Source organism: Phyllostomus discolor, chromosome 3 (assembly GCF_004126475.2).
Source record: "Phyllostomus discolor isolate MPI-MPIP mPhyDis1 chromosome 3, mPhyDis1.pri.v3, whole genome shotgun sequence".
Lineage (NCBI taxonomy): Eukaryota > Metazoa > Chordata > Mammalia > Chiroptera > Phyllostomidae > Phyllostomus > Phyllostomus discolor.
In genome coordinates this window covers 133,176,885-133,321,063 of record NC_040905.2, presented here as the reverse complement: position 1 = coordinate 133,321,063, position 144,179 = coordinate 133,176,885, and the positions used below count along the sequence as shown (strand labels likewise).

Below are 144,179 nucleotides of genomic sequence, written 5' to 3'. Positions count from 1 at the left end.
GGAAAGAATAAACAAATGTGACCTCATCAAATTAAAAGGCTTCTGCATGGCTAAAGAAACAGCATAAAAATGAAAAGAGAACCAACCATATGGGCATACATATTTGCCAATGATACTTCGGACAAGGGTTTGATCTCCAAAATATATAAAGAGCTCACAGGACTACACTCCAGGAAGACACCCCCCCCCAAAAAAAAACAATTAAAAAATGGGCAAAAGACTCCAACACACACTTCTCCAAGAAGGACATACAGAGAGCCCAGAGACATATGAAAAGATGCACAGCATCACTAGCCATCAGAGAGATGCAAATTAAAGGCACAATGAGATAACACTTCACACTGGTCAGAATGGCCATCATAAAAAAATCAACAAACAAATGGAGAAGATGTGGAGGAAAGGGAACCCTAGTGCACTGTTGGTGGGAATGCAGACTGTTGGAGCCACTGTGGAAAACAGTATTAAATTTCCTCAGAAAACTAAAAATGGAACTGCCTTTTGACCCAGCAATTCCACTTCTGGGATTATATCCTAAGAACCCTGAAACACCAATACAAAAGAACCTATGCACCCCAGTGTTCATAGCAGCACAATTTACAATAGCCAAGTGCTGGAAGCCACCTAATTGCCCAACAGTAAATGAATGGATCAAAAAACTATGGTACATTTACACAATGGACTATTACACAGCAGAGAGAATGAAGGAGTTCCTACCTTTTACAACAGCATAGATGGAACTGGAGAGCATTATGGTCATGAAATAAGCCAGGCAGTGAAAGACAAATACCATATCATCTCACCTTTAAATGGAATATAATCAACAACAAAAAAAAACAAACAAAATATAACCAGAGAAACTGAAATTAAGAACAATCTGACAGCAACCAGAGAGGATGAGGGAGGGGATATTGGGGGGAAGGATTTTTCAGGAACCACTGTAAAGGACACATGGGCAAAACTAAGGAGGAGGGTGGGAACAAGGGAGGGAGGTGGGTTTGGCTGTGGGAGAGGAGAATGGTGGAAGGAAAATGCAGATAAATGTAATTGAACAGCAACAAAATAATTTAAATAAATAAATATTTTAAAAAGCTAATAAGAAATCTTATATTTAGCTACTTCTGGCCAAGATGGAGGCATAGGTCGATACACTTTGCCTCCTCACACAACCAAATAAAGGACAACAATAAAGTTAAAAACAAAAAACAACCAGAACTGTCTGAAAATCCTATTGTATGGAAGTGACAATCAGGGAATTAAAGAAGAAACATTCATTCAGACTGGTAGGAGGGGTGGAGATGGGCAGCTGTGGCATAGAGGACGTGCACCAGGGTGGCAGCTGGAAAATGGGGCATTTCCATATTTGCAAGCATATAAACTGAGGAATGAATCGGGAACAAGACAGATTATTCAACCCAGGTTTCCAGCGTGGAGAAATACAGCCTCAAAACCTCTGTCTGGAAAAACCTGTGGGGGTTGCAGCAGCAGTGGAGAAATGCCCAGCCTAACAGTGGAGTTCATTGGAGAGGCTCACAGGATCGTAGAACTACACAAGCCCACACACTTAGGAATCAGCACAAGAAGGTCTCCATTTGCTTGTAGAGATCAGGGGAAATTACTGAAAGCCAGCAGAGAGCCAAGCAAGTGGCATTGTTTCCTCTCAGATACCTCTACCGCATACAATGCCACAACACTGAGATGTGGGTTGCCCTGCCCTGGCAAATACCTAAGGCTCCACCCATTACAACGTAACAGGTGTGCCTAGACAAAAAAAAAATGGCTGAAATGAAGGAACAGAAAAGCTCCAAAAATAGAACTGAGTGATGAAGAGGTAGCCAACCAATCATATGCAGAGTTCAAAATACTGGTTATCAGAATGCTCACAGAAATGGCTGAGTATGATCAGAAAATAGAGGATAAAGTGAAGTCTATGAAAAGTGAAATAAAGAAAAATATACAGGAAATCAACAGTGAAGGGAAGGAAACCAGGACTTAAATCAACAATTTGGAAGAGAAGGAAGAAATAAATGTTCAACCAGAATAGAATGAAGAAACAAGAATTCAAAAAAATGAGGAGAGTCTTAGGAACCTCCAGGACATCTTTAAATGTTCCAACATCTGAATTATAAGGGTGCCAGAAAGAGAAGAGGAAGAGCAAGATATTGAAAACTTATCTGAAAAAATAATGAATGAGAACTTCCCCAATCTGGCAAAGGAAACAGACTTCCAGGAAGTCCATGAAACTGAGAGAGTCCCAAAGATATTGAACCCAGGAGGTCATTCCTTGGACATCAAGGCACATCAACATTAAGTTACCCAAGATTAAAGATAGAGATAGAATCTTTTTTTTAAAGATTTTATTTATTTATTTTTAGAGAGGGAAGGGAGGGAGAAAGAGAGAGAGAGAGAAACATCAATGTGTGGTTGCTGGGGGTCATGGCCTGCAATCCAGGCATATACCCTGACTGGGAATCGAACCTGCGACACTTTAGTTCGCAGCCCGCGCTCAATCCACTGAGCTATGCCAGCCAGGGGAGAGAGAATCTTAAAAACATCAAGAGAAAAGGAGAGAGTTACCTACAAAGGAGTTCCCATAAGACTCAGCTGATTTCTCAAAAGAAACCTTGCAGGCAAGAAGGAGCTGGAAAGAACTATTCCAAGTCATGAAAGGCAAGGACCCACATCCAAGATTACTCTATACAGCAACATTATCATTTAGAACGGGAGGGCAGATAAAGTGCTTCACAATAAGGTCAAGTTCAAGGAGTCCATCATCACCAAGCCCTTATTATATGAAATGTTAAAGGGGCTTATCTAAGAAAAAGAAGATAAAAAATATGAACAGTAAAATGACAACAAGCTCACAACCACCAATAACTGAACCTAAACAGAAACAAAAACACAAATAAACTAAGCAAGCAACTAGAACAAGAATAGAGTCAAAGAAATGGAGATCACATGGAGGATTATCAGTGGGAAGGGGAAGATGGAGGGAGGAGAATGGGGGAAAAGGTACAGGGAATAAGAAGCATAAATGGTTGGTACAAAACAGACAGGAGGAGGTTAAGAATAGTATAGAAAATGGACAAGCCAAAGAACTTATATGTACAACCCATGTACACGAACTAAGGTTGAGGAATGCTGGTGGGAAGGGGGGTACAAGGTGGAGGAGAATAAAGGGGTGGAAAAAATGGGACAACTGTAATAACATAATCAAGAAAATATATTTTGAAAAAGATTCCTTATCAAAAAAAAGAAATTTTATATTTAGTCTTTCTATGGTTTAAATTTACCACATGCAGTCTTAGTCTCTTACTGGCACTTTTTCCTTAGTTTTCTCCTTTCTATGTTTTGGTCTATAATTTTGTTCTACATGTTTGTTTGTTTGTTTTTTTTTTGATGATTTACCTACTCTTATGGCTTTACCTGTTACCTCAAGTCCTAAGGTACTATATTTCCTACTAAACTGTATCTATATCTGCAACCCAAATATACTTCCCAAATTCTAAAGTGGCAGTTAAATGTCTATTGGACAAACCCCACTCAACACTCTGTAGATACCTCAATCTTAATTCATTTCACATGGTCCTCATTATCTTTACTTCACCTTCACCATCAATCCTATTTTTCCTTTTACAATATGAATGCTTCTTCCAGTCTTTGTACTGAAGTATAAATTCTTAACACTGGTATAATTTTATCAAACCCTTAATATTTTTAAAACTCTACTGAAGTTCAAGTCCTTAGCCAATGAATAAGGCTATGGTACCCTTGGCTTCTGCTTTCATTAATAAGAGTAGTAGTTATTAACTTGATATCTTAGTGTACACTGTGTACTGTCCTATTTCTGTTACTCTCCTATCCCTATACTCAGTGGTAAATGAAATAATTTCCCTGTAGTTGAGTTTACAGTCTAGTGATATATATAAACACATAAGGAAATGAATGTGAAATGACTGAATCTTACCTCTAGTACATCTAATCTATGACTTTACATCCTGGAGTAGACAATAGGGATCATGTATTTGAAATCTGGACACTTCTCTCACTCCATGGCAAAATATCTGATTAACAGAAGATTGGGGGTCTTTATCAATTCTAGAAAATGTTTAAAATTTGATTATTGAAAATGACATGTTTTCATTTTCATTTTCTAGATAAGTAAATAGATTGACTTTTTTTTCTGTTGATGGGTCTTTTTAAATTCCTCTTCCATGAACTACCTTTTTGTACCCTTTTCCATTTTTCCATGCACAGTCCACTGTCTTTTCTCATTAATTCATAAGATTGAACTGTGGTCCAGGTCATATTCCCACCTGGTCAGGAACTGGTTACTGGAGGAGTCAAGGAATGGGTCAGGGTTGGGTCAGGGTTGGATCAGGGCTAGGTCAGGGTGGGCCAGCCTGTGGTAAGGGAGTGTTGGTGATTGAGGTAGACCTGGGGCTGGATTCTGGCCAGGATCAGGGCTGGCTTGAAGTGGGAATAAGAGCAGGGTCAGGCTGGGGTCAGGCCAAGGTCAGGCCAAGATCAGTGGCTCTGGTGATGGGCATTGAGACATGGATCTGACGAGGCCAGGACCAGCCAGTGTCACTGCTCTGGCTTCTGCTGCTACTGCCCTTGGCCACCTTGGAGCAGTGATGGTTCTCCTTCTGGGCCACTCTTGCTCTGGTTCCTGGTGAGAGAATGAAGGGCAGTGCCCCCACCCTCACTGTGCAGTGGTTAGCCATTGGAGCCCCAGGTGCATGGGAAGTGCTCTGTTGGGGGGAACATAAGACCATACAGGGCTGGACAGCCAGACCATGGACTGTGGACAAGGATCCAATGCCTGGGGTCACTTGTGCTCATCCCCTCTCTGTCCCCTACACTCTACAGCCCAGAGACCACTCAGCACAGGTGGGTCTCAGGTACCGCCTCCACTTTCAGGCTTCTGGTGGGAACTTCCCCAGAACCTGAGGGTGGGGTAAAGAACCAGGACTGATGAATGAGGGGCCCTGAGTCAGGACTAGAGCTCCTTGTCCCCTCCTAAAGTCCAAGCACAGGCCCAGGGCAAGGACTCACTTCTCAGAGGACCTGGTACACTCCTTTGCCACATCCTTCTCAGGTGTGAGTCCTAGAACCAAGGTTATAGTCATAGCTTAACCTCTCTTCTATTTTTTGACTAGAGTTGACATCCAATATTATTTTATATTAGCTTCAGGTGTATAGCATAGTGATTAGCTATGTATATAGTTTACAAAATAATGCCCCAATAAGTCTAGTACCACCCTGGCATCATACACAGTTACTACAACAGTATTGACTATATTCCCATGCTGTACTTGACATCCTCATGGCTTTTTTGTAACTACCAATTTGTACTTCTTAATCCCTTCAACTTTTTCATCCAGTCCCCACAAGCTCCCCTCTCATCTAGCAAACATCAGTTTCTTCTCTGTATCTATGAGTCTGTTTGCAGTAGTTACTTTTTAGTAAAACCTTTTTAGTTTGCAGTAGTTACTTTTTTTTGCCTTCTCTTGCCTGAGGAGACATATTCAAAAACACATTGCTAAGAGCAGTATGAGATCATTTACTGCCCAAGTTTTCTCCCAGGAATTTTATGGTTTGGGATTTTACATTCAAGTCTTCAATCAATTTCAAGTTCATTCTTGTATATAGTATAAGAAAGTGGTCTAGTTTTCCCCAACACCATTTATTGAAGTGACTGTCTTTACCCAATTGTATATTCTTACCTCCTTCGTTATAGATTAATTGACCACATAGGCATGGGTTTTATGTTCGGGCTCTCTATTCTGTTCCATTGATCTATGTGTCTGTTTTTATGCCAGTATCATGTTGTTGTGATTGCTGTAGACTTGTATTATAGTTTAATATCAGGTAGCATTATACCTCCAGCTTTGTTTTTCTTTTCCAAAATTGCTGTGGCTATTTGGAGTCTTTTGTGGTTCCATATAAATTTTATAATCATTTGTTCTAGTTCTGTGAAAAATGTATTTGGTATTTTGATAGGGATTTGCACTGAATCTATAGATTGCTTGGGTAGTGTGGAAATTTTAACGATGTTAATTCTTCCTATGTGTGAACACAGCATATGCTTCCATTGTTTGTATCTCCTTTAGTTTCTTTCTTCAATGTCTCATAAGCTTCTGAGTACAGGTCTTTTAATTCCTTGGTTAAATTTATTCCTAGGTATTTCATTTTTTGATGCAATTGTACCTGGGATTATTTTCTTAATTTCTCTTTGTGATCATTCATTATTGGGGTATAAAAATGCAATTGATTTTGAATATTGGTTTTTATCCTTCTACTTTATTCATTTATCAATCCTAATAGTTTTTTTTTAGTGTACCCTTGTTGTGTGTGGGCTAACCCCACAGAGTAGGATTCACTGTAATGGGGCACTCATGCCTGCTGAGTCCACCCTTTGAACTTGTCATTTGTGGAGCTAATTGGTTGGTGCTCCGGTGTGGTCTAAATTTGCTGCCAGGTGTTTTGGTTTTGGGGCCTCTTGGGAGGAGCTCTGATGCAGGCCCAAATCAGCCTTTACTTGTACCTGGCCCAGGCCCAACTGGTAGGAGCTGCAAAATGATCTGTGGTTGGTAGTTGCCTCTGCTGGGCTTGGAGGCTCCTGGGACAAGCTATGCTTTGAACTAAGGCCAGCTTCCAATACTGCCAGGCTTGGGGCCCCCTAGCTAGAGATACAGACACTCTGAGGCAATCTACTGCTTGTTTAAGGTTTGTGGGCCTTTCAGATATTTTACAGAAGTCCATAGCATGGGCCAAGGATAGTCGCTTGTGAATAACAGCTGCTGAAAAAGATTTATTGCCTGTGGACCATTTGGGTGGCATGAATTTGATGGAAACTCAGATTTGGCACCTGCCTGAGCCTACAAGCTCTGTGCAGGGAGGGCTCAGCAAAAGGACAACGGCACCTGGCAGCACTTTAGTCTAGGAGAGAGCTGCACCTCCAGCTTTCATCCTGAAGCTAGACAATTCAGTTCCTCCCTGTATATGTGGTGCACCTGGTGCTCTTTGAGTTGCTGCTCCAGTGCTGGAATTCAGAAGGAATGAGTTCATCAGCAAGTAATTTTGGGCATAAGCCCTTTGAGAGTGACATCTGGGACTCCAACAGCACTCTGTCTCACCCAGATGGAATCTCCATGGATTTTCACAGCCAGATGTTATGGGGACTCCTCTTCCACCAGCACAGGTGGTCTAGGCTGAGGAGCCAGGTATGGGACTAGGAACACTCACTTCTGAGGGGAGTCAAAGTTGAGATATCCCTCCCAATTCTTAGTAGCCACACATGGGTGTGGGACCAGCCCTTTTTTCATCTTCACTCATCCTACCAGTCAACATAGCTTCTTCTTTATAGCGATAGTTATAGGTGTTCTAGTCAGCTAGTCTTCAGGTGGTTCTCCAGAGTAGTTGTTCAATAATTTAGTTATAATTTTGATACGGTCTTTGTACTCTACAATTTTACTGAATTCTTTATTAGTTCTCATCTTTTTTTGTGTGTGTGTAGTCCTTACAGTTTTGTGTGTGTATATATACACACACACATATAGTATATCATCTGCAAGTATTAACAGTTTTACTTCCTCCTTTCCAATTTGAATGCCTTTCCTTTTTCTTCTCTCACTGCTGTGGCTAAGACTTCTAAAACTGCATTGAATAAAAGTGGTGAGAATGGAATCCTTGTCTTGTTCCTCATCTTAGAAGAAAAGCTTTCAGCTTTTCACCATTGAGTATGTTAGCTATAGGTTTGTCATATATGGTCTTTATTACATTGAGGCATGTACCCTTCATACCCACTTTATTGAGAGTTTTATCATAAATGTTGAATTTTGCAAATTGCCTTTTTCTGTATTCATTGAGACAATCATACGATTTTTATCTTTCATTTTGTTTATGTGGTGTGTAATGTTGATTGATTTGCAGATACCAAACCATCCTTGCATACCTGGAATGAATCCCACTTGATCATAGTGTATGATAATTTTAAAGTATTATTGAATTTAGTTTGCTAATTTTTTGTTGAGAATGTTTGCATCTATGTTTATCAAGGATATTGGTCTATAATTTTGGGGGGTAGTGTCTTGCCTGCTTTTAGTGTCAGTGGAAGACTAGTCCCACAAAATAAGTTTGGAAGCATTCTTTCTTCTTCAAATTTTTGGGAATGGCTTTAGAATGGTTTTTTATTCTTTTTTAAATGGTAAAATCCACCTGTAAAGTCATATGGTTATGGACATTTGTTTGTCAGGAGTTTTTGATTACTGACTCAATTTCATTACTAGAAAATGGTGTGATCAAATATTGCTTCTTCCTGATTCAGTCTTGGAAGATTGTGTTTCCAGGAATTTACCCACTTCTAGGTCATCCAATATTTTGCTGTTTAATTCTTCATTGTATTCTCTTATGATCTTGGGGTCAGTTGTAACTTCATTTCTTTTATGTGTGATTTTATTTATTTAGAACATTTCTATTTATTGATAAGTCTGGGTAAAGATTTATTAATTTTGCTGAACTTTTCAAAGAACCAGCTCTTAGTTTCATTGATCTTTCTATTTTTTAGTCTCTATTTCATTTATTTTTTTCTTCACTCTTCATTATTTCCCTCTTTCAACCAACTTTGGCCCTTGTTCTTTTTCTGTTTCCTGTTTCTCTTAGGTATAATGTTATTGTTTATTTGAGATTTTCTTGTTTCTCAATGTGGGTCTGTGTGTATTGCTATAAGCTTCCTTCTTAGACTGCTTTTGCTGTGTACCATAGATTTTGGCGTGTTTCCATTTTCATTTGTCTTGATGCATTTTTTTATTTCCTCTATGATTTCTTCATTGATCAATTGGTCATTTGGTAGCATCTTGTTTAGCCTCCAAATGTTTGTGTTTTTTTCTGGTTTCTTCCTGTAGTTGAGTAGTTGATTTCTAGTTTCATATTACTGTGGTCAGAAAAGATGCTTGGTATGATAGCAATCATCTTAAATTTACTGAGATTTGTTTTGTGACCTAACGTATGATCTATTCTAGAAAATGTTCTGTGTGCATTTGAAAAGAATGTGCATTCTGTTGTTTTGGGGTGAAAAAATTTTAAACATATCTATTGTATTAAGTCCATCTGATCTAATATGCCATTTAAGGTGAATATTTCCTAGTTCATTTTTTTTGGATGATCTATCCATTGATGTAAATAGGTCATTAAAATCCACTATTAGTGTACTACTGTTAATATCTCCCTTTATTCCTGCTTTATGTATGTAGGTGCTCCTATGTTGAGTGTATAGATGTATTCCTGTTTTTAAGGAAAAAGGGGAATCTATATTCACAACCTTAGCAGAAGAGTTTATTTGTGATGGTGTTATTTTTGGGTCATGATGATACAATCTTTTTTTTTTTTTTGGTCTTGGAGCATATTGGCATTCATTTACTTAAAGATAATGTAACACATGTGTGTTCATTAAGGTACTCTGTGGATGTGACTAAACAAGAATGCTTATCTTATACAAGAGATAAAATTTTCAAAATTGCAATCAGAACTTTTTTAAACAATTTTAATATATTTTATTTTTTCCAATTTTTAACAATTTTATTTATTTGTTTTTTAAATCATTGTTCAAATACAGTTTTCTCCTTTTTACTCCCAATCCAGTCCCCCCTCCCACACCTTCCCACTTCCCTCCCATTACCACCCTCCCCTTAGTTTATGACCATGTGCCCTTTAAGTTTGTTCCTGTGAACCCTTCCCACTGTCCCCTTAAATTCCTTCTACTCTCCCCTGTGGTCACTGTCAGCCTGTCCTCTATATCAGTGTCTTTGGTTACATTTTTTTTGTTTCTTTGTTTTGTTATTTAGGTTCCTGTTAAAGGTGAGATCATATGGTATTTGTCTTTCACTGCCTGGCTTGTTTCGCTTAGCATAATGTTTTCCAGCTCCATCCACTCTGTTGCATAGGGCACCACCTCCTTCTTTCTTTCTGCTACATAGAATTCCATTGTATAAATGTACCATAGTTTTTTGATCCATTCATTTACTGATGGGCACCTACGTTGCTTCCAGCACCTAGCTGTTGTAAATTGTGCTGCTATGAACATTGGGATGCATAGGTTCTTTTGAATTGGTGTTTTAGTATTCTTAGGATAGAGTCCCAGCAGTGGAATTGCAGGGTCAAAAGGCAGATCCATTTTTAGTTTTCTGCGGAAGTTCCATACTGCTTTCCATAGCGGTTGTACCAGTCTGCAGTCCCACCAGCAGTGCACTAGGGATCCCTTTTCTCCACAACCTCTCCAACACTTGTTGTTGGTTGCTTCATTTATGATGGCCATTCTGTCTGGTGTGAAGTGGAATCTCATTGTGGTTTTAATTTGCATCTCTCTGATAGCTAGCAATATTGAACATCGTTTCATGTGTCTTTGGATTTTCTGTATGTCCTCCTTGGAGAAGCGTCTGTTCAAGTCCTTTGCCCATTTTTTTAATTGGATTCCTTGTCTTCTTAGAGTACAGTCTTGTAAGTTCTTTATATATTTTGGAGATTAAACCCTTGTCTGAGGTATCATTGGCAAATATATTTTCCCATACAGTTGGTTCTCTTTTTATTTTGATACTGTTTTCTTTGGCTGTGCAGAAGCTTTTAATTTTGATGAGGTTCCATTTATTTATTCTTTCCTTTATGTCCCTTGCTCTAGGGGACATGTCAGTAAAAAAGTTTCTGCGTGAAATATCTGAGATTTTCCTACCTACGTTCTCCTCTAGGACTTTAATGGTGTCACATTTTATATTTAAGACTTTTATCCACCTTGAATTTATTTTTGTATACGGTGTGAGTTGGTACTCAAGTTTCATTTTTTTGCACATGGCTGTCCAGTTCTCCCAACACCATTTGTTGAAGAGGCTATTTTTACTCCATTTTATGTTGCTGCCTCCTTTGTCAAATATTAATTGATCATAGAGACTTGGGCTTATTTCTGGGCTCTCTGTTCTGTTCCATTGGTCTATGTGCCTGTTTTTATGCCAGTACCAGGCTGTTTTGATTACAGTGGCCTTGTAGTATAGTTTAGTGTCGGGTATTGTGATCCCTCCTACTTTACTCTTCTTTCTCAAAATTGCAGCAGCTATTGGGGGTTGTTTATAATTCCATATAAATTTTTGAAGTGTTTGTTCTATGTCTGTGAAATATGCCATTGGTACTTTAATAGGAATTGCATTGAATGTGTAAATTGCTTTGGGTAGTATGGACATTTTGATGATATTAATTCTTCCAATCCATGAACACGGTATATGTTTCCATTTGTTTGTGTCTTCCTTGATTTCTGTCCTGAGTGTTATATAGTTTTCTGAATACAGGTCTTTTACCTCTTTGGTTAGGTTTATTCCTAGGTATTTAATTTTTCTTTTTGCTATTTCAAATGGAATTTTTTCCTTGATCTCTGCTTCTGCTGTTTCATTGTTGGTGTACAGAAATGCCTTTGATTTCTAGATATTGACTTTGTATCCCTCTGTTTTGCCAAATTCATTTATTAGGTCAAGCAGTTTTTTGGTAGAGACTATAGGATTTTCTATGTATACAATCATGTCATCTGCAAACAGAGACAGTTTTGTTTCCTCCTTTCCGATTTGGATGCCTTTTATTTCTTTTCCTTGTCTGATTGCTGTGGTTAAAACTTCCAGTACTATATTGAATAGAAGTGGTGAAAGTGGACAGCCTTGTCTTGTTCCTGATCTTAGTGGAAAAGATTTTCATTTTTGCCCATTGAGTATGATGCTGGCTGTAGGTCTCTCATATATGGCCTTTATTATGTTGAGGAATGTTCCCTCTCTTCCCACTTTGCCGAGTGTTTTTATCATGAATGGGTGCTGTACCTTGTCAAATGCTTTTTCTGCATCAATTGATATAATCATGTGGTTTTTGTCTTTGCTTTTGTTTATGTGATGTATTACATTTACTGACTTGTGAATATTGAACCATCCTTGCATCCCTGGAATGAATCCCACTTGGTCATGGTGTATGATCTTTTTAATGTATTGTTGGATGTGGTTTGCCAGTATTTTGTTGAGGATTTTAGCGTCAATGTTCATCAGTGGTATTGGCCTGAAGTTTTCTTTCTTTGTTGTGTCTTTATCTGGTTTTGGAATTAGGATGATGTTGGCCTCATAAAAAGAGTTTGGGGGACTCCCATCTTTTTGGATTTTTTGGAATAGTCTGTGAATGATAGCGGTTAACTCTTCCTTAAATGCTTTGTAGAATTCTCCTGTGAAACCATCTGGTCCAGGGCTTTTGTGTGTTGGGAGTTATTTGATTACTGCTTCAATTTCTTTTGTTGTTATTGGTCTGTTCAGGCTTTCTGCTTCTTTTTCATTGAGTTTTGGAAGATTATATTTTGCTAAATATTTGTCCATTTCACCTAGGTTTTCAAATTTCTTGGCATACAGTTCTTTGTAGTAATTTCTTACAATCCTTTGTATTTCTGTGGTGTCCGTTGTAATCTCTCCTCTTTCATTTCTGATTGTGTTTATTTGGGTCTTCTCTCTTTTTTTCTTGATGAGCTGCATAAAGGCTTGTTGATTTTGTGTATCTTTTCAAAGAACCAGCTCCTGGATTCATTGATTCTTAGAATTGTGCTTTTAGTCTCTATGTCATTTAATTCTGCTCTGATCTTGGTTATTTCCTTCCTTCTGCTTGCTCTGGGCTGCCTTTTTTGTTGTTCCTCAAGTTCTTGTAGACGTAGGGTTCGGTTGTTTGTTTGGAATGTTTCTAACCTTTTTAGGTGGGCCTGTATCGCTATGAACTTCCCTCTCAGGACTGCCTTGGCTGTTTCCGATAAGTTTTGGGTTGTTGTGAATTTGTTTTCATTTGTTTCCAGAAACCTTTTGATTTCTTCCCCAGTTTCATTTTTGACCCATTCATTGTTTAATAGCATGCTATTTAATCTCCATGATTTTGAGTGTTTTTGGTATTTTTCCTTAGGGTTGCTTTCTAGCTTCAGTCCCTTGTGGTCTGATAAAATGCTTGGTATGATTTCAATTTTCTTGAAATTCTTGAGGCTTGTTTTGTGTCCTATCATGTGGTCTATCTTTAAGAATGTTCCGTGTACATTTGAAAAGAATGTATATTTAGCTTCTTTTTGATGGAGGGCTCTGTATATATCAGTAAAGCCCATTTCATCATGGGTATTGTTCAATGCCACAATATCTTTGTTGATATTTTGTTTAGATTTGTCCATTTTTGATAGTGGGGTGTTAAAATCTGCCACTATAGTTGTGTTGCTGTCCATATCTTTCTTGAAGTCCTCTAAGATTTTCTTTATGTATTTGGGTGCTCCTATGTTGAGTGCATATATATTTACAATGGTTATGTCTTCTTGATGGATTCTTCCCTTGAGTATTATGAAGTGACCTTCTGGGTCTCTCTTTATGGACCTTTTTTGGAAGTCTATTTTGTCTGATATGAGCATTGCTACCTCGGCTTTTTTTTCCTGTCCATTTGCTTGGAAGATTTGTTTCTAGCCCTTCACTTTCAGCCTGTGTAGGTCTTTTATCCTGAGGTGGGTCCCTTGTAGACAGCAGATATGTGGGTCATTTTTTCTTATCCATTCAGCTATTCTGTGTCTTTTGATTGGAGCATTTAATCCATTTACATTTAAGGTTATTATTGATAGATACTTATTCATTTTCTTTTATGTACGTGTGTTTCTCTTTCTCTCCCTCTCTCTCTCCCTCTCTCTCTCTTTTTTCCTTCTCTTCCTTAAAGCAGTCCCTTTAGGATCCTTGCAGAGCTGTTTTGGTCGATGTGTATTCTTTTAGACTTCTTTTGTCTGGGAAGCTTCTTATTTGGCCTTCTATCTTGATCGAGAGCCTTGCTGGGTATAGCAGCCTTGGTTGCAGACCTCTGGTTGTCATTACCTGGAGTATTTCTTGCCATTCTCTTCTGGCTTGAAGTGTTTCCATTGAGACAACAGCTGTTAGCCTCATTGGGGCTCCCTTGTATGTTACTTCCTTTTTCTCCCTTGCTGCCTTTAAGTTCTCTCTTTGTCTTGAAATTTTGCCATTTTAATTTTGATGTGTCTTGAGGTGGGCCTCTTTGGGTTCCTCTTGATTGGGACTCTCTGTGTTTCCTGGATTTGTGTGACTTTTTCTCTCATCAAATTGGGGAAGTTCTCCTTCATTACTTGTTCAACTAGGTTTTCGATCCCTTGCTCTTCTTCTTCTCCTTCTGGCAGCCCTATTATACGGATATTATTACGTTTCATATTGTCTTGCATTTCTCTTAATCCCTCTTCATTCTTTCTGAGCCTCTTTTCCTTTTCTTGCTCTTTCTGGATGTTGTTTTCTACTTTGTCCTCTAGCTCGCTAATCCGATCTTCTGCTTTATCAATCCTGCTTTTCATTCCTTCTACTATGTTCTTCAATTCAGAAATTGTATTCTCCATTTCCTCTTGACCTTTGTTGAGAGGTTCTATTTCCTTTTTCATGTTTATATAGTTTGCCATGAGATTGATATAGTTTCCCTCGAATTTTGAAAACTCAATGTGAGTTCATTGAACATCCTGGTAATCATTGTTTTGAACTCACTGTCTGATAGTTGAGTTGCCTCTATTTCATTTAGCATTTTTCCTCAGGCTTCCTCATTTCCCTTCAGTTGTGGGTTGTTTCTTTGTTTTCTCATTGTTTGTGTGTTTCTTGTTTTTTCTTCTTGTTTGTTAATTTGATCTGTTCTGATTCCCTGTAATTATGGTGTGAACTTCTGTGGTAGAATATTTGTGAGATTTAGTGGTGCAATCTCCTTCATGTATCCTGGTGTTCACAGCTTCCCCCTACTCTTTTTTGTGATCAGTTGGAGGAGTAATGCAAAATGGTTTAAGACAGCAAGACAGTATACTATGATATTTACATTAGCAGCCAGTAGAGAAGAGATGGGTTATCCTTTGGCTCCTTATAGTGTTAACCATGATCCTCCACCCCACTATTCACGTTTTAGAAAGGGTGGAAAGAAGGTAAGACTCTTATTGGGGACGAGAGGATTGTCAGTTGGATCTAGAAAGCTGTGAGGCTGTGGGAGGTCAGATTCTAAGGTAGGGTTGGATTAAAGATTAGTATATAGGAGCAGTGTGTAAAAGAATAGAGACAACCCCCACAATAGTATAGTTCAGAAAATTGCAAAGTGGGTTGAGATCAGGTAGGTGTATTGAGAAGTATTTACAATTGTATAGAGTAGGTCTTACTAACAGTAATAGTAAAGTGACAGTCTTGTGGCAGAATCGATGAGGTCTAGATAACAAGAATAAAGAGTATAGAACCTTGAGAGGTGTATTAATGGAACACAGATGAAGGATAGTAACTTATCAACACCTTGTGACTGAGATACCAGGGGGAACCTATCAAATGACAGTATAACCAGCCAAACAAAGAAGATTATAAAGGAAGAAAAAGAATACCAAAATATTATTAAAATAAAAAATGTCGGAAAGGTGAGAAAAAGATAATACAAATTTACAGTAACTTGCAAGATTAAAAAAAAGAAAAAGGAAAGAAAAGCAGAAGATGGAGTGCAGGAGAGATAAATTTGGAGTGGAAAGAATAATATTAGGATGAATGGAAGAGAAACATAAGGGATTGCGAGATAAAAATAATAAGAATTGGAAAATAAAATGTCACATAAAACACAAGATAAAATCAATCAACTAATAACAGTCACAAAAACCAAACAAAAAAAAAAAAAAAAAAAAAAAAAGAGAGAGAAAAGAAAAGAAAAACAAAACAAAACAAAACAAAAGCCAAAAAAACCCTCTTGTTGGTTTCTAACTGGCCAGACCAGGTTTTCTGATCTTGCTGGCTTCAGCTGGCTGAGGGACCTTTGAAATGCTTCTCTCTCTCCCAGCCCAGATCTCAGCAAGTCTGTCAGAATACAGACTTGTTGTACCCTGGGTGCTCCCGAGCACACTGGCTCTCTGGATCTCACTTCCCCGTTCTTCCGGACTCCGGGGTCCTGCAGGATTCCAGCTCTATGATCTCAGGAGGCACCCGCGATGTGTTGGGATTCACTGCGCCCTCCCTGGGAATCATAAAAGGGCGCGCCCCTCCCCCAAACTTTTGAAATTCGGGGTCTAGGATCTCCCTTAGCGCCTCACAGCGCCCTTTCCAGGTTCACAATGAGCACGAAACAGTCTTCCCGATGGTGCACAAGCCGAGCCCTTTCCAGCTCCGTGGTCACCAGGGAACCGCACTCCGACTGGGTGTTGGCGCCTTTCCCGGCTCCCCCGGTTGAGCTGGCTGGAAATTTCTGAGCCACTACTACAGGAATGCACGAAGTGCCATGTCCCTCCTGGGATCCTGGCGCACGATTCAGGCCTCCCTATGGCCTGAAACCAAACCAAAACAAAAAAAAAAAAAAAAAAAAAAAAGGAGAGAGAAAAAAAAAAAAAAAAAAAAAAAAAAAAAAAAACCCCCAAAAAACCCTCTTGTTGGTTTCTAACTGGTCAGACCAGGTTTGCAGGCACGTTTGGAGGCAGCGCTCCGCTCCCTCCGCGAGCGGAGCGCTGCCAGGCTCTGTACTCTTCACCGATCTGCACTTCTTCCCGGGCTAGGGGTGCGGGCGCTCTTCCAGGCTTCCCCTGGTCCTGTGGGCTAGAGTCCCTCACTTCTCTCCAGTCTCTGGGCGGGTGTTCATAGTCCCTGGGTGATTTTTTCCCAGTCCAACTGGCCAATCCGTTCCTTCTAGCAACATGTTCTCCCCTGGAGTTGGCAACTCCCCTCTCCCCGGAGCCCCGAGCACCGTGCCTGGGGACTGCACACCCCTAGTCCCTGCGCTGATCCCTGGGCCCCTTTTGTCCTGAAGAAGCCTCCTTACCGTCTGGTTTTTCCATGATCACAATAATTTTTGATGTCCTGCTTTCAAGAGTGATTCCGTAACCTAGTCCATTTGCTCTGTTTCTCCACTGATCCTGAGTTTCCCTCCTCTTCACAGAAGCTGAGAAAAATGCTGCCTAGAGTAAAGCCGCCATCTTCCAGTTCCGCAATCAGAACTTTTGCACTGCTAAAATAGCTCATATTAATTGAAAAAATTGTATTATGACTTATTCAAAACACAATTAGAATAGCTGTAGGGAACAAAGGCACAACTTGTGTAACTGCTATGTCAGAACATTTATTCTACCCAATGCAAGCATATCTTGCTTTACTGTACTTTGTTTCATTGTGCTCTGCAGGTACTGTTTTTTCTTCTTTTCCTTTCTCCCCTTCCTCCCTCCCTCCCTTCCTTCCTTCCTTCCTTCCTTCCTTCCTTCCTTCCTTTTTCTTCCTTCCTTCCTTCCTTCCTTCCTTCCTTCCTTCCTTCCTTCCTTTTTTTTTCTTTCTTTCTTTTCTTTCTTCCCTTCTTTCCTCCCTTCCTCCCTTCCTCCCTTCTTCCCTTCCTCCCTTCCTCCCTTTCTCTCTTTCTCTCCTTCTCTTTCTCTCTTTCTTTCTTTCTTCCCTTCTTTCCTCCCTTCCTCCCTTCCTCCCTTTCTCTCTCTCTCTCTCTTTCTTCCTCCCTCCCTCCTCCCTCCCTTCCCCCCTCCCCTCCCCTCCTTCTTCTTCTGTTTCTTCTTTCCTTCTTTCTTTTTCTTTCTTTCTTTCTTTCTTTCTTTCTTTCTTTCTTTCTTTCTTTCTTTCTTTCTTTCTTTCTTTCTTTCTTTCTTTCTTTCTTTCTTTCTTTCTCTTTCTTTTCTCTTTTTGAAGGTTTGTGGTAACCCTGTATTGAACAAGTCTATCAGTGCCATTTTTCCAACAGGCTCAGATAATAGCATTTTTTAGCAATAAAGTATTTTAAAATTAAGGCATGTAGATTGTTAAGACATAATGCACTTAATAGACTTAATAGTACACTTAATTAACTACAGTATAGAGTAAACATGACTTTCCTATACACTTGGAATCTAAAAAAGTCATGTGACTTGCTTTATTGTGATATTCACTTTATTGCAATGCTCCAGAACAGAATCTGCAAAACCTCCTAGGTATACCTGTAATGGGACATTGGAGGCAGACCAACAGGGCAAGTGCTTCAATAAGAGCATCACTGACTGTTCAAGAGTAGTTTTCCATTTATTTTAATTACAGTAGATGAATACAGAGGAATGGTAAGCAATGGCTAAGTATATTATTGAGAACAAACAAAAATGGAGATGATGTCATGGGATAAATTGTTTTAAAATTAACTAAAGAATACATTTGATGGAGGATTGGAACAATGCTTAAATAGTCATATTTATATCATAATTTTTAATGCTGTAACTCATAAAGCAGTCCACTGAGATAGGTCTGATCAATCATTAATTTTCAGAAACTCAAATCTGGAATGCAAAAAAAAGTGGGAATTAAAATACACAAAAATGCTTTTAAAAACCCAGCATTTTATTATAAACTGACTTGCAAACTTTTTATGCCTTAAGAAAAATTCTTTAATAATTTATTGATTATGCTATCAGCTGTCCCATTAACCCCCTCCATCCCCCTCCACCCTGCACACCCTCTCCCACCCACATTCCCCACCTCTAGTTCATGTCCATGTGTCATAAGTTCTTTAGCTTCCACATTTCCCATACTATTCTTCCCCTCCCCCTGTGTATTTTCTACTTACCATCTATGCTACTTATTCTCTGTACCTTTCACCCCTCTCTCCTCCTCCCACTCCCCTGTTGCTAACCCTCCATGTGTTCTCCATTTCTGTGGTTCTGTTCCTGTTCTAGTTGTTTGCTTATTTTGTTTTTGTTTTTGTTTTAGGTGTGGTTGTTAATAATTGTGAGTTTGCTATCATTTTACTATACATGTTTTTTGTCTTCTTTTTCTTAGATAAGTCCCTTTAACATTTCATAAAATAAGGGCTTGGTGATGATGAACTCCTTGAACTTGACCTTATCTGAAAAGCACTTTATCTGCCCTTCCATGCTTAATGAAAACTTTGCTGGATAGAGCAATCTGGGATGGAGGTCCTTACCTTTCATGACTTGGAATACTTCTTTCCAGCCCCTTCTTGCTTGTAGGGTCCCTTTTGAGAAATCAGCTGACAGTCTGATGAGAACTCCTTTGTAGGTAACTCTCTTCTTACCTCTTGCTGCTTCTAGGATTCTCTCCTTCATTTTTACCTTGGGTAATGTAACTATGATGTGCCTTGGTGTGTTCCTCCTTGGGTCCAACTTCTTTGGAACTTTCTGAGTTTCCTGGACCTCCTGGAAGTCTATTTCTTTTGCCAGATTGAGGGAGTTCTCCTTTATTATTTGTTCAAATAACTTTTCCACTTGTTGCTTTTCCTCTGCCCCTCTGGTACTCCTATATTCGGATGTTGGAATGTTTAAAGATGTCCTGGAGGTTCCTAAGCCTTTCCTCATTTTTTTTTGAATTCTTCTTTCTTCATTCTTCTCTGTTTGGTTATTTCTTTCTTCCTTCTGGTCCACTCCATTGATTTGAGTCCCAGTTTTCTTCCCATCACTATTGGTTCCCTGTGCATTTTCCTTCATTTCACTTAGCATAGCGTTCATTTTTTTTTTCTAATTTGTGACCAAATTCAACCAATTCTGTGAACATCCTGATCACCAGTGGTTTGAACTGTGCTTCTGATAGGTTGGCTATCTCTCAGTTGCTTAAGAGGATAGGTTCTGGGGATTTCATTTGTTCTTCTGTTTGAGCCATCTCTCTCTCCCTTTTGGGGGGGGGGGTCTGGTAGTACCTGTTACGTATGAGGGGTGGAGCCTTAGGTGTTCACCAGGGTGGGGCAAGCCAGTCACTGTATGTGGGGACAGGGTCCGAGATGGAACAATGGCCCTTGCTCTGTTTTTTGCTGATTTCAGTCCCTTCTGCAGCTTCCCCCAAGCAAACTGGACCTTTCTGGTGCTGATTCCCAAGTGGGTGGGCTTGTGCATGCATAGAACTTTCCAACTATCTCTCCTGTGAGACTGGGAGTCTCTCCCTGTGCCTCAATCCCCACAGGTGTTTTCAATCAGTTCCCCAAGGCTCTATTTCCCAGCACTGGGATCCTGGGTTGTGCGCAGTGCCTTGCTTCATAATAGGTGCCTCTCTGGGTCTGCTGGTTGCCACCCCTTGGCCGGGGTTTGCCAGCTGCCGCTTGTGCACTCAGGGTTCACCTGCTGTGGTCTTATGTGCCTGGTCCCAACGTTCTTTGTGCCATCTGACCACTCTCCACCTGGCTTCCTGACTCTGCCCTTCCTACCAGTCTGGATGAACGTGTCTATTTTAACTCCTTGTTTGTCCAACTTCCATACAGTTCAATTTTCTGTCAGTTCTGGTTGTTATGCTGTTTCTAAATTGTTGTTGTCCCTATCTTGGTTGTGTGAGGAGGCACAGTGTGTCTACCTATGCCTCCATCTTGGCCAGAAGTGAAAAATTCTTTTGAAAGCATCACCAGAAATACACCATCACTCATTAAAAATAAGTTTAAAAGAGTTTTCTTGAAACTGACTCTAATCAGTGGCCCTCATGGAACTTCAGAACACAGCTTGGTTTTTATTCCACATCATCTACAATGTTGTCATCTCTCAATATTACTCTCTACTGCAAGCATATTAAGCCTCTCTTGTTCACAAGTTAATAAAAATTCCTCTAGACAGGGTTTACCATGGCAGGAATAATTAAATAGCTTCACAGGTTAATAAAAGAAGTCATTTTTCTGATAAACTATGAAGTTGCTAGAGAGATGAAAAATGGCATTTCATCTGCATTACATTATTTGAATGGTATTTCATATATGATAATCTTTCCACAATGATACTTCTACTCTAGGGTGGCAGTGAAAGTAGAGAAATTATGTGTATGTATTCGAGTTCTAGTTGACTTTTGCCATCAGAAAATTTGTCTACCCTAAAATTCACGACTTTATTCATTAAGAAAGAACACAGACTCACAAGAATGAATTTAATTCATATCTAATTCTCCAATCATTGTTTTCCTTTATCAGTATTTTTATTAGAAAGCCTGCATTACTTGGTAAGAAATGAAAAGGTGCTTAAAATTAGGATTTATATGTAATGACTTATTCTTTCATTTTTAAAAATTATACACTTTTGATTTCTAGGGATCAAATATAGAGTGCACTCACTCAAGCCAAGCTTCTGCACACATATCAGTCTCCTTTGGGGCAGATAGAGTAGAGGGAGATCTAACCATTCCTCCTTCACCAGGTCATTTAATGACATCTCCGTGTTGTGGATGATGCAAATTGGTACTCACCATTTCCATTCCATTCTCCTTGTGGTTGAAGTTGTAGAAGCTACATTTGAAGCTGTGTTCTTAGTGTAAATTATGGTGATGAGATTTGAAAGGTGAGAGTGAGAGAAGGTCCTCTGTCTTCCCTATTTGGCTCTTTCTACTAGAAAACAAAGTCTTGGAAATGTTGAGTTTTTCTTTCCAGTTCTCCATTATCCTTTCTCTATTATAGAAGATTTGAGGTTATTAGAGCAGCTGCAGCAGCACCTATCAATTCTTGCTTCCTATCCCTGCATCACGGCTACTATGTGTGTCTTGAAATCACACTACTTGATGTACTGAAGGGGCAAACTCTCCTAGGCAGTCAATTCTGTTTCATTCTGGGTGGGAGGATGCAACAGTTTTAAGCCCTTAGGGATTTAGAAAACTAAAGAATTCATGTATAAAATAAATAACATAGTGATCATTTTCACATTGGAAAACTTGTTATAGTATTGAAACTTCAAAGAGGTTGTTAGGTGAATGCCACATAAGAGTAAAATTGGGTAGGGTTTTTGCTCATATTACTAGAAAATGTTTTTTAATAGAACACCCTAACCAAACTGTAATAGAGAAATAATTTCTACATAGTCTGAGTTTTCCATAATAGTGCTGGTTTAAAACACTAAGTATTTAAGTTTTGATTAGAAAATATGATTACAGTAACTACAGAGTACATTTTTTCCCAGTGAATAAACTACAGTATATATATCCAGTTGTGAGATATGAAAATGAAATAACAAGAATCCAGACTATAAAAAATCACACATAACCTCTACCATTGGTTCAACTCTCCATACAATCACGTAATTTTTTCATGACTCAAAGAAACCTCCAGCACTTCCTCTCTAGTGGAGATGCTTCAACATCCTCTTTAACTCCCCATCCAACTATTTAACCTCTCACATTTAGTAATGTTCAAATTGGCCTATCCATCAGCTGAGGGAGCAGAAGATGTCTAAATTAAGAATGCCATGACTGCACACAAGATGAAGTAACTCCTCTCAAAGCATGGGGGGAATGGATACTAGTGGCCAAAGGATGCAAACTCCTTGGCATGGCACACATGACCTGTCATAACAAGGCACTGCATAATTCTTTTTTTAAAACTTTAAAAATATTTATTATTGTTCTATTACAATTGTCCCAATATTGGCCCCTTTTCTCTCCTCCCCCAAGCCCACATTTTGCTCCCAGTCAATCCCCACCATGTTGTCCATGTTCATGGGTCATTCTTACATGTTTCTTAATTAATCCCTTCCCCTTCTTTCCAACCTTATCCCCCTCCTCTCTCCCCTCTGGTTACTGTCAGTCTGTTCCTTGCTTCCCTGCCTCTGCTTCTATTTTGCTCATTTGTTTGTTTTGTTCATTAGGTTCCTCTTATAGGTGAGATAATATGGTATTTGTCTTTCACTGCCTGGTTTATTTCAGTTAGCATAATATTCTCCAGTTCCATCCATTCTGTTGTGAAAGGAGGAGTTCCTTCTTTCTTTCTACTGTGTAGTATTCCATTGTGTAAATGTACCACTGTTTTCTGATCCACTCAGTTGCTAATGGGCACCAGGGCTGTTTCCAGCACTTGGCTATTATAAATTATGCTGCTATGAACATAGGGGCACATAAGTTCCTTCAAACTGGTCTTCTAGGATTCTTAGGGTATAATCACAGCAGTGGGGTCACTGGGTAAAAAGGCAGTTCCATTTTTAGTTTTTTGAGGTAATTCCATACTATAGTACACTGTGGCTGCACCAGTCTACATTCCCACCAACAGTGCGTTAGGATTCCCTTTTGTCCACACCCTCACCAGCTCTTGCTGTTTGTTGATTTATTAATGATGGTCACACCACCCACTGGTGTGAAGTGGTATCTCATTGTAATTTTAATTTGTGTCTCTAATAGCTGGTGATGTTGAACATTCTTTCACATGTCTATGAGCAATCTGTATGTCCTCCTTGGTGAAGTATCTATTCAGGTCCTTTGCCCATTTTTTAATTGGATTGTTTGTCTTACTGGTGTTGGGTCGTATTAGTTCTTTATATAATTTGGAGATCTAACCCTTGTCCAAGGTATCATTGGCAGGTATATTTTCCCATATGATCGGCTCCTTTCTAATTTTGATGATGTTTTCTTTAGCCCTGTGGAAGCTTTTAAATATGATGTAGTCCTATTTGTTTATTTTTTCCTTTATTTCCCTTGCTCTAGGAGCTATATTGGCAAAAATATTGCTACATGAGATATCTTAAATTTTCCCGCCTATGATTTCCTCTAAGAATTTTATGGTGTCATGATTCATATTTAAGTCTTTTATCTATCTTGAGTTTATTTTTGTGCATGATGTGAGTTGGCAGTCTAGTTTCATTTTTTTGCATGTACCTGTCAGATCTCCCAACACCATTCATTGAAGAGATAATTTTTACTCTATTTTACACTAATGTCCCCTTTGTCAATTACTAACTGTCCACAGAGACATGGGTTTATTTCTGGGCTTTCTATTCTGCTTCATTAATCTGTGTGTCTGTTCTTATGCCAGTACCAGACTCTTCTGATTACAGTAGCCATGTAATATACTACCAGGTATTGTGATCCTTCCCACTTTGTTCTTCTTTCTCAAGATTGCTGAAGCTATTTGAGGCTATTCTTTTTGTTCCATGATAACTTTTGTAGTTATTTGTTCTAGATCTGTGAAATATGCCATTGGTATTTTAATAGGGATTGCATTGAATCTATAAATTGCTTTAGGTACTGTGGACATTTTAATGATGTTAATTCTTCCATGAACATGGCATATGCTTCCATTTCTTTGATCTTCCTTGATTTCTTTCTTCAGCATTCTATAGTTGTTTAAGTATAGGTCTTTTACATTCTTGATTAAGTTTATTCCTAGGTACTTTAGTTTTCTTGTTACTATAGTAAATGGGATTTCACACTCCCTCCCCCCAGCTTCTGTTTCTAATATTTCATTGTTGGTGTACAAAAATGCCTTTGGTTTCTTAACATTAATTGGGTGTCCTGTTATTTTGCCAAATTCACTTATGAGGTCAAGTAGTTTTTTGGTGAAGACTATGGGGTTTTCTATGTACACTATCATGTCATCTACAAACGATGATAGTTTTACTTTCTCCTTTCCAATTAGGATGCCTTTTATTTATTTTTCTTATGTGATTTCTGTGGCTAGAACTTCTAATAGTATGTTGAATAAAACTGGTAAAAGTGGACACCATTGTCTTGTTCCTCATCTTAAGGGGAAAGATTTTAATTATTTCCCACTGAGTCTGATATTGGCTGTAGGTTTCTCATATATGGACTTTATTATGTTGAGGTATGTTCTCTCTATTCCCACTTTGCTGAGTGTTATTATCATAAATGGGTGTTGGACTTTATCAAATGCTTTTTCAGCCTCTGTTTATATGATCGTGTGGCTTTGTCTTTCTTTTTGTTTATGTGGTATATTACACTTATTGATTTGAGAATATTGTACTATCCTTGCATCCCTGGGATGAATCCCACATGATCAGAGTGTATGATCTTTTTAATGTATTGCTGCATAAAGAATGCTTGTATTTTGCTGAGGACTTTAGCATCTATGTTCACCAGTGATACTGGCCTGTAGTTTCCTTTCTTCATTGTGTCTTTACCTAGTTTTGGAATATGTATAATACTGGCCTTGTAAAAAGAGTTCTGGAGTCTTCCCTCTTCTTGAATTTTTTGGAATAGTTTGAGAAGGATAGGAGCTGGTTCTTCTTTAAGTGTTTGGTAAAGTTTACCTGTGAAGACATCCAGTTGAGGGCTTTTGTGTTCTGAGAGTTTTTGATTACTGCTTCAATTTCACTAGCTGTTATCAGTCTATTCAGGCTTTCTGCTTCTTCATTCAGTTTTGGAAGATTGTATGATTTCTAGAAATTTGTCCATTTTGCCCTGATTGTCAAATTTCTTGGCATACAGTTGTTCATAGTAATTTCTTACAATCCTTTGTAAGAAATCCTGTGCTATCAGTAGTAACTTCTCTTTCATTTCTGATTTTATTTACTTGGGTCCTCACTCTTTTTTTCTAGGTGAGTCTGGTTAAAGTCTTACCTATTTCATTTATCTTTTTAAAAAATGAGCTCCTCGCCCTGGCTTGTGTGGCTCAGTTGACTGAGCATCAGCCTGTGAACCAGAAGGTCACTGATTTGATTCCCAGTCAGGGCATATGCCTGGATGGCAGGCCAGATCCCCTTTAAGGGGCACACATGAAAGGCAACCACACATTGATGTTTCTCTTTCTCCCTCCCTTCCCCTCTCTCTAAAAATGAATAAATAAAATCTTTTAGAAAATAAATAATGAGCTCCTGTATTTGTTGATCCTTTGAATTATTTTATTAGTTTCTGTCATTTAATTTTGTTCTAATCTTGATGATTTCCTCCTTTCTACTTACCCTGGGCTTTGTTTGTTGTTGTTCCTCTAGTTCTTGTAGATGTAGGGTCAGGTTGTTATTTGAGATTTTTCTATCTTTTTTATGTAGACCTGTATTGCCATGAACTTCACTCTCAAGACTGCCTTCACTGTATTCCAGAGGTTTGGGGCTGTTTTGTGTTCATTTTCATTTTTTCCATGTTCTTTTTTATTTCTTTCTTGATTTCATTGTTAACCAATTTATTATTTAATAGCATGTTAAACAGTATTTGAATGTTTTTGAGTTTTTTCCTTGAGGTTGATTTCTAATTTCAAGCCACTGTGATGCAGGAAGATTTTTTATATGATTTTAATCTTCTTGAATTTGCTGAGGCTTGTTTTGTGTCTTATCATGTGGTCTATCTTTGAAAATGTTCCATGTGTCTTTGAAAAAGATGCATATTTTGATTCTTTGGGGTGAAAGACTCTGTATATAAAAATTAAGTCCACTTGATCTAGAGTGTCATTCAATGCCACAATTTTCTTGTTGATTCTTTTCTTGGAAGATCTATTGTTGGCAATGGGGTGTTAAAATCCCCTACAATGAGTGTGTTGCTATCACTATTTTTTTTTTATGTCCTCCAAGATTTTCCTTATATATTTAGGTGTTCCTTCATTGGGTGCATATATGTTTACAAAGGTTATACCTTCTTGATGTATTACTCCCTCAAATTTATGTAGTGATCTTCTTAGTCTTTTTTAGGTCTTCATTCTAAGTCTATTTTGTCTGATATGAGTATTGCTACCCAAGCTTTTTTTCATGTCCATTTTCTTAGAATATTTTTATCCATCCCTTCACTTTCACCCTGTGTAGATCTTTTGTTCTGAGGTCCGTCTCTTATAGACAGCATATATGTGGGTCATGTTCTTATTCATTCAGGTACCCTATGTCTTTTTTTGGAGCATTTAATGAGTTTACATTTAAGGCTATTTTTGATAGGTACTTACTCATTGCACTATTTTCCCTTTGCACCTGTATTCCTGTCTCTCTGTGTCTCTGTCTGTGTCTCTCTCTTCATCTTCTTAAAGTGGTCCCTTTAGCATCTCCTGCAATGCTGGTTTGATGGAGATGTAGTCTTTTAGCCTTTTCTGTTGGGGAAACTATTTTGCCTTCTATTTTAAATGAGAGCCTTGCTGGGTAGAGTAGTCTTGGTTGCAGGCCTTTGCTTTTCATTACTTGGAATACTTATGGCCATTCCCTTCTGGCTTGAAGTTTTCCTGTTGAGAATCACCTTATAGCCTTATCAGAGCTCCTTTGCATGTTACTAGCTGTTTCTTCCTTGCTGCCTTTAAGATTCTCTCTTTATCTTTGAATTCTGCCATTTTAATTGTGATGTGTATTGGAGTGGGCCTTTTTGGGTTCATCTTGATTGAGACATTCGGTGCTTCCTGTACTTGCATGACTTTTCCCCTCATCAAGTTAGGGAAGTTTTCTGTCATTACTTTTTTCAAACAGGTTTTCTATTCCTTGTTCCTCCTCTCCTTATGGTATCCCTATGATACAGATGTTATTATGTTTCATATTGCCCTGCCGCTTCTGTAAATCCTCTTCACTCTTTTTGAGTCTTTTTGTTTGTTTTTTTTTGTTGTTGTTGCCCTGTCTGGGAAATTTTTTCCCACCTGTTCTCCAACTCACTGATGTTATACTCTGCTTCACCTAGCCTGCTTTTAGTTCCTTCCAGTGTATTCTTCATTTCAGACATTGAATTTCTTTCTTCTAGCTCTTATCGAGAGTTTCTATGTCCTTTATCATGCTGATGTAGTTCCCAAAAAGTTTCTTATGTCTTCCATAGAGTTCCTTGTAGTTCTCACTGAGCCCCTTGAAATTACTTATAACCATTATTTTGAACTCAATGTCTGATAGATTGCTTGTCTCAATTTCATTTAGAACTCTTTCCTGGGCTCTTTCTTTCCTTTTGATTGGAGGTTGTTTCTTTGCCTCCCCATTTTAGGTGACTCCTGTTGTTTGTTTCTGTACTTTAGATTGGTCTTATTTACTCCCTGTCTTCATGGGTTGTCCTTCTGTTGTAGGAGACCTGTGGGACTCAGTGGTGCAGTTTCCTTGATCTCCTCAGCTGGATGCTTTTGGGATGCCCTTTATGCCATTTTTTTGTGGGCTTTCTTGCTGTAATTGAGTTTTGATTGTTGTTGGGTCATTCTTTGGTGATTTCTTCCCCCTGGCTATCTGTCTAAGAGTCCTACCACCCACTACATCTTGTATTCTGTTGTACAGGTGCTGCCATACACACACACACACACACACACACACACACACAGGAAACAAACCCACCACCTCAGTAATAACCACCCCCACAACCACACAATAAATATCAAATAAGCTAATAAGGATATGAAGATATTAAGACTATTATAGGAAAGAAAAAATGAATATAAGATGACTAACTGAAAGAAAAATGATTTTGAGAGGGTAGAGGAAGGAGGAATAATAAGAGTAGGGAATACAAGCAAGGTCAAGAAAGAAAGAAAATAGAATTTGCATTCTAATTTTAAAAAAGACCAGGGTAAGAAGGTGCAATGGAATAGGAAAAGGGAAGAGTATAGTAAGAACTTTAAAAACATTAAAAACAATAGTGAAAAAAATGGGAACCAAATTGGAGAAGATCCACCACAACAATATCAACAACAAATGAGCAAAGATTAATACCAGTGGAATGTGAATAAGAAGGAAAAAAAAGAAAGAAAGCTTATGAGATATCTAGAGGAAGATGAGTGATTTTGAGAGGATAGAGGGAGAAGAAATGCTAAGAGTAAGGAATGAAAATCAGGCTAAGACAGGGAAAAAGTAAAATTTACAAGGAAAAAAATAAAGGGCAAGAGGAAGGCAAAATGGAGTAGGACAGGGGAACAGTAAAATTTGAGATTTGAAATACAAAAATAGTGTAGACCTAGCAATAAAATTGAAGAATGCAACAACAACCACTATATCAACAACCAATGAGAAAAGACTGGTAAAACTGGAAAGAGAATAATAGTGTTTTAAGAATGGGAAAAAGACTATGAGATGACTAATGTCAAGAAAAAATGGTTTGTAGAGGGTAGAGAGGGGAGAAATAGTAAGAGTACAGAACAGAAACAAGTCAGAACAGAAACAAGTCATAGCAAGAGAAAAACCAAATTTAAAACAAAATTAAGAAGAGAAAGGAAGAAGGTAAAATGGAGTAAGAAAAAGGAGGAGCAAAATATGAGATTTGAAATAAACTAAAATTTTAAAAAAACTTCCTTCAAGTGTTATAATAGGCACAAACTTGAAAGAAAAGAAATGAATGTTAAGAAGCTGTGCAGGAGAGAAAATAACACAAATAATGAAGATTGTGGTGGAATTTGTCTCCGTAGAATCCATTGTTTACCACTGTATTTTTTTTCTGGATCCACATCCTGGTGATGTGAGATGGTATACTAGCCTGGCCCTAGGCATCCTGTTTGAGACTACTAGCAATCCACAGTCTGTGGCTATGTCCTTCAGATTTGGCTAATCCCCACTGTTCTACCCTCCTGGCTTTCCATCAGCTTAGGGTCCAGGAGTGGTTCCTTTGATGACCCAAGAAGACTGCAAATACCTTCTACACCTGCCTCCAAAGGGGGACTCTGTTGCAATCATGAGGGTGGGACCCTGGGTCACCCCCCCCCCACCCGGGGGGGCACTGTTCAGTCTTCAGGGAAGATGGTGGAAGTGTTTCCCCACCCTCTCACCACACATCTTGGTCTGTCCCAGATTCTTTGCTGTAATATATGGTTTCTGGTGAATTAGCTGTCCATTTCCTGTGAGGGGCCAATCTGGATAAAAGGGGCAGCTCTTTCCTGCTTGACCACAGTTAGCAGCTCTGTCTAGGTATGGAGGCTGGGCACAGCCATGAACATGCTTTGTTGCATCTGTTTCTAACCTCTCTTCTTTGCTGGGTTCAGTGGATCAGGGCCTGAGGAACAGTGTAGCTTATAGTGCCTGGTAGAAATGGGCCTTTGGGAGCTTTTCCTTCTTTTCCTTTGGATATATGCCCAGCAGTGGGCTCCTGAGCCTGGTCTCACTGCAGAGCCTGCAGAGCCTGTAATCCTGTAGGTAGGGGTTGGGCACACCTGCCTATGAAGGGACCTGCCTGACTGGAGTGAATCTCCTGGCGTTCAGCTCCAGGAGTTCAGCTCCTGGCCATCCAGATCCCAGCCTGCTGCTCTTGCCGGAGACCTGGATTCGAACCATACACTCTGCACAGTCTCCTGCTCACCAGCTGTGCTGGGTTAAGTCCTACAATCCCTTCAGCATGACTCTACCATTCTCAATTCTTTAAGAGCCACACCCACATGCTAGCACAGGGTCCTTTCTGAGACTCTAGTGTTGCTTCATCTCCTCTTTTAAGAGAGTTTCCACCCTGGCTGGTGTGGTTCAGTGGATTGAGTGGCAGCCTGTGAACCAAAGGGTTGCTGGTCTGATTCCCAGTCAGGGCACATGCCTGGGTTGTGGGCCAGGTCCCCAATAGGGGGTGCGTGAGAGGCAACCACACATTCATGTTTTCTCCTTCTCCCTTCCTTACCCTCTCTTTATTATTTATTAAAAATAAATAAAATATTTAAAACAATGTTAAAAAACTTCCATGTGACTACCTCACATTTGCAGAACCAAGCTCTGAGAGGGCCTGTTCTACACACATTCCCCTCCCCACAAAAGTACAAAGTCTCTCTCTCTGTCAGAGCTGCCCACAGCCTGCCAGAGTCTCTGACAGCATAAAGGATATCTCCGGGTGGCAGTGAATATAGTCCTCAGTGAAACTGTAATACCTGGTAGTGGCAGGGTACTCTCACCACTCCCTCCAGTGATTCTCAGCCTCAGGCATGCTCCCACCATTCTGTTTCTGCAGCCAGCACTGCCCTGGCCACCTCTCCCCAGCCCTAGAGCTGGAGGCTCATGAGCCAATTTGCAGCCTCCTCAGTCAGATTCTGTCCCATTTTCAGTTTCCATGGTGCCCAGGATCAGGGAGGCACTAGCCCCTTACTCGGGTACCTACTAGTATCTGAGTAAGTACTGCACTCCTTGGATCCTAGCTCCTGGCAGTGGCGGGGTGCATGGCCGTCCCCAGAATGGAGGGCACAGAGACAGGTCTGGATGCCGAGGTGCAGGGATTCCGGAGGCTTCTTCCTGAGGAGGATATTTTGAATTCCTCAAAGTGTCTCCCACCCCAAAGCTGTGTGGCTTCTGGCTGCTCCACTAGAAGAGCCAGGGCCTCCTGCTCCCAAATGCTCTGCAGGCAAGCCGGCTCCTGCCCACTCACGCACATGCCCTACAAACTCATCCACATACACACTCACACTGGGTCTCACTCACTCTCAGCTGGATTTTTTAGTTGATTGCTCTGCGGTTTAGCTGCAAGACCAGTTCAGATCTGGGAGCAAGTGGATGGAGCTTCTAGTTACTCTGTAGCCAGTTTGGATCCCCTGCATAACTCTTTAATGTCCTCTTGCACCTCCTCTCTCTTCATACCCACCCAGCAGTCATATGTGCCATTCTTTTTACATTCTATATACTTTTTTACTATCATTCCCTATACCTAGCTTGGTCCTTGCCAGTTCAATTTTCAAGACACTGTTCAGTTATCATCTCTTTAGAAAGTCTTCTCTGACAACTCTCTCTCTCTTCCTCCCCTCCCCTCCAGGGGATACTCTTCTCACATATTCCCATACCACCCAGAGTTATCATGGTATGCTCGTTTTCTTGTGTACTTGCCTTCTACCATGGAGTGTGGGTTCCCTGAAGGCAGGCAATGTCTAACTTAGCTCACCAGTCCTTGATGCTTAATGGAGCAGCAAGTATACAATAGGCATTAAAGCTTATTGAATGCATAAAATGAGTTCCAATACATATTAATTACCCTTAGTCCATATTAGGAAATATCGAGTTTAAAATTTTCAATTTGTTTCAATTTGTTTTTACCATATCATACTGGTAGTTTGACATGAAAATATCTTTACATTGGTATACCATATAAAGCTTGCTTCCAGAGATACAGGTGAGTGGCCTTATCTTTATCTTGTTGATTCTTGTCAGCCTTAGACAGAGTAGCATTTGTTTACCTAGCACCCAAAATTATATTCCTTAGGCTTGTGTGCTTGCAATATTGTGCAGAAATTCATATCAGACCATTTGGTCTATCTAAAGGCTTTTCTGCATTCTAGTTTGTCACCATTTTGCCTTCCAGGGTTCATCTGCATCATGGGGCTAGGAATGTCTGCCTTTCAGAGTTAATTAAATAGAAGCAAAGCATTTATGTAAAGCATCTGACACAGTGTGACTCACAGAGTATATTTTTTCCTAATAAGTTGTTGAGTGCAGCCAGGGGAAGGTCTTATTTCTACTGAGCTGTGTGATACAAGGCCCCTTGCAAGTACTTTAAAAGCAACAACATGTAGTAGGATCTGTTAGACATCTTATCCAAATGCATTTTATTGAGAGCAGATATGTGCTTAGACTACATCTCCCACCTATGTGAGGCCTGTGGCTAAGTTCACACCTATAAGATGTGAGTAGAAGTAGTTGGCTGTGGCTTCTATAAAGGCCCTTTTGAAAGTAAGGATGTGATTGCTGGAGCTTCAATAACCATTTTGGCCCATGAGGTAAATCCATGGGTGGGAGCCAAGATGTAAAGACGATAACACAGAGAGTTTGGATCCCTGGGCTACCTAACACATTCTTATATGACAGAGTTTTTAAAAGCCTAGGGGTTTAGAATATCAAAATTTTGGGGTTTCTGTTACAGGTATGTGAACCCCATCAGCTCATCTGTTGATGTAGCAGGTATGGGGTGCTTACTGAGCTGTGCTCTAATTCCAGTATTTCTCATCCCTTCCAGAAGAGTCCTTGGAAACATCATGCCACCAGCTGGAGGCTGGATGGCCAGTGTAAGTAGGGGATAGCATTAGCCATACAAAGGCGGGAAACTGGAAGCAGCCCCCCTTCCTGGGAGAAAGAAGAGCCAAACCTTGTACTCTTGTTTCCCTTCCATCTCTCACTGACTTTCGAGACTGGTCTACGATCGCAGAGGGAGTCAGAGCCGCACCTGGACTCCTCGCAAACCAGCAGAACGAAGCCCGTGCCTGGACCCTCACAGCACTTGCGGCCCAGCCTGCCACTCTCTCACGCCCTAGTCTCCGCCTCTGCCCGGCCCAGCAACCCCACAGTGACCGCGCCCTCTCCCTACGGCCCTGAGTTTCAGTCTGCGTCAAGGGCCGCTGCGGGCTATGATTGGCCGGCATGTGTCACGTGCAGAGGGGCACGCAGCAATTGGGACGGCCAGGGGTGGTGGAGGAGCGGCCTCTCTGCCCACGGTGAGGGGTCTACACTCCACGCTGTTGTGGGGCGTGTAGGTGAGATGGTAATGGGTGGTAGTACTGACAGTCCTGCAGAAGGCAGGCAGGGATCCTGCTGCTCCTGAGTTCAAAGCATGGCTTCTGAAAGCCACGTCAGGCGGGGCCGAGTCAGTGGAGCTGGGAACGACCTACTGCAGAGGCAGCAGCACCAACGGCTCCCGGGCGTCCTGATGTCCGGCTCCTATGCGGTGAGCACTGGGGCCCCTTCGTTGGGGGCAGGGGGGTTGCACGTTGGGGGGCTGCTGGTTCCGCACCACTCTGGACCGACTGGATCTCGAGAAGGTGAAAGTCAGGATTCTCATGTGGAAGCTCCCAATTTTCTAATGCTGGCAACTAGTTAACAGTAAATCATTAAAATACTGGGGGATCCACAGGAGACCGTTGAGATTGGCGGAGACCTGATTCTGCCCTCATTTGCAGTGTAACTTGACCAAGTCATCTCTCTATAGGACTTACGTTATGTGCTCATATTCTTGGGGGCAAAAAGGGCTTAGAGAATACAGTGGCTCTTGCCCTCCTGTAAAGGCTGCAGAGCATAAGCAGGTGTATAAGTCTCACTGTGACTTTTAAATGTCAAGGGGACTAGTGGATTAGGAGAGAAAATGTCTAGAAAGGATCCTGGAGGGAGAGGGAGATAATGAGAAAAAGGTGTGAAACACTGCTTTTGGGGAAGAGAAGCAGATGTTTCTAGATAGTTGTATATAAAGGGATTAAAGCAAACTAGCATTCACACATGTATGTACACACACTCATAATTTTACTTGGTCTTCACTTTCTGTATGAAAACAGTTGAGGCTCAGAAGATTTGGGTGACTTTCTGCAGTCAGAACTAATTAAATGGAAAAACTGAAATTAAACCCAAGAGTGCAGGGCTCCACACCCACCTGCTCATTGTGTTGCCTCTCAGCCTCCAGTCCAGTATGTCCAAACCTCTTTGTGCAGAAGAATTCCACCTTGTGACTTTTAAAAGATACAGATCCCTAGCACCTGCCCCCCTTTCAGAAATGTGGATTCAGTATCTGGAACTGGGCCTGGGAATTTGCATTTTAACCACTTTCCTAGGTGACTCCATTTTGGTGATCCAGAGAGCATTTTGAGAACTACTGTAGTCTTAATTTCCCACTTAGTCCACATGGGGCTTAGTCTACATGGGGTTGTACCCAAGGGACTCAAAATTTCCCTTCCTGAGCAGGGATTCCATCTCCTCTGCCAGGCAGGTGAATGACCAAGCTTCAGGAGGAAATCCTTTATTGGGAGAAGCTGAGGCTTACCAGATAATACCGTGCACTGCTGAATACCTCTTCAGTTTGAGAAAGTGCTGACAATATGCTTTGAGCTTTTGGTTTTTGTTTGTTTTGTTGTTGTTGTTGTTGTTTTTTTGGGGGGGTGAAGTGGGTAGAGCTTTTTTCAGTGATATTCTGACCTTCCTAAAAAAACAGATCAAGGCATTTATTTCAAAGTTAATGTTAAACAAGCTTTAAAACACCACAAAAAAACCTTTAAAAACCACAATTCATCCATAAATGCCACCAGTCTAACAGAATTATTTTCATGTTCTATTGTATTGTCCTATAAATATTAACCATCTCCTTTTTGTTAATTGTGTAGATCAGGGGTGTCAAACTCATTTTCACTGGGGGCCACATCAGCTTCTTGGTTGCTTTGAAATGGCCGAATGTAATTTTAGGACTGTAGAAATGTAACTACTCCTTAACTAGGGGCAAGGAGCTCGGTGCCACTGCTGGGTAGAAACAAGGTGCCCAGCCAGATAAAATAAGGTGGAGGGCTGGATTCCGCCCAGGAGCCTTCTGTTTGTCACCTGTGGTGTAGATTGTTCGGTTTCACAAAACAGAAAATTCTTCTGAGAGATGGGCTTGAACTTTAAATTCCAGTTGGAAATCTGAAAATTACCCTGAAGATAAATCTTAAATCATAATTCTATTAAAGGCATATCTGTTCATTTTTCCAAACTAAAAATGCCTTCAAGTCTGAAGATTTTTAGTTCTGAAATAAATGGTATAGTGGGTTTGAAACTGTATGCATTGAAATGTTTCTTTTCTACTGGCTTTATCTGTTTTTTTCCCATATCACTTCAACCTCACTGAAACAAACATCTAATTTAGTTATTTAATTTACTTATATATTTCCCTGTTGTAAAAAATATATAAATGAATAATTAAATATTTCTTTGCAAATAATAACTGTCATTTAATACACTTAGTGTTACTAGAAAAAATATTTTATATATATTTTAAAATATATATTAAATATATATTATATATATATATATTTTCCTGTAGAGTCAACATGGAATAGAAGAAATAAAGTGGGCTTTGGTTTAAGGAAGAACTGGTATTCTAATCCCTATTCCAACACTTTCTTGACCTTGGGCCAATGACTTCCTCTCTCTCACTTTGCTTATATTTAAGATGGGGACAATGCCTCCAGAGTTTTATTACTATACCATGTATTGTATAAAACTTTGGTAGAGTAATAAGCATAACTATTTTTCTTTTGTTAGTTCTCTTTCTCCTTCACTCTTTTAAAAACATTTTTGAGAAATCTAAGAGCATAGACTGTGGTAGAACCTGGCCAGCAGGATCTGTGTATGTTGTGGCTGCTTGTGAACAAATACACACAGACAACAGAAGTCATGTGGAGAAAGGGATGGCATGGCCACTCTCTGAGAGAGAGAGAGGGCGAGAGGGCCAAAGAGCCCAGTCCCTGCCTGGACAGGCTTTTATTGCTCCTCTGGGTACATTACATTGAGGGTAGTCCTCATTTACTATGCACAGGTTCACTGCAGGGGATTACCTTTTACAGATAACAAGGAAAGAATGTTTGCTAATTACTTCAAAGAGAAGGATGTTGCAGACCAAGGGGAAAAGTGGTTGAACCAGTCACACCCCATACTTGGGAGGTTTAGCTCAGACTTTAGGAAGCTGCAGTAAGCCCTTGCTGCCTCAATTCAGGGTGAGGGAGTTTTAGCAAAAGTAAGTCTCATAGCAGGCTAGGTACAATGCAGGCCTGATTCCCTACAGAAAAACCTATCTGTGGGTGTGGTCCTGTGTGCCTACATGCACTCCACTGGTTTTCCACATGAGGGCTAAGCTACATTTCCATGACACTCGAAAGGGTTCCCCACAATAGACTACTTCGCTCGTTGTCATATTTTGCTCTATATGACTGAAATCATCCATTTGTTAATTCAGTAAATACTTATGAACACTTGTTAGTGCCAGGTACTATGATAGACAGACAAGCTATACCAGTGAACAAGACATGGTAATGACTGATTGAGATGAATGCTTGACAGTAAAACTGTAAAGTCTCTGAATGTTAACATGGTGACGAAATGTGTTTCACGCTGAGTGTCATTTTAACAAAATATTTGTTAGAAAACTGTCTTAAATTTAGGTCTCAATTAAGATTCTGCACGTAGGTTGTGTCAGAAAATGGGGAATTTCAGGAAAATAAATGATCACACTTAAAGATTTCCCAGGTCTGAAATACTGTTTATAGGTGATCCAAGAGATATAGCTATCATTTCTTCCATTAAAATGTCAATGCTGTGATAGTCTTTTGGCTTAACTTCTAAAAAGTTATAGTCTTATTTTTTCTTTGAAACCATTCCCTTTCACAGCAATTGTATGGGTCTCTATTTTGGTAGAAAATTATGTCCAAAAATCTTCCTATTTCTGTAAAATTTATTGATTTTAAAGGCAATGGGAATTTTATTTTTAAAAATGTTTATTTTTCTTAATTTTGTTTTAATTGTTGTTCAAGTACAGTTTTCTGTCTTTTACTCCCATCCCAGCCCATCCCCCCAGACCTCCCCACCTCCTTCCCATTTCCAATGCCCCCTAGTTTTTGTCCAGGTGTCCTTTATACTTCTTCCTGTAAACCCTTCCCCTTTTCTCCTGAAATTTCCTCCCTTCTGCCCTCTGGTCACTGTCAGCCTGTTCTCAATTTCAGCATCTTTGGTTATATTTTGCTTGTTTATTTGTTTTGTTGTTTAGGATCCTGTCAAAGGTGACATCATATGGTATTTGTCTTTCACTGCCTGGCTTATTACACTTAGCATAATGGTTTCCGGTTCCATCCATGCTGTCACAAAGGATAGGAGCTCCTTCTTTCTTTCTGCGGCATAGAATTCCATTGTGTAAATGTAGCAGAGTTTTTCAATCCATTCATTTACTGATGGGCACCTACGTTGCTTCCAGCACTTGGCTATTTTAATTGCGCTGCTATGAACATTGGGGTGCATAGGTTCTTTCTGATTGGTGTGCCAGGGTTCTTAGGATAGAATCCTAGCAGTGCTATTGCTGGGTCAAAAGGAAGATCCATTTTTAGATTTCTGAGAAAATTCCATTCTCTTTTCCATACTGGTTGTACCAGTCTGCAATTCCACCAACAGTGCACTAGGATTCCCTTTTCTCTACAACCTCTCCAGCAATTGCTGTTTGTTGCTTTGTTTATGATGGCCATTCTGACCAGTGTGAAGTGGTATCTCACTGTGGTTTTCATCTCTCTGTTAGCTAGCCATACTGAGCATCTTTTCATGTGTCTCTGGATCCTCTGTATGTCCTCCTTGGAGAAGTATCTGTTCAAGTCCTTTGCCCATTTTCTAATTGAGTTGCTTGTCTTCTTAGAGTGGAGTCGTGTAAGTTCTTTATATATTTTGGAGATTAAACCCTTGTCTGAGGTGTCATTGGCAAATGTTTTCCTATATGGTTGGTTTTCCTTTCATTTTAATACTGTTTTCTTTATCCATGAAGAAGCTTTTTATTTTGATGAGATCCCACTTGTTTATTCTTTCCTTTATGTCCCTTGCTCTAGGGGACATATCAGTGAAAATATTGCTATGTGGAATATCTGAGATTTGCCTGCCTGTGTTCTCCTCTAGGACTTTAATGGTGTCACTGCTTATATTTAAACCTTTTATCCACCTTGAATTTATTTTTGTGAATGGTGTAAGTTGGTGTTTGAGTTTCATTTTTTCACATGTAGCTGTCCAGCTTTGCCAACACCATTTGTTGAAGAGGCTATTTTTACTCCATTTTATGTTGCTGCCCCCTTTGTCAAATATTAATTAACTGTAGAGACTTGGGTTTATTTCTGGGCTCTCTGTTCTGTTCTGTTGGTCTATGTGCTGGTTTTTATGCCAGTACCAGGCTGTTTTGATTACAGCGGCTTTGTAATACAGTTTGTGTCATGTACTGTGATCCCTCCTACTTAACTCTTCTTTCTAAAAATTGCAGCAGCTACTTGGGGTTGTTTATGGTTCCATATAAATTTTTGAAGTGTTTGTTCTATGTCTGTGAAATATGTCATTGGTACTTTAATAGATATTGCATTGCATCTGTAAATTGCTTTGGGTAGTATGCACATTTTGATGACGTTAATTCTTCTAATCCATGAACACAGTATGTGTTTCCATTTGTTTGTGTCTTCCTTGATTTCTTTCTTCACTGTTGTGTAGTTTTCTGAGTACAGGTCTTTTACTTCCTTGGTTAGGTTTATTCCTAGGTACCTTATTTTTCTTGTTTCTATATCAAATGGGATTTTTTTCTTGATTTCTGCTTCTGATATTTCATTGTTGGTATACAAAAATGCCTTTCATTTCTGGATACTGACTTTGTATCCTGCTGTTTTGCCAAATTCATTTTTTCGGTCGAGCAGTTTTTTGGCAGAAAGTCTTTTGTAAGACTTTCTGTGTATACTTTCATGTCATCTGCAAACAATGACAGTTTTGTCATTATTTTCAGTGACAAAACACCTTTCCAACTTGGACGCCTTTTATTTCCTTTTCCTGTCTTATCACTGTGGCTAAAACTTCCAATGCTGTGTTGAACAGAAGTGCTGAAAGTGGACAACTTTGTCTTCTTCCTGATCTTAGTGGAAAAGATTTTAGATTTTGCCCATTGAGTAACATGTTGGCTGTAGATCTCTCATATATGACCTTTATTATGTTGAGGAATGCTCCCTCTATTCACACTTTACTGAGTGTTTTTCTCATAAATGTATGCTGTACCTTATCAAATGCTTTTTCCACGACTACTGATATTATCATGTGATTTTTGTCTTTCCTTTTGTTTATGTGATGTATTACATTTACTGGTTTGCGAATATTGTGCCATATTGGCATCCCTGGGATGAATCCAACTTGGTCATGGTGTATAATCTTTTTAATGTATTGTAGGATGTGGTTTGCCAATACTTTGTTGAGGATTTTAGCACCTATGTCCATCAGCGATATTGGCCTGAAGTGTTTTATTTGCTGTGTCTTTATCTGGTTCTGCGATTAGGATGATGCTGGCTTCATAAAAAGAGCTTGAGAGTCTTCCATCATTTTGAATTTTTTGGAATAGTTTGTGAAGGACAGGGATTAGCTGGTCCTTAAAAGCTTTGTAGAATTCTCCTGTGAAACCATCAGATCCAAGGCTTTTGTGTGTTGGAAGTTTTTTGATTACTGCTTCAATTTCATCTGCTGTTCTTGGTCTGTTCAGGCTTTCTGCTTCTTCTTCATTGAGTTTTGGAAGATTATATTTTTCTAGAAATTTGTCCATTTCACCCAGGTTTTCAAATTTCTTGGCATACAGTTCTTCGTAGCAATTTCTTACAATCCTTTGTATTTCTGTGGTGTCCGTTGTAATCTCTCCTCTTTCATTTCTGATTGTGTTTATTTAGGTCCTCTCTCTTTTTTTCTTGATGAGCTGCATAAAGGCTTGTTGATTTTGTGTATCTTTTCAAAGAACCAGCTCCTGGATTCATTGATTCTTAGAATTGTGCTTTTACTCTCTATGTCATTTAATTCTGCCCTGATCTTGGTTATTTCCTTCCTTCTACTTGCTCTGGGCTGTATTTGTTGTTGTCCCTTGAGTTCTTGTAGGCATAGATTTAGGTTGTTTGTTTGAAATGTTTCTGTCTTTTTTAGGTAGGCCTTTATCACTATGAACTTCCCTCTCAGAATGACCTTCACTGTGTCCCATAAGTTCTGGATTGTTGTGAGTTAATTTTCATTTGTTTCCAGAAACTTTTTGATTTCTTCCCTAATTTCATTTATGACCCATTCATTGCTTAACAGCATGCTATTCAATATCCATGATTTTGAGTGTTTTGGGTTTTTTCCCTTGGGGTTGGTTTCTAAATCCAGTCCCTTATGGTCAGAGAAAATGCTTAGTATGATTTCAGTTTTCTTGGATTTGTTCAGTCTTGTTTTGTGTCCCATCATGTGTTCTATGTTTGCAAATGTTCCGTGTGCATTTGAAAAGAACGTGTATTTAGCTTCTTTGGGATAAAAGGCTCTCTATATATCAGTTAAGTCCATTTCATCTAGGGCATTGTTCAATGCCACAATATCTTTACTGATATTTTGTTTGGAAGATCTGTGCATTTTTGACAGTGGGGTGTAAAATCCCCTACTATAATTGTGTTGCTGTCAATATCTTTCTTCAAGTCCTCTAAGGTTTTCTTGATGTATCTGGGTACTCGTATGGTGGGTGCATATATATTTACAATGTTTATGTCTTCTTGATGGATTCTTCCCTTGAGTATTATGAGGTGGCCTTTTGGGTCTCTATTTATGGCGCTTTTTTGAAGTCAGTGTTGTCTGATATGAGTATTGCTGTTTTTTAAAAAAATACCCACAAGTGAGACAAAAAAACTTGGAACTGTGAAAAGACCAGAGTTGGGCCCAAAGAGGGGGCATCCAACAGCTGAGAAAGTGTGACAAATTTCACTTTGCTATTACAGAGAACCTGCAAGTTATTGCATATGTGTATCACCATTTTTCTTCATTATTCTTACATCTTTTATTTTAATAGTGTTTTTGTGTTCCTCTTTTTCTTTTTAGTCTCCTTTGCTTGGCTGGTTATATTGTATCACTTGACAGGTTTCCCCTATTCTCTCTTTCATAGTGTATTTCTAATTTACTGTCCTTCACTTCACTTGGGTTCCATTAACACACTACTCGAAGTCCTATACTCCCTATTCTTGTTATCCAGATCACAAAGATTCTGTCATATGATTGTTGCTCTAATATTATTGTAAATAATAGCTGTTCCATACAATTGTAAATACTTCACAACACCACTCCCAGATCTTAGCCCACTTCACAGTTTCCTGAACTTTATTACTGTAGTGGTTAACTCTATTTTCACACACACTATATCTATTTACTATCCTTTACACTCTCCTTACCTCAGATTCTGAGCTCCCACAACCTCGCTGCTTTTTGATCCAACATACAATCCTTCTGTCCCCAACAAGAGTCTTACCTTCTTTCCATCCTTTCTAAAAAGTGGTTAGTTGGGTGGAAGATCACGGTTAACACTACATAGTCAAAGGACCTCCTGTCTCTCTCTACCGGCTGCTACTGTAAATATCATAGAATATACTCTTCCTGTCTTAAACCATTTTGCCTTCTCCTCCAACTGATCAAAAAAGAGAGCAGGTGGAAGTCGTGAACACCAGGATACCTGCTGCAAGAGGAAACCCAACAACAAAGGAACCACCAACAGATAACAACAGAAGAAGGTGAAGGAGGGAGTGGAAGCCACACTAACCTCAATCCAGGACCTCTCTGGAAATACAACTAAATAGTGGAGAAACTATCCAGAACAAACAACTGAACAAGCACAAAGGAGAATCCTCAAAATCTTGGACACACAGAAGAACCAGCTTCAACACAACCTGCCCTCACCAGCACAACAAAATACAACTGGTGGTGGACAGAGTGATCCTTAGTTAACCAGCTGGTGGGAAGGACCCACCAAAGAAAGACCCAACAACAATCAAAACCCAAAGACAATCACAGAGCCAACTTAAATGACAGCCCAAGACCAGTGAGCTTGGGAGATCAAGGAGACTGCATCACTGAACCTCACAGGTATTCTACCATAGAAGTTCACACCATAAACCCAGGGAGCCAGAACAGATCAATTTTAGAAGCTGAGGCTAACAAGAAGAGTCTCACAAACAATGGAAAGAAAAAGAAACAATCCCCAAATGAAAGGAAGGGAGGAAGCCTCAGAAAGAATGCTAAATGAAATAGAGGCAACTCAACTATCAGATATTGAGTTCAAAGCCATGGTTATTAGGAAACTCAATGAGCTCACAATGAATTACCAGAAACTACAGGGAAACTACAATGAGCTCACTGCAAATTATATGAACATGAAAAAGGAAATAGAAACTATCAAGAAGGGCCAAGAGGAAATGAAGAATACAATTTCTGAACTAAAGAACATAGTAGAAGGAATGAAAAGCAGGATCAATGAAGCAGAAGATCGGATCAGTGAGCTGGAGGACAAAGTAGGAAAACACACCCAGAAAGAGCAAGAAAAAGAAAAGAGGCTCAGAAAGAATGAAGAGGGATTAAGAGAAATGCAAGACAAGATGAAACGTAATAATATCCGTACAATAGGGATACCAGAAGGAGAAGAAGAGCAAGGAATAGAAAACCTATCTGAAAAAGTAATGATGGAAAAATTCCCCAATTTGATGAGAGAAAAAGTCACACAAATCCAGGAAACACAGAAAGTCCCAATCAGGAGGAAGCCAAAGAGGCCCACTTCAAGATACATCATAATTAAAATGGCAAAATTCCAAGAAGAAGAGAGAATCTTAAAGGCAGCCAGAGAGAAACAGGAAGTAACATACAAGGGATCCCTGATAAGGTTAGCAGCTGACTTCTCCATGAAAATGCTCCAAGCCAGAAGAGAATGGCAAGAACTGTTCCAAGTAATGAGAACCAGAGGACTGCAACCAAGGCTGCTTTACTCAGCAAGTCTCCCAGTCAAGACAGAAGGCCAAATCAGGAGCTTCCCAGTCAAAAGAAGTCTAAAAGAATACACCTCCACCAAACCAGCTCTGCAAGATATACTAAAGGGACTGCTTTAAGGAAAAGAAGGAAAAGACAGAGACAGAGAGGTACACAGATATGAAAATGGCAATGAATAAGTATCTATCAATAATAACCTTAAATGGAAATGGATTAAATGCTCAAATCAAAAGACATAGAATAGCTGAATGGAAAATAAAACATGACCCATACATATGCTGCCTACAAGAGACCAACCTCGGTATAAAAGACCTGCACAGGCTGAAAGTGAAGGGCTGGAAACAAATTTTCCAAGCACATGGACAGGCAAAAAAAGCCAGGGTAGCAATACTCATATCAGACAGCACTGACTTCAAAAAAGCGCCATAAATAGAGACCCAGAAGGCCACCTCATAATACTCAAGGGAAGAATCCATCAAGAGGACATAAACATTGTAAATATATATGCACCCACCATACGAGTACCCAGATACATCAAGAAAACCTTAGAGGACTTGAAGAAAGATATTGACAGCAACACAATTATAGTAGGGGATTTTACACCCCACTGTCAAAAATGCACAGATCTTCCAAACAAAATATCAGTAAAGATATTGTGGCATTGAACAATGCCCTAGATGAAATGGACTTAACTGATATATAGAGAGCCTTTTATCCCAAAGAAGCTAAATACACGTTCTTTTCAAATGCACACGGAACATTTGCAAACATAGAACACATGATGGGACACAAAACAAGACTGAACAAATCCAAGAAAACTGAAATCATACTAAGCATTTTCTCTGACCATAAGGGACTGGATTTAGAAACCAACCCCAAGGGAAAAAACCCAAAACACTCAAAATCATGGATATTGAATAGCATGCTGTTAAGCAATGAATGGGTCATAAATGAAATTAGGGAAGAAATCAAAAAGTTTCTGGAAACAAATGAAAATTAACTCACAACAATCCAGAACTTATGGGACACAGTGAAGGTCATTCTGAGAGGGAAGTTCATAGTGATAAAGGCCTACCTAAAAAAGACAGAAACATTTCAAACAAACAACCTAAATCTATGCCTACAAGAACTCAAGGGACAACAACAAATACAGCCCAGAGCAAGTAGAAGGAAGGAAATAACCAAGATCAGGGCAGAATTAAATGACATAGAGAGTAAAAGCACAATTCTAAGAATCAATGAATCCAGGAGCTGGTTCTTTGAAAAGATACACAAAATCAACAAGCCTTTATGCAGCTCATCAAGAAAAAAAGAGAGAGGACCTAAATAAACACAATCAGAAATGAAAGAGGAGAGATTACAACGGACACCACAGAAATACAAAGGATTGTAAGAAATTGCTACGAAGAACTGTATGCCAAGAAATTTGAAAACCTGGGTGAAATGGACAAATTTCTAGAAAAATATAATCTTCCAAAACTCAATGAAGAAGAAGCAGAAAGCCTGAACAGACCAAGAACAGCAGATGAAATTGAAGCAGTAATCAAAAAACTTCCAACACACAAAAGCCTTGGATCTGATGGTTTCACAGGAGAATTCTACAAAGCTTTTAAGGACCAGCTAATCCCTGTCCTTCACAAACTATTCCAAAAAATTCAAAATGATGGAAGACTCTCAAGCTCTTTTTATGAAGCCAGCATCATCCTAATCGCAGAACCAGATAAAGACACAGCAAATAAAACACTTCAGGCCAATATCGCTGATGGACATAGGTGCTAAAATCCTCAACAAAGTATTGGCAAACCACATCCTACAATACATTAAAAAGATTATACACCATGACCAAGTTGGATTCATCCCAGGGATGCCAATATGGCACAATATTCGCAAACCAGTAAATGTAATACATCACATAAACAAAAGGAAAGACAAAAATCACATGATAATATCAGTAGTCGTGGAAAAAGCATTTGATAAGGTACAGCATACATTTATGAGAAAAACACTCAGTAAAGTGTGAATAGAGGGAGCATTCCTCAACATAATAAAGGTCATATATGAGAGATCTACAGCCAACATGTTACTCAATGGGCAAAATCTAAAATCTTTTCCACTAAGATCAGGAAGAAGACAAAGTTGTCCACTTTCAGCACTTCTGTTCAACACAGCATTGGAAGTTTTAGCCACAGTGATAAGACAGGAAAAGGAAATAAAAGGCGTCCAAGTTGGAAAGGTGTTTTGTCACTGAAAATAATGACAAAACTGTCATTGTTTGCAGATGACATGAAAGTATACACAGAAAGTCTTACAAAAGACTTTCTGCCAAAAAACTGCTCGACCGAAAAAATGAATTTGGCAAAACAGCAGGATACAAAGTCAGTATCCAGAAATGAAAGGCATTTTTGTATACCAACAATGAAATATCAGAAGCAGAAATCAAGAAAAAAATCCCATTTGATATAGAAACAAGAAAAATAAGGTACCTAGGAATAAACCTAACCAAGGAAGTAAAAGACCTGTACTCAGAAAACTACACAACAGTGAAGAAAGAAATCAAGGAAGACACAAACAAATGGAAACACATACTGTGTTCATGGATTAGAAGAATTAACGTCATCAAAATGTGCATACTACCCAAAGCAATTTACAGATGCAATGCAATATCTATTAAAGTACCAATGACATATTTCACAGACATAGAACAAACACTTCAAAAATTTATATGGAACCATAAACAACCCCAAGTAGCTGCTGCAATTTTTAGAAAGAAGAGTTAAGTAGGAGGGATCACAGTACATGACACAAACTGTATTACAAAGCCGCTGTAATCAAAACAGCCTGGTACTGGCATAAAAACCAGCACATAGACCAACAGAACAGAACAGAGAGCCCAGAAATAAACCCAAGTCTCTACAGTTAATTAATATTTGACAAAGGGGGCAGCAACATAAAATGGAGTAAAAATAGCCTCTTCAACAAATGGTGTTGGCAAAGCTGGACAGCTACATGTGAAAAAATGAAACTCAAACACCAACTTACACCATTCACAAAAATAAATTCAAGGTGGATAAAAGGTTTAAATATAAGCAGTGACACCATTAAAGTCCTAGAGGAGAACACAGGCAGGCAAATCTCAGATATTCCACATAGCAATATTTTCACTGATATGTCCCCTAGAGCAAGGGACATAAAGGAAAGAATAAACAAGTGGGATCTCATCAAAATAAAAGCTTCTTCATGGATAAAGAAAACAGTATTAAAATGAAAGGAAAACCAACCATATAGGAAAACATTTGCCAATGACACCTCAGACAAGGGTTTAATCTCCAAAATATATAAAGAACTTACACGACTCCACTCTAAGAAGACAAGCAACTCAATTAGAAAATGGGCAAAGGACTTGAACAGATACTTCTCCAAGGAGGACATACAGAGGATCCAGAGACACATGAAAAGATGCTCAGTATGGCTAGCTAACAGAGAGATGAAAACCACAGTGAGATACCACTTCACACTGGTCAGAATGGCCATCATAAACAAAGCAACAAACAGCAATTGCTGGAGAGGTTGTAGAGAAAAGGGAATCCTAGTGCACTGTTGGTGGAATTGCAGACTGGTACAACCAGTATGGAAAAGAGAATGGAATTTTCTCAGAAATCTAAAAATGGATCTTCCTTTTGACCCAGCAATAGCACTGCTAGGATTCTATCCTAAGAACCCTGGCACACCAATCAGAAAGAACCTATGCACCCCAATGTTCATAGCAGCGCAATTAAAATAGCCAAGTGCTGGAAGCAACGTAGGTGCCCATCAGTAAATGAATGGATTGAAAAACTCTGCTACATTTACACAATGGAATTCTATGCCGCAGAAAGAAAGAAGGAGCTCCTATCCTTTGTGACAGCATGGATGGAACCGGAAACCATTATGCTAAGTGTAATAAGCCAGGCAGTGAAAGACAAATACCATATGATGTCACCTTTGACAGGATCCTAAACAACAAAACAAATAAACAAGCAAAATATAACCAAAGATGCTGAAATTGAGAACAGGCTGACAGTGACCAGAGGGCAGAAGGGAGGAAATTTCAGGAGAAAAGGGGAAGGGTTTACAGGAAGAAGTATAAAGGACACCTGGACAAAAACTAGGGGGCATTGGAAATGAGAAGGAGGTGGGGAGGTCTGGGGGGATGGGCTGGGATGGGAGTAAAAGACAGAAAACTGTACTTGAACAATAATTAAAATAAAAATTAAAAAGTTAAAAAGTGGAAAAATATTAAAAATAAAAAAGGAAAGAATGCATTATGAAGAAATTAAAGTCAACCGTAGTCCCATTATCAGCTTTTAGATCAATCTCTTTCAAGGCTATGAGATTTTTTTTTCTCAGCCTATTTGTTTTATAAACTATGTGTACAGTTTTAATAGAAATTATTTAACCATTGTAGCCTTGAGTGTTGTGGCTCAGTGGGTTGGGTGTGGTCCTGTAAACTGAAAGGTTAACAGTTCTATTCCTGGTCAGGGCACATGCCTGTGTTGTTGGCCAGGTACCTCATTGGAGGCGTACTAGAGGCAACCCATGATGTTTCTCTCATTGAGGTTTCTCTCTTTCTTTCTCCATTCTGCTCCCTCTTAATATAAATACAGTGTTTTTAAAAATGAAAAAAGAAATGTTTTACCATTTTAAGTCAATTTGTAACATTTTAGTATGTTGCTGAAATAATATATTGCAGGTAATTCCAGTGTCTGTCTTTCCCAGCTCCTCCACCTGTTGTCTCTTGCAGGCCAGGTTCCTCCTAGATGCTGACCATCCTGAGCTGGATACTTTAAAATATTCACTGCCATTATTGCTCTTATTTTTTTAACTTGTCTTATATTTCTGTACTTTATATTAGTGGGTTTCCTGAACAAGCTTATCTTCACCATGTCCTAGTGAGCCCTGGTACTGGACTGGTAACTCTTTCTTCCTCACAGCTGCGTTCATTTTCTCAGCCCCAGAGCTGACTAATCTCCACGTTTCCTCTACTTGTCTGTTTTGCAAAGGTCCTAGCATGCATCTAACTTAACCTGCTTAATTTTGTCAGTAAAAGGCTTTACAAAGCTAGCTGACTCTATTCAGTGATTTCTTTCCTCTGAGTAAAAAGCTTATTGAAAATAGATGATAAGCATGACCCCAGGAGAGGTTTTCTTCTCTTAATGATTAGTTGTGTATGTTTCCTGGTGCACATGGGGAAAGTATTCTCATTTAGATCATTTTCTTCTCTTCCACCTAATGCAAATGATTTGATATTTCAGCAGGGAAATGTGGATTTTTAAAGTGTGAATGCCTTTAATGGTCTAAATTGCTATAGATTGTAGAGATCAGTGGTAGACCTTGTAGAGAAATCAAAGTTTAAAATTTGTTACATTTGTGAAAATGAAATAAAATAGAAATATTTTTCTTTATATTAAATTTTAGACTTTTAAGTTTTATACTTTTTGAAAAAACAAATTTTTCTAGGTGATTTAACAACATAGGGTGGAAGTAGTATCATTTTTGTCACCTAAATGGTGGTAGTTATTGGTTTCAGCAGAGAGAATCTTGTTGCATTGGGCATTATGGGAAGAGATCTTAACATATATTAATCACTAATTTTGTACTAGCCATTGAGCCCAAGTCAGCCTGTTATTGTAAAAAGGAGTTTTTGTCATGAATAGATGTTCGATTTTGTTTCTGCTGGATATATTAATATGATCATATGGTTTTTCTTGTTCAATCTATTAATATGATAAATTACATTAATTGATTTACAGAAGTTGAATCAGCCTTGCATTGTTGGAATGAACCCCACATGATCATGATATATTACTCTTTTTATATGTTGCTGGACTCACTTTGCTAGTATTAACATCTAAATTAATGAAAGATATTGGTTTATAGTATTCTTTTTTGTAATATATTTATCTAGTTTTGGAATAGGTAAATGCTGGCCTTAGAAGATGAGTTGGGAAGTGATCGCTCTTCTGTTTTATGGAAGAGATTGTAAAAATGGTATTATTCTCCCTTAAACAGTGTGGTGAAATTCACTAGTGAAACCATCTGAGCCTGGTGGTTTCTTTTGGGGGGAAGGTCTTCTACTAATTTAATTTCTTTGTTAGATACAGGTCTATTTATATCTCCTGTATATTATTGAGTGAGTTTTGGTAGTTTGTAGCTTTCAAGGATTGGTCTGTTTAAATTATCAAATTTATGGTCACAGATCTGTTTGGAGTATTTCCTTATTATCTTTTTGATATCTGTGGGATTAGTAGTGATGAACCCTATTTTATTTCCAGTGTTGGTAATTTGTGTCTTCTCTTTTTTTCTTGATTAATTTGGCTACAAATTTATCATTTCCATCCTTCTACTTTCTTTAGGTTTAATTTGTTTTTCTTTATCTAATTTCCTAAGTTGGAAGCTTGAGTTATTGGTTTTAGATCTTTCTTTTGTTCTAAAATATGCATTTAATACTATAAATTTTTCTGTAAGCACTATTTTAGCTCTCCTATGAATTTTGATGTTGTATTTGAAAAAATACTTTTAAATGTAGCAAAATACATATAACATAAAATTTACCATCTTCATTATGTTTGAGTACAGTCCAGTGACATTAAATGCATTTACTTTGTTGTGCAGGATAACTTGTATTTTAATTTGGTTGAAATATTTAAATTTCTCTTGAGAATTCTTAACCCATTAATTTAGAAATATGTTGTTTAATTTCCAAACATTTTAAATTGTCCAGCTATCTTTCTGTTATTGACTTCCAGTTTTATTCTTTTATGCTCTGAAAACATACTTTGTATAGTTTGTATCTATTCTTTTACATTTGTTAAGATGTGTTTTGTATGCCAAAATGTGGTATATCTTTGCAAATGTCCATGTGCATTATGTTGTTAGATGGAATGTTCTCTAAATTTCACTTAGACCAAGTTGATTGAAGTACTGTTCAGGTCCTCTGTATTCTTACTGATTTTTTTTGCCTGCTTGATCTATCAATCACATAGAGGATGTTGAAGCCTCCAGCTATAGTCTATTTGTCTATTTCTCCTTCCAGTCCTATGTTTTTGCTTCATGTTTATAAAGTTTATGTTTTTAGTTCTTATATTTTGGTGTACAATTGATTTTGAGTTAATTTTTGTGTGTGGTATGACAGATCATTTGAGGTTCATGGGTTTTTTGTTTATGAATATTAAGTTGTTCCAGCATACTTTGTTGAAAAGAATATACTTTTTCTACTTCTGCCTTTGCATCTCTGTCAAAGTTAATTGTCCAGTAGGGTGGGTATATTTCTGGACATTCTTTTTTGTTCTATTGTTCCATTTATCTGGCTTTAAGCTACTACCTCACTTTTTGTATACTGTTGCTTGAAATCAGATAGTGTTAGGACTGATAATTTTTCTTTTTCAAAGTTGTTTTGATCCTCTGCATTTCCATCAAATTATTGTAATTGGCTTATCCATTTCTACAAAAAAGTCTCATTGGATTCTAGATGAGATTGTGATGGATCTATAGGTCATTAAGGGAGAGAATTGATATCTTAATTAGTCTTCTGAGCTATGAGTCTAAACACAGTAGAAATTGTGATTTTTATAGGCCCTCTTTAATTTTTCTCAGCATTTTATAGTTTTCAGTATACAGCCATTTCACATCTTTTGTCAAATATATCCCTAAATGTTTCATACTTTTGATGCTGTTGTAAATGTTTTCATATTTTAATTTCATTATTTTCCTTATTAAAAATGCTAAGTTTTTATATTGATCACATATTTCACAACATTGCTAAATCAGCTTATTATTTCTAGTAGATTTTTGTGGATTGCTTTGGATGTTCTGTATAAATGAAAACACAATTTAACCTGTTTCCAATATGGAAGCCTTTTACTTCTTTTTTTTGCATTACTACTCTGGCTAAACTTCCATACTATGATGGATAAAAGTGGTGAGAATGGACGTGTTTGTCTCATGGGTCAGAGGAAATACACTGAATTGAATGAAATTATAACAACAAATGTTTGTGCGCAACACTTAAGCAGTGCTGAGAGAGGGTGCAAGGCTCATTCAGTATTTGATAATGAGTCAGTGTTACTCACCACACTAACAGGTTAAAGACACAAAAATACACAGTTATGTCAATTGATGCAGAAAAAGTACTTGACATAATTGAGCAAAGACTCATTATTTTAAAAAGCCCTCAAAAATTAGGAATAGAAGGAAACTGCCTTAACTTGAAAAAGAGTATCTTTTTCTTACAGAACTTACAGAAATAGAATTAAAATTTAATTTAAACTTATAGAAATACAGTTGTTTTGTATATAAATCTTACAGTTTGCCAAGTTGTTGAACTCATTAACTCAAATAGTTTTTCTTAGTGGATTCTTTAGAATTTTCTAACTCTAATATTACATCATCTGCAAATTGAATGGTTTTCCATATTTCTTTCCGACATGGAAGCAAGGCTTTTGGTTTTTTCCCCTTGCATTATTGTACTGGTTGGAATCATCATTACAATGTTGAATGGAAGTGATAAGAGTACATACCCTTTTCTTTTTTCTGATCTTAGAGGAAACTCCTCCGTCTTTCACTATTACTCATTATGTTAGTTATGGGTTTTCATTAGATACCCTAATTCAAGTCAAGGAAATTCCCTTCTACTGTTGGAGTGTTTTTATACTTGAGAGTATGTTAGATTTTGTCAAATGATTTTTTTCTGTGTCTATTGAGATCATGTGGTTTTTGTCTTTTATTCTATTGATATATTACATTAATTGATTTTTTAATGTTAAACCAACCTTACATTCTTGAGATAAATTCCACTTAGTCATGGTGTACATATTTGTCTATATGTTGTTGGTTCAGGTTGCTAACATTTTTGGAGGATTTTTGCCTTTGTAGTCATAAGATATAATTGGTCTGTGGTTTTCTTGGAGTATCTTTTAGTATCGGTGTAATACTGTAATCATAAAATGAATGGTGACATGTTCCCTTCTATTTTTTGAAACAGATTGAAAACAGTTGGCATTAATTCTTCTTTAAATGTTCTATAGAACTCAACAGTCAAACCATCTGGGCCTGGCTGTTTGTGTATGGAGGGGGAAGTTTTTAAAATAATTTCTTTACCTTTCATAGGTCTATTCAGATTTTCTGCTTTTTCTTGAACATATTCTCGGTAGTCTGTGCCTTTTTGGAATATGAGTATATATATAGATATATATATCTATATATATATCTATATCTTCTTTGTTACCTATTTGTTGGCATACTTTTCTTCATAATATTCTCTTATAATCATTTTTATTTCTATAAGGGTGGTTATTATGATGTCTCCTCTTTTATTCCCAGTGTAGTAATTTGAGTCTTCTCTTTTTCTTGGTCAGTCTAGCTAAAAGTTTCTCAACTTTGTTGATCTTTAAAAGAACCAACTTTTCACTGATTTTTCTCTCCTCTATCTCATTTATTCCCTACTTCCTGCTTGTTTTGGGTTTATTTCACTCTTATTTTTCTAGTTTTAAGGTGAAAGTTTAGGTTATTGATTAGATTTCTTTGTCCATTGTTAATATATGCATTTACAGCTATAAGTTTCTCTTTAAGCACTAGTATAACTATGTCCCATGACTTTTGATATCTTATATGTTTGTTTTCATTTATCTTAAAGCATTGTGTATTTTTTATTGTATTGTCTTTGACCTGTTGGTAATTTAGGAATATGTCTAACTTTTATATATTTGTGATTCTTCCAGATTTTCTTCTGTTGTTCATTTCTAATTTAATTTCATTGTGATCATAGACCATACGGCAAGCCCTCACTGAACATTGTTGATAGGTTCTGCTACTTTAAGTGAAAAGATGTGTAACAAAACCAGTTTTACCATGGGCTAATTGATGTAAACAAGGGTTAAGTTCCAACAATACCTCAATGTTACAGTGATACAGTGTTGAAGGAAATGACATTGTTAGAGGACCTGCTGTACTTTGTATGATTTAATTCTATTTTAATTTAGAGTTTTGTTTTATGACATAGCATATAGTCTACCATGGAGAAAGTTGCATGTGCACTTGAGGAGAATGTGTATTATGCTCTTGTTGGGTCTGGAGTGGTCTGTAGATGTCTACTACAAGGTAGTTTATGGTATTCTTCAAGACTGCTATTTCTTTGTTGATCTCTTTTGCCTCATTTTCTGTTCATTAAAGTGGAGTATTAAAATATCCAACTATTTTTGTGGAATTGTTTATTTCTCCCTTCAGGTTTTCAGTTTTACTTCTTGTATTTTGGTGTGCTGTTCTTAGGTACATGTATGTTTATAGCCATTATATCTTCCTGACGAATTGATCCTCTTATCATTGTAAAATGTCTTCCTTTTGTCTGTAGTGACATTTTTTTGTCTAATACTATTTTTGTGTTATTTAGTGTGACCACCTCAGCTCTATTTTGGTTACTGCTTCTATGGTATAAATTTTTCCATTCTTTTTCTTTCAGCCAGTTTTTGTTTTTGAATATAAAGTGTACCATTTGTTGACAGCATATAGTTGGACCTTTTTTTTTATTTTAGTGGAATCCAATTTATGCTGTTTTATGCTTTCTGGGTCCATTTTATTTAAAGACTTTGTTTTTTAAGAATATTTTAAGGGCACAGCAAAATAGGAAGGTACAGAGATTTCCCATATATCTCCTGACCCCACATATGCATAGCCCCCTCCCCCATTATCAGCATCACTATGCAGAATTGTGCCTTTGTTACCAAGGATGAACTTACATTGACAAATCATAATCACTTAAAGTGTATAGTTTACTTTAGGATTTACTCTTGGTGTTGTACATTCTGTGGGTTTGGACAAATGTACAATGACATGTATTTATCATTATAATATCTTAGAGACTATTTTCATTACCCTGAAAATTCTCTCTGTTCTGCCTTTTCACCCTCCCTGCTTCCCTCACCCCAGAAACCACTGACCTTTTTATGTCGCTGTAGTTTTGCCTTTTCCACAGTGTCACAAGTAGGAATCATGCAGTATGTAGCATCTTCAGATTAACTTTTAGTTAATGATATGCATTTAAGATTCCTTTATGTCTTTTCATGGCTTGATAGCTCATTACTTTTTAATGTTGAACAATATTCCATTACCTGGATGTATCCTAGCTTATTTATCCACTCACCTATTGAATAGTATCTTAGTTGCTTCCAACTTTTATATAAAACTGCTGTAAAATCTGTGTGCAGGTTTTTACATGGACATAGTTTTCACTTCCTTTGGGACAATACCAAGGAGTGCAATTGCTGGATCATAAGGTAAAGTATGTTTAGTTTTGTAATAGCGCACTAAACTGCCTGTACTGCTTTGCACTTCTATCAGCAATGTATGAGAGCTCTTGTTGCTCCACATCCTGACTAGAATTTGGTGTTATCAGTGTTCCAAATTTTTGCCATTCCAATAGATGCATATTAGTATCTCGTTGTTTTAATTACATTTTCCTAATGGCACATAATGTGAAGTATCTTTTCATATGCTTATTTGCATCTGTATATCTTCTTTAGGGAGGTATCTGTTAAAGTGCTTGGCTCATTTCTTAATCAAGTTGTTCTCTTATTGTTGAATTTTAAGTGTTTTTTGTAAATTTTGAATAACAGTCATGTGTTTTGCAAATATTTTTTTCCTGGTCTGCAACATGTCTTCTCATTCCCTTGACCTTGTCTTTAGCAAATTAGAAGAATTTAATTTTAATTTATTATTTCTTTCATGGGTTGTATCTTTGGGCATTGTATCTAAAAAAGGCATCAGCATACCCGCTGTCATCTGGGTTTTTTATTATGATATCTTTTAGTGTTTTACATTATAGCTTTATAGTTTTACATGTAGGTCTATTATATATTTGAGTTAATTTCAGTGTAGAGCATAAAGTCAATGTCTAGATTTTTATTTTATTTTTTTTGCATAGTGGATGTCCAGTTGTTCCAGCACCATTTGTTGAAGACACTGTCTTTGCTCCATTTTATTATCTTTACTCCTTTGTCAAACGCCAGTTGACTATATTAATAAGGATTTGTTTCTGGGCTCTCTGTTGTGTCCCATCAATCTATATATCTGTTCTTTTACCAATACCATATTGTCTTGATGACTGTAGCTTTATAGTAAGTCTTGAAATCATTGTCACTCATCTAACTTTATTCTTCTTTAATATTGTGTGGGTTATTCTAGGTCCTTTGGCTCTACATATAAACTTTAGAATCAGCTTTTTGATGTCCATGAAATTAGTTGCTGGGATTTCATTGAATCTATAGATCAAGTTGGGAAGAACTGATATCTTGACAGTATTGAATCTTTCTATCCATGAACATGGAATGTCTCTCCATTTATTTAGTTCTTTCATTTTATTCATCAGAATTTTGTAGTTTCTTCATATAGAGCTTGTGTGTGTTGTGTGTGTATTTATTTAGGTGGATCATTTTTTAAATTCATTTTGCCAGTGTGTGACTTTTGGTTGGATATGTAATCCATTTACATTTAATATAATTACTGCAAATTAGGATTTACACCTACCATTTTCTTTTTTATTATGTTTTATGTCATTAGTATTTCTTTATTCTTTGATCTTTCTTTCCTTTTGGTTAGATATTTTTGGTTATCCCTTTTCAATTCCTTTTTGTTTCTTTTCTATATATTTTGAGTTATTTTCTTAATGCTTACCCTGGGATTACAATTAGCATCTTAATTTAAACAGTCTAGTTTGGATTACTACTCATTTAATTTCAGTACTATACAAAAATTTTATTTTCCTCCAACATAACTTCCATTACTATCCCTTGCTTTTGTACTGTCACTGTCATATAATTTAAATTACATCTTTTTTTTTCCCCTATTGCATACTTGGCTTTAATGTTCACTCTACAGAAACCAGATTACAAATGAGTTCTCTTTTACCCATTTTATAATGAGTAATATCATTAAAATAATCAGCTCCAACTAAAACTGAATAAATAAAAAACTACACAAAGTGTAAGGTAAAAAAGTAAATATTAACAAAAAATTAAGAACTAAGTTTTCTTGGTGAGATATAATTGCCAAATTTATCCTCTAGAAAAACTTGATATGGAGGAATAATGATCAAAAAAGAAAATATTCAGTGAGAGAAGAATCAAAATCTGATTTGAAAAAAAAAATGTTCATTAGTGAAACATTTCCTTGCTCTAAAATTTGCATAGGAAAAATGAATACCAATGGAAAATCAATGGTGAAGGGAAAAATGGTTATACAAAAATTTTTAAAGTATATTTTATCAATTATGCTATTACCATTTTCCCAATTTTCCCCCTTTATCTCCCCTCTGCCATGCACTCCCCAACCCTCCAGCATTCCCCCCCCCCCCACCACCCTTAGTTCATGTTCATGGGTTGTACTTAAAAGTTCTTTCACTTATCTGTTTCCTATACCATCCTTAACCTCTCCCAGTCTATTTTATGCCTACCAATTCTGCTTCTTATTCCCTGTACCTTTCCCCTCTATTCTTCCCTTCCCATTCCCCACTGAAAACCCTCCATGTGATGTCCATTTCTCTGATTCTGTTTCTATTCTGGTTGTTTGTTTAGTATTTCTTTACATTGGTGTTTTTTCTTTAGGTTCTATTGTTGATAGTTGTGACTTTGTTGTCATTTTACTGTTCATAGTTTTGATCTTCTATTTCTTAGATAAGTCCCTTTAACATTTCATGTAATAAGGGCTTGGTGATGGTAAACTCCTTTAACTTGACCTTATCTGAGAAGTACTTTATATGCCATTCAATTCTAAATGATGGCTTTGCTGGATAGAGTAATCTTGGATGTAGATCCTTGCTTTTCATGTCTTGGAATACTTCTTTCCAGCCCCTCTTGCCTGCAAGGTTTCTTTTGAGAAATCAGCTGATAATCTTATGAGAACCCCTTTGTAAGTAACTCTGCCCTTTCTTCTTGCTGTTTTTAAGATTCTCTCTTTATCTTTAATCTGGGGTAACTTAATAATGATGTGCTTTTGTGTGTCCCTCTTTGGGTCCAATCTCTCTGGGACTCTCTGGGCTTCCTGGAAGTCTGTTTCCTTTTCCAGATTGGGGAAGTTTTCCTTCATTATTTGTTGAAATAAGTTTTCAATTTTTTGCTGTTGTTCTTCTGGCACCCCTATAATTCAGATATTGGAACATTTAAGGTTGTCCCAGAATTTCCTAAGTCTCTCTTCACTTTTTTGAATTCTTGTTTCTTCATTCTGTTTCACTTTGATGTTTATTTCTTCCCTTTGTTCCTAATCATTGCTTTGAGTCCTGGTTTCCTTCCTGTCACTGTTGGTTCCCTGAATATTTTGCTTTATTTCATTTTCGATAGCCTTCATTTGTTCTTTCATTTTTTGACCAAGCTCAATCCATTCTTGTGAGTATCTTGATTACCAGTTTTTTTAACTCTCCATCAGATAGGTTGGCTATCTCCTCATTGCTTAGCTCTTTCTCTGCAGTTTTGCTCTGTTCTTTCATTTGGGCCATATTTCTTTGTCTTAGAGTATGTATTAAATTGTAAGGGGGTGGGGCCTTATGTATTTGCCAGGGCAGGGCAACCCTCTTTGCTGCGTAGTGGTGCTGTTTGTGGGGGAAGGGTCAGAGAGGAAACAATGCAGTTCAATTACCCAGCTCTAGACCCATGTTCCAAAAAACTCTTGCATGAGACTGGGAGTTTCTAGCATTGTGGCAACCTCCACTGTAGTCCACAATCAGCTTTGAGTCTCAGTTTCCCATTTAGCCAGCCCCACCCGCATGGTCCACCACCTTGCCCTGGGTTCTCTCAGCCAGTCTCCACTTTGCTGCACAGTCTGGTCAGCTGCTTCCGCAGGTCTTTTCAGCCCTGACAGAGCAGTCTGCAGTCTTGCCACAGGTTCTCTCTGTCCAGCAGTGTGCCCATCTCCCTGTTACCAGTCTAGTTGGTCTAGTTGACTGTTTCTTTAATTTTGTTGGATTTCCATGCAATTTTTTGTTGGAGTTCCATGCAATTTGATTTTCTGGCTCTTCTGGTTGTTTATTGTTTTTAGATTGGTTGTTATCCTCCTTTTGATTGTGCAAGGAAGTGAAGGGTTTCTACCTACACCTCCATCTTGGCCAGAACTCTAAATTACATTTTCAGATCATTGTGACTTCTGGCCAAGATGGAGGCATAGGTGATACACTTTGTCTCCTCGCACAACCAAGAGAAAGACAACAACAAATTAAAAAAAAAATAACCAGCACTGCCAGAAAATTGAACTGTATGGAAGTCTGACCACCAAGGAGTTAAAGAAGAAATATTCACCCAGCCTGGTAGGAAGTGCAGAGACAGGAAGCAAGGGCAGAGAGGATTTGAGGCAAGGCAGAGGCTGGAGGACTGGGGCAGGCAAGGTGGTGGTTGGGAGACCAGGTGAGGAGGCAGCTGGAGGACCAGGCAGTCCCACATTTGCATGTGGATAAACTAGGAGGAACAACTGGGGAGGGAGACGGACCACAACCCAGGGTCCCAGCTAGGGAAAAGAAAGCCTCAAAACTTCTGACTATAAAAACCTGTGCGGGTTGCAATGATGGGAGAAACTCCCAGCCTTACAGGACAGTTAATTGGAGAGACCCACAGGGTCCTAGAACATACACAAAACCACCCACAGGGGAATCAGCACCATAAGGGTCCAGTTTGCTTGTGGGTAGCCAGGGGAAGTGATTGAAAGCCAGCTGAGAGGCATTCGTCTCTCTCAGACAACTCCCCTGTGGGAGATGCCCCATCCAGCAGAGCTGTCCTAGCCACTGTGGATGATAAAAAGGCATCTTGGACACAATCTTGTTGTTCCAGTGGGAAAGGGGATGGTGATTCCCCCTTGTGGGGAAAGCCTCGAGCCCTTCTCCCAAACGATTTTTCCTGGGAATGGTATGTGTAAGTGTGTACAGCATACATGCATAGCTCATCAATCAGTGTGAAAAGGCTATAGTCCTACAAAAACAGGTATTACCTATACCTGATAGATAACAATTGAAGGAACACAGAGATTTGTCATAGGTCAGGGTCTGTTAGTCATGCTGATGCCAGATAGTTTTTAAGACGTGTTTCATGAAATAAGGAGTTTACTCCTTATGCCTTGAACTTAAACATCTGGTTTATATCAGCAGGGCTATGCTCGGCAGAGTAAGCTTCAAAGGATATAATGTATATTTCAGGCCTGATTCCCATGGGAATCCTTGGTGTTAGTGTCTGGTCATGCCTGCTACTTTTGTTACCTGGTTTTCCAGGGAGACTTACTAGCCCCTTTCAGGGCTTCCTCCTGTGGGGCTATAGTCTCTGAAACCACACAGAGTGGTACCCAATACTAACCCACATACAGTGCCACAATGCAGTGATGTAAGTTGCCCCACCCTGGCTAATACCTAAGTCTCCACCCCTTACTACATAACAGGCCTGCCAAGACAAAAAATATGGCCCAAATTTAAGAACAAACAGATCAAAGCACCAAAAACAGAACTAAGTGATAAAGAGATAGCCAACCTATCACATTTAGAATTCAAAACACTGGTAATCACAATGTTCACAGAAATGGTTGAGTGTGGTTGCAAAAGAGGAAAAAGTGGAGGCTATACAAAGTAAAATTAAAGGAAAATGTACAGGGAATCCACAGTGATGGGAAGGAAACCAGGACTCGAATCAATGATTTGGAACAAAGGGAAGAAATAAACATTCAACCAGAATAGAATGAAGAAACATTTAAAACAATGAGGAGAGTCTTAGGAACCTCTGGAACAACTTTAAACATTCCAATATGTGAATCATATGGGTGCCAGAAGGGGAAAAGGAATAGCAAGAAATTGCAAACTTATTTGAAAACATAATGAAGTAAAACTTTCCCAATCCAGCAAAGGAAATAGACTTCCAGGAAGTCCAGGAAGCTCACAGAGACCAGAAGAAGTTGGACCCAAGGAAGCAAACACCAAGGCATATCATAATTGCATTACCTAAGGTTAAAGATAAGGAGGGAACCTTAAAAGCAGCAAGAGAAAAGGAGACAGTTACCTACAAAGGAGTTCCCATAAGACTATCAGCTAATTTCTCAAAAGAAATCTTGCAGGCAAGAAGAAGCTGGAAAGAAGTATTCAAAGCCATGAAAGATTATCTATATCCAAGATTATTCAATCCAGGAAAGCTACCATTTAGAAAGGAAGAGCAGATAAAGTGCTTCCCAGATAAGGTCAAGTTCAAGGAGTTCATCATCACCAAGCCCTTATTACATGAAATGTTAAGGGGACTTATCTAAGAAAAAGATAAAACTATGAACAGTAATATGACAACAAACTCACAACTATTAACAATTAAACCTGAAAAAAAAGTATGCAAACAACTAGAACAGGAACAGAATCACAGAAATGGAGATCACATGGAGGGTTGTCAGCAGGGAGGAGTGGGGGGGGGAGAATGGGGGAAAAGGGAATAAGAAGCATAAGTCGTAGGTACAAAATAGGGGGAGGTTAAGAATAATATGGGAAATGGAGAAACCAAATAACTGATATGTACAACCCATGGACATGAACTAATGGGGAATGCTGGCAGGAGTGGGGTGCTGAGTGGAGGGAAATAAAGGGTATAACAAAAAATGGGACAACTGTAATAGCAAAATAAATATTTATTTTAAAATTAAAATAACCTAGCCATATAACCTCAGACAGACAGAAGAATCAGATTCTGCACAACCTGAGTGGTAAGGAGTGCAGTAGGGACCTGAGAGGTCTGGCTGGGCGTCCACAAGCAGCAATACCAGAGGGATAATTAAGTGGCCACTTGGATCCCCTTGAGGAGAACGGGGTCTAAACCCTAAGCTAGAATTGACGGCCTAGAGTACTGGAGCCAGAAAGTATACCCATAACAACCAGTGGCAAAATTGCAAAGGCAGATGGCTGTAGATGCAAGAGCCATTTAAAGAGCCAACACACAAAGTTTCATTTGCAGCCACTTACCCTGGACTCTGGCGAAGGTGGGGCAGTATGGACTAGAGAGACTTGAGGAAAGACTGGGGGTGGAGGCTTTGGGAAGAGAACTGAGAGAGTAGCCACCAGGACCCTGGGACTGAGCCAACACGATTAAGCAGCAGCCATCCTGATTAGGCAGACCATCCCCCTCTGAGCAGCAGCAGCCTGAGGGGAAACAATAGCCTTCACTCCAGGACAGATTCTGTCCTGCCCTATGGTGCTTAAACCTGACTGCTGAGTGCACAGTGACTTGATTAACAACTAAAGGAGATAGCCAGGGACAGTACATCCATGGAAGTCTGGAACAGGCTGCCTAAATTCAAGGCAGGGTTAACATCTGACAGCACCAGAGGTGGATCCAGAAAGAAAAAAATAGTGGCAAATACAAGAGGCTACCAAGACAAAATACACTGTTGTCTTCTCCATTATTTGTGATATCTTCTTTTCTGCATAGCTTTTTAACATTCATTTCTTGTCCATCAAGTTTGTACATGCTAAGTTATTAGATTTTATACTATAGTATATTCACTATATACATATTCACATATTTTGCCCCCCTCCCTTTTTTTACCCCTTGTTACCTTTCCCTTTACTGGCATTATTTTCATTTCAAATTTTGGTTTCTCACTTGATACAACTTGTTTCCATTCCATAATTGATCTTCCCCATCTAGACACACCAAACCAATTTTCTTGTCAATGGTTATCTCACATCCTTTTTCCCCACTCTTAAAATACCCTTGTTTTCTTCACCACTCTTAGCAATCTTTGCTAGTTGGTTATGGGTAGGGTAGTTGTTGCCCTTTTTTTTCAATTTTATCTCTATAGCTTCACTAATTTTGTATTTCAAATATAAAATTTTACTGGTCCCTTCTTACTGTTTTTTGTCTCAAATTTTTAATTTTGCCATCTTAGCCTGTTTTTTTTCTTTTTTGTCCTCTATTTCTCTTTCATCCTGCCCTTTTATTTTTCTTTAGTCTCCTGTTTTTTTTTTCCTTTCCCTCACATCCCCAATTTTAATTTTTCCATCTTAGCCTGGTTTTTGTTCCTCAGATGTAGTATTCCCTCTCCCTCTATCATTTCAAAATCACTTCTCATTCCTTTAGATGTCTCTCAAACTTTTCTTTTTTTTCTTTTTTCCTTCTTATCCCCATATGATATATATTAATTTTAGCTCATTTGCTGTTGATACTACTGTGGTGGATCTTTCTCTCCAATTTGGCTCCTATATTTTTATTAATTTACTATTTTCCTCCCCCACTTTGTTTTATTTTATGTTATTTTAATCTCTGTTTAAACCAATAGTGTATGTTTCCCTTATTATACACTATTCCACAATCTTAATTCCCTTTTGTATTCATGATGTAAACTTTACTTTCAGTTTTTGCATTGCTCCAATTCCCAACTCTTATTAGTGCTCCTCCCTCAGCCCTATCAAAATAATTTTTCTTTCAGTAAGTCATCTCCTATCCACTCTCCTTTCTTATAATAGTCTTAATCTCTTTACATCATTGTTAATACTAGTTCATTTGCTATTGATACTGGGATTATGGAGGACAGTTATTTTCTGGAATTTGTGGTTTTGTTCTGGCAGCACCTGCACAACAATCATGAGGCATGGTTGGCAGAGTGACCCTCAGTCAACCAGCTGGAGGGAAGGACACACCAAAAAAAAGAACCAAATCAAAATCCAATTACATCCAGAGAACCAACATAAATGGCATAGAGGTATCCCAAGATCATCTAGTTCATGTGATCAAGGAGACTGTGCTGCCAAATTTCACAGGTGTCCTACCATAGAAGTTCATACCATGAAGTCAGGAAGTCAAAACATATCAATTAAAGAAGCAGAAGCAAACAAGAAGAATTTTACGACTAATGGGAAGACAAAGAAACCACCAATCAAAGGGAAAGGAGGAATCCTTAGAATGATTGCTAAATGAAATAGAGGCAAGTCAACTATCAGATATTGAGTGCAAAACAATGGTTATAAGGAAGCTCAATGAGCTCACTGAGAATTACCAAAAACTACAGGAAAACTATAAGGAACTTACTACAAAGTATATCCGCATAAAAAAGGACATAGAAACAATCAACAAGAGCCAAGAGAAGATGAAGAATACAATTTCTGGACTGAAATCACAGTAAAAGGAATCAAAAGCAGGCTAGATGAAACAGAGGATAAAGTCAGCAAGCTGGATGACAAGATGGAAAAAATTCCCAGAAAGAGCAATAAAAGGGAAAAAGACTCAAAAAGAAAGAAGTGGGATTAAGTGAATTGCATGATAACATGAAATATAATAATATCTGTATAATAGGGATACCAGAAGGAAAAGACAAAGAGCAAGGGGTAGACAACCTGTTTGAGAAGTAGTGATGGAAAACTTCCCTAATTTGATGAGAGAAAAAGCCACACAAGTCCAAAAGGACAGAGAGTCCCACTCAAGAGGAACCCAAAGAAGCCCACTTCAAGATACATAATTAAAATGGCAAAATTCCAAGAGAGAGAAGTTTAAAGGCAGCAAGGGAGAAACAGGAAGTAACATACAAGGGAGCCCCGATGAGGCTACCAGCTGAGTTCTCAACAGAAACATTACAAGCCAGAAGAGAATGGCGAGACATATCCCAAATAATGAAAAGCAAAGGCCTGCAACCAATACTGCTCTATCCAGCATGGCTCTCAATTAAAATGGAAGGCAAAATAAGGAGTTTCCAAAATAAAAGACTAAAAGAACACACCTCCACCAAACCAGCATTGCAAGATATGCTAAAGGGACTGCTTTAAGAAGATAAAGAAAAAGAGTGAGAGAGAGAGAGGAACACAGGTACAAAGGGAGTAAGGGCAATGAATAAAATACCTTATCAATAGCAACCTTAAATGTAAATTGATTAAATTCTCCAATCAAAAGACATAGGATAGCTGAAGGGATATGAAATCATGACCTGCCCGTAGGCCACCTACAAGAAATCCACCTCAGAACAAAAGACCTACACAGACTGAAAGTGAAGAGTTGGAAAAAAATGTTCCAAGCAAATAGGAAAAAAATAGCTGGAATAGCCATACTTATATCCAACAAAATAGACTTCAAAACAAAGGCCATACAAAAAAGACATCAAAGGACACTTATTAGTACTCAAGAGAAGAGTCCATCAAGAAGACATAAATATTATAAACACATATGCATCCAACATAGGAGCATCCAAATATATAAGGAAATTCTTGGAGGATTTCAAGAAACTTATGCACAGTGAAACAATTATAGTGGAGAATTTCAACACCCCACTGTCAATAATAGATAGATCTTCAAAACATAATATCAACAAGGATATTGTGGAACTGACTACACATTAGTCAAAGGGTTTTCACTGACATATGTACAACCTTTCGTCCCAAAGAAGCAAAATACACATTCTATTCAAATGTACATGGAACATTTTCAAAGGTAGACCACACAATAGGACACAAAACAACCCTCAACAAATTCAAGAAAATTGAAATCATGTCAAGCTTTTTCTCAGACCACAAGGACTTGAAACTAGAAATGAACCTCAAGGAGAAAATTCAAAAGTATACAAACTCATGGAGACTGAATAGTATGTTATTAAACAATGAATGGGTTAATAATGAGATCAAGGAAGATCTCAAAATTTTTCTGGAAACAAATGAAAATGAACACACAATAGTCCAAAACATGGGAAACAGCAAGGCAGTCTTAAAAGGGCAGTTTGTAGCAATTCTGGCCTACCTAAAAAAGATAGAAACATTTCAAATAAACAGCCTAACCATATATCTACAAGACCTGGAGGAACAACAACAAACAAAGCAGAGTGAGCAGAAGGAAGGAAGTAATCAAGGTCAGAGCAGAATTAAATGGCATAGAGAGTAAAAGTACAGTTCAAAGGATAAATAAATCCAAGAGTTTGTCTTTGGAAAGATAAACAAAATTGAGAAGACTTTAACCAGATTCATCAAGAAAAAGACAGGATCCAAATAAACACAATCAGAAATGAGATTACAACTATACCACAGAAATACAAAGCATTGTAAGAAATTGATACAAACAACTAATGCCAAGAAATGTGAAAACCTAGGTGAAATGGACAATTTTCTAGAAATATATCTTCCTAAACTGAATCAAGAACAAGCAGAAAACCTAAACAAACTGATAACAGCTGGTGAAACTGAAGCAGTAATAATAAAACTCCCGTCACACAAAAGCCCTGGACCGGACTGTTTCACAGGAAAATTTTACAAAACATTTAAGGAAGAGCTAACCCTTATCCTTCAAAGGCTATTTAAAAAAAATCCAAGAAGAGGGAAGGCTACTGAACTCTTTTTCTGAGAGCAGCATCATCCTAATCCCAAAACCAGACAAAGACACAACAAAGAAAGAAAAATACAGGCCAATAACACTGATTAACATAGACACTAAAATCCCCAAGAAAATATTGGAAAACCACATCAGCAATACATCAAAAAGATCATATAGCATGATCAAGTGGGACTCATCCCAGGGATGCAAGGATAGTACAATATTCGCAAATCAATAATACATCATACAAACAAAAGGAAAGACAAAAATCACATGATCATATCAATAGATGTGAAAAAATCATTTGATAAGGTACAGCACCCACTTATGATAAAAACACACAGCAAAGTAAAAGTAGAGGAAGCATATTTCCAACATAATAAAAGCCCTGTACGAGAAACCTACAGCCAACATCATACTCAATGGGCAAGAACTAAAAGCTTTCCAACTAAGGTCAGGAGCAACAAGTGTGTCCACTTTCACCACTTCTATTCAACATACTATTGGAAGCTTTAGCTACAGTGATCAAACAAAATAAAGAAATAAAAGGCATCAACATTGGAAAGGGGGAAGCAAAACTGTCATTGTTTGCAGATGATGTGATAGTGTACATAGAAAATCCTACAGTCTCCACCAAAAAACTACTTGGCCTAATAAGTGAATTTGGCAAAACAATGGGATACAAAGGCAGTAATGGAAGGCACTTTTGTGCACCAACAACAAAATGTCAGAAACAAATCAGGAAAAAAAATCCCATTTGATACAGTAACAAGAAAAATAAAGTACCTAGGAATAAACCTAACCAAGGAGGTAAAAGACCTGTACTCAGAAAACTACACAATACTGAAGAAAGAAATTAAGGAAGACACAAACAAATAGAAGCATATACCGTGTTCATGGATTGGAAGAATTAGCATCATCAAAATGTCCATACTACCCAAAGCAATGTATAGATTCAATGCAATCCCTATTACAGTACAAATGACATATTTCACAGATGTAGAACAAACACTTCAAAAATGTGTATGGAACCAAAAACAACCCCAAATAGCTGCATTAATTTTGAGAAAGAAGAACAAAGTAGGAGGGATCACAGTACCTGACATCCAACTATATTACAAGGCCACAGTAATCAAAACAGTCTGGCACTGACATAAGAATAGACATAGATTAATGGAACAGGATAGAGAGACCAGAAATAACCCCTAGTCTCTATGGTCAATTAATATTTGACAAAGGGAGAAGAAGCATAAAATGGAGTAAAAATAGCTTACTCAACAAATGATGTTTGGAGATCTGGACAGCTACATGCAAAAAAGTGAACCTCAACCACCAACTTATTCCACACATAAAAATAAACTCAAGTTGTGGTACCATAAAAATCCTATAGGAGAACATAGACAGGAAAATCTCTGATAAACCATGAAGCAATATTTTCACCAATATGTTCCCTAGAGCAGGGGGCATAAAGGAAAAAATAAACAAATGGGACTTCATCAAAATAAAAAGCTTCTGCACAGCTAAAGTGAACATCAGCAAAATGAAATGGAACCAACTGCATGGGAAAAAAATTTGCCAGTGATATCTTGGACAAGGATTTGATTTCCAAAATATTAAAGAACCCACATGCCTACACTCGAAGAAGGCAAACAATCTAATTAAAAAACAGGCAAAGGCCCTGAACAGACATGTCTCCAAGGAGGACATACACAGGGCCCAGAGACATATGAAAAGGATGCTCAGCACCACTAGCCATCAGAGAGATGCAAATTAAAATCACAATGAGATACCACTTCACACTAGTCAGAATGGCTATCATAAACAAATAAACAAACAATAACTTCTGGCGGGGTTGTGGAGAAAAGGGAACCCTAATACATTGTTGGTGGGAATGCAGACTGGGGGAGTCACTGTGGAAAACAGCATTGAATTTCCTCAGAAAACTAAAAATGGAATTGCCTTTTCTTTCTTTTTTTTCTTTTAATTGTTGTTTAAGTAATTTTCTGCCTTTTACCCCAGCCCAGCCCACCCCCAGCCCTCCCCACCTCCTTTCTGTTTCTACCCACCCCCCCTCATTATTGTCCATGTGTCTTTTATGCTTGTTCCTGCAAACCCTTCCCCTTTTTTCCCTGAAATCCCCTCCCCTCTGGTCACTGTCAGAACTACCTTTTAACCCAGCAATTCCACTGTTGGGATTATACCCTAAGAATCCTGAAACACTAATTCTAAAGAACCTGTGCACCCTAATGTTTATTATAGCAGCACAAGTTACAGTAGCTAAGTGTTGGAAGCAATGTAGTTACCCATATGCAAATGAGTGGATCAAAAAACTATGGTACATTTACACAATGGAATACTACAAAGCATAAAGAAGGAGCTCCTACCCCTCGAGACAGTATGGAGGCAACTGGAGAGCAGTATGCTAAGTGAAGTAAGCCAGGTGGTAAAAGACAAATACCATATGATGTCACCTATAAGTGGAACCTAATGAACAAAACAAATAAGCAAGCAAAATAGAACCCAGAGACATTGAAATAACAGACTGACAATAACCAGAGGGAAGTGGAGAGGGAGATAACAGGGGAAAGAAGGGAAAGAGTCATCAAGGAATGTGTATAAAGGACTCATGGATAAAGCCAAAGGGGGTTAGGATTGAGGTTGGGAGGTAGGGGGATGGGGTGAGGGAAAGCGGTGGTGGGAAAATGGAGGCAACTGTATTAAAACAACAATAAAAAATGATTTAAAAAATCCTCCAAAGAGTAAAAAAACTGAAAAATGAAATAAATTACATCTTTATACAAATGAGTTCAGCAACTCATTTTTGTAATTGTTTTATGCAGTTGTCTTTTAAAATAAGTGAAGAAAATAGTTACATTTCATGAATTTACATAATACCTATTCAGTTAGGTTTTTGGTGCTCTTTCTTTGTGGATTTGTGTTACCTTTTAGTATTTTAACCTGAAGGAAACCCTTTCATGTGTCATGTAGGATAGGTGCTGGTAACATATGCTCTCAGTTTTTGTGTTGTAGTTGTTGTTTGTTATTTTTATTTCTTCTTAATCTGGAGGTGTCTTAATTTCTCCTTTATTTTTCAAGGAGGGTACAGCTGGATGTAGAATTCTTGGTTGAGCATCTCTTTCTTTCAAAATTTAGAAGGTGGAGATCTCACTGTCTTTATCTTTTCTGATGAGGTACACCTTCCTGGCTGTACCCTGTTCATGGTTGCATTCTGGGCTAAAACTTCCTCAACTCAATTTAGTTTCTCTGGACTTTCTTTCTTTCCTTCTTTACTACTTCTTGCTTTCTTCTAAAAGCTTACTGAGGTAACTAATCCATTGATAACTTCCTCCTACTCCTTGTCCTGTAGGCTTATTCTCTTTAAAATTTCTTTCACCAGGGTCTGAGGAGGAAGGGGAAGGTAGTGTGTGAGCTCAATCCACTACTTAAACCAGGTGTTCTCTATATCTTTTATGGAAGGTCCAATCTAATCCTGTGAAGTCCCAGGAGCCATATACCTGCCTTTGTTTTAAGTCACCCAGATTTGTCATCCAAGTACTTGAAATATGTTTCATGGAATGTTTTTTTTCTTAGAGAAATAGTTCAGGAAATGAAGAGGCAGAAAATCTTAACCTTCCTAGTCTATAAATAAATGGGAATAGTGGGGTGAATACTCCACTCTACCCAGTACTTTTAAGCTTTTCATGTTGAACTTAATTCTAAACAGTATGTCATAAAATATGTATTAAAATATCAATATAAGCATATCCACAATATGTATATATTTATGAAAAGGAATATTCAGATAATGAACATTTATTGGTTAGGGATAAAATTATGGTGTCCAAAATGGTATATATCTGGTGCTTGACCAAAAAGTGGCTGGTGTGGGGAGTCTTTCTTTTTCCTGATATCACCTGCATAGCATGCCCTGATTCCAGGTGCTGTGTTTAGTTTAAAGTAGAATTTTGGTAGGAACATTAGTTCCCAGGCCTTACCCAGGAATATGAGGTTCTAGAGGTGGTTGATAAATGTGGAGCTTCTGAATGTATTTAAAGATTTTGTGAAGACTAGCTTAGGAACTGCAAACAGGCTTTGTGGTTTGACAGCTAAACAGAACTCGAGACACACCTTCACAGTAACCTGTATGAATACTGGCTGTTAGGTAAATGCAAACTGCTTACCTAATGTAGTAGTTCTCAAGACATCAGTATCACTGGAATTCAATTAGAAATGCAGATTCTCAACCCCATTCAGGCCTCGTGAGTGGAAAATCTAGAGTGGGGCCTAATAGTCTGGGTTTTAAAGAAAGTCCTCCAGGTGATTCTGTTGAACTAGGAATTGTTGATCTCTTGATGAGTTTAGAGGTATCTGTGGTAGAGACATTGACATGAGTTGATTTAAACCTTTAGGAATAACTGGCCAAGTGTGGCTGTTTGTGAGAAAAGGCAAGAGAGTATGGAAATCTAACTTGTGAAAATCAGCTTTATCTCATTAACATTTTACTCATCTGTTTTGTCATAGTGTGTCTCCCATAGAATCTGAACCAAACAACATGTTTTCTTGAAATGATGAAATCCTGAGGCTCTTGCTGTAGTGTTGTTTTTCCCTAATGTGTGACAAGTCTCCTGAGAGTGGGGACCCTCCCTAAAGTGTATTTAAGATGTGAGATCATAGAATCCAGTGAAATCTGTAGTGATCTGCCAGACATGTATATTCAAGGCAGCCCTTAATACTTTCCCTGAGGACTTGTTAGAAGGCTGTGGGGGTTGGTAGTGGTGGGGGGGGGACTAAAAAAAAGAAAAGGTATTTTTTTAAATGTTGCCTGACTACCCCAGGAGTGATTTGAAAAGAAAAGGGATCTTATGCTCTGGTTGGGTGGCTCAGTTGGTTGGAGTGTTGTCCTGTGCAACAAAAGGTTGTGGGTTCAATCCCTAGTCAGGACACATACCTAGGCTGCATGTTCAATCCCCAGTCAGGGTACATATGGGAGGCAGCTGATCAATGTTTTTTTCTCACATCAATGACTCTCTCTCTCTCCCTCTCTCTCCTTCTCTCTCTCCCCCCCTCTCCTGTTCCTCTCTCTCTCCTCCCTTCCCTCCCTCTCCCCCCCATGCCCTCTCTAAAAATCAATAATTAAAAAAATCCTAAGGTGAGGATCAAAAAAGGAAAAGAGATTTTATATAGTTCTGTACATTATTTGAGGTTGCAGATTAAGAGATGAGGACATTTCAATTTAAAGACATATGTTTTGTTTTATTACATAAAGAATCATAAAGAGTGCTTTAATTCTTTAAGGACAAAATACTATAATATTAGGAAACTATGTTTTATAGCATCTGAGCTACTAGATAAATCTTCAGTCAGTCCTTCATGAGGAGGAAATATGTAGTTGATTCCAGGGAAGGCATCCTGAAAGAGAGAAAACTCAGGCAGAAGGTTGGAGTTAATGTCACCATGCATATTTGCTGGAAAGAAAACAGGTTTACCCTTCAGGGAATTAGAAGGAACATAAATCTGTCAGGTTGAAGATGAGCAACAAGTTAAGGAAAATACTATGTCTTGTATTTGCATAGTGTTGCTGTCGTGTCATTGATATGCCCTTAGCAATAACCTGGAGTTTAGTAATGCATGATTGCCACTTCTCCTTTATAGATAAAAAAGTGAGGTTCAGAGTGATTAAATGGTGGTGGTGGCAGCTATTTTTATTGAATGTTTATTTTTATTCAGGTGTTTATTCAACAGGTCTTTATTTAGTATCTATTGTGTGCTAGACCGGTTGTAGGCTTTGGAGATGGAACAGTTGACAAAGAAGACAGAAATCCGTGCCTTCACGGAGCTTATATTCTAGTAGGGGAAAGCAGAAAATACATGGAATAAGTAAGTAAATTATACAGGGTCAGGCACAAATGATGCCCCCTTTTTATTATAAAACCATAGGCATGTAATTCTGCAACATAACAGTATCACACTTAAGCATACCATGTGACATTTTAGGTGAAATGTTCAGATTAAAACTAAATTATTACACCCATATTATTTCCCTACCAATCACATTCAAGCAGGCCCTACTTCTGCTGGACTGTATATAATGTGTTAGATGTGTTTTCTTCCAAAGTCCTGAGGAAAAGAGTGAAGCAGGGAAGGAGGTTAATTTAAATTGTAAACAGAATAGCTAGAAGGGTTTTGAAGAGAGGGATGACACAACCCAGCTGAAGTTAACAAGATCACTTTGACTGCTTGTTGAGAACAAACTGAATTATGGATCAGGCACAAATTAAGTCTGTACAGGCTCTCAGGTCATCTTTCAATAACCACTGGACAGGTGATAAGTCTCAAAGATGTTAATAAATGTGCCCAAGATCACACAGCTAGTAAGTGCCATCAACTCTATTGAAAATGCATTTGGATTTTATACTCTTACATTCATACCAGCTGCATTTGCATTTCTGTTAGGAGGGAGGACACTAAAATGTGTAAGGGGCTGTGTTCTTGATATACCTATGAATTCCTTGGCCCCACCCTTAAAATATCTGAGTTAGTAAGTCTGATGAGAAGTTGAACAATCTGTATTATCAAAACACACCAGCCCTGGCTGGTGTAGCTCAGTGGATTGAGTGATTTGGCTGCGAACCAAAGCTTTGCAGGTTTGATTCCCAGTCAGGCCACATACCTGGGTTGCAGGCCATGGCCCCCAGCAACTGCACATTGATGTTTCTCTCTCTCTCTTTCTCCCTCCCTTCTCTCTCTAAAAATAAATAAATAAAATCTTTTAAAAATTTTACTAAATACTCTTAAAAAAAACAACAACACTCCAGCTCATTCTGATGTAGGAGGTCCTCTGCCTACACTTAAAGAAATGTTGTCAATATGACTAGATTCTACATAGCAATCATGGTAGCAGAATCTGAGGATGAAAAAACTTGTGTGTTTGGGGGAAAATAGAGATGGAAGCCCAAGTGTATGAGTAAATCTATGAAAGCAATATAAATATTTTTATGTTCACAAATAATACAATAATAATAACTAAAACACATAAGCTTACTCCATATTGGATACTGTTCCTGGTTCTTTATATAATTTAACTCATATAATCTTCATCTCAGTGCTATTAAGTGAACACTACTCTTAACTCCTATTTTTTTAAAAAGAGTTTATTGAGAGGATCCAGTAGGCAGCAGAGCAGGTAGAAGCTCCACTAATGTCCCAGGACCAAACTGGAATTACAGCTAAATTATCGAAAAATCATCCCGAATAACCAACTGAACACTAACTGGCGAGAATCTTGTAACCAGGGACTTACAGAAGAAACACCACCACCACAATGAGACTGGTAGGAAGTGCAGAGGCCAAAGAGGGTGATAGGCTCCAACAGGCAGCAGCTGAATGTTTCCAAGGGGTATTTCAGCAGCTAGGGGAAGGGGGAGCAGCCCTCCTTGAGAAGTGTGTGTGGTGTCTAAACCTCAAGCTTGTCTCCCCAGCCTAAAGCACTAGACTGGGAAAGGCACCCACATGACAACCAGCTATGAAAAACAACAGGATTTTTGTCCTCCAGAAAGAGACTATTAGAGATGTAGCCACCTTCTTAAAGGGTCAACACACAAAATTTTGTTCATAGCCTTGGCTCTGTCAGAGGGAGGGCCTCTCAGACTAGAGCCCCATGAGGGGTTGGTGGCTCTGGGGAGAGGGCTGAAAGGTCAGCCACCAGGATCCCTGTATTAAGGATCCTAACACAGAAGCCACCTTTCTCAAGCAGAGCACTCCCCACCATGCAGCATCAGCCTAGGGGGAAGCAGTAGCTTCACTTGCAGGAACCCCTCTTGCCATGCCTTGTAGAGCTTAAGTGCTGCTGAGGAATACAGCTAGAGACTGTTTCAGGGTCTAAGCCTAAAAGGCAACCTGCAGGCAGAGAGAGATCACTGGGTGCTTTGAGACTTTAGCTGACCCTCCACGGGGCCCAGTACTGGTAAAACCTAGCTTTGGTGTGCACCTTGGTTCTTTCTGTATGTACCTAGGCCAAGTAGAGGGAGCCACAAGTAGTGGATCACCGATAGCTCAAAACCAGTTGCCCAGGGCCAGACACAAGCAGTGTCTGACATAGGTTTGCACCAGAGTCTTTCTAGATCTACTTAATGCATAGAAACAAACACAAAGACACAGCCAAAATGGGAAGACAGAAGCAGGCCCCAAATAAAAAAACAAGAGAAAACTCCAGAAGAATAGCTAAATGAAATGGAGACAAGCAATTTTAGATATACAGTTCAAAGTAATGATAATAATGATGCTCAACAGTGTGAAAAAAAGACATAGAAGCCATAGAAAAGGATTAGTCAGAAAGCAAGAAAGAATGCAATATCTGAAATAAATAATACACTGGAGGGAATTAACAGGGTTAGATGAAGTGGATTGAATCAGCGATTTAGAAGACAAGGTAGAAAAAAAACACCCAATCAGAACTGGAAAAAGAATTATTAAAAATGAGGATAGTCCAAGGGACCTTTGGAATAGCATGAAGTGTAACAATATCCACATCATAAGGATACCAGAAGAAGAGAGAACAAGGGATTGAGAACATATTTGTAGAAATAATGACTGAAGACTCCTCTAACCTTGTGAAGGAAAAAGACACACAAGTCCAGGTAGCACAGAGAGTCCCAAACAAGATGGACTCAAAGAAGCCGACACGAAAACACATTATGATTAAAATGTCAAAGCTGAAAGACAGGGAAACATTTTAAAAGCCACAAGAGAAAAGCAGGTAGTTACCTACAAGGGAGCTCCCATAAATGTCCCTCAACAGAAACATTTCAGACCAGAAGAGATTAGCATGAAATATTCAAAGTGATGAAAAACAAGGAACTACAACCAAGGCTACTTTACCCAGCAAGGCTATAATTTAAAATTGAAGGAGAAAAGTGAGCTTCCCAGAAAATGAAAAGCTAAAGGAGTTTGTTACCACTAGACCAGTATTACAACAAATGTTAAAGGGCTTGCTCAGAGAAGAGTAAGAGAACAAACAAAAAAAGAACCAGCAACATAGTTTAAAGAAATAAAATGGCAATAAATATGTATCTGTCAATAATCACTTTAAATGTAAATGTCTTAAATACTCCAATCAAAAGACATAGGGTAGATGAATGGATAAAAAAACAAGACCCACATATTTGCTCTCTTCAACAGACCCACCTCAGAATGAAATATACACACAGACTGAAAGTGAAAGAATGAAAAGGATATTTAATGCAAATGGAAAAAAAAGCTGGGGTAGCAATACTTATAACTGACAAAACAGACTTTAAATCCAAGGCTATAGTAAGAGACAAAGAAGAATACTGCATAATGATAAAGGGAAAACTCCAACAAGAGGATATAATGCTAGTAAACATTTATGAACCCAACATAGGACCACCAAAATATGTAAAGCAAACCTTGATGGACATAAAGGGAGAGATCAACAGAAATAAAGTCATAGTTAGGAATTTAGTTTTGAGAAAATCCAGAAGTCACAAAGTACCAAATCTGGGCTGTAGGGGGGCTGAGTCACCTGGGTGATTTGATGTTTCACCAAAAAACTCTACATGAGACATGATGCACGAGCAGTGCATTGTTGTGATGAAGCTTCCAATCACCAGTTGCCTATAGCTGCAGCCTTCTGAATCATCCAAATAGTTTCTGTGGAGGAATGTTCAAGCTTAATGGAAAATTTGATGCAGATTTGTTGCTTTACTCAGTCATTTTGAATGCAACAGCCACATAGTACACACACTGAGTGGTGTCCGCCACCCCCAATGACTAGTACAGTGAAGTTGTCATTGTTCAGGCACGTGAACACTCTCCTTGGCTGCCAGGTTACATCGATGTCGTGCAAACCATTCTTGTTATATTAACAATGGTTGGACTTTTCCCAGACAGACCTTGTATATTTTCTATAAGCACCCAAGGTGGTTTTGATGCAGTCCGGATGCTAGTGCTGTGCAAGTCTAGAAGGAAGTACATCATGCTTATGACCTCCCAGGCACTTCATTTAGTCCCCACAAATTTGCTCCAGAAAGTACACATGTAGGTTTTGGCAGAAGACTCTGTTTGAAAGATGGAAGGGAATGTAGTGACCTAAGAACTCAGTCCACCTCAGAACCCAGTCTCTGTGTGAAATGTTTTTGTGGAGTAGAACATTTTTTATGTCAAACTCTCATTTTGTGACAATTCTTAACAGCATGAGTTTGTTATTCTAAGTTTTAAGTATATGGTACTAATTAATGAGCATGTGCTTAATCCTAAACAGTTGAGTCATTTGGGGGGACTTTTGGGGATAAAAGCAAAATGTATGATAGAGTGAGCAAAATATACATCATTAGCAACAGGAAATGAAAGTAACTAATTTTTTATTGTACATTGAAATGACAGGATTTCTAATCAAACTCTTTCTCCTGACTCTACACCCAGGCCCATGAAGTAAGTTCAGTTGTGAATAGAGTTAGTATTTTCATGAATCTTCTTGAGAAGTTCAACCATTACTAACTGCTGGCAGGACTATTTTACTGGTAATTAAGTGAATATAAATTCTTTTTTCTTTAAAAAGATTTTATTTATAGAGAGAGGGAAAGGAAGGGAGAAAGTCAGGTAAACATCAGTGTATGGTTGCCTCCCATGTGACCCATATTAGGGACCTGGCCCACAGCCCAGGCATGTGCCCTGACTGGGAAATGAACCAGTGACCCCTTGTTTGCAGGCCACTCAATCCACTGAGCCACACCAGCCAAAGCGGAATATAAATTCTTACTACAGTAAGAGGGAAATTAAGTGAACACAGGCTAAGAAGGAAAAGAAACAAAAAGATGTTACAGATACTGGTTTACAATTAAAATAACAAGTATTTATTGAACATCTATATGCTAAACATTATGCTAGCAACACATACACACAATCTCCATCTTCAGAGCAGTTGAAAAAAGTAGATATAATCTTGTTTCACAGAAGAGAAAATTGAAGCTCAAAATGGTTCATGTATCTGGCAATGAACAGAGTCAAGATTTGAATGTAGAACTTCTGACTACTAGCCTAATTGAGCTGTATATAATTAACCAGAAATTATACACAGTTGGACTATAAATTCATGTTTTTATGCTAAGCTGACGCACAGTGAGCATTCTTGCAGAGTTCCCTTGGATTCAAGTTATCTGAAGTGGGCCCAGGGGAATTTCTGCTTCTAACCAATATGAAATAACACTAGAATTACCCTTCTGCCTTAAAATGGGCAGACAAAATATATAAAAAGTGGGTTTTGGACATTGGAGAGCAAGCATCTCGGTACTGTGGCCTCTGAGAGAAGAGAAACAAATGTGGTGAGCTTAGAATTGCGCAAGTTGCCTCCCTGAAAGAAGTTTCCAGGCTGTAATACAGTGGGGAGGCCCTAAACGGAGCTTGCCTCAGAAATAAGCAAGAAAGCAAAGGTGGCTGGAATTTGCAGTGCAGGATACTGGAGAAAAGGAAGCAACAGAAAGAGTGATCTCTGGAGACATGCAGAGGACTTACAGGTCTTTGTTGAACTAAGCATCTTTGCATTAGTACTGATGTTGTTCATTTCTGCCTGAGCACTGAGGCCAGGGGAGACACAGGTAGGAGCAGAGAGAACAATTTTCAGGGTTCTCAGAGGGCCGGAAATAGTTCATGTTTGCATTAGTCAGTGAAGAAAGACCTCATGATAACCAGAGCATCAGAAAGCCTCAGAAAGGTGTTGCCTTGGCAGTATGGCTGTTAGCCTTAAAATGAAGGCAGCTCTGCAGCTGCCATGCTGATTTCAAATAACAAGGAAAAGAAGGCAGTAATGAGACCTGTTGAGTGAGTAATAGGGATTTCTCAGAGGAAGTCAGAAGAATTAAACATAAAACAGGATGAAAGTATGCCAGGTGCTTGGGCAAAGAGGAAAGCTATTTAATTTGTAGAGCAGTGGAATTGAGGCTACTAGACTTGTACATGAAAGCAAATGATGAGCAACTGCAAGAAGAATGAGGAAGAATCTGTACTGAATGCCTCTGAGGGCCCTACATATATAAGTAGGGATAATTTTTTGTTTGTTTTAACTGTCAGACTTTGGTAGGTCTTGAAATATGTTTTTTTCAAGCTAATACGTATTGTATCTATCTTGGGTCTTTGAAAATTGGTAGTTTAACTGTAACCCTATATAATAACTCTTGGGTATTGCACCTTTAAAACTTTCCATTCTTCCACTGTTTTCACTATATTAGAAGAGTTAATTTTTCTTAGAAAGCATGTATTCATGTTGTTTGATAAAAACATAGTACAATATTAAAGATTTACAAATGTAGGTAATTCACAAATAAAGAGATTTTATTACTCTTTATAAGTATAGTCACATTAGGATACATATGATATTCTTTGAAGATGGACTATCTTTAATTCTCATAATAAACTATTAAAAAGATATTTGACGAGCCGAATCTAAGGACCAGAGAGGACTCGACTCAAGGATGTAATAAAGACATCCTAGGTTGACAGCTAGGTAGTGGGTGTGGGAAGCCTCTCATCCATACTAGAATAGGAACTCAGAGGGCTCAGGGAAGTACTTTCAAAAAGCAGATAGATGGTAGATATAGCCATAGCATGATTAAGACATTGAAAGATCTTAAGGATATGACGAAGATTTACATTTCCTTGGTCAATAAGGAAAAAGCAATTAGAAACCACAGAGGGGCTTGGCTAATGTGGCTCAAGTTGGTTTGGTGTTGTCCTGAAAAGCAAAAGGTCAACAGTTCTGTTCTCAGTTGGGGCACATGCCTGGGTTGTGGGTTAAGTCCCAGGTTGGGGTGCATACAAGAGGCAACAACTGCTCAATATTTCCCTCTCACATCAATTTTTCTCTCCCTCTCTATCTCCCTTCCTCCCCCTCTAAACAAACAAACCTATTTAAAAAAAAAAAAAAAAACAGGTAAGTCTATAAGAAACCCATGGTCCAAATTTACAGCAAGACCTAGTTTACCCTGGTTTTAAGCAACTGATGAAAGAAGAGAAAGTCCATTGGACACTGATGCTTGGAATGTTTATCCAACATGTTTAACTTTGAGCATAACAGGTGTGGTAAGATTATACTTTTTTTTATATGGGTCCAACCACAGTACTTGGTAAATTATTTTCTAAAAAGTTGTGTGTATACAGGTTATGTGTATATTAAATATTGAGCTGATTTCCTCATCTTTTATGGCAGGAATTCATAATATGGTTTAAAGATGATAAAATCATAACTGAGGTATAAGTATAGTGACTGCCAACCCTCCCAGAAGAAGTAAAGCCAATGATTACATGTTACCTCTGAGGAGTAAAACCTGGGCTAGGAGATAGGAGTAGAGACTTTACTTTTTATTATCCACTATTTATTCACTTTAAAGTTTAATATATGTTTAACTATCCATACTGAATGAATATATTTTAACCTTAGCATGTATTGCAAATAATTTCTAGCCAGTTTTTTTGTCTTTGACTGTTGATGTGTCCTGATATGTATTGAGACTGTTGAGAGTGCTAATGTGTTGATAAACCACATATACTGTCCAGACAAGGGAGCTATTTTTGTCCTAATTTTCAGTGATCATACCACCTCTGGAAGATACACTTCGGCTCTGGGCACTAGTATATGAGTAACTATAGAATGTAAGTAGAAAGGGGTGGGGTATCCAGGGTGGTGACGTCTGGATCATTTTACACTTGAAGAGTGATGACAAGAACTGGTGGTGTGTAGTCTGGGAAGATGTAATTCAAGAGTAGGAGGAACATGATCACCAACTTTAGACATATGGAAGAAAGGGCTTTTTGATCTGTGTGAGCTCAAAGGGTAAAAATAGGACCAATGGGCAGAAATTACAGAGGACTCACATTATGAAGAATTTTCTAACTACCAGAGCTGTGTGATGACATCACTGTTAACTATTCAAACAAAGACATTGTAAAGGTCATTCTCATGTTGGGTAGGATTCTGCTAGACATGTCCCCCCACCACCCTAGAGACCTTCTAATCATGGCTTGATCTTTCTAGTGACCAGTCTTCATGTAAGAGCCCACCCAGAATCTCCTCATTAGAACAAAAGATTCTCCTAGTGCTCTTATGACTTAGGAATTTACAAGAGTTTAGTACTCTGTGTTGGGAATCAGAGGCAGGGACCAGTTTATAAGTTTGTCATTTCACAGTCTGATACTTAGTAAAGAGCTTAAGAAAGCTAAATGATTTTTGTTTTTTTGACATATAAAATGGTTTACTTAACTTTCCTCAGTGGAAACCATAGTGACACCATATTCACTTAGTCCATACATTTTAACTATAGGTGTAAGTCTTATAAACTTTGTAAACCTTCATTTAACTGAATTAGTAAAGAATGAAGGGTTCTGTTTAATTGCCTAGTCCACTATCAAGTCCACAATATATGTTACTTATTGAGCCCAGTTCAAAACTGAATTTCTCCTTGATACCTTGCAGCCACACTGAAGTTGGACAGCTTTCTGCCTTATCCAAGCCTGTCTTGTAACACTAAGCACATATTAGGATTATTTGTGTCTGCTTTTTGTCTTCCTGACAGACTAAATGTATAAGGGAGAGTTATGTCTTATTTTCCTCTATAATATCCTTTACTTTCTAGCACAGCATTGTTCAGTAGACTATCGTGTGACCCATGTATTCAATTTTAGATTGAATTTTCTAGTAGCAACATTAAAATTATCAGAATTGGAGAAAAATAATTTTAAAAATGTATTTAACCCAGTATATGAAAAATATTTCAATGTAGAATGAAAGTAAAATATTTATTCATGAGATATTGTACATTCTTTGTTTTTGTACTAAGCCTTCAAAATCTTGTACTTTACACCTGCAGCACTCTCAAATCTGTACTAGTCACATTTCAAGTACTTAGTAGCCACTTAGCTAATGACTATGGTGTTAGACAGCAGAGGTTTAATACATTACAGATGATCAGTAAGTGAATGTCCCATAGGCAAAATATCAAAAAATAATATTTTTTCCCAACAGACTACCATGGCTGCAGGAGTCTTTCCTCAGAATGAACAACCCTATTCCATTTTGAATAATAGTGGGCATGCTGAAAACATGAAAGGTAATCATTCTTTAATAGATGTTTTTTTTGTCTTTTTGTGCAAACTAGAATTTAAAAAACTGTATGAATGGACATGAAAGAAAAGGCATGATTCTTCATATTGGAATGCCAAGTTGCAGGTACTATTTGTGACCTTGAGTTTATTTCTGCCTGCCTATTTTGACCTATTAACATTTCTTTTCAAAATCTTGAATAATGACCTTGGCCTGTTAAGAAGGAAGTGCTGAAAACAAAGTTTGTCTCCTTCATTATTTTTTACTGAAATTTTATATTTGTTCCTCTCATCAAATGCCTGCTTGTGAACCAAATTTTCATTTCTTTCTTTTTTGACTTGTAGTGTCACTTGTAAAGCACATTCAAAAGTACACTAGCTCAGCTGCTCCCAGGTTTTGTCTCTCGTAAGTTGCCTTCCCACAGTTCTGATTTTTCACATGGTACTACAGAAGGAAGGGTGCTATGACTTGGACTCTCACTGCCATTTGCCCTTCATTCAAGTTCTAAGGTGAAAGCACACTTTGACTTTTTGCCACTATAGTGCTATAGTCAACCAAGAGTAGTTGAGTAATTTTTTTTTTTTTTACAATATCCCTTGAAATCCCTTGCCTGATTTTCTTACTGCCCACTCTGAGTTTTGCCCAAGTTCAAAGTTTAGTTTTCCTGTATAGGGAACTTTACAGGAAAAGTAAAGTTCTTGGTTTTCCCTGCTAATTGTGAATTAGATAATAGGAGAAAAAGTAAAGGAGTATGGGTCTAAAGGTACTGGCATTTAACACTTGCTGAGAATAACTGGTTCTCAAGAGTTGATTGTGTGCTACTGGGAACCGAACCAGTACACCAGGGGGAGCTCTCATTCACCAAGAAAACCAGTGTTTACCTCTTCTGACCTTGTTAGGGTTCCTTGGTCTGTCTGTGCTGACTTTAAGGGGCAATACTAATGGTCACTACCATTTGTGGGCAGTGTATATGTGCCAGACTTACTGTATGTTAGTTTCCCTGATTTAGAAAGAAGTGCTGTCTAAAACAAATGCAATAATTGTCTACTTGCTGTTTTCATTGTAGAATAATAGGTTTGTGCCCCTAAGTAACTTTCTAGCTAACAAGTGTAAAAGACGGACCTTTTCCCCTTCCCTTTCTTATGTTGGAATGTTACCTCTTAGTTGGTGTTTCTCATGGGGTATTTGGCCTTAGAGGTGAGGTACTTCTACATTGTGCAGGAGAGCCCCAGTTATGAAGACATTCAGTATCCCTGCCTCTCGCACAACTGAATCCAGTAATGTCCCCAAATTACAGGAATAACAAAAAATCCCTACACATCTCCAAACACCTCCATGAAGGTTGTAACACCTCTTTTGTGATCCTCTATGGAAGCTGATTATTACCTTTTCCAAAACCATCTTTTTAATTTAAATTGTCCTTATTGTATAAATACAGCTAATTTTTAATTTGAAAAATCTGGAAAAATAAAAAATCAATTTATATGTAATTTTTCAAAGTGTATCTCATTTGTACAGGTAGTCAGTTGTTTTTTATTGGGTTAATATTGGGATGGGAAATATTTTGTAAATGTTCACTAATGACTTATGGGAAAAATGACTCCTTAAGATACATCAGTAAAGTGTTTAAACTATGTTTAAAAGGAAATAGAAAACTTATCAAGAACTAGTTTTGGGACTTCTGGCCAAGATGGAGGTATAAGTGGATATACTTTGTCTCCTCCCACAACCAAAAGAAGGACAACAAATTTAAAAGCAAAAAATAACCACAACTGCCAGAAAATTGAATGGTCCAACAACTGTTTGGAAATCCAGCAACCAAAGAGTTAAAGAAGAAATATTCATTCAGACTGCTGGAGGAGAAGATGGGTAACAGGGGCAGAGAGGACACACAGCAAGGTGGCAGCTGGGGGACTGGGAAGGCAAGACAGTGACTACCATACAGGGAAAGTGAAGGTGGCAGCTGGTACACCAGGAGGAGCAACTGGAGAGCGAGCCAGACCACACAGCCAAGGTTCCACCACCAGAAAAGAAAGCCTCAAAACCTCTAACTATAAAAACCTGTGGGGGTAGCGATGGTGGGAGAAACTTCCAGCCTCATGGGAGAGTTCATTGGAGAGACCCACAGCGTCCTAGAATGTACACAAACTCACCCACTAGGGAATCAGCACCAGAAGGGCCCAGTTTACATGTGGGTAATGGGGAAAGTGACTGAAAGCCAGCCAGAGCCGATCAAACAGCACTGTTCCCTCTTGGACCCCTCCCCCACATACAGTGCCACAACATAGTGACTTGGGTTGCCCCACTTTGGAGAACACCTAAGGCTCTGTCCCTTACAATGTAACAGGTGCACCAAGATGAAGAAATGTGACCCAAATGAAAACAGATCAAAACTCCAGAAAAAGAATTAAGCAATGAGGATATAGCCAACCTATCAGATGCACAGTTCAAAACACTGGTAATCCAGATGCTCAGGGAAATGGTTGAGTATGGTTGCAAACTACAGGATGAAGTGAAGGTTATGCAAAGTGAAATAAAGAAAAATGTACAGGGAACCAACAGTGAAGGGAAGGAAACTGGGACTCAAATCAACAATTTGCAGCAGAAGGAAGAAATAAACATTCAACCAGAACAGAATGAAGGAACAAGAATTCGGAAAAAATGAGGAGAGGCTTAGGAACCTCCAGGACAGCATTAAATGTTCCAACATCCTAATCATAGGGGTGCCAGAAGATGAAGAGGAAGACCAAGAAATTGAAAACTTATTTGAAAAAATAATAAAGGAGAACTTCCCCAATCTGGCAAAAGAAATAGACTTTGAGGAAATCTAGGAAGCTCAGAGAGTCCCCCAAAAGTTGGACTCCAGGAAGCACACACCAAGGCACATCATAATGACATTGCCCAAGGTGAAAGAGAAGGAGAGAATCTTAAAAGCAGCAGGAGAAAAGGAGACAGTTACCTACAAAGGAATTCCCAGCTGATTTCTCAAAACAAATCTTGTAGGTAAGAAGGGGCTAGAAAGAAGTATTCAAAGTCATGAAAGGCAAGTATCTCCCTCTAACATTACTCTCTCCAGCAAAACTATCATTTAGAATGGAAGGGCAGATAAAATGCTTCCCAGATATGGTAAAGTTCAAGGAGTTCATCATCACCAAGCCCTTATTATATGAAAAGTGAAAGGGACTTATCTAAGAAAAAGAAAATGATCAAAACTATGAACAGAAAAATGACAACAAACTTACAGATATCAAAAACTGAACCCCCCCCCCAAAAAAACCCCACAAAAATAAACTAAGCAAATAAGTAGAATAGAATCACAGAAATGGAAATCACATGTGGGTGGGGTTATCAGAGGTAAGGGGAAGGGAGGAAAATGGGGGAAAAGGTACAGGGAATAAGAAGCATAAATGATAGGTACAAAATAGACAGGGAGGTTAATAATTGTATAGGAAATGAAGAAGCCAAAGAATTTACATGTACAACCCATGGACATGAAGTAAGTTTGGGGAATGCTGGTGGGTGTAGGGGTGCAGAGCAGAGGGAAATAAAGGGGGAGAAAACAATGGGACGACTATAATAGCATAATCAATAAAATATACTTAAAAATTTTTAAAAGAAACAGTAAATGGGAAGAGAAAGGTCTTTCATACATTAGAATGCTAGTTAAGAAATACAGAACAAATGATGGAATTAGAAAACTTCCATTTAGCCTTCCAACACAGTAATAATTAATTCAGGCAAGAAACATCAATGGATGACAAAACTACTGAGTAAAAGTTGGATGAGAAACAGGATATTTACATAGTCTCAAGGCATCACTCCATAAATATTAATTATGAAAGGGTAAAGAATAATTTATAATGGGTAAATCTTGGCAGACACCACTTTACTGACATGACCAAACTTAACATTTCCAGTGATGAGGCAAAATGACATCTTGGGTCTTGCAATGGGATAGTGAGAAAAGCACAAAATCACTTCTATGATGTCTTTGCTTAAAATGCATAACCTCAATCCTATCATGACAAAATCGCAGACAGACGTGAATTCAGGAACATGCTGCAAAATAGTGGCCTGTAATCTTTGTAAAGCATAAGAAACAGCAAACTGTGGCCATTGAAAAAAATCTAAAAAAAAACCCACCACAAATATCCCTTTGCTGTTAAAGAATACTATAGGGATGGCTGATGAAACTTGAATGGGGTCAGGGTCTCTGGGTGAACAGTATATAAAAAATTTTTGTGTGCTTTTTTTAAAAGTATGAAACTATTTCAAAATAAAATAACTAACATTACATCAACAAAGACAACCAGACATGGGCATCCTGATAGAAGAGAACAGCACCATTCTTGAAATATTGTTGAAAAAAAAAAAAACAACTCACCTGACTAGACTCTACATCCCTGAACAAATTCAGTTCATAGAATATACCATGTAGATATAATCAGCAAAATAAAGACTGTGTAAGTCTATAGAAGGTGTAAGATATATATCAACCAACTGTAATATATTGACCTTTATTGGATCCCAATTCACACATACACACATCTATGAGAATATTAGAAATTTAAGCAGTGTCTAGATATTTGATAATATAAAGCAATTATTAATACTTTTGGTTATGGTAAGGATGACATGTTTAATGAATGAAATGAAATACATGAAAACACAGAAAAGGATAGAGGAAGGAGAGTAAACTGAAATTGTTAATGTTGGGTGATGTTATGTACATGGGGGTGTGGTACCTCCACAATTATCTTTATTGTGTTCTGTATACATTGGTAAATGTTTGGAATTTCCCAAAATAAGAGTTTTCCCCCCAAAATAGCAGAACCAATGTTAAAATCTGTGCCTGTTTCACTCCAAAGCTAGTTCTTTTCTTAAAGTATATTTTAATAATTATGCTATTACAGTTGTCCCATTGTTTTCTCTCCCTTTATTCCCCTCTGCTCTGCACCCCTACACCCACCAGCATTCCCCAAACTTACTTCATGTCCATGGGTTGTACATGTAAGTTCTTTGGCTTCTTCATTTCCTATACAATTGTTAACTTCCCTGTCTATTTTGTACCTACCATTTATGCTTCTTATTCCCTGTACCTTTTCCCCCATTCTTCTCCCTCCTGGTCCCTACTGATAACCCTCCATGTGATCTCCATTTCTGTGATTCTGTTCCTGTTATAGTTGTTTGCTTAGTTTGTTTTTATTGTTATCTTTATTTTTTTAAGTTCAGTTGATGATTGTGAGTTTGTTGTCAATTTACTGTTCATAATTTTGATCATCTTTTTCTTAGATAAGTTCCTTTAACATTTCTTATAATAATGGCATTATAATGATGAACTCCTTTAACTTATCTGGGAAGCACTTTATCTGCCCTTCCATTCCAAATGATAGCTTTGCTGGATAGAGTAATCTTGGATGTAGGCCCTTGCCTATCATGACTTCAAATACTTCTTTCCAGCCCCTTCTTGGCTGCAAGGTTTCTTTTGAGAAATCAGCTGAGAGTCTTATGGGCACTCCTTTGTCAGTAATTGTCTCCTGTTCTCTTGCTGCATTTAAGATTGTCTCCTTATCTTTAATCCTGGGTAATGTAATCATGTGTCTTGGTATGTTCCTCCTTGGTTCCAATTTTTTGGGTCTCTGAGCTTCCTGGCCTTGCCCATCTACTTCCTTTGCCAGATTGAGGAAGTTTTCCTTCATTATTTTTTCAAATAAGTTTTTGATTTCTTGCCCTTCCTCTCCTCCTTCTGGCACCCCTATGATTCAGATGTTGGAACATTTAAAGTTGTCCCAGAAGTTCCTAAGCCTCTCCTCATTTTTTGGAATTCTCATTTCTTCATTCTGTTCCTGCTAAATATTTATTTCTTCCTTTTCCTCGTTGATTTGAGTCCCAGTTTTCTTCCCTTCACTGTTATTTCCCTATCTGTTTTCTTCATTTCAGTTTGTATGGCTTTCATTTCTTCCTTTATTTTATGTCTGTACTCAACTATTTCTCTTTAGCATCCTGATTACCAGTGTTGTGAATTCTGCATGTGATACGTGGGCTATCTTCTCATTGCTTAGTTCTTTTTCTAAAGTTTTGATGTGTTCTTTCATTTGGGCCATATTTCTTTGTCTCAGGGCACCTGTTACATTGTAAGGAACAGAGCCTTATGTATTCACCAGGGTGGGGCAACCCACTTCTCTGCACTGTAGCATTGTGTGTTGGAGAGCAGTCTGAGAGGGAACAATGCTGCTTGCTCGGCCCTCAGCCAGCTTTCAGTCACTTCCCCCACTACCCAGAAGTGAATTTTACCCTTCTGGTGCTGATTCCTGGGTGGGTGGGCTTGCGTGTGGTCTAGGACCCTGTAGGCCCCTGTAACAGCCTCTTCTGTGAGACCAGGAGTTTCTCATTCTGCTGCTATCCTCACAGGTTTTGAGGCTTTCTTTTCCTGTGCTGAAACTCTGGGTTGTATAGTTTATCTTGCTCCCCAGTTGTTCCTCCTGATTTTTCTGCACATGAATGTTGGACTGCCCAGTCTGCCAGCCACCACCTTGCCACACACCCTCTGCGCTAGCTGCCCACCTCCACCCCTCCTACCAGTCTGGATGAGTGTTTCTTCTTTTAACTCCTTAGCTGTCAGACTTTTATACAGTTTAATTTTTCTGGCAGTTCTTTTTTGTTGTTGTTGTTTTTAAATTGAGTCTTAGCCTTCTTTTGGTTGTGCAAAGAAGTGAAACATATCTAGCTACACCTCCATCTTGGCCATAACTTCCTATGCAGGTTTATTTTCTGTTACCCAGTTTTGTAATGCTGAGATCACTGTAGCCATCTCACACCACCTCAGATTGTACAATTTCTTTATTTAATTGTAGATTTCCTGTTTTGTTCAGTGGAATATAATTCTTTGTTTTGATGCTCAAATTGTCCCATTTTGGCTAGTAAAAGCCTCCTCAAGCTACTAGCTATATATTTTTGATATGTCCCCAGCATTCTTGCATTCCTTGCTTCCTGGCACATCAAGGTCTTTCAGTCTCATCTTGTACTTTCCCTGTCCCAGCTCTAAAGTCATCCATTTCCCCCTGGGTCCTTTTAGTGGGAAGTGGTATTTAGATGGCCTCACTATTAGATGTGCTCAGTACTACTGGAATGTTATTATTCCCAAGCTCCCTAGAAGACAAAGTTAGGAAATACATGTTCATGTATACACATATACGTACCTACCCACTTAAAAAAAAAGATTTTATTTATTTATTTTCAGAGAGAGAGGAAGGGAGGGAGAAAGAGAGTGAGAGAAACGTCAGTGTGTGGTTGCCTCTCATGTGCCCCCTACTGGGGACTTGGCCCACAACCCAGACATGTACCCTGACTGTAAATTGAACCGGCAAACCTTTGGTTCATAGGCCCACACTCAGTCCACTGAGTCACATCAGCCAGGGCTCTAACCACTTTTACATGCATATTTATTTCTGTTTCTATTTGTGTATATTGAAAACCATAAGTGTATTGGTACTTCCTACTCTAATCAAACACTATACCATCATTCTAGCTTTTCTCATTTTTATGTTCATAATTCTTGTCTCCAAGAATGAGATGCCTGGCTCTTATTATCCCCAAAGTGTGTATTTATTTACTCAATCATTCTTTTTGTAACCCGTCTTTGAGCCCTTCCTGGCCATCAGCCCACTCAGGTCTTTTTTCCCACACAGGGTTCATGCCATGTCAGGTCATGTGGCATATATTCTATTATTCATCTTCCCTACCTTGTCCCTGACCTCTGCTAAATAACCTTCCCCTAGACCTTTCTTGTGGCTGTTTTTTTCTTGGATTATATATATACTTTTAATTAAAATATTGAAATAATGGTATAGTCACATGCAATTGTAAGAATGCAGAAAGATCCCACTTACCCTTTACTCAGTTTCCACCAATAGTACCATCTTACACTATACCAAAACTATGTACAAAATCACAGCCAGGATATCAACATGGTTATAGTCAAGATACCAGTCAGCTCCATCACTACAAGAAACCCTCCTATTTCCTTGTATAGCCAAACCCACTTACATCCATGACTCTGGCCCCTGATGACCCACCATCAATCAGTTCCTCATTTCCATGATTTTATTATTTTAAAAATGTTATATAAATGAAATTGTACAATATGTAACCTTTTAAGTTTGGCCTTTTTCACTGGGCCTAATTCCTTTGAATTTCATCTACATTGTTGTGTGTATCTACAGTGTTTTTATTTTTATTGCTGAGTAGCATTCTCTGGTATGGATATACCATAGAGGAGGTTATCCATTCATTCATTCATTGAGTGACCTATGGGTTGTTTCTGTTTTAGCATTATTATGAATAACATGCACATAAAGGTTTTTGTGTGAGCATGAGTTGTGTCATCACTGTGGGACAAATAGCCAAGAGTGTACTTCCTAGGCCATATGATTCTTGCATGTATAGTTTTATATGAAACTGCCCAACTGTTTTCCAGAATGCCTGTACCATTTTACATCCCCACCAGCAATGTATGGGTGACCAAATTTCTCTACAGCCTCACCAGCATTAGTTGTTATCACTATTTTCTTTAGGCATTCTTGTAGGCATCTGTGGTATCTCATTGCAGATTGCTGATGACTTATTAGGTCTAGGAGGTTTTTGGAGAGTCTTTCATATTTCCCATATAAATTGTCATGTCTGCAAATAAGTATAACTTTGGTTTCTTCTCTTTACAATACATATGTTATTATTTCTTTTCCTTGCTTTATTGTAGTGGCCTAGAACTCCTACTGAGCAGACTTAAGAGTCATGAGCGCAGATATCCTTGACTCCTTCCCGATCTTAGGGACTGAAAGGTCAGTCCCTAAGACTAAGACTAAGACTAAGGTCAAGGTCAGTCCTTGACCTTTCAGTATGATGTTGAGTTTTCAGTAGGTGCTCTATGACAAGTTGAATTAATTGTCCTTTCTTGTTAACTTGCTGAGATATTTTTTATCATGAATAGATGTTGCAATTTATCAGATGTTTTTCTGTGTAATAGATAAAATCATGATTCTTCTTTTTTAGTCTGTTGATATGGTGGGTTAATATATTGATTGATTTTTGAATGTTGATCCATTTTTACAAGCCTGCAATAAATCCCACCTGGTAATGGTGTATATATCATTTTATGCACTGGTGGATTTGGTTTGCTAATACTTTTGTTGACAGTTTTGTGCTTAAGTTCTAAAGAGACATTGGATTATAGTTTAATTTTTTTGTACTATCTATCTGACTTTGGTGAAGGAGTGATCCTAGCCTCAGAAAAGGGGTTGGAAATGTTCCATCCTCTTGTATTTTCTGGAAGATATTGTGTAAAACTGGTGTTTAGTCTTTCAATGTTGGGTAGCATTTTCTAGTATCTCAGTGGTAGTCTTTTGCCCTAGGGGGCTGCTGATTTTTTTTGTCCAGTATTTTCAAATAATGTTTATTACTTTTCTGCCCTGAGTACCTTGTATCAGTCCTTCGGGTATCCCCCAGAGAGGTTTAAACAAACACATACCACTATATGCAAATAAGGTCTACTTTGCTCCCTCTGGAAGAATCCCACACTGGAAATTCAGGCTGCTGATTTCAAGAGTGCCTGTCAAGCTGGGGAGTGGTGGGGCAGTGTACAAGTGACAGTCTTGCCTTTATCTTGATTCAGCATTTTAAAGTTGCCTGTTCTTGATGCAGCATTTGCTTGGTTGTTGTACATCTTTCAATATTTTCCAGAGTTCTGACTTAGTGGGTTCTGTCAGCTTCTGATTGCTTTTATATTTCTGTTGGTAGGCTGGGTGTTTAGAGCTGTCTACTCCCATCCTGTTGTTGTTACACCTCTTTTATTCTTGAATAATATTTTGCTAGATATAAAATTTGCATATGACAGTTATTTTCTCTCAGAAAACTTGAAAAATGTTCATGTCACTTCCTACTAGCCTTGAAGGGGCTGAGAAGTGGCTGTCATTCAGATTGGGCTTTTCCTAGAACTATGTCATTTCTCTCTGGTTGCTTTCAATATTTTTTGTCTTCAGTTTTCAGAAGTTTTATTATAATGCATGTTGGCATGGATTTCTTCGTTGTATCCTATTCAAGGCTCATTTAGCTTCCTGAACAAGTAGATGTAAGTATTTCCCCATTATTGGGAGATTTTTAGCCATTATTTCTTTGCATACCTTTTCAGTCCCATTCTCTTCCTGCTTTCCCTCTGGGACTCAAAATGATACGAATGTTGTTAGCTCTTTAATTAATGTCCTACAAGCCTCTGAGAATCTGTTCATTTTTATTAGTCTATTTTACTCTGTATTGTTCATATTGTATAATTTCTGTTGATCTGTCCTCAAGGTCAATAATGATATTCTCTGTCATCTTCACTATATACTATTGAGCCCATCCAGAGAGTTTTAATTTTATTTTTTAAATATATTTTATTGGTTATGCTATTATAGTTGTCCCATTTCCCCCCCTTTATTCCCCTCCACCCTGCAAACCCTCTCCCACCCATATTCCCCACCTTTAGTTCATGTCCATGTGTCATAAGCTCTTTAGCTTCTACATTTCCCATACTATTCTTACCTTCCCCCTGTCTATTTTCTACCTACCACCTATGCTACTTATTCTCTGTACCTTTCCACCCTCTATCCTCCTCCCACTTCCCTGTTGCTAACCCTCCATGTGATCTCCATTTCTGTGGTTCTGTTCCTGTTCTAGTTGTTTGCTTAATTTATTTTTGTTTTTGTTTTAGGTGTGGTTGTTAATAATTGTGAGTTTGCTATCATTTTACTATACATGTTTTTTATCTTCTTTTTCTTAGATAAGTCCCTTTAACATTTCATAAAATAAGATCTTGGTGATGATGAACTCCTTGAACTTGACCTTATCTGAAAAGCACTTTATCTGCCCTTCCATTCTAAATGAAGGCTTTTCTAGATAGAGCAATCTTGGATATAGGTCCTTGCCTTTCATGACTTGTAAAACTTCTTTCCAGCCCCTTCTTGCCTGACAAAGATGGTTCTTCTCAGATGGTGAGTTACAGAAAGGAGGGTAGAATAGAAGGAAGTCTGTGTTGTTGGATTAGAATTGGTAATATCAGGGTGAACTCTTTGCTTTAAATATACATTCATACCTAAATAAGTATGTATGTAAATGTGTGACGTGTTCGCATGTATGTAGTGCACATATTCCTTAGCTCTGTCCATTGAGAGGGTCTGTTGGTGACAACACTCTAATAGCACTGAGCACAACTAGCGCCCAGATTTGATTTCTAAATACTGGTATTCACCAGCAAACAGCAAGGCTTCTTATTATCATGAGGCATATTATCATGAGGAAACAGACACACCCAAATTGAGAGGCATTCTACAAAATAACTAGCCTGTACTCAAAAGTCAAGGAAAGACTGAGGAATTTGTTCTAGAGTGAAATGAATGAAGGAGACAGAACAATTTAAATATGGCATTGTATGAACATTGTATGGAGTGATTTTACTATAAAGAATATTGAGATAATCAGTGAAGCTTGAGTGAAATCTGCGGAATAAAGGGCAACTAGTTATGGATTAATTATAATTTTCTGACTTGGGAATTGTAGGCAATATCTTTGTTTATGGGAAATAAATGCTAAGGTATTTGGAGTAATGAGGAAGCCTGACTGCATCTTACTCTCAAATAGTTCAAGAGAATATATTCTTAATGTTAAAACTTTTCTGTAAGTTTGAGATTGGTTCAAAATAAAAAATAAAATAAAATACTCTACAAAAAGTTTTTAAAATTAAAACCAAGTTGTTCAACTGTGTTGCATGCTGCTGCACAGAGAAAACAGTCCACTTTGAAACAGAGGCCATTAGAGACTTTATCAAGAGCAAGTTCCATTGGGCAGTGGAGGCTGAGACCAGAGTTAAACAGAAGTTGAGGATGAGACCTGTGACAAAAGGAAATGGAAGATATGGTCAGTTTTTTTACTTTAAATGTGGAGGGAGTGCAGAGGGGCCCTCAGAAGAAGGGAAATCATAGTGAAGGATCTGGAAACAATGATGTATACTAGTATGTTTGGAAAATTTAAGAGTTATCCTAAACAAGGGAGGTCTTGCAGAAGTTCTGTCTTCCAGTATTTGAAAATCTTGCCAAAGAGATGCTTTGTTTTTTTTATTTTTAGAAGGTTGAACTAGAACCAGTGTTTACAGAGAAATTGATTTTGATTCAACATTAGCAAACCTGTTGAGCTGCCCAGCAATTGAATCCTTAGTTGCTGTGTGAGAAGTGAGCCTCCTGTCACAAAAAGTGGAAAACAAGAAGCTGGAAAGTAGGTGTTCCAGCCCAGTTCCTGAATGTGACTCCTTTATTGATTTAGGACTGAGAATATAGATGAACCTGCTCCTAGCACATTCTCAGATTCATTGTTGCACAAGTGTTTAAGTCCGAATTATTAGTGCTTTCTGAAATCTTGAGTATAACAGGAAATTACCAGTTCTTCAGGTTCCTCTTTAATTTTGCTGATTATTATGCTTATTACAAGTGTAGATAATTTCACATTTGCAATGATCAGTATCTCATTTAGTTCTAAGAGTCTACACAGTGTATCATTAGCAATCTATAATTGATCCCAATTTAAATTTTTAAATTGATTTTTAGGTTGTAGTACAAATGTGCTTTGTTATAGATGTTTAAAACAAAAATGTGGGTATATGTAACTGAATTGACCCACAAAATTAATAATGAGAAATATCTGGGATCAAGAAGGTTGGCACAGGAGGAAGATGGTGACGAGGTAGGAGAGAGCAGATTCCACTTCCCCCTACACACTGGAGAAAAACCTAGCTGATCTATGGAGGAACAGAGCAAATAGCCAATAGTACCCCAGCATATATGAAAATAAGAGTCCAAAAAATTATAGTGGACACTGAAAAACCAGACGATAAGGAGACTGCTTCAGGACAATAAGGTCCCAGAGACCAGCATGGGGGCCAGGACAGCTGCAGCTCCAGGCCCGGCGCCTGCTGCTGGGTCTGCCACAGAGTCCTTGGGAGAGAACTGGGTCAACTGCTCCCTCCCTGGCCAAACAAGGTTTAAGCAGCACCAGGAGAGACCTGGTTGCTTGAAGTCGCAGAGGGGGGAATAAGGACAAGTGGCAAACACACAGGGGCTGTGATCACCTACAGTCTGTAGATGCCAGCTCAGGAGAGTTGAGAGTCTCACAGTGATGGGCCTTGACCCCAATAGTCACTGGTCTAGCTGGAGAATTGGCTGTGCGAGAAGCCAGGCTGCTGTACAGAGCTGCAAGCTTGAGTAGGAGGAATTTCTCAAAAAGAAAAAGTGAAAAGAGAGACACTGCTTGGGGAATTCTCCTGCAGCAATCACTCTGGCGTATTCCCTACCCAACCGGGCAGCAATCCCAAGGATGTGCAGAAGGTTATGTAGAATGCCCTGCACACCCCCATAGCACTGAGAAGGATGGGCACCCGAACCTATGGGACTGAGGCAGCCTGGCGAAGTGCCCGTACCCCAGCCCATAGCGGTAACCCTCGGGAAAGTGCCCTCTCAGCAAGGCCTGGATCCTACACCCAATGCACCAGGGACAGGGGCCAGACTATCTCTCAGGAGTGTGCCCATTAGGATGACTGAATGCAGATCCAGAAGGGAGAAAAGCCATACCAGTTGCCCCTAAGCCTGCTGCAGCCAGCAAGACCAGAAAAACTGGTTAGGCCAGTTTGAAACCAACAAGAGCCTTTTTTTCCTCTTTTTTTTAAAGATTTTATTTATTTATTTTTCGAGAAGGAAGGGAGGGGGATAGAGAGAGACAAACACCAATGTGCAGTTGCTGGGGCTCACGGCCTGCAACCCAGGCATGTACCCTAGCTGGGAATCGAACCTATGACACTTGGGTTCGCAGCCCACGCTCAATCCACTGAGCTATGCCAGCCAGGGCCACCTTTTTTTTCTAAGTAATTTTTAAATTTTTACTATTTTTTATCTTTCAATTCCTTTTTCCTTTCTTTTCTTCTTCCTTGTTTTATTCCTTCTTCCTTTCCATTTTATCTGTTCTTCCTCCCTTCTTCTGCTTTCTTTTTTAAGTACCCACCAGTGAGACAGAAAAACCTGGAACTGTGAAAAGACCAGAGTTGGACCCAAAGAGGGGGCATCCCAACAGCTGAGACAGTGTGACAAATTTCACTTTGCTATTACAGAGAACCTGCAAGTCATTACATATTTGTATTATCATTCTTTCATTATTCTTACATCTTTTATTTTAATACTGTTTTTCTATTTCTCTTCTTTCTGTATAGTATTCTTTACTTGGCTAGTTATATTGAGTCATTTGACAGGTTTCCCCCCTGTTCTATCTTTCATAGCGTATTGCTAATTTACTGTCCTTCACATCACTTGTTTCCATTAGCACACTACTCAAGGTCCTATACACCCTATTCTTGTTATCCAGATCACATAGATTCTGTCATATGATTGTTGCTCTAATATTATTGTAAGTAATAGCTGTTCCATACAATTGTAAATACTTCACAACATCCCTCTGAGATCTTAGCCCACTTCATGGTTTCCTGAACTCTATTACTGTAGTGGTTAACTCTATTCTCGCACACACTAAACCTATTTACTATCTTTTACTCTCACCTTACCTCAGAATCTGACCTCCCACAACCTCACTGCTTTCTAGATCCAACTCAAAATCCTTCCCTCCCCAAAAAGAGTCCTATCTTCTTTCCATCCTTTCTAAAAAGTGGCTAGTTGAGTGGAAGATCATGGTTAACACTACACATACCCAAAGGATCTCCTATCTCTTCTCTACTGACTTGTACTGTAAATATCATAGAATACTTTCCTGTGGTCTTAAACCATTTTTTAAAAGATTTATGTATATTTATTTTTAGAGAAGGGAAGGGAGGGAGAAAGAGAGAGAGAGAAACATTAATGTGTGGATGCCTCTCATGTGGCCCGCAACCCAGGCATGTCCCCTGACTGGGAATTGAACCTCCGATGCTTTGGTTTGCAGCCCAAACTCAATCCGCTGAGTTACACCAGCCAGGGCTGTCTTAAACCATTTTGCTTTCCCCCTCCAACTGATCACAGAAAGGAGTTGGTGGAAGCTGTGACGCCAGGGTACCCACTGGAAGAGGAAACCCAACAACAAAGGAACCACCAACAGATAACAACAGAAGAAGGTGAAGGAGGGAGTGGAGCCACACTAATCTCAATCCAGGACCTATATAGAAATACAACTAAATAGTGGAGAAATTACACAGAAGGAACAACTGAAGAAGAGCAAGAGAGAATCCTCAAAACCTTGTACACATGGAAGAACCAGCTTCAACACAACCTGCCTTTACCAGCACAACAAAATACAACTGGTGGTGGACAGAGTGACCCTCAGTTACCCAGCTGGTGGGAAGGACCCACCAAAGAAAGACCCAACAACAATCAAAACCCAAACACAATCACAGAGCCAACTTAAACGACAGCCCAAGACCAGTGAGCTTGGGAGATCAAGGAGACTGCATCACTGAACCTCACAGGTATTCTACCATAGAAGTTCACACCATAAACCCAGGGAGCCAGAACAGATCAATTTTAGAAGCTGAGGCTAACAAGAAGAGTCTCACAAACAATGGAAAGAAAAAGAAACAATCCCCAAATGAAAGGAAGGGAGGAAGCCTCAGAAAGAATGCTAAATGAAATAGAGGCAACTCAACTATCAGATATTGAGTTCAAAGCCATGGTTATTAGGAAACTCAATGAGCTCACAATAAATTACCAGAAACTACAGGGAAACTACAATGAGCTCACTGCAAATTATGTGAACATGAAAAAGGAAATAGAAACTATCAATAAGGGCCAAGAGGAAATGAAGAATACAATTTCTGAACTGAAGAACACAGTAGAAGGAATGAAAAGCAGGATCAATGAAGCAGAAGATCGGATCAGTGAGCTGGAGGACAAAGTAGGAAAACACACCCAGAAAGAGCAAGAAAAAGAAAAGAGGCTCAGAAAGAATGAAGAGGGATTAAGAGAAATGCAAGACAAGATGAAACATCATAATATCCATATAATTGGGATACCAGAAGGAGGAGAGCAAGGGATAGAAAACCTGTTTGAAAAAGAAATGATGGAAAACTTCCCCAATTTGATGAGAGAAAAAGTCACACAAATCCAGGAAACACAGAAACTCCCAATCAAGAGGAACCCAAAGAGGTCCACTTCAAGACATACCATAAATAAAGTGGTAAAATTCCAAGACGAACAGAGAATCTTAAAGGCAGCCAGAAAGAAACAGGAAGTAACATGCAAGGGATCCCTGATAAGGTTAGCAGCTGACTTCTCCATGGAAATGCTCCAAGCCAGAAGATAATGGCAAGAACTGTTCCAAGTAATGAGAACCAGAGGACTGCAACCAAGGCTGCTTTACTCAACAAGTCTCCCAGTCAAGACAGAAGGCCAAATCAGGAGCTTCCCAGACAAAAGAAGTCTAAAAGAATACACCTCCACCAAACCAGCTCTGCAAGAGATGCTAAAGGCACTGCTTTAAGGAAAGGAAGGAAAAGACAGAGGCAGAAAGTAACACAGATACAAAAATGGCAATGAATAAGTACCTATCAATAATAACCTTAAATGTAAATGGATCAAATGCTCCAATCAAAAGACATAGAATAACTGAATAAGTAAGAAAGCATGACCCACACATATGCTGCATACAAGAGATCCACCTCAGGACAACAGACCTACACAGACTGAAAGTGAAGGATGGGAAACAAATTTTCCAAGCAAATGGACAGGGGGAAAAAAGCTTGGGTAGCAATGCCCATATCAGACAAGATAGACTTCTAAAAAAGGGCCATAAAGAGAGACCCAGAAGGTCACTTCATAATACTCAAGGGAAGAATCCACCAAGAAGACATAACCATTGTAAATATATATGCACCCAATATAGGAGCACCCAAATACATAAAGAAAATCTTAGAGGACTTCAAGAAAGATATTGACAGCAACACAATTAGAGTAGGGGATTTTAACACCCCACTGTCAAAAATGGACAGATCTTCCAAACAAAATATCAACAAAGATATTGTGGCATTGAGCAATGCCCTAGATGAAACGGACTTAATTGATATATGTAGAACCCTTCATTCCAAAGAAGCTAAATACACATTATTTTCAAGTGCACGTGGAACATGTTCAAGCATAGACCACATGATAGGACACAAAACAAGCCTCAACAACTTTAAGAAAATTGAAATCATACCAAACATTTTCTCAGATCACAAGTGACTGAAACTAGAAACGAACCCCAAGGGAAATAACCCAAAACACTCAAACTAATGGAGATTGAATAGCATGCTATTAAACAATGAATGGGTCAAGAATGAAATTAGAAAAGAAATCAAAAAGTTTCTGGAAACAAAAGAAAATGAACTCACAATAACCCAAAACTTATGGGACACAGTGAAGGCAGTCCTGAGAGGGAAGTTCATAGTGATACAGGCCAACCTAAAAGAGATAGAAACATTTCAAACAAACAACCTAACCCTACATCTACAAGAACTCAAGGAACAAAAACAAAGACAGCCCAGAGCAAGTAGAAGGAAGGAAATAACCAAGGTCAGAGCGGAATTAAATGACATAGAGACTAAAAGCACAATTCTAAGGATCAATGAATCCAGGAAAAGATAAACAAAATTGACAAGCCTTTAAGCAGACTCATCAGGAAAAAAAGAGAGACAACCTAAATAACACAATCCGAAACAAAAGAGAAGACATTACAGAAACACAAAGGATTGTAAGAAAGTACTATGAAGAACTGTATGCAAAGAAATTTGAAAACCTAGGTGAAATGGACAAATTTCTAGAAAAATATAGCCTCCCAAAATTGAATGAAAAAGCAGAAAGCCTGAACAGACCAATAATAGCAAAAGAAATTGAAGCAGTAATCAGAAAATTCCTGACACTCAAAAGCCGTGGACTTGATGGTTTCACAGGAGAATTCTACAAAGCATTTAAGGAAGAGCTAACCCCTATCCTTCACAGACTATTCAAAAAGTCCAAAAAGATGGAAGACTCCCAAACTCCTGTTATGAAGCCAGCATCATCCTAATCCCAAAACCAGGTAAAGACACAACAAAGAAAACTTCATGCCAATATTGCTGATGAACATAGATGCTAAAATCCTTATCAAAATATTAGCATACCACATCCAACAGTACATTAAAAAGATCATACACCATGTCCAAGCCAGATTCATCCCAGGAGTACAAGGATGGTACAATATTTGCAAATCATTAAATGTAATACATCACATAAATAAAAGCAAAGACCAAAATTACATGATTTATATCAATAGATGCGGAAAAAGCATTTCATAAAGTACAGCACCCATTTATGATAAAAACACTCAGCAAAGTGGGAATACAGAGAGTATTACTCAACATAATAAAGGCCATATATGAGAAACCTACAGCCAACATCATACTCAATGGGCAAAATGTTAAATCTTTTCCACTAAGATTAGGAAGAAGACAAGGTTGTCCACTTTCACCACTTCTATTCAACATACTATTGGAAGCTTTAGCCACAGCGATCAGACAAGAAAAGGAAATAAAATGCATCCAAATTGGAAAGGACTAAACAAAATTGTCATTATTTCCGATGACATGATAGTGTACATAGAATATCCTATATACTCTGCCAAAAAACTACTCGACCTAATAAATGAATTTGGCAAAACAGCAGCATACAAAGTCAATATCCATAAATCAAAGGCATTTTTGTATACCAGCAGTGAAACACAGAAGCAGAAATCAGGATAAAAATCCCATTTGATATATCAAAAAGAAAAATAAAATACCTAGGAATAAACCTAACCAAGGAGGTAAAAGACCTATACTCAGAAAACTACACAACACTGAATCAAGGAAGACACAAACAAATGGAAACATATACAGTGTGCATGGATTGGAAGAATTAACATCATCAAAATGTCCATACTACCCAAAGCAATTTACACATTCAATGCAATACCTGTTAAAGTAGCAAATGCATATTTCACAAGCATAGAACAAACACTTCAAAAATTTATATGGAAAGAGAAACCATCCTGAATAGCTGCTACAATTTTGAGAAAGAAAAGCAAAGTAGGAGTGATCATAATACTTGATACCAAACTGTATTACAAAGCCACTGTAATCAAAACAGCCTGGTACTGGCATAAAAACAGGCACATGGATCAATGGAACAGAATGGAGAGCCCAGAAATAAACCCAAGTCTCTACAGTCAAGTAATATTCGACAAAGGGGACAGCAACATAAAATGGAGTAAAAATAGCCTCTTCAACAAATGGTGTTGGCAGAGCTGGACAGCTACATGCAAAAAAATGAAACTCGAGCACCAACTTACACCATACACAAAAATAAATTCAAGATGGATAAAAGATTTAAATATAAACCATGACACCATTAAAGTCCTAGAGGAGAACACAGGCAGGAAAATCTCAGATATTTCAAGCAGCAACATTTTCACTTATATGTCCCCTAGAGCAAGGGACATAAAGGAAAGAATAAACAAGTGGGATCTCATCAAAATAAAAAGCTTCTTCATGGATAAAGAAAACAGTATTAAAATAAAAAGAGAACCAACTGTATGAGAAAACATATTTGCCAATGACACCTCAGACAAGGGTTTAATCTCCAAAATATATAAAGAACTTACATGACTCCACTCTAAGAAGACAAGCAACCCAATTACAAAATGGGCAAATGACTTGAACAGATACTTCTCCAAGGAGGACATACAGAGGATCCAGAGACTCATGAAAGTATGCTCAGCATGGCTAGCTAACAGAGAGATGCAAATTAAAACCACAGTGAGATACCACTTCACACTGGTCAGAATGGCCATTATAAACAAAGCAACAAACTACAAGTGTTAGAGAGGTTGTGGAGAAAAGGGGACCCTAGCGCACTGTTGGTGGGACTGCAGACTGGTACAACCACTATGGAAATCACTATGGAATTTTCTCAGAAAACTCAAAATGGATCTGGGTTTTGACCCAGCAATTCCACTGCTAGAATTCTATCCTGAGAACCCTGAAACACCAATCCAAGAGAACCTATACACCCCAATGTTCATAGCAGCACAATTTACAATAGCTAAGTGCTGGAATCAACTTAGGTGCCCATCAGTAAATGAATGGATCAAAAAACTTTGGTACATTTACACAATGGAATTCTATGCAGCAGAAAGAAAGAAGGAGCTCCTACCCTTTGCAACAGCATGGATGGAACTGGAAAACATTATGCTAAGTGAAATAAGCCAGGCAGTGAAAGACAAATACCATATGATCTCACCTTTAACAGGAACCTAAACAACAAAACAAACAAACAAGCAAAATATAACCAAAGACTCTGAAATTGAGAACAAGCTGACAGTGACCATAGAGGAGAGGGGAGGGAAAATTTCAGGGGAAAAGGGGAAGGGTTTACAGGAACAAGTATGAAGATCACATGGACAAAAATTAGAGGGGGTGGAAATGGGAGGGAGGTGGGGAGGGCTCGGGGGATGGGCTGGAATGGGAATAAAAAACAGAAAACTGTACTTGAACAACAATTAAAATTTTAAAAAATAATAAAGTATTAATTCTGAGAAAAAAAGAAGGTTGGCACAAAACCCTGTCAGAGACAGCATCTCTTGATCCATATTTTCATGCTGTATTTCTCTCTGACCTCAGAAAGAAACCTATGTTGAGTTGCTGAAAATATTACTTACCTTTTTCAGTGTATTCATCCTTGGTTGTTGAAATATATAAATAAAAATACAAACTTTCAAAATTAATTTTGCTTAGCAGTCATATCATCCCCAGAAATTTACTAAATGAGAAACACAGAATCAAAAAAGGTTCTAGTCCTGAAAATGTTGGTCCTCTTTTTAAATAAAATTATTTTATTTAAAATTATTTTAAATAAAATAATGTTTATAATAACATTAATATCTAACAACTAAGGAATGATTAGTTTGATATGTCATAATTATTGTCCTTTCATTAATAAGACTAAAGCAAAATGTGTATTTACAATATGACTATATGTATGCAGAAAATCCACATGGACAAAGACTGGGGGGATACGGGTCTAGAGTGTTATGGGTGGGACTTATGATGCGCTTCCGTATTGTAAAGCCATTTAGTATATATTGAAAGTAGTTTCCAAAAATGGATTTGACTGTGTATTGGGCATTTTGCCAAGGAACAGTCTGAAGCATGAGACGGTGGGGCGACAGTTCTGTTGTGTCTAGGGGAAACACAGGCCTCTGCCTTCACCTACCCATAGTTGGACAGTGCTCCATTTCAGCACCAGTCTAGCTTCAGGCTCATCCCAGCACCCACAGGACCCCTGGGTGATGTCAAGGACATTCTGAGAAAGAGGGCTGCTTCAGCTCCACTTCCCTAAATATCTCTAGTTGCTTGCACTCTACTCTGTAGATGTCCTTAGAGTTGCAGACATCGGGATCTCCCATTCACTGCTGAGACCTCCTGTTTGCCACTTCACAGGCCTTGTATCTCAAATGGAGCTGACCTGCCTAGTTGTCACACACCTGCTCCTCACTAGCTCCCTTGTTAACCAGCTTCAGTGTCTCTTGCTCACTTAGGTAGGAAGTCCCGGCACTGTCTCCTGCCCCTGTCTTCCAGCTGCCATTTATCAGCCCCTATACTGTCTCATACCCAGGCTTTGCTCCATTTATAGTCAGTGTCCCAGTAGGTCTCTAGTCTTGCACTTCCAGCTTTCTCTCTGCAGGGCAGCATTAACCACTGCATGGGTACTTGTTCAGCAGCTTGATTCTAACTCCCTGTTCCCCAGGTAGCAGGCACAGACCCCTTAGTTTGAGCACTTAGGGCCATCTGCCACCAGGTTCCAACTTGTCTTCAATGCTGCACCTACTCTTTTCTCTCCTGTAAAGCTCTGGAAGCCTGAAAACGTTACTCTCAGTTGGCTGTGTACTAAATAATCACAGCATAGTGCTACACTGTGAGTAGGCATTTGAGTACCAAATCGTCTATCTTATTTGACAGAGTGCATCCTGCTGGGGAGATTGCCGGAGGTGGGGGGGGGGGGGGGGTGCACTTTTAAAAAGTGCTTGCTTAAGGCATTATTAATTGTTAGAATAAACAGGACAAAATAAAAAAAGAGCCCTATCTGTGGCAATAGATCGTTTCTGTATGCACACAGCTGAAATAGAAGTTTGGAGACTGGCAGACAGAAAGGGGAAGGCTGGGGTGGGAGTAGGGGGCAGTACAGCCTGACATTAATCAGGGAGGAGGCGGACAATTGGTGGTTGTTAGAGTTTCTGTTCTCTTTATATTCTTTATCCTCAAGTTGCAACCTCCCCCTCACCCAGTTCCTTTAAAAAATGTGATGCTTAGTGAGGCTTTTTGTTTTTAGGTTGTTTTTTTTTCTTTTGCATGCTTCTGCCAAGACATTATTCAAGGTTCTTTTTCCCGTCACTGACAAAATGTGTATAATTGTATTTTGAGTTTTTGAGAAGTCTGGCTATTATAACTACCCAATAAAGGTATTACCAGGAATTGGGTTTTCACATTCTGAAGATAAAAATACAAAACTGTTTTCTGATTAATTTATCAGCCCTAAAGATGTCTTTATTTGTTTTATCCAACTATTTAATAGTTCTATGAAGAAAACAGAAAACTTTTTGATTTTGAAAAATGGAATGGGGTTTTAATAATGTTATCAGATATCCTGCATGTCCCATTTCATTACAATTAACTTTCTATCCTGTTCCTGAGAGTAGTGAAAAGAACTTTTTTCAACATGTTCAGAGAATAGATATGAAATAAAAGAATTTAAACCTTTTAGTATATGTGTAAAAGACAGTGTTTACATCATAAAGACATTTTTCTAAATCCATTATAGTATTTTAGATGTAATTTTTGAGCAGTCAGATCTTTTAAATGTGTTTAAAAACAAAATAGACTAGTCACAATTTAGGAATAATTTATTTAAAAAACATGTTAATCCTCCACATAGTTGAACAATCTCTCCAAACCACAGTTCAATTCCTGTGGGACTTGGCCTGTACATCTCTGAGTGGGAATCAGTAGTTTCTTTGTTCATCGCTATGGAAACAAGTCAGCCTATCCTGAATGGCTGTTAGATCATGCAGAGTGATGCTCGTATCTCAGTGTAACTTCATCACGGAGCAGGCTGGCGCTGACATCTCCTGGCCTCCAGATCTCCTGGCCAACTGCAGCATGCAGGATTCGCCCCAGCGGCTCTCAGCCCTTCCCTTTCTCAGCTCCTTCTTACAGGGCTGCCGACACTCAGCCTCAGGCATCAGACTACGACTCTGTCACCAAGATGCTCTCCTCTTCTTCTCTCCAGGTGATGCTAGCTGCGTCCTCCATCAGCTGTGCCAAGAGAAACCCAACTTGCCCCAAGAGAAAAAGTAAACCTCCTTTTCTTCTTAAAGATTGGCTCACCTTTGAGTTTAAATTTAAGGAATTTGAAGAGGCTGGGCTGTGTTTATACCTTTTTAAATTTTGACAATTCTATATTATATGTTTTACCATCATCTGTTATGCTAAGAGTTTTAGTGACTATGTAATAGGACATAACGTGATTGAATGTTTTGTTTTTATATTAAAAATATAGTTTTTGAACAAACCTCATTCCCTTATGAAAGATCTGCTTTTAGAGTTGCTTCCTCTATGTGACCACTGTGGCATGTGGAAATTGTGTCTGAAAGTGTTTGCTATATTAAGAGATACTGCACTTGGTTTTAATGATTTTAATCTTGACAAAGTAAAGGGGAGTTAGCACCAGCTCCTCATCTACAATCCTGAGACAAAGTGGAAACTGTTCCCCAGGTCACTATTCCATTTGGAGAGTGGAATTTTGAATCCCTTCCTTGCATATTCTAGGCAATTCAGGACGTCCAACACCAAAGTATACAAAAGTGGGAGAGCGTTTACGACATGTCATTCCTGGACATGTGGCCTGCTCTATGGCATGTGGGGGCAGATCATGCAAGTACGAAAATCCAGCCCGCTGGAGTGAGCAGGAGCAGGCCATTAAGGGCATCTACTCGTCCTGGTGAGTGATTTTGTCATCTGTGGTAGCTCTCACCTGCAGTTCTGTAGGAAAAGGGAATGAAGATATCTGTGGTGCCTGGTGGCTGGATGCTGTGGAAGAGGGAGTGTGGGGATTTGAAGTTGGAACCTTGCTTCCAATCCCTGACCTTGCTGCCTGACAAGCTGTGGCCTACGCATACAGGTACTCTGAACCCCATTTTTCTCCTCTGTGAAATGGAAATAATAAAAACAACTCCATAGGGTCTTTTTTTAATTAAGTGAAATAATGTATGTAAATATCTTAAGGAAATGATAACAAGATAAATAGCTTTTAAATTTCAGAAATTGCTAGAAATGTTAAAAATGTTGAGCTATAAATTTGAGAAATTATGAGGTACATATGTAGTTTTCAGTTTCATAAAGGTAAGCCATAGCCTTGTTTAAATTTTGGTCCTATACTCTGAGTGAAAGGACCCATTTTCACACACATACTCTTCTAGTCTGTCTTACTAGGAGTGCAATAAGTTGTTGGTTCAGTGGTTCAATTGAATCATTGAATCATACTGCTTTTTATTATTACTAGTAAACTGTCAAGTATATCTTTTCGGTGTGGTGCTATCTGAAGAGTTTTGATAATCAGACCAAATCCCATTTGAAACACACTTAGAGGAAATCACTGTTTAAAGAATTCTAGTGGTGAGTCATTTTGTATAGCAAGAATTCATTTACATTTTAGATATTTGTCGACAAGCAACTTCAACTTGCAACCCATACTTTTTCATGTTGGATTTTCTGGTTACATGGGTAGTGATGTGGTGGGGGAACCACTGTCACTGTTCTCCGCAGATTATATTCTGGTCTTTCACTGTCATTTTTTTTATTTTATTTTAATCATTGTTCAAGTACAGTTTTCTCCCTTTTACTCCCAATCCAGCCCACCCTCCCAACCCTCCCCACTTCCCTTCCATTACCACCCTCCCCCTAGTTTTTGTCCATGTGTCCTTTAAATTTGTTCCTGTGAACCCTTCCCATTGCCCCCTGAAATTCCCTCTTCTCTCCCCTGTGGTCACTGTCTTTCTTCAAGAATGTTATGAAAAAGCAAACACTGTTCCTGAGGTGTGGTCTGACAAGTAAGTTTCCAATAATGAAGCATAAGGCCACATAAATATTTTTGATTTATTGTTGACTGAACCATCTGAGTCTCTTTTACCTGTTTTGATTTCATGTTACATCTCTTCTCCTATTAAATGCTATTAAATTTGGGGGTTCTAAAGCTTTTGGGGTCCCTGTTGAATTTCAGACATTGCCCTGGGGAGAGGGTTGTTATCTTTTTGGATCCTGCCCTCTTCATTTAATGTTATTTCTCTCAAGTTGTGACCCACAACTTTCAATACACTGCCTGATGTACCTTTTACCAGAATACTGATGAGAAAGTCGACCAGAACAAGGTGAAGTCAGAGCCCTAATGAGGGATAGCCATTTGTTGGGTCTCTGTCTATTTGTATACTCAGTAAACATGCATTTGGCTACAGACCAGGAACTGTGCTAGGCACTTTCAAATTATTATCTCATCTTCATAAAACTCTTGTAAGGTAGGCATTGGTAATGTCATTTTATTGATATAGGCATTGAGGTCCAGAGAAACTAAGTAATGTGCAACACAGCTAGAAAGTAGAAAGGCCAGCATTTGAAACTAGGCCCAACTAATTCCAAAGTTCTTATTTTTTGCTAAATTGCAATAATTCAGCATTTATTTATAACCACATGTGGGGATTTTTGCTAAAGACTTTGCATCCACATCATGTTAAATTTGAACACCAACCCTACGGGGCAGGTATTTTTATTCCAATTAACACATACTGAACTGCAGATAGCTCAAGAACTAGAAATGCCTTCTAGTCAGTCCTCAAATGACTAATAACCTTTGGATAACTCACCTAGACTGTCACCTTTGCTGCCAGTTGAACTTTTCTCTATCATGTGCAGTAGAATCTCTTGAGTGTCCTTAAAAATGCTTTGTTGTAGTCTGTAAATACTTTTTCCAGAGATTTAAGCAGCTAGTGTATTTTAGAATCTTAATCATAATGCAAAATTGAAGCCAGATTTGTATAGGAATTCTTATCTTACAGAGTTATTGAAATCATAGGAAAACTAGTGGACTGCTCTCTCAGTCCTTGGAGCTGGAACATTCTGGATTTTGTGTGTCTTACCAGTCCCTCCTCCCATCTGTAGGGTCACTGATAACATCTTGGCAATGGCTCGCCCATCCACTGAACTCCTTGAGAAGTACCGCATCATTGAGCAGTTTCAGAGGTAAATGCCACATTGTTTACACACAGTTTTGTAAGCCAACCTGTAAGTTTTCTCCTTCATTGCTTTTGGCTTCGATGGAAACGTATTTTCATTTTAATGATAGATATAAATAGCTTATTTCAAATAGGTAATTTGAGAATAATTAATATTGTTTATTAATGCCAAAAGTCATTTAACAGTGCTAGCTAGCTGCCGATATGACTAACTTTTTTCTTTTTCCTTTGAGTCATGGCTTAAAAACAATCATAAACCTGCAGCGGCCCGGTGAGCATGCCAGCTGTGGGAACCCTCTGGAACAGGAAAGTGGTTTCACGTACCTTCCTGAAGCTTTCATGGAAGCTGGCAGTAAGTCCTTACACACTCCTACCCATGAGTTATCAAGGGCAGTACTCAGAGCCTTTTGTCTGCTCAGCTCTTAGATTTAAAAGGTGATGGAAATAAATGCTTACTGCATGGTGGTAGGGCTCCTAAAACATGAAGATGAGTTAATTTTGACTTTAAGGAATGCTACCTTTTGTGTGTGTGTGTGTGTGTGTGTGTGTGGTATTGCTGTGGAAAGTGCAGGCTTTCTCTGTCTATGAGAGGGACCTTGGGAAGAGAGCATGTAGAAATAAGGGTACAATTTGATTAGTGCCTGCATTGATGAATAGTAACAGTATGTCAGACCTATCGTCTCATTTTTATCCTTAAAACAGTTAAGTAACATAGCACACGAGACCACACACACTTACCAAGTTCTGATTTGCTCAGGGTCATACAACTTAACCATGTTAAAGGATTGGAAGCCAGGACTCTCTGTGGCTTTTGCTATGACACATCAGTTCTGCCCCTGGGTAGGATGCCGGGATTCTCTATGTGGCAATTCCAGAAGCATCTTAGTCATGGGAGATTTGGGGTGGAATTACACCAAGCTGGAAAGAATCAATCTGTGCAATTTTGGAATGTTTTTTTCAAGAAGCCACATCTAGTTCTTTTTCCCCCCCTAGGTTGAAAATGTGTATGTACCATCTTCTGCCATTTATCAGTCATTTTAGATGCATTTCTAAAGTTCAGGATCATATGCTTTCTCTCTGTAGCTAAGATGTTTTGGTATAGATTATTGACTTTAGTAATTTGCAATCCTGCTTTTTCATAATTCTTTCTGACTGAGTTTTAGTAGGAAATGCCTTAAATAATATGAAATGTGCTTTGTAAGAAATGTTAACAATAAATTTCTTGGAAATGTAAAAAGTCTATTATTCTGGGCCTATACTTCCACTGAGATCTGCATGCCTTATAGCTTTCTACTCTTTATGAATTCACTCACTTTTTTCAAATATCCTTGCAAGTATTTTTCTTGTATGCTGACTTTTTTCCTGTTCTCTTTTCCATTGCCCAGTTTATTTCTACAATTTTGGATGGAAGGATTATGGTGTAGCATCACTTACCACTATATTAGATATGGTGAAGGTGATGACATTTGCCTTACAAGAAGGAAAAGTAGCCATCCATTGTCATGCAGGGCTTGGTCGAACAGGTAAATTCTAGGAGATAGTTTTGTTGTCTGGAGCATATTTAAACATATAAAGAATAACATTTTTAATACCCAGTGTCTTTAAAAACGTGATTTTCCATAACCAAATAATAGAGAAAATAACAAGCATTGTTTCAACTACTGTTCTATTTACACTTGCTCTCTTACTAAGTCTTTAGCAAGAATGTGAGTTTTGAAGACACAAAAGTAATTTGCTACCTCCAGTAAGTGGCAGAGCCAAGATTTACATTCATGGCTGTCAGAATACATGTTTGTGCAGGAGAGTCTATCTGTATCTAGAATTCTATATAAAAATCAGTGATAAAAAGGCAGGAAAATCTCTGTGCCATGCTGATATGAGGGTAGAAATAAAGACTGTTGCATTGGAATCTTAATTGCCATTTGGTTCAGCCAGATACCTTAGCTGACTCTGTCCACAGTGTACCTGTATATCTGCCATAGAGTTTCCCACCTGGTCAGGAATTTTGTCAGGATGTGGATACAGTCCGGCTAAATATCATCAGCTCTCATGGTTGAGACAAAATTTTTGCTGTTCTAGGATTCCATGTAATAATAGGTCTGCGGATATTTCATATTTCCACTAAAGACTTTCCCTGTCTTAGTGAAAATGATATGTTGGACCCTACCTTCCACATACTGAAAGAACATGCAGTATTTGGAGATTCTGATATATGTAATGAGATTCACAGCTTTGGTGAATCACACAAATGTCTTTTGATTGCCTTTTACTTAGATAATAATTAACTGTTTTAACTTATTGATTAATGATCACTTTTTCAATATTCATTTTAATTTGAAATTAATAAGAATGCCTAATATTTATACTGTAAAGGCTGTTTTCCTTAATATTAAGTGCTTGTAGCAATATATAATTATATCTGGTATGGAGAAAAACACATATTAGTGTAAAGACAAATCTGCAAGAAGAATTTGTCAGGAAGAAAAGTTTGTGAATATGAATAATTCCCAAATCTAAAAATGTCCAAGTTGGTAGAATGCTAGGCAGGAAAGTGTCAACAATTGATAGCAAAGGCAGAAGTGGGAAGTTCCAAGAGCAGTGTATGAATCCACTGCACAGAAATTTTCAGAAATTGTTAAATGGGAAATAGAAGCAGGATTTTACTTCTCCCATTTTGGAGTTGGACATAAGGAAGATAAACATGCCAGGTCATCCCCCTTTTACTCCACAATTACTCAGCCATTCCCCTTCACACTTAGTCATCCCCCCTTACTGCATACTTACTATTCAGTTGTTACCCCTCAGTCCACACTGATGCAGTGATCCCCCCTTATTCCATACCTACTCACTCATCCCCATCACTCCACACTTACTGAGTCAGCCCCCTCACTTCACAGTCATCCCCTATCACTCCATACTTCAGTTATTTCTCACCTACTCTGTATTTATTGTCATTCCTCACACTCTCCACAGTAGTCATTCTCCCTCACTTCACATTTAGCCATCCCCCCTCATGCTACACTTGTCACTCCCCCTTACTCCAAACTTAGTCACCCCCTCTCACTCCACTTTTGCTTGGTCATCCCTCAGTTATTCTGCACTTACTCAGTCATCCTCTCCCCATGCCACATTTACTCAGTTATTCCTGAGTATTCATTCATTCCACAACTACTCAGTCATCTCCCCTTATTCCATCCTATTCAGTCATCCTCCCTTCGTCCACGCTTAGCTTCACTGGGACAGTTTCTCTGTTTGCCCCTGGGTATAAGGGTCACTAAGTGTTCTCAGTCAACATGAGTGGTACCATATAGACAGGTAAATACATAAATACCTTTGCAAAAATTTACAAAATTATATTATCCTTAAAGTGTTGTTCTATTTATATGGTTTTCTAACAAATATCAAATTTAAATTGTCAAAGATATATATATAGATATCTATCTATCTATCTATCTATCTATATATATATCTATATATGGGCTTTTCTCATCCAGTTCTTTCTTCTTCTTGACTTAGGTGTTTTAATAGCTTGTTACTTAGTTTTTGCAACAAGAATGACTGCTGATCAAGCCATTATATTTGTTCGGGCAAAGCGACCTAATTCCATTCAAACTCGAGGACAGCTACTGTGTGTGAGGGAATTTACTCAGTTTCTGATTCCTCTTCGCAACATATTCTCTTGCTGTGACCCCAAAGCACATGCTGTCACCTTAACACAGTATCTGATTCGCCAGCGGCATCTACTTCATGGATACGAGGCACGACTTCTGAAACATGTGCCAAAAATTGTCCACTTCATATGCAAATTGTTGCTGGACTTAGCTGAGAACAGGCCCATTGTGACAAAAGTGGTAGAAGTACCTGGCCTCTCTGCTGAAATCGAAAAAACTGTTTCTGAGATGGTCACGATGCAGCTGGATAAAGAGTTACTGAGGCATGACAGTGATGCATTGGACTCTTTCACCCCCACTGCAGTGGTGGCAGATTTGAAGAATCAAGATGTGATTCTTTCCAGTGAACAAGAGTTTGACCCTCTTTGGAAAAGGCGTAATGTAGAGTGCCTTCAGCCCCTGACTCACCTGAAAAGGCAGCTCAGCTACAGTGACTCAGATTTACAGAGGGCAGAGTCACTTTTGGAGCAGTCGGGGACTCCATGGACGGTGCCTGCTCAAGTCTCGTTTTGCCACAGCCCCAGGCAACAGACACCCATTAGCCACCATGACGCTTCACAGACTCCACAGCTGGATTTCAGTAAGGAAATGCTGATCTGCAATACATTTTCTTTCTGGAATCAGGCTAAATTTAGAGACTTAGAAGAATTCAAAGATGATGGGTCACCAATTTCCCAAAAGAAGAATATTCCAAAGGAAGTACAACGGAGTAAAACCTTCTCTTCAGGTGTTTCTGGATCATACAACCCTGGTGAACCAGTTACATCCAGTGTTGCAAATATCCCCAAGGAACCAAACTGTTCTCCCCAGCAAGGCATCCTGTGTCTGTATGAAGTTCATGGTAGCTGCAGCAGCCCTCTGGACTGTGGCTCTGGCCCCAAAACACAATCTTCGCAGTCATCAATTGGACCTAAAACCCAAAACAGCAAAGACGCGCCTGAAGTTGCTCCACACACTGCTCTGCAGTCTGAATTGAGTGTTGAAAAAAGGAGAATACTGGCAGCCAAAGCCCTGGCAAACTTAAGTGAGTTTGCAGAAAAGGAGGAAGTGAAAAGGAAGGTAGAAATGTGGCAGGTATTTGAATTTCATTTAATTACATATGCTTGGGAAATACTTATATCAGTGCAAAAAACATCATGCATTTTCCCAAATTTTTTTGTTGTAGGAATTTGAAGACCTGTTGGTATACTTTTGAACTTCAGGTTTCTCGGCTATAACAGGAGCCTGATGACATAGAAATGACAGACACAGGCTGTTGTGCAGGCTTGCTTCAGTCTCCTCTGAAAGAAAGCTCTTAGCACTTTGCAGGGTGCTTGAGTAAGAAAAGCATGGATATGATTGATATAAGTAGCATCCTTTTTTCTTGCTGGGTTTGTGAGATACACTGACAGGCAGATGGACAGGCCATAGCAAACAACTTAAACCTGACCTGAAGGATCTCAAGGTCAACCCAAGGCCTAGCAGGGAACCACATTTTGAGAACCACTGACTCATGCATGAAATCAGAACAAATTCTTTTTCAGAGATCATCTGCACAAGTATTGAGTGAGGTCAGGAGGAAGCATGACCAATGCTGTCTGCTCATATTCCCTCTTGTAGACTCCCCAGTCCTGCCCCAGTGAGGCAGCTGCCATAGCTGGAAGTCAAATGGGAGTGACTACAGAGTATCTGTGTGCTGAGATTAGGTCTTTGGGATCCGTTTCTTGGCTTTTATTTAAATTAGAATGTAAAATTTAAAATTTTCATCCTTTTTTGTGTTGAACTTCCAACACAAAAGAGTGTTATACAGTCTTAAATCAGCAATACTCTGCCCTGAATGGGCAGCTGAACTAGAGAAAAGGCAGGCCTTATAAACTTAGTTATCAAAAACAGGTAAACTCCCCAAATGTGGGACAGTGGAATCTTGACTTGTTAGTCCATAATCTACTACAAGTTATTTGTATAGCTGCTTTTCTCTATTCTGCCATTAATTAAGCAAGGTGGGTATACTTTCAAAGAGGGCCAGGACCTCCAGATGCGGAGGTGGTAAAACAGGCATGGAGCCTCGCACCCACTTGTAATTGGGGAGGAGAGCACTTTACACACTTTCTCCATCAGAATTGTGTTTTGCTGAACAAATAGTTAAATGTATTATTTTTTCAACATGAAGTGTGTTCTTTATTTCCTACTTGTAAATTAACAAGCCTTCTAGTCAGTTGGCAGATCTTTCTGCTGCATCACTGTGTGTCACGATAGCTTGCAGTAGATCCTTTGGCTTTGTGTGTGACAGCTCATGTCTTCTTGAGGGTCAGCCCCACTTGTGTGCATACTGCTCAGTGCAGTACATGAGCCAGATTGTTTCAACATACAACATATGAAAGCATTTCTAGAGGTGAACACAGCACACAACCTTTTGTTTGGAAAGGTTTACCCTTTTTTTCTTTTCTAGATTTTTTTATGAGCCTTTCAGTAATAAAAACAAATTAGTTGAATTCTAGAAAGAGTTGAATGAGGCTTCAGGTTAAGATGGTGGAAGGTAATCATGTCCTCCCACAATTACATCAAAATTACAACTAAACTACAGAACAACCATCATTCAAAACTGCCTGAAACCTTGCTGAATAAAAGTCCTATAACTAAAGATATAAAGAAGAAGCCATGTAGAGACCAGTAGTAGGGGCAGAACTCAGAACAGCCTGGTCCCATACCCATAGTGTAGTGGTTAAAAATAAGGAGGGCTGTCTCCACTGTGGAGGGCCCCTTGAGAAGTGAGGGATCCCAGACCCACAGCAGGTTCCCCCTGCCGAAGCTTTCAGTCCAGAAAAGTCCCTATAACTTCTGGCTGGGAAAACTAGTGGGTATGGTGGCTAAGTGAGATGGAGGGCTTCTGGAGTCCCAGGTATTCCTCTGAAAGTGCCCATGCACAGACTTACTCAGACTCACAGCAGCTCAAAATGCATTAGGGACATACAGAGAGGAACTAAATTGTTCAGCAAAGGTGGGGAAGTTTTCTTCCAGACAGAAGTACTAGCAGAGGCCATATTTTCTTTGCTGACTTCTCTCTACAGAGCCTGCAGGTGGGCATCATATCTGAGTCTCTATCAACCTGGCTAACACAGTTCGCCCTTCCCTGGTTATCTCCTGAGACCCTGTTTCACCCAACTTCCAGGTCCACCCAACCATTCCCAGTGTCTTTTCCATACTAATGGTCTGTTTTGATTCATGCTGCAGACTTTTCTAAAATCTCAAACAAGCAGCATCTTGTCTTGGCATGCTTCATACCTCTTGCTAAGTGGCCCCCACCCTGGCCTGGCACTATCAGCAGCCGGCCTTGGTAGGCAGCTTGGACTCTCCCAACCATCTCCAAGCCCAGTACAAGTAGCATCTATCTGAAGATCACTTTGAAGCACTTTTCCAGTGTCCCAGGCAGGGCACAGGAAGCAGCTGACTTTGGCCTGCACCTCTTGGGAGGCCCCAGAGTCAGTGTACCTGTTAAATAGCTTCAGACCATGCCAAAGCACCACCAAACCACCTCCACAAGCAACACACTCAAGGGGTGGACTTTAGTGGGCACCAGAGCCCCACTGAAGCCAGTCCTGCTCTATGGGGCAGGTCCTCCTGAGTCGTCATGGCCAGAATGTCTGGGGATAAATCCTACCCACTGATGTACCAACAGCAATCAAAGCTCAACAATAACAAGAGGGTGCACACAGTCCAAGTAGTGGACACACCTGAAATACCCATATAAGGTGACGGGAGGCTGTGCCATTGGGCCCCTTAAAACACCTACTATATAAGGCCAATATACCAAGACCAGGAAACATAGCAGCTCTACCTAATACATAGAAACAAACACAGGGAGACAGCCAAAATGAGGAGACTTGTTCCAAATGGAACATGTCCCAAATGAAAGAATAAAATAAAACTTGAGAAAAAGAACTAAACAAAATAGAGACAAACCATCTATAAGATGCACAGTTCAAAACACTGGTTATGAGGATGCTCAGTGATCTCAGTGAGAACTTCAACAAAGATAAGCATAAAAATGGAGATAGAAAACAAAAGAACCAGTCAGAAATGAAGAATACAATAATTGAAATGAAAAATATATGGAATCAGCGGTAGAGTACATGAAGCAGAAGATCAAACCAGTGATTTGGATGCTAAGGAAGCAGAAAACACCCAATCAGAACAACAAAAGGAATAAAAACAAATGAGGATACTAGAAGAAGCCTCTGGGACAACTTCAAGCATATCACTGTTCACATAATGGGGGTACCAGGAAGAAAAGAGAAAGAACAAGGTGCTGAGAACATGTCTGGAAAAATGATGATGGAAAATTCCCCTGACCTGGTGGAGGAAATACATGTCCAGGAAGTACAGAGAGTCCCAACCATGATGAACCTAAAGAGGCCCATACCAAGATGCGTCATTATTAAAATTCTGATGGTAGGTCTTGCCGCACATGTGCACATGTGCAATGTACCCAGCATGAAAGTTGCAGCTCTGATCAGTGGTGGGAAGGACAGCTGTTGCCTGGCAGGAATGGACTGCATCATAATGTAACAGCTGTCCTTCCCACCACTGATCATGCCAGGCATCAGATTGTTGGTTTAGCAAATCTTAGACCAGCTGAAAATCAAGTGCGGTCAAATGAACTGGATAGCTACATGTATCAGACAGTAGGTCATCATGCCATTGATTTGTACGCAGTGGCTCTTCCCCTCTGTTGCTTTACCATAAGAGGAAGGTGTGTGGATACAGGACAAATGTGAAGGTGGTAAGGTTAAAGGTCTCTGACCTTTTGAAACTTGTTAAAGAAAAAGAAAAAGTGGAAGGAATATAAGTAGGTTCTATACTTTTTTATTATCAGTGTGTTGGAGTTGAAAATGTATATAAAAGGCTTAATCTTCAGCTTTCAACTTACCTTTGGCCAAGAAACCAAGACTTGTTCCAAGAGATGATAACATTCAGGCAATCATCATCAAAGTAGCAACTTTGAATTTAGAGCTAGTTAAGCATGTTGGAAAAACTCTGGATCAAATGGAGCCTTATCTCTTAGACCTTTCGGAGAAATACAGAGTTCATGTTTGTGGAGATGGTGAAGAGTATGAAACATTCACTTTGGATTGTTCTCTAAGAAGAAAATAATTATAGATTCATGAGAAGTAGTCATACATTCAGCTGATGTGTTTGTACCTGTGGCTTACCTACGCTTTTTAGAATTGTACTTGGAAGGCAAAATGTCCCCAGTGACTGACAACTACTGAACATTTCATTATCTACATAATGCTTTTTTTTTACTGTTTTTAGCTAAGATTTATTTGTTTGTTTTTAATTCTTAAAAAGCATTTTTGAACATTGTTTACTAAGCTGCCATATTTATGTGAAAAAAATCACCTACCATTTCCTCAATTATTATGTCCAGCTTTTTCTCATTACACCTTTGATTCTTAAAAATATGTATCATCTTCCCTGGCCTCAGAGCATTGTCCCATAAACCAAAAGGTAGCAGGTTTGATTCCCGGTCAGGGCACATGCCCAGGTAGCAGGTCCAGTCTCTGGTCAGGATGTGTATGAGAGGCAACCAATTGACATTTCTCTTCCTCTAACTTTCTTTCCCTTCCACTCTCTGTAAAAGTCAGTAAGTATACACTCTCATGAGGGTAAAATATATGTGTGTGTGTGTGTGTGTGTGTGTGTGTGTGTGTGATCAGAGAAAGTTAATAGAACCATTTATTAATTAGGGAAATGTGAATGCTTTGTTCATTATGTTGTCAAGTTATTCTGCATTCATTCTGACTTGTTAACACATCCCATTCACGTCCTCTATATTATATGTGCCTTTTTTCTTTACTTTTGCTTCATGTTCCTGTGACATTTCTTTCATCACACTGGTTTATTTTCATCTATAGCTCTTTTCTGCTCTCACCTCTGCCAATAATATTATGGTGCAAAAGCATTTGAAAATGAGGATGACAAAGCAACCACTTTATTTAGCCAGTCAAGTTTATTCTGTTGGGCGTCACCAAAGTGCTGTGTCATTTTTGTTTTCAATATATTCATTGTTTCAACATTCATTATTGGACAATCAGAAAGACTATCATTAACTCTTACTGGTTATTTTATAACTGACTTTTAAAAAACAACTTTACAGCACTAACATTAGACAACATTTTAAAAATAGACTTCACTTTTACAGCAGTTTCGGGTTCACAGCAAAATTGAGCATAGCATACAGAGTTCCCATATGCCTCTGCCCCCATACAAACATACAGTTTCCTCATAATCAACATCCCTTACCAGAGTGGTATATTTGTTAAAATTGATGAATTGTGGTGTAAAACATGAACTTTGGTATGTTGATATGTTACCCAAGATTCATAGTTACATATGATTCACTTGTTTATTGTACATTGAGCGGATGCATAATGACATGTACCCATCTTTTGTATTATATAGAAGGTCTTCACTCCCCTAAAAATCTTCTGTGCTCCCAACTTCTGGCAACCATTGATTTTTTTTTATTGTCTCCATAGTTTTGCCTTTTCGAGAATGTCATATAGTTGGGATAATACAGTATGTTGGTATTTTAGATTGGCTTCTTTCATTTAGCAAGGCATATGTGAGGTTCCTCCATGTCTTTTCATGAGTTTTTAAGTGCTGAATAACATGCTATTGTCTGAATATATCAGGTCGTCCAAAAAGTTTGGTTTTTTTCTATAAGATAGTTCTAGTAGCACTGAGTTGTCTTTAACTTTATTCAAAACAATTTTCTTAGATTGTACTGTGGCAGCTGTCATATCAACATGTAGGGGTTTTTTTGAACTATCAAAATTGGAGAATTTTTGTGTAGCCATTTTAATACTGAAGATGGAAGAAAATACACATTTTTGACATGTTATGCTTTGATATTTCAAGAAAGATAAAAATGCAACTGAAGCACAAAAATTTGTACAGTGTATGGAGAAGGTACTGTGACTGATTGAATGTGTCAAAAGTGGCTTGCAAAGTTTCATGCTGAAAATTTCTCACTGGACATGCTCCAGAGTCAGGTAGACACGTTGAAGTTGATAGTGATTAGTGATCAAATCAAGAGAAGAGAACAGTCAATGTTATAACACATGAGAAATAGCTGAAATACTCAGAATATACAGATCAATAAAGTTATTGGTGAAAATGAAAAATGTCTTTTATTTTATGGAAAAAAAAATGGATTTTGGCCAAACCAATACCACAGTTTATCCATTCACCTACTGAAATACATCTTGGTTGCTTCCAAGTTTTTGCAATTATGAATAAAACTACTGTAAAACAAAAATAAATAAAATGCTAAAAGTTAAAGACAAAGAGAATCTTAAAAACAGCAAGAGAAAATCGTTTAATTACTGACAAGAGAGTTCCTATTAGACTGTCAGCTAATTTCTCAACAGAAACTTTGGAGGCAAAAAGGGATTGGCAGGAAATATTCAAAGTAATTAAAAGCAAGGACCTACAACCAAGATTACTATACCCAACAAAGCTATCATTTAGAATTGAAGGACAGATAAAAAGTTTCCCAGTGAAGAAAATGCTAAAGGAGTTCATCACCACCAAATTAGTATTATAAGATGTTAAAGGGTCTTTTTTAAGAAGAAGAAAAAGATAATAAATATGAATAATAAAATGGCAATAAATACATGTCTATCAATTACTTTAAATGTAAATGATTTAAGTGCTTCAGTGAAGAGACATCAGGGAGCTGAATGGACAATAAAACAAGTCCCTTATATATGCCGTCCATGGGAGACTCACTTCAGACTGAAAGCCAGACACACACTGAAAGTAAAGGGATAGAGAAAGGTATTTCATGAAAATGGAAATGAAAAAAAAAACAAAAGTTGGGGTAGCAATACTTATAGCAGAAAAATAGACTTTAAAATAAAGGCTGTAAGAAGAGACAAGGAAGGACTCAGTAACTCTACTTACAAGTATTTATGCAAAGAAACCCAAAACACTAAATTGAAAAGGCATATATTCACATATTCATTGCAGCAGCATTTACAATAGCCAAGATATGGAAACAAACTAAGTGTCCACCACTAATGAATGCATAAAGAAGTGGTGCAGCTATACAATGCATTATGACTCAGCCACAGAAAAGAATGAAATCCTACTATCTACAACAACATGGATCGATGTAAAGGTGGTTTTGCTGAGTGAAATAACTCAGACAAAGACAGATGTCAGATGATTTCACTTACATGTGGAATCAAAAAACAAAATAAATGGCCCTGGCTGGTATTGCTCAGTTGGTTGTGCACCCATTGAGTAAAAGGTTGCTGGTTCGATTCTCAGTCAGGGCACATGCCTGGATTCCAGGCCCAGTTCCCACTTGGGGTGTGCGAGAAGCAACCAATCAATGTTTCTCTCATCGATGTTTCTCTCCCTCTCTTTCCCACTCTCTATAAGTAAATAAATCTTTAAAAAATAAATAAGCAGAATAGAAACAGACTCATACAAGGGGGAACCCCCCAAAATGGAATTTATTTATAAAATTGTATATTTATTCAATGTACTGTCCATTTGATGTAATACATCTGTTGAGACTTTTTTCCCACCACTCAAAGCAGTTGTGCAACCCTTCAGTTTTGATACCTTTAAGTGCTCCTGCTGTTTTTTGTTTCACCTCTTCCACATTGGCAAAATGTTTTTCTTTGAGAACTGTGTCATCGGGGAAAAAAGTAGTCACTCAGGGCAAGATCATGTGAATAGGGAGGATGGAGCACAGGGGTCATGCTATATATGGTCAAAAATTCCTGAACACTCAGTGTGGTGTGGGCAGGTGTGCTTATAAATCACCCATCATGAAATGCACTAACAAAGAGACTTCAAAAAAAAATTTACTGAAGCTGAATGCAGCCTCTGGCACACTGATACAAATGGGTTCCAAGAACACTCATCTAGTGGGGGAAAGCCTGTGCTTCAAGGTGTCTGCCCTCCAGAAAATAATTCTGGGTGTTTTTCTGTGGGGGTCCCTCTGGTAGAGAATGGAACATTTTGATGGTTGCCAGAGGGGAGGAAAATCAGGGAACTGGGTAAAAAGGTGAAGGGATTAAGTAAAATGTGGTAATTACAGAATAGTCATGGGGATGTAAAATACAACACAAGGAATATAATCAATATTGTAACAACTGTGTACAGTGTCAGATGGGTACTAGACTTATCAGGGTGGTCACTTTGTTAGTTATATAAATGTCTAACCACTGAAACTAATTCAGGTGTTGTACACCTGAAACTAATATAATACTGTGCAGTAGAATTAAAAACCTAAAAAGTTATTTTTTAAAAAAGTAAAATGAACATGACTTACATAGCATAATGTCGCTTGTGCCTATACTAGGCCCTTTCTTGTCTTTTATCTCATGTGATTTTCACAGTAATCCTTTGAGGCAGATGATAGTATTTACAGGTCCTTTGTTAATCTGTGCAGTCCTTATAAATTAAGTATCACCGATGGGGAAACTAAGGGTCACAGGTGTCAGGTGACATACTTGCAGTCGTATGGTCCAAATGCATCAGAGCCAGGATACAGCTCATGTATTTAATAACTTTAATCATTTTTATGTCTTTTCCTAAATCCATTGAAGATTTCAGAAAACGTCGATATAACAGTCATTTACTAAGAGGGTCTTTGAGCTTGTCATTTCTGTCCAACTTGTCTTCTCAAAGTACTGGCTTATTTATGAGATGATAAAGAGAACCCTAGTGCCAGAGTGTCATGGCAGGAGTATCACAGACTAGGATGGAATAGACCTGGGTGGGAATGCCTGTTTCTCAATTTGGGCTCCTGGGCAAGTTATTTCATCTTTCCTGAGCCACCCCGTACATTTGTCTGTAGAAGGGCCTCATTGATGGGTTGCTGTAGAATCAGAGGTAAGTCATGTATTATCATTTCTGTCATATGGTAACTTCTACAAATATTGGAATGGGCGAAGGAATGAATGGTAGCAATTACTGTGCTTATTATTGTTGCAAACATTTTATTTACTAAAATATAAATCTAAAATTAAATGTCCTGTCAGAAATTAAAATTCTTACCTCGCTTTTCCCCTACTCTGTAAGGTAAAGTTTTAAAATCACTTGTCTAAATTATCTCTAGGTACTTGGAGTAGTGGCTAGACTTCCTACTTGTTTTCACTCTTATCAAATTTCCAGGTACAGGTTTTATTATTTGTTAAATTCTACATAGTATTCTAAAAAGGAATTTGAAAGTAGCACATATACTTCACTTACCAATTTCAGGCACCTTTGGGGGGTGCACTTTGAAGTTTCAGTCAGAAGCTTTACCTTATTTCAGGTTAATTTGCAAATGTTCTCTTACTTAGGATTTTCAATCTACCATTCTACTTCATTGCAGTAAATATTTCTGTTTTGCTTACCAGGACCTGAAAAAGCAGACTCCCCTCCTGAACTGTTCTGTGTTTTCTGAGTGAAGTGAAGAACTAGGTTAACTAAGGCCTTCTTTGCACTAGGAGCTTTAGCAGACCTCAGTCATAAATACCTGTGGGGTACGGGTACATTTAGTAGAAGGAAAACAGGCTTATAAAAGTTCTATATCTCAATCCAATGTGCCTCCTGGAAGTGGGGATCCTGGGAAGGGTCCCAGTCCATACCCAGAGCCTAAGACTTTTCTCCTAGACAGCCTGAGGATCTTCAGATACCAAATGGTGCCTTGCTCCCTCTCCCCCTCCCTCCCTCCTCTCTTCATCTTTCTCTCTCCTCCCTCTTTCTCCCTCTTCCTTTCTTTTTAGAAAGAACTGAATTCCCGAAATGGAGCTTGGGAAAGAATATGTGGTGAAAAGGATCCTTTCATCCTGTGCAGTTTGATGTGGTCATGGGTGGAGCAGCTGAAGGAGCCTGTGATAACCCAAGAGGACATGAACATGTTGGTTGACAGGCATGCAGATACTGCAGAAGCTCTGTTTTTATTAGAGAAGGTAAATTAGCTGTTGGACCAGTTTATGACATTAACTGTATAGGTTTCACAAACTTAAAAAAATTATAAAAAGGGAATTCATATGGAATCCCATATCTGGGTCTAATTTAAGTTTTTCATGATAAAAGAAGAAATACTCAGTATAAACATTTAGAAAATAAAAAGGGAGCCCTGGCTGGTGTGGCTCAATGGATTGCGAACCAAAGGGTCACTGGTTCAATTCCTAGTCAGGGTACATGCCTGGGTTGTAGGTCTAGGTCCCCTATTAGGGGCCTATGAGAGGCAACCACACATTGATGTTTCTCTCTTTCTCCCTCCTTTCCCCTCTCTCTAAAAATAAATAAATCTATTTTTTAAAAAAATAAATAATAAATAAAAAGAGAAATGCCCATAACCCAGAGAAGAAATACCCAGAATAAACATTTAGAAAATAAAAAATAAAAAGGGAAATGCCCATAATCCCAGGAGAGCCACTTTGAAACATTTTCAAGTCTTTCAGTCTTAACATTGAATATAGTTCTTGGTAAAATCATTTCACATACAACTTTATTCTTCATTTTTGATCAAAATTATACCATAGGTAATTACCATGTTTAGTGTAAGTTTTTCATAAATATTAACTTTGAAGGACAGGTAAATATTCTAACATGAAGGAATATGTCATAATTAACCACTTTCACTTTCAAGTATATATTTCTACTTATTTACCATGAGCAGCATATAATGTGAAGAGCTGTGCAGTAGGTTGGAATATACACTCATTTGTATTTTCTTTGAAAGAGGAGTGTGTCACATACATAGTTATATAGTACATATATAAAATATAGAAGACTATAGAAGGAAAAACAAGAAACTGACAAATAATGGTGGTTGCCTTAAGGAAGACAATGGTTCTAGGAAAGGAGGGACTGATACTAATAGCTCCTTTTATACAGTTTAATATTTTTAACCATATTAAGGTATTAAATTTTCATTTAAAAATACACTTTGTTTCAGGAAGCAGTGTTATTTCCTAAGGAGCCTTGAGTTACATTCTGTGTTGCAGTGCCTCGTTTGCACATCTACTGCTAATGCACACACAGACAACCAGATGTACAGTAGTGTGATGCACATCTTTAAAGATAAAATTTTTCCTGCATTGGGAGTTCTTCTCTTAGGCTGTTTCTCAGCAGTTAAATTATAGAGATGAATCTAGAGAGGGGATAAGAGAGGCAGTTACCCTTCTTGGATGATGGCAGGCTGGGCCCTTGTTACAATGTAATGTCCATTTTCACTTTCTCTCATCCCCATAGTCTGAGAAGGTAGAGAACCTGTTTTACTGAAAAGAGAAGGTGAAGTAACCCACCTAAGGTACATAGCCTGTGTTAGAGCAGAATTCAAACTCCAAAAGCTCTGGCACAAATCTCTGCACCTTTTGTCACATCGTGTGATTCCATCATCACTCGCTCCAACCCCATGTGTAGCATTGACGTTATTTCCAGGTTTTTACTTTTGTAAGCATCACCGATATGATCAGGTATTTCTGTATTTCAGATTATGCCCTTTGAGTAGATGTCCAGGGTGAAGTCAGTGACCCTTAGGGACAATGTGGTCCAATGGTGGGGTTCCTTTGTTTCTCCAATGTGAGCAGCCCCAGGAATCAAGTCAGACTCGTTTGTCAAAGACTGTCTCCCTAGAGTTCTGGCATGCTCCTGAAGGGCTAGAGCACTGTTCTGTCCCTTCTTCCACCTCTCCTCCCTCCATAGCATCTGCAGGGGGCAGGGCATGAAAATCCATGGTTGCTGTGACACATCAGCGTACACCAGCCCAATTGAAACGATTGTGTCCAGAAACGAGAATGGATCATCCCTTCAGTTCACCTCAAGGAAGACATTTCATTTGAAATTGTGCTTCATGTAATAACTAATCAACTTTGATTTTCTCTCCTGAAAGTTTTCAAACACATAACAGTAAACATTGGTAGAGTCCTTGGTAGATAGTGTGGTATTAGAAGTTTTGAGTATTTGATCATAAACCAGTTCCTGGCTTTGCCTTTGCTTTGAGTTCATTTCTTGAGGTATTTTTCAAAAGAAAAAACAAAACTTGTTTTGTTTTGATTTGATTTCTGCACAAATAGGGCCAGCACCAGACTATTCTTTGCGTATTGCACTGCATAGTGAGCCTGCAGACGATTCCTGTGGATGTGGAAGAAGCTGTTCTTGCTCGTGCTATTAAAGCTTTCACTAAGGTGAGTGGCACTGTCCCTTCCCCTTTCAGACCACAAGCAGCATGATCTTTGCAAATTAGAATCCAGAGGTCACCAGCTGCCTCTAAAATAAAACTTTTAGCTATGTTTCCTCTTAATGGAAGTGTGTTTGACATTTCTTGAAAGTAGTTGTAGGCTTTGGCCAAAAAATACCAGCTTTCTAACAGTGGTATTATAAAAAAGCTGACCTGTGAGATTTTATTGGAAGAGAACATTTGAACAAAGAACGTTTATAAAGAGAGAAACAATTGGGTATTGAGAAAGTATTTTTAAATGATGTGCTAGTAGGAGTCAGAGAATCTTGTTGAGCCAATTCTACCTTGGGTCTACACAAGAAATCATCTAGTGAGAATTCGGCATCCAGCATTGATGATTTGGTAGTATGTCCTGGTTAGCAAATCCTTAGCAAAGACTAAAAAAAAAATTTTTTTTTAAATTCCTTTCTCTGCACATCATTTTGGCTTACAGCAAGTCTTCCTGGCTGAAGAAAAGAACCAGGTCCCTGCCAGGTGAAGAGGTTCCTCTCACCCACTCAGCTAATTTGTTGGTACCTCTCTCACTTATGAAAATGTTATTTAACAAAGAACCCAGCTTTTCAATGATAATATCTATGGTAAAGATTAATGATGATAGCAGTTATCTGAACTCATTCATCAGTCCCCTCTCCCTCCATTCCTTCCTAAGTGATATTATTCTGGCAGGCTTTCTTGTTCCTCATCTGGAGCTTTATGGTACTAAGTTTCCAGAGTCAGCAGTGCAAACCCCAATCATGTGGTCCTTTAAGTCTTTATTTTATTACATTTTCATAGACCTTCATAGCCCAAGAGGCTACTTGCTTTGTGGGAAGGGTTGTGGTTTGGTGTTTAACAAAGTAAATAGACAAGACATGTTAATGTTGATAAGAAGCTTCTGCAAATAGGATAGAAAATATAATGGTTAAGATAAAAATATCTGAATTAACTGAAAAAAATCCTTAATATTGGTCTCCAAAAATCCTGGGCTCTTTAAGGAATCCTGTGCGGCATCTGCTTCCTATGTAGTAAAGAGAATGTCTCCCTTCAGGCCAGAGTTTAGCAGGCTTGCTGCTGCCCCTACCTTGAGATCATCAGCCATGATGCAAACACCCTGCTTGTGCAGCCTCCACCTGTGATTATGTTGTTCAAGTTAGAAGGTTGTTTTTCTCTGACCTAGCAGTCTAGTGTCTCCTGCCAATGACCTCAAGCTGGCAAATGAGCTTATTGGCTTGTGAACCGAGTGAAATCCCACACCCTTCCCAGCCCTTCACAAAGGGATAGCCCTCCCTATAGTTGCAGGAGGAAGGAATCACTGGCCAAGATCTGACCCTGTCCTGAGGAGTCACACATTTCTTTGGGATTGGGGTGAAGGCATGCTCTGGTTCTCTGTCCAGCATCACTCCTAATCTTGCAGTGTGATAAACTTGGGCAGACAGCCCACATATGTGTACATGGTGCCTTCCCACAAAGGGGATAGGAAACTGCTATGTACGTTTTTATATGTGTCACACACACATCAGGCTCTCATATTTAGTACTCACAGAACCCTAAGGAGATGGGAATTGTGCTCTCCTTTTTATAGAGAGGTCAGATATGACCCAAGATTGCATGGATAGCAGGTGGAGAGGCAGGCTCCTGTTCAGGTTGCCCCAGTGCAACACTGACAGCTAGTGCACATTGTTTTTGTGAAGAGACCTTTTCCTTGTATCATCAGTGATCAGTCTCTGGATTTGAAACTCACTTCATATTCACTATTGACTTGTTTCCTGACAGGGAGTGAGTATATTATGTATCCAAGCGCTCAATTTAATTCTTCATTTTTTCATTGATATAGTTGGCACTTATATAATTGGCAATTCTAATATAGTCTTTCAATTAAAATTAATGTATGAAATGTGCATACTTTTATATTTATATATAATTTTGTATATAAATATTAGTTCTATTTTTCCACCATATATCTTTTCTCCCAAAATAGATCAGTTCAAATTCTTGTTAGTGTCCTGAAAATAAATTTTCTTTGTCACCAGGTTAATTTTGATTCTGAAAATGGACCAATAGTTTACAATACCCTAAAGAAAATATTTAAGCACACACTGGAAGAAAAAAGAAAAAGGACAAAAGACAACCCTAAGCCTCATGTTTACTGAAGCTGACTTTCCCCTCATGGCGCATATTTTGGACCAGAAGATCAAGATGGCATTTCTGTTCATAGGTGAACAAGTTAAAGTGTGGTGCTGTGTTGTCTCCTGGCACTTTATTTCAGATGCTCTTGGTTTGTGCTAAGAATGACCATTTCTCTTTGGAGCAACTATTTCTTTTAAAATGTCAATGAGCTACATTTTTATGTTAAAAAAATTGCCATAAAGTTGGTGCCACTTTCTTTTATTTATTTTACTGAATTAATATTGTTGTATTAATATTTTAAGTATGTAGTGTTTACATTCTTATTCTTTTTGACATTTTGGAAAAAGTTGTAACTCTTATTTCCAAAACAATTATCTTATTAACATAACTCTTTCTAGAGTTTTTACCAAATAGATGTCAGTGATAAAACCTCACTGTTTATCCATCCCTGATGCATGATGTAAGGAAGTCACCAAGTGTCTTAAACCAAGTGTTTTATATTTATTAATAAGAAGGCTGTTGATATAACATTTTTAAAGGATTTTTTAAAATTGAATGTTTTTTATAAATGTGGCAGAGGGTTTCAAAGTGTATTATTTTTCAGGGTGGTTTAGTTTTACATTAAAGGAATGACTGTGAGATGGTCAGGATTTTTTACTTCTAGAAAGTAGACTTGCTCAGGCTTTTAGATGACTTTGCCAACCTCTAATGTCACAGGAGGCAGGAGTGGCTCTCACACATTAGGCCTTATTCTCACCCCCTTGGGCTGCTGCTGAGCAAAATCGCATCTTTACAAAGGAATTGGGATCAGCTGTGGGCACTGTGCTCACTGTGGGACACTCTCTGAAGCAAGACTCCATGGGAAGGCCTGTCTCATGGCGTGGGCACTGCAGCCCTGCTCTCTCCAGGTGCTGTTTCTGCTCCCCAGAGCCATGTCTGTTCGTGCTGATAGTGTGATAGTGTGAGATCTGGCCCATGCTTCCCAGTCTGCCATTCCATAGACCCAGTTGCCTTTTGACTAGGACAGGTAAGATTTTTTTAAATGAAAATAAAATGAATTTAACCCACTTAGGTTACATTCACCCTACTGGCTTTAGACAAGAAAAAGTAACTGTCTAAACTAGTTCCTTGTAGAACAAAACTATCAGTCAGCTATTGAAGCCATAACTATTATTCATATAAACATGTGGGGTACCATAGGCCAAGCCAGAGAGGATTGAAGTTTTTCCCAATAAAGGTGGTATTAATCAAACCAATTTCAAACTGAAGAAGTTACTACTTAATCATAAAGACAGAATATCAGGGAAAGCTAATTTATAACAAATGAAGTTTCTCTAATCTCTGCATTTGTGAATCAAGCTCTAGCACATTAAAAAAATTTTATTATTAGTCTTAGTAACTCTGGTGGCAAACACTAAATGCCATTTTCTTTCACATTGTTTGAATTGTCTTAGGATATCAAATTCAATGTTTTTAATGAACTGGGTTGCCCATTGCTGATATTTCTCATTTTGGAGTCCCTGGTCTGGATAAGTAGGGGAGAAAATAATTACATTTTATCCAAAGGTACCTTATAAAAATGTGTTTTGCCCAAAAAGGTGTCTGTTCTCTTCTCATTTGGTCTCATGTGGGCAAGCAGCACCATGACTCATTTGATGAGAGCTATTGGCCTGTGAGTCTGAAGGAATCGTTTCGAAGTAAAGGGTAGACCCTACACAGCCACAATGCGACCATGGCAGTGTACACCTAAAATCTTAAGTGCACCAACGTAAAAGGACAGTTGGTGGGAGAATTAATCAAGCTGTCTATAATTATTGTATTTATTTGAATAAAAGTAAAAAGGACAACCTAAACCCTCATCTTGTACTTCTTTAGCTGGAGAGTTGTGCACATCCTGATGATAAGGATGCAGTTTGTGGTTAGATTATCCTGATGGACAGGCTGAGTTGTATGTTGAATAGTCAAGTGGCCAAGCTCTAGGCAGTCCCAGCACTGTTGGTTCAGAATGACCAGGTGAATTGGGGAACTAACATTGAAGAATTCTAAGAGGAATGGGTGAGGAAAAACTCAAGGCTGACAGGATTCCAAACTTTCTATATTCGAATGGATGACTAGGTCTTTCCTGGCCAAAGAATAGAAATTTGCCTATAGGAAGAAGTTATAGGCTTGCAAAATTCAGCTCAACATAAGTGGGAAGGGCTAAGAGCACACACAAAAACTACCTCAGAGAGGCTTATTTATCTTACCAGATTGAGAGAGAAGTATTATTCATAATTGACTGAGGGTGGAATCCCAGTCTGACTAATTCTGAACCATGCTCTCCTCTCACCTGAAGTCACCTACCCATGGAGCTCCTAACCAGGTAGAGCTGCCCAGTATGGAGCCCCCCATCAGGAACCTTGAGGCTCTCTTAGCACTAGACTCCATGATGGTATTACAGAGCATCATTTTGTCTGTAAATGCTATGAAAATGGACCAAGTTTTTGGTCCTCTGGAAAAGGCTGAACTGGCTGTGTTACTCATAACATTTCTAGCATATCACACAGAGGAAGTGGATGATTTCTTGCCTTGTTTTTTTCTATCTTTTTAACATTTGCTGATGTTCTTTGAGATAAGGTACTGCTGGTTCAGAGATTGCTTTGTGCATTAGCATAACTCAGAAGTACTGTGCTGATCAATTTAGTCATATCTTCAACCAGCTTCCCAATATTATCTGAGAAGGAGTATGTGCTTTCATCACTTTGGGTTCCATTAAGTGGCCATATGTCATAATACAGTTTTTCTGTTTTCTCTTAAATGGAAAATGCTTACTCATACACTTCGGTGCTGTTTCAGGCTATTCTTTAGATGTCTGAAAAAAATTTTCCAGGAACAGTGTGTTATAGACAAAATGTATGCCTCAACTTCTTGATTTTTGACATCCTCCAAATTATTTGGGGCCTTGATTAAAAGTGACAGTTTACTTATAAGATCCTCATTGTTGTCCCAAATTAGCAAGCGTTGATACATTTTCAACACAAGTCAAGAGCAACATTCCCTTTGGTGCTTTTTAGTAAATGTGGGCCCAGGATTAGGACCTTATGTCAAGGAGTTCTCTATTCTAGATGGTTGAACATTGTGTACAGATAAAATAACAGGAGAAAAATGCCATAAATCCTCTTATGCAGTAGTGTATTATTTTTTTAGTCATGCCTTTAGGCAGGAGCTGATCTTGATTAGCTGACACTGACAATAAAACTGATTTATAAGCAGTCACAATGGGGACATTCACTACTGGAGCTGTGATAAACCTTCATTCCAAGCCAGCCAATAAAACATGTAGTCGCTGAAAGTAATATCACAATAAGACCTTCATATCATACTCCCTTTTGCACAGAAAATAAAGATTCATGTATCCACTGCAACTTATATCACAACAGAAGTCTATTAGGCTCTTGCTGCCCAGCTTTCTTGATTATAACAAAAACGATATTTTACTCTTAAGATTGCCTATTTGGAGAAGTAGCTGTGTTTTTGGAAATGATTCCTACTTATGTGACCATTTGATCACAGTCTTCAAATACTCCTTGGCTTTGATTCAGTGGATTGCTTGATCATTTTCTTTCTCTTTTTAAAAGTAAAAAATGTAAACAAATGATTCAAACATTGAATTAGGTTGAACCATGTGGAATGGCCATTTCTTTAGGTCGAAATGACCAAATACTAGCCATTGCATATGATTCAACCAAATATTTTTTTTTAATGGACAGAAGAAGCTTCCTTTAATTGGGTGGCACAGGACAGCACAGCTCTCTGCCAAGAGCCATAGGGCCTGACAACCAGCACATCGCAGAGTTTTACAGTAACTATAGATTCAGGAGATGGGCACAAGTGAAATAGAGTTGGGCATCCAGCTACTTGATACCAGTGAGCTCTCTGCCACCCTTCTGCCAGCATCTGGGACAGACTGTGTGGGACAGTGAGAGAGAGCCAAAGTTAAGATCCAGGAGCCTGCCAAACATCAAGGAAGGTGATTCAGGTTAGGCTGTCAATGAGGGAATCCCACATGCTGGTAGTAGTCGTGCTAGGCTGGGATTCATTCAGCTTGAAGACACTCTCCACCACTGAAAGCTCTGTTCTGGTTGTGTCCTGGCCACAGAAGGCACACCAGTTATTCCCCACCATCCCAGCAGTAATTACTTCACTACCTCAGTTCACAGTGCCCGCCACAAGGTGGACCTGAAGGAGAGAGGACAGCTCATCCTGGTCTTCAGTTGAAGTCTTGGGATGTACCAGCTGTCCCTGATTGCTGAGGACACAATAGCTTCCTACTAACACCTGCTCAGCCACTGTCTGTCTGAAGACTTCCACCTTGAGTACATCAGCCAGGATTTCTTGTCTCCCTGTCCAGGTCTGCGTGAACAAAGGCTACATAATCATCGCAGGTGGTGACATTGCCCAGGGCTGAGAGCCTTTCATCTATCCACCAGATCTGCACTGAGTCTGGGAGGGAGTTCTGAATATGTTGCAGCTCCTAGTCAGTGGTGTTGCTGGGTACAAGCAGACCGTGTCTGTTCCCCACACACATACACCTGATGATGCGGCAGCTGGCAATGGATGCATGCACCACTGGGATGGTCTCGGCAAGCTTGCCTTCGAACACAGTGTAGGGTTCCCTGACCCTCCGATGGCCACCAGGCAATAAGTATTGGTAAGTCTGGCAAAGCAGCCAATCTCACAGTCGTTCTCGAATGATGCTCAGACCACCATGAGGCCTTTGTGATTGCCCTCCACATCGACTCTCCAGGTAACCTCAAACTCCACAAGACACAAGTAGGTTTCCATTTGATTCAACCAAATATTAAATGCAGTATTTCTGGGACCACTAGGTGACATTTCCTGGGTTATTATAGCAAAGTTAATTAGAACAGATGATAGATTATTTTCTAAGAATATCCCGTTTGCTGACAGTACAGTCCCAATACAAGTAGAAGAGATCAATATGAGACTCATATTCCTTCAGCAACAGGATTGTACCTACTCTGTGCTTGACCCTCTGCTGATGCTGGGAACACACAGGATCATTTATCCAGTCATACCTCCATCCAGAGTCATATCTAGTGCATGTCCATACCTACCATATCACTTGTTCATGCTGTCTTCTCCCTCTGTCAGCACTCTAATTGAATTCTGCAATGTCTGCCACACAGCTACCTCCTTCAATCCCCACTTCCATTCTTCCTATATAATGCTGGAAGGTTAATTCTCATCACTTTATCATTCTGTCAATCCAGAATGTCCCTCAAAACTTGGCTTTGATTCCTTGAAATAGAATATGTGCTAATTAACTCTTTGTTAAATGTAATTACATTCAACTACCTAATTGCCTCATAGCCCAGGGAGGTGGGGAGGTACTGTGGGCTGAATTATGCCCTCCTAAAATTTCTGTGTTGTAGTCCTAACTCTTGATACCTCAGAATGTGACTAAATTCAGAAATAAAGCCTTTAAAAATAAAATTAAGTTAAAATTAGCTTGTTAGAGTCAACCCTAATCCAACATGACTGGTATCCTTATAAGAAAAGGAGATTAGGACAGAATTCCCCCACTCTAATGGGGGGGGGGGCTCCTCAATGAGTTGAGCATGGAGGTGGCTGTTCACACTCCTGTAGCACTGCTTCCCACCCAGCACCAATGAAACTAAACAAAGCGGCATGAAGAGCTGATCAGCATTCCCACCAGCACCAGGGGAGCAGAGCATGGTGATAAGGCCCATTTAGTAGCTGACTTGCTGCCTTATTACCCTCCCCTCCCCTAGGACAATGAGCTTATACCACCTGAAAGAAAAGGGCTGCAGGAAGTGTTAGGGGCTGAGAGGGAGCTGCACTGCCCTCACCCATTATCGAGGAGGCAGTGTGAATCAGCACTGCTGGGGTGGGGGCAGGCCTACCAACACATCCATCCAGTCTACATCTACACCCCAAGCGACTGCTTGATCAAAGATGGCCAAAGGATATTCTCTGAAGAAAGCAACTGCTATGGAAAGAAGGGGCTTAACATTTCAGGAAGGAAAAAACAACATTGGAATCAGTCAACATAATGGACTATTTCATAAGTTTATTAATTCCTACTTACTAGGTGCAACAAAAATGATAACACCATCTGATGTAGTGTTCAGCATACATAGGGGAAGTACCTGGGGCAATTACATTTAAAATGAGGGAGTATTCCCTGACCGGTGTGGCTCTGTTAGTCATCATCACACAAAGTGAAAGGTTATGGTTCAGTTTCTGGTCAAAGTATATTCCTGGGTTGCAGCCTGGTCCCCTTTTGGGCTGTGTGCAAGAGGCAGCCAACTGATGTTTCTCTCATGTATCTCTCTAAAAGTAAATAAATGAAATCTTTGAAAAATAAATAAAATGAGGGAGTGCAGTGAATAGTGACATAATTGCAGTGATGGTTCTGCACTTCAAAATAATAAAATGTTGCCAACAGATTGTGCCAAGTCACACACGTAATACCTAAGGAAGCAATAAAAAACAAAACAAAACATGAAAGTGACATACTCAAAAACCATGATAACTCAGGATGGAATTTTTTTTTATTTTAATTTGTGGATTGGATCCTGTGACAAAAAAGGACATTAGAAAATTAATGAAAACGAAGTGGTGGGTTTTGTTAACAGCGCTGTACCTGTGTTTGTTTGTTTGTTTCTTTCTTTCTTTCTTTCTTTCTTACATATGTATTTTAGGGAGAGGGGAGGGGAAGGAGAAAGAGATGGAGAGAAACATGATGTGAGAACCATCAGTTGATTGCCTCTTGTACATGCCCTGACCAGGGACTGAACCTGCAACTCAGGCAACCTTTTTTTGCTTTGCAGTATGATGCCCAAACCCACTGAGCCATCCAGTCAGGGCCTAGTGTTGGTTTCTTAATTGCAGCAAATGTGCCATGGCGATGCAGAATGTTATCAATAAGGAATTGAGTCAGGAGTATGCAAGAATTTTCTCTACTATCTTTGAAAACTTTCTGTTAACTTGAAACTTTTCTTTTGAAAATAGTTTTAAAAATATAATTTTAAGATACGTTATGGACTAAATGTTTGTGTCCCCCCAAAATTCATATGTTGAAGCCCAAACCCCAATGTGACTATTCAGAGAAGAGGCTAGTGAGGAGGTCATAAAGGTTAAATAAAATCACAATGGTGGATCCCAAATCCGAGAGAGCTGGTCCCCTTATATGAAGAGGAAGAGACACCAGATTCATTCTCTCCTCTATGTAAGGGCGCAACAAGGAGGCAGCTGTCTGCAAGCCAGGAAAAGGACTTTCACCATGAACCAACACTGCCAGGCCTTGATCTCAGACTTCCAGCCTCTAGAACTGTGAGAAAATAAATTTCTGTTGTTTAAGTCACCCAGCCTATGATACTTCAACTGTTAAGGCAGCCTCAGAACACTAATCTAAGATGTATGATTGTACTATGGTAGGGGTGTGCACAGGATGCTACTAGAACACTGCAAAAGAGGAATTCAGATTATGAATGCCTCATACTACTATACAGCACTACTTGTGAAATATTTACCAAAAAAGAGAACTTGAGTCACACCTAACTATAAGCTTATTAGGAGACAGAGAATCATGCTGAAGACAACATGGGGCTGCAACCAGAATATCATCTTTGGGAAACCGTATGGAACAAATGACCTGGTTTCTTCATAATAAGTAAGTCAGAAAGGAAAATTAGGAACAAATTCTTAAAAAAAGGCCTATCCACCAACTGTGGACCTTGTCAGGATTCTGATATGAACAAACTGTGTAGACAACCATGATGACAACTAGACAGTTGGAGATATTAAGGAATTTCTGTCGTTTATTTTTTAAAAGTCACATATCTGGAGTTCTGGCCAAGATGGAGGCATAGGCAGAAACTCTTTGCTTCCTTGCACAACCAAAAGGGGGATAACAACCAATCTAAAATCAATAAACAACCAAAATCACCAGAAAATCAAACTGCATGGAACTCCAACAACCAAGGAATTAAAGAAAAAATCAACCAGAACAACCAGGCCGGTAAGGCGGACCATGCAGGCCAACTCAGAAAAATCATGGCAAGGTGGCTGGAGGGTGAGGCTGACTGCCAAGCTGGGCAGAGCTGCACGGGAAAGACTGACTTAAGGGGAAAACTGAGACTCAGAGCTGACTGTGGCTGGGGTTGCCACAGCAAGAGATACTTCCAGTCTGACATGAGAGTCTGTTGGAAAGTGTGCTGGAGACAAGCAGGCAAGCTGCATTTTTCCCTCTCTAGCCCCTCCGACACAGGTAGTGCAGCAAAGAGGATTGCCTTGCCTGGGTGAATACCTAAGGCGCCACCACCTTACAACCTATCAGCTGTGCCAAGACAAAGAAATATGGCCTAAATTAAAGAACACAGCAAAACCTCAGAAAGAGAAGCAATGAGGAGATTGCCAACCTATCTGATAGAGAATTTAAAGCCCTAGTAATCAAAATGCTCACAGAACTGATTGAGCTTGGTCGAAAAATGAAAGAACAAATGAAAGATACCCAAAATGAAATAAAGCAAAATATTCAGGGAACCAACAGTGACAAGAAGGAAACCAGGATTCAAAGCAATGATTTGGAACAAAAGGAAGAAATAAACATCCAACTGGATCAGAACGAAGAAACAAGATCCAAAAAAATGAAAAGAGGCTAAGGATTATCTGGGACGACCTGAAACATTACAATATCTGAATTATAGGGGTTCCAGAAGGAGAAGAACAACAGGAAGAAATTGAAAACTTATTTGAACAAATAATGAAGGAGAACTTCCCCAATCTGGCAAAGGAAATAAACTTCCAAGAAGTCCAGGAAGCCCAGAGAGTCCCAAAGAAGTTGGATCCAAAGAAGAACACACCAAGGCACATTATCATTAAGTTACTCAAGATTAAAGACAAAGAGAAAATCCTAAAAGCAGCAAGAGTTAAGGAGACAGTTACCTACAAAGGAGTTCCCATTAGATTATCGGGAGATTTCTCAAAAGAAACCTTACAGGCAAGAAGGAGCTGGAAAGAAGTATTCCAAGTCATGAAAGGCAAGGACCTACCTACATCCAAAATTACTCTATCCAGCAAAGTTTTTATTTAGACTGGAAGGGCAGATAAAGTGATTCCCAGGTATGAAAAATAAAGATATAAAGTGCTTCACAGTATGAAATTTCCTCAGAAAACTAAAAATGGAACTGCCTTCTGACCTGGCAACTCCACAGCTGGAATTATACTCTAAGAATCTTGAAATACCAATCCAAAAGAACCTATTCACCCCAATGTTCATAGCAGCACAATTTACATTAGCCAAGTGCTGGAAGCAACCTAAATGCTCATCAGCAAATGAGTGGATCAAAAGACTATGGTACATTTACACAGTGGAATTCTACACAGCCAAGAGATAGAAGGAGCTTATACCTTTTGTGACAGCATGGATGGAACTGGAAATCATTATGCTAAGTGAAATAAGCCAGGCAGTAAGGGACAAATACCATATGATCTCACCTTTAACTGGAACATAATCAACAAAAGAAAAAAAAGCAAATGAAATATAACCATAGTCATTGAAACTAAGAACAATCTAACAATAACCAGAGGGGAGGGGGAGGGGAGAGAAGGGAGAAGGATTTTCAGGAACAAGTATAAAGGACACATGGACAAAACCAAGGTGGAGGGTGGAAGCAAGGGAGGGAGGTGTGTTTGGAGGGAGTGGGGAGCAAATACAGACAACTGTAATTGAACAACAATAAAATAATTTAAATTTTAAAAAATAATAAAATTTAGAAATAGTAAAGAAATGACAAGCTCACAGCTATCAACAAATGAACCTAAAAGAAAAGAAAAACAACAAAAACAAAAACTAAGCAAACAACCAGAATAGGAACAGAATCAAAGAAATGGACATCACACAGAGGGAGTTCAGTGGGGAGGGGGAAGGGAGCAATAGAGAGGAAAAGGTACAGGAAAGAAGAATCATAATTAGTAGGCATGAAATAGATGGGGAGAGATAAAAATGGTGTAGGAAACAGAGGACTCAAAAAACTTATATGTACAACCCATGGACATGAACTAAGGGGGGTGGGGGAATGCTGGAGGGTTGGGGGGCAGGAGGGAGGGGGGACTGAGGGGGGAAAATTGGGAAAAGTGTAATAGCATAATCAATAAAAATACTTAAAAATAAAAATTCACATATCTTAAAGACAAAAACTGAACTATTTACAAATAAAATGATGCAATGAGTGCAATTAGTTTCAAAATTACCTAATAGAGGAAAAGAACCTCATAAGATCAGTGAGTAATAGATGGAACAAAATTGGCCATAAATTAATTTTGTTAAAGCTGGCTTAGTTGGCTACATGGGAATTCATTATTCTACTTTATCTAAGTTTGTATACTTTTGAAATTTTCCATAACAGAAAATTTAAAAAAGAACAATATGTATGTACAACCTATTTTTTTAAATGTACATAACACTCTATATATGACCTCCCCTTGCAGCCAAGATAGAGTAGTAGGGACCATATTTGCCTTCCTCCTGAAACAACTAAACACATACCACCACTACCACTACCACCATCACCACCACCACCAGTATTTAAGAAACTGAACTTCATGCAATGAAAGACTGATTTTTGACAGATGGGAAACAAAGGCTGTGAGCTGCAAAATTGCCACAGCTTACTGCCTTGAGACAGTTTCCAGACTATAGCAGAGGAGAGAGAACTGAGAAAGCCTGGCAGTTTCCTGAATGAGGAGAAGGAGTCAAGAGTCAGGAAACCAGGCAGCTAGAGCTTCCAGAGGGCCACTGGAGAAGAAGCTGTAGGCACAGCAGTGCAGAGCTCTGTAAGGACCCTTCATGTGTGTAGCTGAGTGGGGCTCATGACATGGATGAGGAAATTACCATATAACACTTAGAAAAGAAAAAACATGCAATCATCTTCAAAGACATATTAAAAGCATTTGACAAAATTCAACATCCATTTCCTGATTTTAAAACTCTCAGCAAACAGATTATAGGAAGGAATTTTCTCAACTTGGTAAAGGGCATCTTCAAAAGGCCTGCAGCTGACATCCTATGTAATGAGCACTGTCAGGAGAAAAATCAGGGAAAAATCATCAGCCACACCAATTCAACATTGTACTGGAGGTCCTAGCTGCTGCAATCAGGCAAGAAAAAAAAAGACATCGACACTTCCGGCAAGATGGAGGAATAGGTGGACGCACTGTACTTCCTCGTACAACCAAGATTAGAAAACCAATAATTTACAACAATAATTTACTATCAGAATAACACCCAGATCTGGCAGAGGATTTATCTGAATGGAAGTCGGGCAGCCAAGAAGTTGAAGTAGACGCATTCATCCGGACCGGTAGGAGAAGATAAGCCGGGCGGGCGCAGGGCTGGCGGCGCGCGGAGGTCGGGGGAAGGTTTGGCGCGAAATCGGCGCAAAAGCCATCGGGCACGCAAGAAGGCAGCGGTGATCCCTGAGTACACAAGCTGCGGCTGGCAGACCCAGAGGGGTAGCGATTGTGGACCAGGGCAGAACTCGCAGCCCAGAAGCCCAGACAAGGGTCTGAGTCCAGGGGAACGGAACTACCGCCATTGTTTTCTCCCGCCCCGCTCCCGCCCCGCCCCCACATATAATGTCACAATCTAGCGACCGGGGTGCCCAGCCCCAGTGAGCACCTAAGGCTCCGCCCCCCACCGTAACAAGAGCAACCAGACCGGAAAAAAAAAAAAGGAGAGACGGGGGGAAAAAAATATGTTTTCAACAGAGCAGATCAGTCCCCCAGGACTCATCCTTTTGAGCGACCAAGAATTAGCCAATCTATCAGATGCGCAGTTCAAAACACTGGTGATCAGAAAGCTCACGGAACTGGTGGATTTTGGACGAAATCTAGATGAAAGAATGCAGATTACCATAAAACAGATGCAGGAAGACACGCGGAGGAGAGCCAATAGTGAAGGGAAATAATATGAGCCTCAAAACAATACAGTGGACCAGAAGGAAGATAGAATCAACCAAGCAGGAAAGCATGATGAAATAAGAATTCAAAAAATTGAGGAAAAGATTAAGAGCACCCAAGACACCTTTAAACGTTCCAATATCCGAATTATAGGGGTACCAGAATCGGAAGGGGAAAAGCAACAGATTGAGCACATATTTGAACAAATAATAAAGGAGAACTTCCCCAATCTGGCAAAGGGAACAGTCTTCCAAGAAATCCAAGAAGCTCAGAGAGCCCCAAAGAAGTTGGACCCAAGAAGAAACACACCAAGGCACATCATAATTACATTAGCCAAGGTAAAAACGAAGGAGAGAATCCTAGAAGCAGCAAGAGGTAAGGGGACAGTCACCTACAAAGGAGTTCCCATCAGACTGTCAGCTGATTTCTCAGAAGAGACCTTACAGGCAAGAAGGGGCTGGAAACAAATATTCCAAGTCATGAAAGGCAAGGACCTACATCCAAGATTGCTCTATCCAGCAAAGCTTTCATTTAGAATGGAAGGGCAGATAAAGTGCTTCTCAGATAAGGTCAAGTTAAAGGAGTTCATCATCACCAAGCCCTTATTTTATGAAATGCTAAAGGGACTTATCTAAGAAAAGAAGATAAAGAAAAGACATGTATAGTAAAAGGACAGCAAACTCACAAATATTAACAATCACACCTAAAGCAAAACCAAAAGAAACTAAGTAAACAATTAGAACAGGAACAGAACCACAGAAATGGAGGGTTAGCAGCAGGGGGGTGGGAGAAGGAGAGAGGGGGAAAAGGTATAGAGAATAAGTAGCACAGAATGTAGGTTGAAAATAGATAGGGGGAGGGCAAGAATAGTACAGGAAATGTAGAAACTAAAGAACTCATAAGTATGACACATGGACATGAACTAAAGCAGGAAATGTGGGTGGGAGGGGGGTACAGGGTGGAGGGGAGAGAAGGGGGGAAATGGGACAACTGTAATAGCATAATCAATAAAATATATTTAAAAAAATGGAATGATAACAATGTAAAAAAACAAAAACAAAAAACAAAAAAAAAGACATCAAGAGTAGAAAAGAAAACCATTTTTATTCTTAGATATGATGATCTATTGATGTAGAAAATTTGATGTAATCTACAGAAAAAGGCATGAGAACAAATAAGTGAGTTTAGAAAAATTGGGGATAAAATATCAATATACAAAAATCAGTTGTATGTCTAAATACTAGCAATGAACAACCTGAAACACATTGAAAAACAATGTCATGTATCACAGCATCAAAAAGATGAAATACTAAAGAATAAATCTGACAGAAACTGTAAATGACCTGTTGTATTACTTTCCCAGGGCCAAGACAAATTACCACACACTTGGTAGCTTACAAACAAATTTATTTTCTCCCAGTTTTGGAGGCCAGATGTCTGAAATTGTGTCAGCAGGGCTCAACTCCCTCCAAAGGCTCTTGGGAAGGCTCCTTCCTGTCTCTTCCAGGACTGGTTGTTCCAGAAGTTCCTTAGTGTCTTTCTTAGCTTGTAGCCACATCACTCCAATCTCTGACTGCCTCTTCACATCGCCTTCTCTTCTCTTCCTGTTTGTTTTCTGTGTGTCTCTTATACTTGTAATTGGATTTAGGGGCTATCTGGATAATCCAAGATGAGCTCCTCATCTGGAGACCCCTAATTACATTTGCAAAGACCTTTTTCTAATAAAGCCATGTTCTCAGACTCTGGGGGAAAGTTATAGACATCTTTGGGAGGGGCGTGATTCAACTCACTACACCTGTGCAATGAAAACTACAAAATATTAAACAGGCCTAAATAAATGTCCGTGAGTCAAAGGACTCAAGATTGTTAAAATGTCAACTCCCTCCAAATTGACCTATAGATTCCATATAATCCTGATCAAAATCCAGCAGAGTTTTCTCACATAAATCTATAAACTAATTCTAAAATTCATATGGAAAGGCGAAGGTCTGAGAACAACCAACACGACTTTGAAAAAATGTTAGGGGGCTAATGCTGCCTGATTTTAAGAATTATTATAAAGCCATAATAATCAAAACTGGTGGAAAGATAGACAATTAGATCAACAAAATAAGGAGTCTAGAAATAGACCCACACATACCTGTACACCTGATTTTTGGCAAAGGAGCAAAGGCAATGCAGTGGAGAGAGGATAGTTTTTCAACAAACAGTGCTGGAACAATTGGATGTTTACATACAAAAAAAAAACCACTTGGATTCATATCTTATTATCTACAGATTAAAGTGGGTTGTAGATCTAAATGTAAAATCTGAAAGTGTAAAATTTCTAGGAGAAAATATGTGTAGCCTTGGGCTAGCCAGGGATTTGTTGGATATGACACCATCCATATAAGAACAAGCTAATAAATAGGATATCATCAAAAGTAAAAACATTCACTCTTCAAAACACACTGTTAAGAAAATGAAAAGACAGCTACAAAGTAGGAAGGAATCTTTGCAAACATGTATCTGATAAAGGACTTACATACAGCCTATAAAAAACCTCATCAGCCCTGGCTGATGTGGCTCAGGGGATTGAGCACTGGCCTTCGAGCCAAAAGGCCACTGGTTCAATTCTCAGTCAAGGCACATGCCTGGGTTGTGGGCCAGGTCCCCAGTTGGGGGCATGTGAGAAGCAACCGATCACTGTATCTCTCACACATTGATGTTTCTCTCTCTCTCACTTTCTCCCTCCATTCCCATTTCTTTAAAAGTAAATAAATAAAATATTTTTTAAAAACTCTCAAATTTAACATGGGTAACAATAAGAAAAAGAAAAAATAGCCTATATTTAAAAAATGCAAAATATTTAACACACTACCAAATACACAAAGTTGGCCAAAAAGCACATGAAAATATGCTAAGCATTATTAGTCATTAGAGAAATGCAGTGAAAAGCATGAGGTACCACTGCACACCTTTTAAAATGGTAAAATAAAAAGACTGTACCAAGAGTTGTTGAGGATGCAAAGAAACAGGAGCTCTCATACTCTGCTGCTGGGGATATAAAATGGTACCACTGGAAATGAGTTTGTCAGTAACTTAGAAAGTTAAATATACACCTACCACATGATGCAGCCATTCCACTCCTAGGCATTTACCCAAGAGAAAAAAGATATATGTCCCTCCAAAGGCTTATACACAAGTGTTCAAAGCAGCTCTATTTGGAATAGCCAAAAACTGGAAACACGAGTGTCCAGGAACAGGTAAATGGATAACTAAATCATGGCATATGCAGATGTAGAAAACTGTGAAGGGATAAAGTGATGAACTGTTGATGCAGACAACAGCAACAGGAATGAATTGCAGCTTAATTATGCTGAGTGGAACAAGTCAGACCAAAAACTAAGTACAGACTATATGATTCCCTTTACATAAAACTCTAGAAAAAGCAAAGTAACCTGTAGTGACAGAAAGCAGACCTGTGGTAGCCTGGCAGTGAAGGAATCAAAAAGGGCTGCAAGAATACTTAGGGAGATGGATACACTCACTATATTGATTGTGGTTTGGGTTTCATGGGTGTATACGCATCAGAACTTATCAATTTGATTGTATGTTAATTTTACCTTAATAAAACTGTTAAAGAAAATAAATTAGCCCTGGCTGGTGTGGCTCAGTGAATTGAGTGTCAGCCTGCGAACTGAAAGGCTACCAGTCCCATTCTCAGTCAGGGCGCATGCCTGGGTTGCAGGCCAGGTCCCCAGTTGGGGATGTGCAGGAGGGAACCGCTCAATGTATATCTTGCACATGTCGATGTTTCTCTCGCTGTCTTCCTCCCTCCTTTCCTCTCTCTGTGAAAGAAAGAAAGAAAGAAAGAAAGAGAGAAAATAAAGTAAACTATATTTTCAAATGAAGAAAAAATGTTTTGGAAGCAGGATTGTTAAAATGGTCAACGGTTTCTCTGTAGAGGGGATTGAAATGGGCCATTATGTTCAGGGAGGACTGGAACTCTAACTTATGACTTGGATTTGTATAACACAAATGTGCCCACATATCAACTGTGTTATTTTTAAGTTAAAAATAAATGGCTAGCTTACAAATGGGATCTGGTGTTTGTTGACTCTGATTCTTCAGAGAACCTCTGAGTTGCAATATTTTTACAGTAGGAGCTTTGTTTTTATAATCTAAAACATCTTTCAATAAATTGCAATTTATTTATTTTTTGTTGTTGTTATTTTATTGTTAAGAACAGTTTTCTGTATTTCCACCTACCACTCCCCTACAACCCCAGCCATCTCCACATCCTTCCCCTGATTCCACTCCTGCTGGTTTTGTCCACGTGCCCTTTGTGGTTGTTCCTGAAAACTCTCCCCCCCAACATTATCCCCTCCCAGCTCCCCTCGGGTTATTGCCAGATTGTTCTTAATTTCAGTGTCTCTGGTTATATTTTCCTTGCTTGTTTGTTTTGCTGTTTAGGTTCCACTTAAAGGTGAGACATTATGGTGTTTGTCTTTCACCACCTGGCTTGTTTCGCTTAGCATAATGCTTTCCAGCTCCATCCATGCTGTTGCAAAGGGTAGGAGCTCCTTCTTTCTTTCTGCTGCATAGAATTCCATTGTGTAAATGTACCAGAGTTTTTTGATCCATTCATTTACTGATGGGCACCCAGGTTGCTTCCAGCACTTAGCTATTGTAAATTGTGCTGCTGTGAACATTGGGGTGCATAAGTTCTTATGGATTGGTGCCTCAGGGTTCTTAGGATATAATCCCAGCAGTGGGATTGTCGAGTCAAAAGGCAGTTTCATTTTTAGTTTTCTGAGGAAAGTCCATACTGTTATGGCCATCATAAACAAATTAACAAACAACAAATTTTGGAGAGGATGTGGAGAAAAGGGAACCCTAGTACACCATTGGTGGGAATGCAGATTGGTGCAGCCACTTAGGAAAACAGTATGGACTTTCTGCGATTCATTTCTTATTTAAAAAGCTTTTCTTGGGAATTTTTGAAGGACTAAGATTGGAAAAATCTGCTTTTTAACAGATGTTTTACATTTCCTCCCCAGTTCTGTCTATAAACATGTAAAAGTAAAATACTATTTTTCTAGACTCTGACTAATGCATGAATTCTGGGGCCCATTCAGAGCACACCTCTATTACCAGGTGTTTGTCTCCCTGCTTTTTATAGTTAAAGATTTCAGAGGAGATGTAGCCATTACAGCCACATTATTACATTTTTTCAAGAAATAAAAATTTTGACAACCAGTGTTCACAAACAAATTAGAAGGCACAGAAATCTCAATTTAATTAAAGAGCCTCAGAAAGGTTTCTGCATGTCACCTCCCCACATGGTGCTATTGGTATGCCCTGAAGTCATCACCTAGGGAATTCTGACAGTGCACTTCCACCCAGGACTGTGAGTCATCAAGAAACCCTGTGTGTAAAATAAACCTCAGACAAATGAGAAATATTACTTCAGAAAGTACTGCTTCCAAATTACAGAATAGAAAACTAAATTAAATACAGGACCATCTAAAACCTTTTCCTCTGGTGTCATTTACTTAGTCCTCACTCTGGTACCTTCAGAATCCCCGGTCTTGGGACACAAGACATTTGTCTGGCTCACCACTAAAGAGACAGGTAGCCTTGGGAACACTTAGCAGCCCCAGACAGGACAGTCTCTCCCATGGAGCAGGTCCTTGAAGCCACATTCCTTAGGGAAGATGGAGGAGGCTCCACAGTAGAAGAAGGGCACTCACTCAGACCTGGCCTACAGTTTCAAGTTAGAAAATATAGCGATGGGAATTCTGGATAAAGAAACAATGTCTGAAGGGACTTCTAGTCTTTTGTTCTGGGGAGACCAAGTCATTCTTTGTCCTTGGACTACAGGAGAAAAGAAAGTTGGGTGAGAAAGTCAAGAGGCCTTCTAGTGCCAAATTTCAAAGAGCCCTCCCCCTGATTTTTTGAATCCACAAACATAGGTGGGCAAGAAATACATTTCTTTCTTCAAATCAACTCATTGTTGACTCCAAGCTCCCATTCACCCCATTACCCTCTCTCCCCATGTTGGTGAAATATCTGATCTCAGTGATTGTGAGCCCCATGATTGTGCCAAGGTTCAGGGACCACTTGTGGCCCTGTAATGTGGATAAGCCCCTTGGGCCTGGGTCCTCTGATCCTCTTCCCAGCTGCCACACTGGGCTTGAGGCCCAAGGACCTTCAGCAAGGCTGGAACATGTACACATTTTTTCCTGAAGAGCCAGGGGAGTCCCCATTCCATGACAAACAGTGATGCTGTGTATACTGTTCATGCCCATATATGTGTTGATGAACAGGGCTACAGGAACTCAGAGACCCATCTTTTAATTTGGGGTCCTCTCTTGACCCTGGGGAAATCGCTCTTTTCTATCCCTTAGTCCTGGGTTGACTAAGGAGATCACTCTTGCAGGAGCTTTTAAAGTTCTTAGAGAAGGTGATGAAGGAAGTAGTCCAGCTCCAGCATGCCCACAGGGCACTGGCTATGTGATAGAGGGGATTTCTTGGCTGAGGCTTTCTCAGGGAGACCAGAAAGAAATGGGGACCTCCAGGGTCT

General features: G+C 38.8%; 1 protein-coding gene, 1 long non-coding RNA gene and 2 pseudogenes across 3 annotated transcripts; 3 read left to right on the top strand and 1 right to left on the bottom strand.

Moving 5' to 3' along the window:
• The first annotated feature begins 32,929 nt into the window (after positions 1–32,929).
• PTPDC1 (protein tyrosine phosphatase domain containing 1) lies at positions 32,930–128,779 on the top strand. 2 transcript variants are annotated; one of them, XM_028531501.2, is made up of 10 exons: positions 32,930–33,209; positions 80,147–80,231; positions 104,154–104,325; positions 106,536–106,616; positions 106,843–106,961; positions 107,995–108,132; positions 110,126–111,354; positions 121,053–121,238; positions 123,354–123,464; positions 125,527–128,779. In XM_028531501.2, the coding sequence occupies exons 1-10, from the start codon at positions 33,096–33,098 to the stop codon at positions 125,644–125,646; spliced, it is 2,355 nt and encodes a 784-aa protein (XP_028387302.1). In that variant the 5' UTR covers positions 32,930–33,095; the 3' UTR covers positions 125,647–128,779. The 2 variants fall into 2 exon arrangements, with proteins under 2 accessions (XP_028387302.1, XP_035877359.1); XM_036021466.1 differs by lacking the exon at positions 32,930–33,209 and adding an exon at positions 103,615–103,678 and having other exon boundaries at positions 80,150–80,231.
• Positions 36,677–57,355, top strand: LOC118499639. The gene is made up of 3 exons (XR_004902145.1): positions 36,677–36,687; positions 45,590–45,597; positions 57,200–57,355. It is a non-coding gene; the product is annotated as an uncharacterized LOC118499639 (long non-coding RNA).
• Positions 114,529–120,413, top strand: LOC114512510 (annotated as a pseudogene).
• Positions 128,780–129,081: 302 nt separating the features above from the next.
• Positions 129,082–130,577, bottom strand: LOC114512590 (annotated as a pseudogene).
• Positions 130,578–144,179: the final 13,602 nt, after the last annotated feature.

Coding starts and splice junctions, on each gene's coding strand:
- PTPDC1 (XM_028531501.2), top strand. CDS start 33,096: ATGGCTTCTGAAAGCCACGTCAGGCGGGGCCGAGTCAGTGGAGCTGGG. Junction 104,326..106,535: donor AAGGGCATCTACTCGTCCTG/GTGAGTGATTTT, acceptor TCCCATCTGTAG/GGTCACTGATAACATCTTGG. Junction 111,355..121,052: donor GGAAGGTAGAAATGTGGCAG/GTATTTGAATTT, acceptor CTTTCTTTTTAG/AAAGAACTGAATTCCCGAAA.